Source organism: Strongylocentrotus purpuratus, unplaced genomic scaffold, assembly GCF_000002235.5.
Source record: "Strongylocentrotus purpuratus isolate Spur 01 unplaced genomic scaffold, Spur_5.0 spur5_scaffold_21, whole genome shotgun sequence".
Taxonomy (NCBI): domain Eukaryota; kingdom Metazoa; phylum Echinodermata; class Echinoidea; order Camarodonta; family Strongylocentrotidae; genus Strongylocentrotus; species Strongylocentrotus purpuratus.
In genome coordinates, this window is record NW_022145607.1 from 38,021,566 (window position 1) to 38,145,222 (window position 123,657).

Consider the following 123,657-nt stretch of genomic DNA (forward strand, 5'->3'; position numbering starts at 1 on the left):
TACGCAGACTTGAATAAAGTACTTCTCAGCACACTACTAGTATGTTGTCAAACTGTCAGATTAGCGTCTGTGCTTGCAGACTACTATACCATTCTATACAAGTTGGCGACTTGAATAAAGTACTTCTCAGCACACTACTAGTATGTTGTCAAACTGTCAGATTAGCGGCTGTGCTTGCAGACTACTATACCATTCTATACAAGTTGCAATGTATTTCCATATGCACTACTGGGTCTGAATCATACAACTACACAGACTTGAATAAGCACATCGCGACACATACGCATATTGATTTGTCAAACTGGCAAATCAGAGTCTGTGTTTGAAGACTACTATGCCATCGTTTACTCGTAGAACGCGAATCGTGCACAGTAGATGCGAATACATGTACATTTCGTATGGGAAGTAGCAGAGAAATCACAAGTCCACGCGCATGCGCACATGGGGTATTTGCCCTCTCGAGTACGGAAAAAAAATTCGCCGCCGGGCGTCCTAATTTAATGATGACGCCATCATCGGCTGGTAGCAAGTAAGTAGGGAGAGGTAGCGTTGGTGTGGTGCCGCCGGGATCAAAATTAAATCTATTGGCTCGAACTTCAACGTTAAACCGAGGACAGTCCTTGCCTTTCATTCTCATCCTCGCAACAATGGTTTTCGACGGGTGTATTTTGGCAGGTCGCGCCATCTGTGTTGGATGCTTAAAGGGAGTAGCTAGGATAGATGATTGGAAGAATACAAAATAGAATCTGGACTACCGATGGGCTTAAGGTCGATATTTAGGAAGTCTGCGAGATCCATCATCCTGTTAAAAATGAATGTCTTAATTAATTAATTTATAACAAAACTTGTCATACGACGATGCTCTTTCCTTAATAGTAATTTGAACTCCATTCCATCTATTTTACAAAACTCTATACCAACTCGTATTCTACTAAAATTAAAATCCGACGCTGGATTTCAATAATTGTCAGAAATTGGCTTCGATAAAGGAGTTAGATTTGGTTACATTACCAAAATGGCCTAATAGTAGAATGCATTTCCACAAAGTTTCGTTTTTCATCTCTCTCTCTTTCTCCCTTCATCCTTCCCATCTCTCTCTCTCTCATTTCAGAGGGCTTACTTCGAACCATCGGGTCATCGCGTCCGGTCCTGTGGTCGCGTTACACGACCTTCCGTGAAACGAAAGCGGCGGGTGTCGGGTAAATTGGACCAGACCAATTGTAGATGAGAGGAATTTATTTCACAAACATTATCCCCGACATTTTGTGAATTAAGGGCATGTTTTTTCACAAAATGTCGGGTACCGCGACCACCCGACCCGCCGCAATGACCAGATGATTCGAAGTAAGCCTTTCAGAGGTAGCGTCATGAACTCGGGGATAAAAAGATGCATGAAGTCCATGCAAGGTATACATTTCTTTACTGGAATGACTCGTAAATTAATCCATTTTCCTTCCTCATCCTCTCTGTCTCCCTCTCTCGTTCCTCTATGACACAGCTGTTTATGTATTCTCTCCCTCTTGTTGTTGTACATGCAACACTATTCAATGCAATTCAAGAAATCGCAAGATCTTTAATCTGATCCCCATTAAATTTATGTTACTCGTGCTTTTAACTACCGGTACTGATTTGTACTATGTCCATCTTTTTATATGTGTCATATGTTTTTATATATTGAGTGAATAAATGAATTGAATAGAATTGAATTATATTACAGTGTATTACCTATGTCCTTCTGGCTCTCAACGATCGGATCACAACACAGACACAATATGCCATTTTCATAATGAAACCAAAGGTCATACAAGGTCTTTGTGAAGTGCCTCAATATGAATTATTTATTCACTATTACAAGTAATTCATCAGTCGGAATTCAAATGGCGTGTATGGGTTGTTGTTAGGTGGGACAAACATTATGGCTTGCCATACCTAACAACATGGAATGCATGCTATTTGCAATTGCAATGCGATTTTCCGAAATGCTTGGATGTAATAATTTGAGTCACTTCACAATGATATATGCATTACATTTGGTTACATTAATAAATGGGCTTCTTCTATAAAGCAATTCTCTTGAAATAGAAATCTCGAAAATCAAATATGCAAAGGAGATAAAAATACACAAATACAAACAATTTACGCTGTTTCCATCGTTTATTTACGATACATCAGCTCTCACACAAATATCAAAAAAACAATTGACGAAAATTAGACAAAATTTGTCAATGCTTAGAAATACATTTTACATTTGCTTTTTTTAAGTAGAAAAAAAAAAATACATATTCGTATATCTCATTAATCAACAATCTACAATTCATCCCCCCCCCCCCCCCTCTTTACCTCTGCATAAAATTCTACCTTATTACAAATGAATCTTATACGATTTATTGAAGGTGCCTGCTTTGGTTTGCTAGAGATTTTTGAAAGAAATTCTCTTTACCTTTAATACTCTGTTACACTTCACATACATGCAATATATGCATTGGATCATGCTCAGTACATTGCGATATCAAAGTTCTGTCATGTGTGTAATTCATATAGGCACTCATTGTCGCGTAAGGCACATAATTATGTTGATGTTATCAACACACAACACCAGATTTATGAATGTTGAGGACTGCATTCTTCAATCCTAAAGTTCATTTTTGTTCAGAATTCATCGGAGATGACAATTTTTGCCCGTTTTGTTTCTGATCTTTCATGTAACTGAAAATTAGCCGTACAACGATTAAACATAAATTTTTTAAAAATGATAAGAGTTTGGCTTCATGACTCGCTTGCAATTGAAGTTTTCATGGCTAAGATACAAACTTAAATGATTAAAAGCGATTGGTTGTGCGAGTGATATGTACTGTATATAGTCATATCCTGTTTAGTTCATTCAGGTCTATCATTATTTCATCATTTCATATGTCTTGAATCAAGTCCTTGTCCTTTGGAGTTCAATATGTGTCTTTAGAAAAATACAAAAAAGGCACATGGTGTGAGTGATTCCATCCTAAGCATCTCATTTGGTATCATGCCTTTCATCTGATTGCCTATTAGAAACTGAATTCATAACTTATCAAATAAGTAATATCTCTTTTACAACTATCCTCGTAATTACAAAAAAATAATAATCCTACTATAAAATTTGCATAAGTGGTGTGATTTTAAAGTAAACACTTTCATAGGGCAGTATCAATATGACCTAATAATAACAAAATTATAAGAGGGAAAAAACACAAAAAAGCAGCAAATGATTTAAGTACTTTGCATATATACTCTTTTTCACACAATATTTTGCATACTTTTTATTTGCATAAAGTAACCAAATATAATTTATAACTAACTTATCAGAAATGCATTTTCTTACTCAAAATAAGTGATAATTTTACCCTGAACATTTCTTTCTAAATTTAAGTGCATAAACTTTGCCATTTATAAACTTACATGCTCACCCGGCTATACGGAATATGAGCAAAACTGAACTTGAAATCAGCAAATGAAAATGTGAACTCAAGGGATTTAAAATATCTATCTTTCTTATTGCTTTGAAATATACTATAAGCAACAAGAAAAAAACAAGCTTAACATTCATTATCGAAAGAATATAAGCTGAGGCACTTCTGTGCTAAAATGTCTACATAATTATTTAACACTGGAAGAACAGAATGGAAGTCGACATTGGAAAATATAAACATTTAAAAATACAAAAAAAAAACATACAAAAAGTAACTGGCCAGGACTTTTCTCCTACAGATTCTTCCAGCCTTTCTTTATAACTAAACATAATACTAAAGCATAACATGTCACAAAATAACTATTCACTACACATTTATATTTATTCACCCTTCTCTTACACTGTGTTGAATGTATGTACAATGTCTTATGCCAAAATTATTAATGTTGAGCACACATTCTGAATAATAAAAGGTGAAGAAAAAAGGGGGAATATAAGGAAGTCCGACTATTGAGGAAAATAACAATAAAAATTTGGATTTCAAAAGGTCCATTATATAAATTTTCTGAAACATGAAAGATACCAAATTAAATCATTGGATATTGGACAATAAAGGGGCTTCTCCTCTGAAATTTCATTGTGATTGAATAATAACTGTCTATGGAATAGAAATATTCATTAATCAATCCTAAATTAATAATCCATATAAAAAGCAGACTTTCCTCATCGAAACCCTCTCTCTCATACCAGGGTGTCATCAGTGTGCGAGACACTCAGCACTCAAATTGGCAAATTCTTTCACTTTCAAAGAATTAAATTGAAATAAACTTTGCTAAATTGATGAAATAAAGATCCAAAATTAATTACAACCCAATCAAGCTCCCAACTTTTGAGTTCATTTTATAAAATTCTTTTCCAAATATGCTCTTTGCATGGTGATAATACAGCTATTCTCAAATATCCAAATAGCCAAACTCCCTGTTTTCCAAGAAATGAAATGCTAATATTATACACGTTTAAGCATCTCATATAAACCCTGTCTACATAAATACTACAATGTGTTTGAGCCAAGATGAGTTCATATCATAACAAGTACCCTCTTATTTCGTTTTACTACAAAAGCAGCCTCGATTCTATTATATAAATAACAGAAATATGAAAGGAAATTTTTGTTGCATTGTCTTATTGTCCAATTATATGATAAAAATTGATTTAAAAAAGTTCAGTTTAGGCCATAGCTGGAAGTGACACTTTGAAATGCACATACAAACTTGTGGATAAATCATTAAGGGAATTGACTGCAACTAAAATTGCAAAAAAATGTCATATTTGTGTGGCAAAACACTTAACAAATCCTTAGGCAATTTGTATATGTCTTCATTTTTTTCTATTTTTAAACTACACAAACTACATCCACAAATTTATGGTTATAAAAATCGTATTTGGAGCACCTCGTTATGAAAAGGTACCCTCTTCACATCACCTTGCAAACCTGACCAATGTAAATCGTACAGAAATTACATACACATATCATAATATATCATCTTATCGTTTAAGTACAAAATGCAACACAATGGTAAAAACACAATATAAGTACAAGTCATTTCTCACATGGTGTATTCTACAAAACATTCTTAGCTATCTACATTTTTTTTTATTCAGCCTCTTTGTACTGCATTATCTTTTTTTGACATATTTTGTATAAAAACAACTTTGTACAGGGTAAACCAAAAAAAAATCAACACTTGGATACATAAACAACTTTGATCTTATGTGTCGGTTGTCTGTTAGCGTCAATCATCCAATAACGCACTATTTATGCATCCATATCTAGCAGCCTCCTACAGTTCTTAGCACTTCAGTAGTAAATAAAATAAATGAATGATGACACCTAGCGTGAGCCTTGCTTAAGGGTGCCATTATTCTCTAGCCAGTTTCCCTGAGTTTTTCTTTCTCGCTGACAAGAAATGAAATGAAATAGGCTGCTGTGTTGTAAAAAATATATAAGTGTATTACAAGGCACACTTGGTATGAACAAAATCATTTCGTGATCCAAGATTAGTCTTCCTCTCTTTCAGTGTAAATAAACTTGTCGTCCACCAGTTAATCCTTTCTTACCACTTCCCACCATTCAAAATACCATTGAGAGCAGTGTGTTGACCTCTCTAAACAAACCAATAGGCCTCGGCTGATTCTTCACTTGTATACTTCAGCATTGCCTTTAGAATAAACTAAAATATTCTGAACGTTTTTCTTTGCAATTACTTACTATTTACTCTGCTTAATCAATACTAACACTTCTGGTTCCACACGGAGGGGTCCCAGAGGAGACCCAATTGTCTCTATATCTCTTTTAAGAAGTTTCTCTCAAGATTAGCAATAGATATGCATATTTCTTCCGTCCTAGTTCACACACATTTAGAGTTTGGCGGAAGACTGCATATTTGTTTTTATTTGACACTGGAAGACTAGGCCACCTCAGGTTCATCATCTTTGGGGATGTCTGACTGGACAATTTTGGAAATGGTTCCAGATTTTGATGAAGAAGACTTCAAAAGAAGCTTCAGGAAAAACTAGATTGATGGTTTTCAAGGGGGATAGGGTCTCTCCCCATTTTTAGCTTCTTCAGCTGTGAATTATCTGCCAGGAATGGGACAAAGTATTGACCAAATCATCCGAGAACGACCTCAATAATTCTAAGATTGGTTGGTTATGTTTCACAGATTTATGCCAGTCGTGGTATCCGAACGTCGCAGCCAAGGGTATTTGTGTTTGGAGGAATCTCCTGGAGGGGCGTAGGATGTAGACAACAGGGTTGCTTTTTTGATGTCGTCTTTCCAGGATACGTTTTTTTTAAAATTTGGCACTTGGTAACTCTTTCACGACATCGCTGCCATGTGGCTCCACATCATAACACACACGCATCAAGTCTACACATCCCACACGATCCAAGACACTCCCATGCAGCGCTGGATGTGACTACTTGCCTGGCTCACGGGTGGTTGCCTTAACCGACAAACTGGATCCACAAGTGCCTAGTCTCAAAAAACCAAGCCGTTACAATTAATATGGAATTGAACAAAGTCAATCTTTGAATTTTGCTGGTTAGAAAAATGGAGAGGGAGGAGAGTATTAGAATGCAGAGTCTGTTTCTTTCCACTCTGACATGCAGGTTGATGATTTAGTACATGCAGAATGGTCAGAGGTGTTCTTTGGACAGTGGTTTAGGGGTAGGCACTGTGGGATCCATCAGCCCGAGCTGAGGCAAGTAGTCAGCACAATCAAGTAGCACTGCCTCTCTCCTACTACAAGGCATGTCAGGAAAAAAAGGAAGAAAACATCGTCAGTGCTTCTTGAAAAAATGCAAAGCACAAATGTGTACCGGTATGCACAATCACATGGCCATAGTTTGAAATAATGTTTCAATATTACTTTGCTCTTCTCTTCCTTTTCTTTTCTGACACACCCTGTAGCAGTCATCGTCATCACACATTTAATCCCAATGTGTGTCATGCCGTTGAGTTCCTGATGCAACTTCAAAGAGAGGCTGATCATAACACCTTGAACTGTCACTCTGCTGTCTAAACAAACATAGATTAATCATGTCAAACTCACATTAGGATTCCTGCCAATGTTCAGATGAGCTTGACTGTTTGAGGTATTCTTGGAAGAGAGAAGAGTCCCACTGCACAGGTTTCTCTCTCTGGAGTTGTTTTCTTTTCAATGTCAAGGGGAATCTCAAGAATGACAGGGGATTACATGAATCATGATCAGCTCTTTGAAGTTGCATCATAGCCTGCTTGCCTTGACACATACAGGTAACATCAACCCATACTCTACATTAATTGTGGTAAGTATATATCACGGTGCAATTTTTAAGACAACAAAAATATTAGGAATAACTGACCGATCCACCCTGGTTACTGCTTAGGAGTTAAATGTATAAAAGGAGCTTGTGAAAGAGCATTTTGTTGCTTGTTAAAAAGACAATCACATCAACAATGACAATAGTATTGAAGTGATGAGAGAAAAAAATGAAAACAATTTTCTACTCACTAAGTTATCAAGAAAGATATAAAAGCTAATAAATTAATTTGTACAACAATGTGAAAAGTGGATATTCATAGCACTAGTTTGGTTGGCATGGTTATTACATTTCTTATCATTGGTTTGTTCTTTGTCTGAGAAACAAATTAGATGGAAATTAAAAATGGAAGCATACAGGGAAAATGATGAAATGGCAATGAAAGTTACTCTAGTATAGCTACAAGGTACTTCAATCTAACAAGCTCGGTCAAACAAACAGCATAACTCATCGTCGTTAGGTCACATGTCCACACCATACTCATTCTACATCTGCAGAGGGAAGTATAATGGATTGCAGCATTAATGAACAAAACCTTCATGAGATTTTGTAGTACCCTGCCAGATCAGAGCTTGCATATAAAAATAGATAAAACTTGGTCGTAGAAGAGTTGCAGAATGTGTCTCCACTACCAAACTTTTCTGGATTCTTTCATTCACATAGGCTAACTACAAGAGTCATCCGCGCAATGGGTTAAATACAGCAAAGGTTGATAGATGTCAAAGTCTTCCAGACGTAACCGTGTATGGACAAGTTGAAAGGGACCAACGGAACCATCATGACGAGAGAGGGATGGTGCCATGTTTGACCGAGCTCGAGAGTAAGACGTCAACCGTTAATCAACTACAAATCATAACAAGAATCTACAATATGCAAATGATAAACATTTTTTTTGTTTTTCAAACAAAGTTAGCAGCCATGAGTGGGAGACTAATGCCTTTCCACAACCAAATAATATTCTGAATTAAACAGGGAACAATGGTGGTTTCAACAAGTAAACAGCTGTTAAGCTATAATGATAGATAACTAGAAATTAAAACGTACATGAGTAAAGGAGAGAATATTCTCAATAGAAATTAGGCGCATACGGATGACATTTTTCAAGAGGGTTATTTAGAAACTAAAACAACAAAAAACAAAGGATATATGGTAAAAAAGTACAAACCATTCATTAGTGGGTATTTCTAAATATTTTCAGTAGTGAATTTTGAATGTTTTGACAGTGGAAATAAAAATAAAACAAAATCACAGAAGGTTGTTTTCTGCCATTTGTCTTGGACTTTTAAGAAGAAGTGATGATAAATGGAAGCGGTTTGTTCCTTTTATTTCAGGCACGATAAAAACAAGCCTCAAAACTACATGAATAAATGTAAAGCAAGAAGGTTAAAGGTCACATGACTGTAGGACTGCCATCCTTGTTAATTTCTTTCTTTTCTTTTTAACAAAGAAGAATTAATGAATTCAAACTCAGCGTGAAGAGTATCACCATTGTGCGAGTGTGTGTGAGTGTGCAGCTTGCAACACTGTAAAGGAGCACGAAGGCAACTGATACAACGCAATGAAGGTCAGGTCAGATGATGAGGTCAAAGGTCATTGATGGCACGGGAAGATAAAACGAAGTAGAGTACTTGGAGTGCGTAGGATGCATGTTAGTTCAGGCTACGCTAGTTGCCCGCGGCGGCTGGGAAGGATCAAGTTAATGAAAAACCAAAAATTGGGAAGATAAAAACAGAAAAGAACCTCTTGTTAGTATCGACCAGATATTAGCCCATATTTTGTTTGTTTTCTTCCAATAATTTAGTATTGTAACTATCATCTGGGGCTATAAGTAAACCATATAATCACAACAACAAAAACATGTTAATAGTTTCCATAAATTTTTGTTTTGTTAACTTTTTGTTTTGATTTTTTCTTGACAAACAAGGACATAATATTCTGGTTTGGAGAATAAAAAAACAATGCATGCATGAAAGGTGATTAAAGCAAATGACCTGGGATTTCAACATTTAAAAAAAGAAAAAATACTTCAGTTTTATATTCCAAATATGGAAGAATATATAGTAAATAATGTGTGAATGAAATAACTTGATTGTGATCTTCCTCCGGACCTGTTTCTTTATCATGGCAAGAAGTGTGACTCACAAAATAACACCTTTTTGATTTGTCGAAGGATGTGGAAAAACTAGAGAATAGTCAAAGTAAAGTTTGTGTGTGGTCTCTTTTCTAGCATTTTTGTCTTGGTTCTTGATAAAATTAGTTACTCTTTTTCTTCCAATTGACTGTACAGATTTGGTGATTTAACTTTGGAAATCTACTCAATATCTGAAATCATCTTGATATAATTTTTTGATTTTGATTTTGGGGTTTTTATGAGGGGAGAAAAGTGGGACAAAAAGAATAAAAAGAAGCAGCTGATGTTAATATATGGAGCTGAACAATGAATACCATAGCAAAAATAATAACTAAATTATGATATACAAGACACCACTGATATAGGGACAAAAATGTTAATATCAAGTTTCTGATTAGAACAAGCTCCTTATACGGGTTAAAAGTTCTAACAGACCAATTCATGCTGTAATTGTCATTTTGGGGGGTTTTCTGATGGAGAAGAATTATGAACAGAAACCAAGTTGCGGGGTGGTCTCGTACAAATGCTAAAATCATAGAAATTGCAAGAAAAGTTGGTAAAATTAAGTCAGCATGAAAAGAGACAAAAAGCGTACGCATGCTTGAACAATCTACTTTTTGTGTGAGAGAGAACACAAGAAAATGCTATTGGATAAGAGAGAAAGAGACAATTTTGTATGAATAGGATTATATAAAAAGAGATAGAAAATGATGATATGCAATTATGCACTAAAATGATTAAAGAGATCAAGATAACCGGTTTGGTAGTCATTTTTCTTTCAAACATTTTGTTTTCATACAGGTGCATGTGTTTAGAATATGATTCAAGTCAATCAGTATTTTGTGAGTGCAAATTCCTTGCCATGATAAATTAGTAAGTAAAAAAAAAAGAATAAATAACAAATTTTCATGATTTGAGTTAGTTTCTTCTACTTGAAAATGGTGGCTTAGAAACGTCCTTCCCTAGAGAAAAAACGAACACACACACACGCAGACACACGTAAAGTTGTGTATGCATTCCCATTCGTGATACCTGTATTAAATTCATCCAATATAAACCAGATGATGAAGAAACACACACTCACAGAAACACATCGGAAACTACAGACTGGCCATATACATGGACAAGATTATTGCAAAATGAATAAAGCAGGAAAAGTCCTACATTATGAGTAGAGAGATACAAACGAAGCTTCATAAAACTCCTAGATTGAGAAAGGGTGTGATAAAATCATGCTAACTGGCATTAAAAAGCAGGAATAACGAAAATTCAAAAGTTGGAGGTGATAAGGACGAAATGTTGGGGAAAAGGCAGAATTAAAAATGGGCATTAATCTACTATGTAAACAGTGAAAAGCTTGTGTATATTAAGTTAAACTAATGACAAATATCAAAATGATCAACCTTGCATCAACTATGAATTTTAAAAGCGAATGTCACCCGAAAAATAACAAAAAGGTTGTAATCAGCCCCAAAAATATTGACGTTCTAGCTTATGCAGAATAGATATGGATGGATAATAATGTGAAGTTATTCTGCCTAAAACCTTTTCTAGCCATTATCCAGCATAATGGGTTAAAAAGGCAGTTAATTATTATGCGTATACAACACAACCCAAATATATAGACTTGTTTTCTTTTTCTCTTTCATTCAAACATAGCAGTTATTGACACCTGTGTGAAAAAAGGGGGTTAGATTATCGTACCAACACAAAACTACCGGGTGCATACACACTTAGCTTGACACTATGATCTGTTATAGAGAATACCCGCATAAATCCCCAAATTATTGTGCATTTGTGAACAGGTTATACGCCTCGCAGTAACCTGCTATTTAGAGATACATCATATTACATTTAAAAGCTGTGCTTTGTCCGGTTACAAGAAGTCTGTTATATATCCGCTTGTTCAAACAAATGTTAACATGAAAAATTATGTACACACTCTCCAAGCAGAGGGCTGGCTAAAGAGAGATCCAGAGTAGCACATCAATATTGACATTTGAAGCACAGATTAATAAAAGCGTAATCTCTGAACAGATCAATGCATAAAGTTAAATGTGAACGTGCCCGAGGAAGATGTCAGTTTGAGGTGTGATTATGATGATAATGATGAGGAGATGGATGAGAAGGAATGATTCCCCACCAGGCCTGTTCACATGCAGCCAGAGCCTAAGAAACAAAGACAGTGCTAGAGTGAACGGATTAATTAGAGGGATAAATCAAGCAGAAAAAAAAAAACAGTGTCAACAAAAAAGATGAAGTGATTAGCAGTTGATTAATCATACCTGACCAGTCTGTGCTTCGTCTACGCAAACGATCATCAAATTGGCAAATCATTGAGAAGGACAAGATAGTTTAGCAGCTTTGATAGACAAGGAACAATATTTAGCAATTCCAAAATTCAATCTTTGAACATTTAACCCCAAAAATCCAAACAGATAAATGCGACGGACAAATGAGATATTTTCTTTTGACATAAAAAGGTCAGAAAAAACATGTCTGTCGGCTAAAAGAATCAAGCTTGCCTTCTCTGATATGTGCCTGTATGATAATCCAACAAAGTTTCAGTTCATTGCTTCAGTCAAACTTCATTTCAAACAGACTCAGGTTACTCACGCGGCACAAACTCTGGATAAACGGTTGGTTTATTTTCTTGATCATCATTCATTCTCATTTATTCAACTTTTTCTTCAGCTGGAGTACAAAGTCTTTTACAAAGATAACGTCAGGTTCCCGACTGCTGCCATGGAATTCATGTGATAATCTAAATTTCTTCCCCAATATCCAAGTCATATTTTCCTATATATACATATAAAAACCCTGTCCAATATCTTGCCGAATCCATACTAGCACAAAATAATACTTGACATTAAGATACCTGCAATTTTGTTCTTTGAAAAGTGAAACTAAGATAAAAAATTCCAACCATTGAAAATAGCACTAGAATTGAAAAACCCCTCTATTCCCATACAGTTTCTTTTTTCTGTTCCCTCCAAATAAGTAAATATAAAATGTACAAAAATATATTTTCAGAACATAGAATATGAATGCATGTACCATAGACAAATCATCATTTTAAAAAAGTAAATACATTATTAACTTCTCACATGAAGATAAAATATGTTTCCTCTTCACGGTCATACATAATTGAAATGGATAAACGAAATAATATCATGCTTAAATATACAAATATTGTGCAGACAACAGTAGAAAAAGAAATACAAATTTGGTCCCACATATACATATACTTTCTCAAATTCCATATACAGTACAAAAATATTTATTTTATCATTTCATATTGAAGTCACTAGAACCTTAATTGCTTTAAAACATGCTGCTTGTCCACATTCCAGGTGTAAATCTTTGTAGTCTTACTCTAACAATATAGCAACTACATGTATAAAACATGTAGGTTTAGCACACTTTTGGCATAAATGAAAATATTTGAATTCCAATCATAAATATGTACAATACAGAAGAAATCCTTGTCCATTTGGTGTAAATATAATAAATCTACGATTCTAGCACACTTTAATTCTAATGATAATACTACTTTGGTAGTTTATGCCAACTCTTCTCTCATAAATATGATAATGATACCTTATCTACTTAACTCTACAAACAATTCATGTGGGATTTTGAGAAATCCTGCCTTTTTACTATCGCACCATATGAAACAACATGCATCAACAACATTGCAAGATAAAAATGATGGAAGAAATTAAATGAGTTTTAGAAATGTGTTAATCTTGGTGGCCTGCAATGGAAAAGTGTTAGTATTAAGAGGAGAAAAATGGAATGATTAAAATGATGCTCCCCTACATCTGCGCACCTGTTGACATGGAAGAAAAATTTGTAGTTAAAAAAACATTTAAAGACAAGAAGGATATTCACATCTTGTTGAAATGAAGCAAAAGATACAGTCACAGAAGTACAAAGAAGGAATATTCCTTTTTCCTTCTCACAATACAGGAAGTTTCATACAAAAGTTCTTCATTTTTCGATTCGCTGATGTTATTGTATTTTATTTTTGTAAAGATGACAATCAGATTTCATTTTAGAAAATGGAGCCCCCTTTCAAAATTCAAAGTAAAACTTCCCGCGCTGCACAAGGCAAGGATGTCAATTTGGAGAGGCCACTGTTACAGCTATAAAAAAAAAAAATAAGTTAATGTACTTCTGGCCCTTTAGAAGTAGGAGTAGAAAAGAAAAATGTTCCCTTTTCGTACTTCTATGTGACCATACCTGCATCATCTACAAAGTAATTAACGTGTAGAATCAAAGACCCTTTGAACATTTTCCTAAGAAATCTAAATCAAACTTTCTGATGATGAATGCTCATATCTATGGTATATGTTATTACTGTTCACTTTAAACCAAACTGCGAGTGCCATCATATACTGTAGATTTGCAATTGCTCTCTTAAGAGGAATCAAAACGTCGTACAGTGATAAAGCCATTTTGATGCTTACGCTTTGGAATATACGAAGCACGCAGAGAGTGCTTCATGATTTAGGTAAATGAAATATCTATAAGAATGGAATCAAAATTGTAATCCAAAGATCATCTGTTGAAAGCCAGGAGGGCGCTAACTCTGTTTAAGAGTTTATTAGTAACACCCTTCTGGTTGTCAACAAACGATACTGAAGGCTTTCAAGTTTGATCTGCAAATTTCAGAGTCAATGGTACAAAGGGTCCATGACCATCTTTTTCAAACACTAGGGGCTCAAAAAAAAAAAAAAAATCACAATTGAATCATCAAATCCACTCAAATTGGATTAATGACAATTTAAAGAAAAGTCAAAGCAAAGATGGATAAGAGACTAACCTCTTGGATCAAGCATTGCCCTCTGGTAGGGATGATCTCGGATTGTCCTCCGTAGCTTGGGTGCCATACCTGCTGTTGGGTGGGGCATAGGGGTCGAAGGTCATCATGCACAAGGGGCATTCACCAACCAAGGGGGGCGGGGCACCAATGTTAGTCCATTTGTTCATTTTTTTTATTTATTTATAAAGAGTTAGGTAATTTTGTTTAAAATCCGTAGTATTCCAAAACAGACAGGGCAAGTTGGGATGAAGTAAAGTTTTTTTTTTTAAGTAGGATTAAAAAGGAAATAAAATAAATTGGTTAGACAACTGGTATGACATTTGATGTATTAAAACATAATTAAAGTACTTGTTATCTAGTTATAATGGACAATGTGAGTGAGGTGGTATTAAATCTTTTTATTGCATCTTCTTTTATTGCTTGGCGTTAATGTGAATCAAAACTCTAGTTATTAGGAATTAGTCATTAATTTTGTTTCTTTATTTTAAGTTTTTTACAACTTGTAAGTAGATAAACACAAATGATTGTTCTATCAAAAAACACATTGACAAATATATTTTTATACAAAAGTGATCTTTTTCTGGCATATCTTTAAAGTGAATACTTGACTATTTAATAATACATTCTTTGCAAGCATGTGAGTTGCTTTAAAAAAAAAATCACAGTCCATAAAACTATGCTAATCTGTTTGGACATACTGAAAATAGAGTTGTTTTAAAAGTCGTGAGTAAAAAGAAAATAAATCTTTGCAAGGTTTAAAGCATGCATCTACAGTATCTTGGAAAATGCAATTGAACAAATAATAAGTTATATATTTCTTACTTTAAAAAATTCTATTTGTTGAAAGACTTAGCTCAATATATTATTTGCTACTTCAAGTTGCCATTTCCATGGCATATAAATTACCACTACATCACTAAAAGTAGGGTTAATCATATAAACTTGAGATAACAACACATTCACAATATCAATATATTACAAAAATACTTGTTAAAATTTGAATTTTTTGTTGAGTTGATACCATATCTAACCGTATCTTTACCTCAAGGAAAATATATACTGTGATATATTTGTACATGATCAAGTTGTGACAATTTCCTTTCTATGATTTTGTATTTTTAAAAAAGGTAAACAATGACAAAAATATAGATATCACACACTGTTATATTATTTGTAGCTCACACACTTTGTTTAACTGCGACCGGGAATCCAGTCATTACAGAATAAAATCCAGAAATTCACTTTTATATTTTCTTATCTTAGTTCTGCAAGGATATTCCCATCTTAATGATTTTCAGAATTATTATATATATCGAACCACTCTCTCCCTCTCCCTTGTTTCCCCCTCTCCCTCATTACTTCTCTCTCTCTCTCTCTCTCTCTCTCTATGTCTCTCTTTTCTCTCTGTCTCTCTCTCACTCTTTTCCTCTATTTATCTCCCCTCTTTCTTTAAAAGTATGGAGAGTGTCATCCATATTTCAAACAAAAGGCGCATATGAACATGCCCAAAATTCTGTAATTATTTTCTCTTACAGATTTATTTCTTGACCCATTTCTCAGAAGATATGCCTATAGCAGGATGAACATCACACTTCTGCATATAATTTTTTTCAGCGAAGGTTAGAGTGATGTTTGTTAATTTCAAGTCCTTTTTGGGCAAGTACTGAAAGACAATTCGTGGGGAATGCCCGGTTCTATAAACAATAGCCTCAATATGTATCCTCTTGATTGATTGACAGATAAAGATATTGCCAAAATGAAGTAATGATGTGTTTGAAAATGGTTTAACTGGCCTCTGCCTGACAATATTATCCCCTGCATGATTTCAGGGCCCACTCTGAACATATCGATGTCACCGTCTTTCATTTAACTAACCCTCTAGAGACAGGTCATTTCTGATGAGATATCATGGGCTTTGATAGTCTTCACCAGGTTAAGGTATTGATAGGCGCCATGGGATGTACCATGGGTGCAAGGGGTAATACCGAGGCACCCCTTGAACTACTTGGTGGTGGTGTCCACCTAGTGTACAGCAGCCGCCATGAACATACCGAGTGTACCGTCAGACATTGAAGGAGGGTACTCCAGCATGGCTGGTGTAAAGGCGTACTGCTGGTAGGGGTCCAGGGGCATGAGAATGTTGGAACCGTCATGGGAGTGCATCATGGTGGGCGACGCCTGGATACCGCCCAGTCCGTTGACCATCGTGGTGGCGGCCATGCGGGGAAGGAGCTGCGGTGCCAGCATGTGCGCCTGGGCGGCGGGGGTGGGCGATCTCATTGGCTGGGGTATTAAGGCACCGGCAGGTGATTGCATCGTTCGGGGTGAGGCTGGGAGAGGAATGGAAGAGGAGGATAGGTGTATAAGAGAAAATTCAATAATGGTCAAGAGAATTTACTTTTAGAGGGTGTCGCACAGTGACATCTTCAAAGAAAACCATAAATATCTTTTTGGTTTGAGAATTTTTCAGAATTTTTTGCCTTTTACTTAGTACAGTAGAAGGAATATAAAAAGTAACATTTCATACAAATATTACTCATTTTTTTCATCAACCTTACAACAATGTTACTGAGTCACTTTAATATCGGAGAACAGAGACAAGAGTGAATATCTCCTAACGAGTTCTTGACATACACAATGGTATTTTACAAAATGTACATACTTATACAAGTACCAATATGCAAACTACTGTTCCACGATTTACGAGTTAAGAAACGGTAGAAGGTTGTGCTAAATTGGTCTTCTAACCTTATCATTATCTTTATTCATAGGACTATGTGAAGCAAGAATTTACAAGCATTTACACCAGCAAGTGTTTTCCGACAAACTTTGGAATGTCTCCCTTTAATATGTCATGCATCCAAATGCATATATTTAGTAAATATGTGTAATATTACATCACTTGGGCTACCGGTAATCAGCCACAATACCTTTTCATCATGGTAACAAAAAATATAAAACAGAAATACCCAAAGCCTTCAATGTGTGAAAATATAATTTGAATTGTAACAACTACTACAATTATTGCAGCCTCAATCAATTTTGTTGCTAACTAGCACAGCAAGAAGGTATATAGTAAAAACCTCATGACAATGCCTTGTGGTGTAGATTAGACCTCTGCCAACTGGTACAATACTCACTAAGTGGCGTGGCAGCAATACCGGTACTCGTTTGTAGCTTATTCGTGTTATCTCTGTATGTTCCCTTCATCAGTGCTAATTCTATTAATTGTCTCTTTTTCAGGTCGTCCTCTCCTTCAGCCTGTAGTGCACAGAAAAGAAAAATCAAGAAAGGAAATAAAATCGTGATCATGGCTAATTTGAAAGACTGGTGATTAAATGCTAGTTTGTTTGTTCATTACAATGATACGCAGGTGGGTATTTCTCATATGACAGCTAATTATCAAAATGAGAAAATGCGATGTCCTGCTACTCCTGCACTTCAGTTCAAGAGGAATGTGTCTTGGAAAATGGAAACTCATAGTTTATACAGGTTTTATACACCGCCTGGGAGACGTTGTCGTGCTAGCTCATGATAACACTAACTGGACAGTGCCAGGGGTACATATAGGCATTGTCTGCAAACATTGAAATGAGATTGATGTGAGAGAGTAGGGAAGGAGACATAGCCATATCAAAATAAATACAATGCTGCCCTCTTGTGTTTCAATACAGGGATTCTTGCAAGAAAGCTGAATACTTGGCTCCATCATAGACCACATACAAAAGGGTGTGGCTTGTTCATTATTATTAGCATGCTGTGCTTCACAATGGCCCACAATTAAGGTAGATCAAGTTGGAAATATCCAAGCATATGGAAGTTGAGAGGCTAGTTGCATCAAACTTCTACGCAAACTAAAAGCATAATTTGTTTATCCAAATATCCACTCTTAACTTCCTGCCCTAATGTAAACTGCCATTCCTTCTACTTCAACCATTGATTAACATGAACTGGTATGCATGTAACTGTATGTAGCATACATGACAGGCTTTCATTTAACTATGGTAGATTTTACTGTCATTTATTGTCTTATTTCATGAAGGCTGTCAAAGTTTGACAACTTTATGAGAGTGCATCTTCTTTTATTCACAACTGCACATTGAAGAATTGCTGGTAGGAAATGGGCAATGACATTTCTGGACTGAATTCATTTGTATCATTACGTGGCTGATCTACAGATAAGACTGCAAGCCAAACCAACGACAGTGTGCATCTTTTCTTTAATAGTATATTTTGTTATTCAGACTTATGTCGCATACATGCCAAAATCCCTGGACTTTCACAAACAGCCAACCTATCATTATAAAAGCCAGTACAGTTGATGAAAAATCCATCTCAAGAACACTGTCACAACAAGTTGGGATCTACAGTTGTACGATTGTTTTTTGGGTACCCTGGATATGGTTATTGTAAAGAAACTGATTTTGGATGCTTGCGTAACTTCTTTTATTCTGACAAAGTTTAAAGAAAGAATTCTTAGAAGTGCTCACTTTCTTGCAGGGAACAATAATGAGATTTGTAAGGCCAGGGAGTAAACAGCTATGTATAGAACTAATGAGCAAGGGAAGAATTGTAAGATGGAATGATGAAGGACAAAATGTTTAAAATTGACAGAAAAGGGAGTGTTAAAAATGAGAGAGAGAGAGAGAGAGAGAGAGAGAGAGAGAGAGAGAGGGGGGAGAGGAGAGGGGGGAGAGGAGAGAGAATGAGGAAAAACAGAAACAGAGAGAGAGAGAGAGAGAGAGAGAGAGGGGCGGAGCAGAAGAGGGAGGGAAGGAAGGAAGAGAGAACGATAGATTATCTTTTTTGTTTAAATTCCAAGGTAACAGTGACATAGTAGAGATAAAAAATAGAAATCAAGGATAAAAATGAAGAATCAATAAAGATAGTGGGAAAAACAACAACAACATAAATGTAGAGAGAAGAGCCATGAAGCCCTGAAATGCTAAGCCCAGAGCATTGCATCGAGTCTCGTACAAAACAACACTCTCCCTCTGTCATCTGTTTATAAGCACCCACAATACACTGACAGTGCATAATTAAAAAATAAGAGAGAGAGAGAGAGAGAAAGAGAGAGAGAGAGAGAGAAAGAGAGAGAGAGAGAGAGAGAGAGAGAGAGGAGGGGACAATAACCATCAAGAAAAAGAAGACTTATTGAATTGAATTCCATTCTAAACAAATATCCATACTCTCAGGGTTACAGATCACATTGAGCTATCCCTCCTTCAAAAAGTAACCACAATTGTTCTGCTGTTATTAAAGAAAAGGCAAGGACTAAGGCCTCCTTTTAGGCCTGATAAATGGATCCCGATTCTAGCTCTTCAGACCTACTTGTGAATAAGACCTGGGCAGGATTATCCCCCTCCCACTCATCTATTCACATCTATATTAACTAGCCAATGAGAAGAGAGAGAGAGAGAAATCAATATACTGATACAAGGGATGATAAAAGGAAAGACTATAAGAGAGAGTGGAGAGAGTAAGAGGGGAAAATTGAGGGGGAAAAAAAGAAATTAAGGGACAGGATTAGGAGTTGTACGAGAAAACAACTTTGGAGACAGAGGGGAGATAAACAAGAAAAAGGAAAAGGGAAAGAAAGAGAGACAGGGGAGAGAGAGAGAGAGAGAGAGAGAGGGGGAGAGAGAGAGAGACTGTCATAGGAGAGAAGGAGAGAAGGAGAGCAGAACGGGATTAAATGAGAGTGGGAAAGAGAAGAAGAGAGCATTCAGCTTCCATTACAAGAATGATTTGAAAAAGCCCAACCTATTATGAGCAGCTTGCAGTTCACCATTTTTTATTATCAGTACAAACCTCTTGCAATACCACAAAATTACTTTTCTGTCTCATCATTAAAATATACCAGATACTCCAATCATCCACCCGGCTTTACTACATTTTATTCCACCATCCTGCTTTCATTTTAACCACCTTCAGTAGGGGCAGTTACACTGTCATCCAAACACGCCAAAAAATGCCAAACCGGAGCCTGGCCGCGATGTTACCAAGGGCAACTACGCTTTACCGGCAGACATGCCAAGCCCCAAACATTCCAAAACGAAGTGTGATCTTTTGGCGTGTTTTGGCGTGTTTTGGCGTGTTTGGCAAGTATAACCGCTCGCAGTTGTAACATCGCGATGTTAGGCACGTGTCTTCCGGCACTTCCGGATTGTTACCCGCGCTCTTTTAAACCACGTTCTTCCCGTGTGATATTTATAGCATTTCCATCGTCGCGCGTGTTATCCGTTCATTCAGCTCCGTTTGTTCCAATTCCGTTAACTCATCCTTTATTCAATCTTCGTTATTCCCGTCTGGCCATATCTGTCTAGTAGTAGTATTTGAGTGTTTTGTTAGATTAATTAATTAATCGACGTCGGCGAATTCTCCTAATTCCAATTAACAACGATGATTTTCTTAACCTTCCCATATCGTTTTTACTACTAGATTTCGATTGAATTTGGGAAAACTGAATCAGCAGCCGTAGTCCGTACTTCGTAACTTATCCACTCTTGCCTCAAATACTACACGCGAGATAAACAAAACATATCGCATGCATGCGCATGGGATGAATCGCTATTTAGCTAGCTATAGCGCTAGCTGGAAATTGCGCGCGCTAAAAATCTTATAGCAGGCCGGGGTCAAAGGTCGGGAAGACTGCACATGCGCATTACCAACCGAAACACGCCAAAACATCGCTGAACAGCTCCGTCGGTGATGTTTCAGCACAAGTGTAACCGGGTGCACGAAACATCGCGACTTTTCAAAATGAGGTATTTGACAGTATAAATGCGCCTACTGATCATTCCTTGTATTGTACATTACTCAAGAAAGCCGAGCTTAATCTCCCCATCTATTTCTAGAATTCATCAGTTCCTTAGCCCCCATCAAAGGCACAACGTTAATAACTGCAACAGCTTATAAAAATGCAGAGCCTGTAAATTGAGGGATTTGAGGAATAATAGAGAGGGCTTTTGTCATCTTCCCTGTGCTGTGGGGTTCCCTAATGAAAAGAAGAAGAGAAAAAAAACTGGGAAATTGGAACCTGGCGTTTTGGAAAGATGTCCTCATGAATTTCAAAGTATTTGCTTACAATTCGCTTTATACTGAGGGGGGAAAAGACAGTGAGTCAATGACCTGCATGCAGGATAGTTTTTTGAAGCTACATCATTCATACATAGTTTTAATCTGGGAATTTTATGTGAAAATGACTGTCCAATTCATGCAAGTTTCTGTCTTTACAGCTTTAAGGATGCGAGAAGCAAGCAGTAAAAGGGAGAGAAAAGGAGAAACACAGAGGAAGAAGATGGACAAATAAGAGCTCATGTAGGCCTGAAACAAGAGTATAGTCATGGCATGGGGTAGAATAAGAAAACAAGAAAGAAAGCAATAATGTTTATCTTTAATGAAAAATATCACAAAAAGCAAGAGAGCCAGAAAGTGAAGCTGTTTGCAAGAAGGGTAAAAAGGGTAAATGCTATCAGGTGAATTAAGAACAAGTTGACTTCTGGACGTATAAGCAGGGGCCACTTTCTCAAAACTGTCTACCGGTGTATATTGTCGAGTTCTTGGGACATTCCATAGATAAACAAGTTATAGAATTAGCACACGTTTCTAAGGGATGTCCATGAACTTAGACTTCTGACGGTTTCAAGAACCTGACCCCTTGTTGCTTTCTCAATGCATTGTAGGAAAAATGCCACACTCACTAAAAACTTTTAAAAAATCCCCCCCCCCCCCTCAAACAAAAGCAGGAAACAATACAGAGCTCAATACTTTCATCACATTTACAAAAAGAAGCAGGTACCTGTTTAGGTCTCTTGCCAGGCCTGGAGATCACTCAAACATTCATCTATAGATTTGTAATGTTCTGATTGCCAAGTCTATTTTAATCGCTGGCAAACTTGACTTGCCAAAGACTCAATCAAAGGTAAAGGATGAATCCATTATCAAATGCTGTAATAATCACTCAACCTTACTTGGCATTAAAGTATTGTTCATGTCATTATGACCCTCTCTCTACCCCCATCCTAATCATGACCCTCCCCTCTAGCCCCATCCTACCCCGTCCTACCTCACCCCCAATCTAAGCACCTCCTAAATCTCAGCTTTTATTGTACTATCAAGAATCATAAAGATTATCTTCTCAGACCAAGCATTGTGGCTCCCACAATTGGTCAATCTAGCGGGTATCTGCTAAAACTGTAAACCCCTCGTAATCGTCATGGTATAGAAAGATTAACAATAGGTAGAAAGTTTCAGTTCTTCATTAAACCAAAGAAGATTTGAGATTTATGGGTCTGGGCTGCTTCTTATAATACTTTCACACATCTTTAATAGTCAAGAAATCACCAAAGAAGGAGAGAGAACTAAATTGCTTTTATATGCTTTTCACACTGGCAATATTTTCCTTAACCCCGTACTATAGGTGGGGTTAAGGGGGGGTCTTAACCCCACCTATAGTACGGGATTAAGCCTATTCCACTTTCTGTTCACACTGGCTTTTACCAAAGTGGGCTAAAGTTGGCTAACCCCACCTATAGTACGGGGTTAACTAACCCTGCAAAATAGCAGGGCTAACTCCGCAATTGTGGTGCTAACTCCTGCTAACCCCGCAATTGCGGTGCTAAGCAAACGAATGAGAACAGAAACGAAAAATAGTCCGGTACTACGCAATGGAGCGTATCGCAGCTGGCCAGATGCGAAGTATGTCCTATCATAACATACACGATATCCGGGGTTAACGAAATGCAGTGAGAACAGCGGGAATTTTCTTATTCCGGAATAGGCGGTAGTACGGGACTAAAAACAGCGAGTGTGAAAAGCCAAAAAAATAGTTCGGGGTTAAGCAAAGTACGGGGCTAAGCAAAGTACGGGGTTAAGCAAAACCAGTGTGAAAAGAGTATTAGAAAGCCAAGCAAACAATTTTCGGATCAGGAACTCCTTTCCACCAGTTAACATGCTTATCTTTATAAAAAGCAAACTATATATCTTTGAGAATAGCGCAAGTGCAATTAGACAGACTGATAGAAGTTGCTGATAGTGCACCAAGGGAATATACATTTAAAAAGGCAAAGATAACAAGTCAGAAATTATTTTAAGATGGGTACTGGGTCTTCTAGAATTCTTTCAACCTCTTTGGTTTCTTGGTAAACCTACTGCAAGCTCCTAAGGATGATATGTTTGTGGAAAGGCTGTGTAAACTTATTACAGGGTGTTATCCACTGGTGGTCTGGTGTGATTCAAAAGGAAACAGGGGGGGGGGGCATTTCACAAGGCCTTTTTCCATTGACAAATGAAAAAATCAGTGACAAATCTGCTGATAACCAATCAGAAGGAAGGATTTCAATAGCTTATGACAAAAACTGTCATTTGTCACTGATGACAAGTTTTGTGAAACATCCCCTGGACTACATTATTTGGTGAAAACCATAAAGTACTAGCATCATGTAAAGAAGATGTAAAGCTAACCCTTGTATGCCTCTACAAAGACAATACGGTACTCTGTCTATCACCAAAAAATCATATGGAGAGTGTAATTACTTCATGCAGAACACTATTCACGCTTTTGGCTTTCAAAAGCAAAATTTTCAAATGCTTTATGCAATTGATTCGGTACTAGGTTTTCTTCTCACAGGTTAGGGGGACATTGTTAGTGTGTGCCTAGGCCACTGAAGAGACGATTGTTAGTCAAGCAATATAAAGTGTCATGCACATGCAGGCATCTCAAAGACCTGCATCACACACCTCGCCTTGTATCATTGCAACAACTGTCAAAAATAACCTTTGGGATGCTCCTGACTTGTGTACGTAAGCCATAATTCATTCATTGATATCAAACCATAGCTATAGACGGACCCAAGGTAAATCAAAACGGTTGAGCATCATCATGGCAGATTTCAGCCCAGTCAATACAAACTGGTGGAGTAATTAAACCATACCTAGGATTCTCCACTAAACCCCACGAGACAACATCAAAAAATAATTGCCTTCAAATCATCCTAGCCAATGGGGACTTGGAAAGAAGGCTGCCGATTTAGGGGGTAATTGCCGAAATCTAAGCGCCAGTTTACATTACCCGATACCACGGGTGTTTGTGTATACTGTCAACTGCAGCTTCAAAGACGGTTTATGTTCGAGGTGTCGAGGCAGGGTCAGAATGGGGATAAAATGTAGGAGCAAGCAGAGAAGTGTGTTTTTACTCGGGCACTTGCATAAGGTCAGGTTTATTATTGTATTTGTCATGGCGTTGGTGAATATATCAAGCAGTATTCAAACGAGGATGAATTACGGTATTGCAGGTTTACAGTTAGCCTGTTCATGCAATAGGATTGAGTTAGCTTTCTTAGGGGAGGGATACTAGCAATCTTTATTACAGATCTCTAAATCTCATGTAGGGGTTAGAAACAATTCTCAGCTACTATGATAGGAAATGGAGATGGGTATTAATTCTGTTTCTTCCTCTCTGTGCTCTTACCCATATTTGATAGTTCTAACATGTAATGTCTACGTGTATTTAGGCTAATGAATATCTCTATGAATAAAAATTGCCCCAAAAAAAGATAATGAACATCCAAAGCTGTGTAATGGTCATTTCTGCCTGATGATATGACTGAACATTATTACAAGGCCAACATTGAGACATGACTCCAGCAGAAACTAGTTGGCAAAAAAACAATCGACATCAGCAAAAACAAATGACGACTCCCAAACAAATCCTCTGTGAAATACAAATAGGCCTACATGTTTAAAGCTGAACACTTTTCTTTCTTCCAACTTAATAGTGTTTTGTTTGCTACTAAGTACAAATCATTTACTTGTGATTCCATGAATTCTGTCTGAATTCTGAATGTCGCTTTACTGGCACCAATAGACAAAAGTCAACATAATACTGTTACTCCTAAACTGGAATGGGGATATATGTAAAAATAGAGTAGTCATTCATCTAAAATTGCATCAAGGACTGCAGACAGTCTGAAAGACTTTGAATACATAATTGATATTTAGTTATTCATGACAAAATGCTTATCTTTTAATTGATGAGGTAACCATCTATCAAGTTTTCTATAGTATTGTGCGATGTCCGGTTTGAAAGACACTCATTTTCTATTGTATGGTAGGATCCCATCTATTCTCATTTGACATTTCAAATAGTCATCATGAATAATAATAGTTCCATACATCACAACCTCCACAACCATCTTGTTGTTTTTGCGCATCAAAGAAAACAAGAACGAGTTTTCATCGACGAGCCGCAAACCCCTTACTGTTTTTGCTTCTCTCTCTCAGAACGTGCTCCTCTCCTCAAAAGTTATTCTGCAATAAGAATAGAACAAGGCTTCCACTCATGTTTTCACACGACAACTCAAAAGCCTTGAACAAACAATCAGATACAAATGGAAAGTCTGAAAGCGGCCAGACAAACACTTTGCATGGCCATCAAGAAAAAGAAGTGCTCTGCATCAAATGTTTGTGTTCAGTAGGGTAGAAAAGCAGACAATCATCAAGAATTCATCACTCTTTCAAGAACTATGTCGAGTTCTTCAGACCCTCCCTGAAGACGCTATCCATAATTATTGCCCAAGAAATAGGACAGTTTGGAGGAGGGGGAATCCCGAGGCATAAATTGGCAATTTTTTTTTTAGCTTAGAGGGGTAAAAGATACCCTGAATGCCCCTATGATAGAATACTGTTATAACACTTTGGTAGTACATGAATTTATTTTTTGATAGCTGATATTTAGAAATCGTCTACTAGCTCAATCCCCTAAATAAAGCTATGTAATGATATGTTGGGGGAGGAAGGGGGGGGGGGGGGAGGGTAAGGCTTGTTTGGATATGAAGCAGCAAACTGTAGAGTTTTAATGAATGGACACTGTAGTGTACACATATTCAACGAGCTGTGATATAAATTACAGTAACGTGAAGCGTAGTACACTTACATCATGAATTTATTCTAAAATGGCTGCCATTTACCGCTTCAGGAGGGAATCAGTCAGAAAACTTCTCTATATATATACATTTGTACATGTACCTGAATTGTCAATTCAATGCAACTTGTGCATTAAAATATTAAGCATGGAATCTCAATGCAGCGGGCGAATGATTGAGTGAAACAGCTAGTTGTTTCTTTTTGCATGGGGGTGGGGGTGGGGGGGGGGGGGGAGGGTTATTCAGCCTACATGCTATTCTTGTAACTGGTGTAAAATAAGTATGTGGGAGAGAAATATGCCAAACAAACAGAGGCTATATCAGCGGGAGGCTATTAGAGCCCGAAAGCACAAAAGAAAGTGATCTGTAGTGAGTCAAGAAAGAGCTATGGCTTCTCGGAGTAGACCCAGCTCTGATGGCAAAATGGGGTGGTAGGGAAGGTGTCAAATACTTCATAACAAAAAATACTGATAGAAAGTTAGATAGGAGTAAAGGGACAGTCCGAAAGGCAAACTTTCAGAATACCGATGTGTAAAGTAGTGCAGAAAGGAATATGAAAATGCCAATTGATCTCTACAGTGTGTAACACTAGAGTCTATAACAACGACTGATGGCACATATGCATAACTGAATCATGAACTGGGCTTGAATGTTTCAAAATATATGCAGGATTACAATTGTTCCGTTATCATCTTGACAAATTAATTCTGCTCCCTGACAAAGATGGCACCATTTAGTGATTCCCAGATGAACAGTGGTTCTAACCACAGAACATTAGAGGACTTTTAGAAGACTGATTTAGCATCTCAAATTGAGTCCTCATCATCATCTTCAACGTTCAAGCAACTTCACCTAGCTAACCGCATCTTGCCTGTCCCACAAGCCTTGTGAGAATTTGGTTAAGAAGCCACAAGAAATCTAAATGTATGTACCCGCTTGGTATTCATCCTGAACAAGGTCCTCAAGGCACCAGTCATGAATGAATCAATTCATTACCTCATCTTCTTTCAAAGATGCTTAAAAGCAAGTATTTCTCCACCCTCTATTCAGTCCTTCCCTTGCCCTTAGCCTGGTTGCATTTACTAAGATGCTAAGTGTGCACAGCATTTATAAGAACCCCTCAAAACAGAGCTCAATATCACCTTTCAGTATTGGCTCTTCTCCTTGCCATTCACCCGAAGCAGACCTGCATCATCCATCTAAGGACCCCTCAAAGGCCTCCTCCAGAATGAAAGAGGGCATGGAAAGGTTGGGTCTGGTGGAACAAGACAATGCCATCCCATCACAGCATGAAATGTAAAAAGTTTTAGGTTTATGAAATGACTCTCTTCTCTCATTCCTTGCCCCGCTTATACAGCCACTTGATTCTAAGACAAGGGATAATACATATTGTCTTTTAGCAGTCATAAAGGCGTTGATTCTGTTAATGCTCTTCTGGCTCAAGAGGATACACAGTTTACATGAAAATAATGTGAACAGATTACTACAGGTCAGACATTTGAGGTGAATAAATGACCATAAGCTAATCTGAACAAGCCTCTCATTAAAAATGGAGAAGAAAATCAGATACAACCAAGAAAAGCTTCTTGTCTCTTAAGTAACAAGGCTTTAGATTTAGAATACCTGGGAGAACCTTCTAAAAACACCAGCGACTTGAAAGCTACGGTCACTGCTTCAGATTTGTGGTCTGTGACAAGGGTAGTATCTCCTGACCACTTGATGGGTGGTTATGCATTGAACCTGGTCAATTAAGTGTCCATTCATTATATCACCATGGGGATACATGTATCCACTTTCTCAGGGAGCAATCCAGTTTATTGAGAAGCCAGAAGAGTGTTGTCTCCAATAATCTACCAGAGTTAACACCCTTCTGGCTCTCAAAAAAAACATTCTACTCAAAGAAGATACTAGTCCACTTGAACTTAGACCCCGTTCTCATTCACTTCGTTGGAGCGGTCTAACTAAGACCCGTTCCTCAGGAGCAGTTCTTAGGTGAGTGAGAACGGTCAAAGTGGTCCAGGAAGTGGACTTCTGGACCGCTCCAGAAGACCACCTCGGGAGGTGGTCTTGAGGAACAGGTCTTATTAAGAGCGGTTTGGACCGCTCTAACGTGCAATGTGAACGGGAGCGTACTTTGACCGGAAGTGAGCTAGTGACGTTCCGTGCGAAACATGTAGTACGGTACATACAGTTTGTATTCCGCGCGCGAAAAAATTGACCTGCTGACCTGAGCTGCCATAGCAACAAGACCACTTTGACTCGTGGAGCGGTTTGAGCCATAAAAAACTGCTCGGAGTGTGAACGCTCGCAAACCGTTCCTCAAGACCCGTTCCTCTGGAGTGGTCTAAGACCACTTTCAAAGTGAGTGAGAACGGGGTCTTACACTAAGATCGTTCCTTACATTTTCCCATCCCCTAAATATTTGGCAGCAAATTCGACTCAAATATGAAGAGAACAATTTAGCTGAATATCAAGATGAAAGGCAAACATTTTTAAAATAGAATTTACTTAAATTCGTAAGAGGGAACCACTTCTTTATATCTTTAACAATAAAAAAAATCATTCATTATGGATTGGCAAAAAGCCAAGTGTCGAATATGAGGAATAGCTATAAGTTATCTTCTTGTAACTTTTTTCAATATTTTCACTTTGTTTCTATCTTTGATGATAAACCATACTCATAAATGAAACTTGTTCCTATCGATCTTCATTGTCATGGTTACTTTTATGAATTTTTCTAGAGTTTCCACTTTCTTCATATATCTTCTATCCTTGACGTAGGTTTGATGGTAAGTAAACACCGAGGGTAAAACAAATTGTTGACATTGATCTGTCATTGATCAAGGATCTCTCCTTGGGCCATCAGAACAGCTCCATATCTGGGGCATTCCTGAACTGCAACATAACCAAAGGTAAGATAAAGGACAATTACATCGCAAAGAAATATTTGATTTGAGAGAATCTTCTTGATAAAAACCTCTCTGACTGCTTTCTTATCAATGTCATACAATCCTCAAATTAGGAGCAACCTGTCCTGAAAGGTGACGAGCATCCCTGGACGGTGTCTTACTTAAACAAGGTGGGTCAGGGATCAGTGCAGGATGTCTTCCAGCAAATGATCATCACTCCAATGGAGGGAGCTCTGGTCTCACTGCAACACGTCCAACATGAACATGTATACTCCACTTGCGATTGGAATTCAATTTGGGCGTATTTAGCCCAGATAGATTGATTCCCTGCAAGAAAGGGAGGGTTAGTGTTTCTTTTCTATGTTTGTGTGTATCGTTCTTCTATCCTACAGGGGAGAAAAGTGTGAAGCTGTAATGCGTCTGGTAACACTTCTCCATAATAAGAAGAGAAAGAGATAGATACTTGTAGAGAAGAACAAATGGAATGAGACATGCATACATGATAGATAATCCATCTTCATATAAAGCATTTACAGGGACTACATAGCAAAGGTACAAAGCCACATGTAGTCCATAAGTCCAAAAAAGACAGATAGATTACAGCATCCCACAAACGAGGAACGAAATGAATATTCTAATATCACTTGTTACAAAGTTGTATCAAAGAGTGACAAAGACACTTAATGCAGTGGTAGAGTGAACCGTTCTAGACCGTGTTTCCTAAAACTTCCTAACAATAACAACTGCCAGAGCTCTATGAAAAATCTGCTCTTAGCAAATCAAATGTAAGGATTTCAATAGCTTACAACAATTATCTTTATCTTGTTATTGATAACAACTTTTATGAAACAGGACCCTGATGGAAGAAGATGCATTTCAAAGAACAAAATCCCTAAAACCCAAGGCAGTGAATCACTTGGGTTGAAAAGTTGAGAAGCATTGAATGCAAAGACACTATGATGTTTAATAAGATCTCAAATGTCTTTAGTCCTATCCATTCCTTGTCACGTACCCGTTACGCTTGCCACATCAAATGCTGACTGATGACACTCCCTCTATTTGTCAAGTTTTGTGGTTTATTGAACAACTGTCCTCCCATGGTTTTCCATCAAACCACCAAATAGTAATACGATCTATTATCAATCCATTACAGCCAGGTTATCCTCTATTCTTTCTTGTTTTTAATTCTTAACTTTTTGTTCTGGAGAAAATCAATTAAAAGAACATAATCCATTATGGAAACATCAAGGCTAAGCTTGACGGTTACTCAAATCAGGCCAATCTTTCATCATGAGCCAACAAGGTGTTAACTCTATGGTAGAGTATAGGAGTTAATGCACAGATGATTTATGTTTTTCTTGTGCAAAAGACAACTTGCCTATCAATATTTAGTATAAACCAAACTGAATTCTTCAATTCCAAATTCCATTGCACTAGAACAAAAAAAAAAAAAGAAGAACAAAAATTATTGTCCATTCTCTTTCGTTCTTATATTTTCCTAGTCTGCAAACATGTAAAAGGAAATAGCTCATCTAACAGATTGTAGAGTTCATGTGTAAATGGCCCTTTCTCCAAATCCCCCCCCTTTTTTTGGGGGGGGGGGGGATTCATGGCCAGACCCAAGCTCTTCAATTGTTTTGGACGACTAATTATAAAGTGAACTCAGCCAGCAAATAGTTACAAATAGTATCCAAATTTCACCCCTTTTCTTCTTGCACAGCCACTTGAATCCAAGGATCTCCCTTTCTCTCCCCTTCCCCATCAACGCAACTAAAAGCCTGTCAGGAGCCGTCCAAACCAATTACTGGTTCAAGCTTTCATTTCACAAAACTCTCTAAGAGCAGGTGTCACGTTCTTCGAGCCAAAACATTCTAAAACAATAGCCAAAGGGATCACTGTATGATGAGGGATTGCAAGACACAAAAACAAAGGAAATTACCAGCCAAATTTTAACAGAAGGCATTGTTTAACAGTTGTGTGATGATTTAACTAATGAGAAGACATTAATATTCATTTAATATTTGGGCAATGAGGTGTAAAGAGATACACAAAACGTAAACTAACAAATTGGCATGTATACATCATATAAGAATCAGGGATGACTAATTATTTCATGACAACTGAGTGACAAAAAAGAAAAAAATTGTAAACATAATGAAAAAAATGGATGCATAGCTGACAGACATTACTAGAAAGTCTTTGCAGTTTTATTAGGGAGTGACATCATTTTGAGAATTATGGTTTCATACAAAGTCACTTTAATACTCCATTTCATTTGTGTTGGCTGCTGTGACAATAGATACTGTAGGTTACCAATTCATTTTCATTTATGGTCTATTTGTAATGGGCAGACCATTTGACTTGAAGGACTGTACAAGACGAACATAACAATACTTCAAATAGTGGTATGGTGTATATCTATCATCTTTATTGTCTTTTTGTGCAATCAATTGGTCTTTAATAGACAGAACCCCTTGTTTCTAAAACAAATCACAATTTCATTTCTTTCCCAGAGTTCCGAGCAGCTGCCTAAACTTTGACCTTCTGCCGATGTATGCCGTTTAAACCAGTGGAAATAACTTGGCAGAGGAGCGAGGCTCTCTGATTGGTCGATGCCGCTAATTACATTCCCTGACTCGGCAGGATACTTTGACCCAGGAGGTAAGGGGGAGCTACCTAGGGAAATCAACCCAGTTACCCCTGCACGGAGTAAAAAAAAAAGTTGGAACCAAAATACTCCTACACAACGGGGAGCCAATTTGATGAGGACAAAATTGGTTCTGCTCTAAACTTTGACAAGAGTAAGCTACATGAGAAAGGTAGATGTATAGTTATTTATAATTTCTTATTTCTTTCATGGAGCTCTTTGTTGGTGCTATTGGCATGTTACGTTATCAAAACTGTTGGTAAAAAAGAGACATGGTTCAGACTTGACTCAAGTAGCCAACATAACTAGAATAGATATCCATGTAATACATTCTACTTGTGTTGCAACTTAAACGTAATTTCAGCAATGCAGAAAAGCAAACAGGAAAAAGAGAAAAAAAGAAACAAATAGTAATATCATCTGTCTGGAGCCAGAAGGGCATTAGCTATATATTTCAATCCATAATTATTGCCCTTGTTGCTTTGAACAGACAATATGAAGCTAGGAGGTACAGCTATAGAACTAGTAGTCCCATATATTCAACTTAATGTACCCAAACATGAAAATTCAGACACAAATTTGATGTTATTGGCTACCCAATTGCAAGGCCTGATATCTCTCCTGTCCAAGTACGGTGTAATAGGGTTAAAACAGCCTTCCTCGTTTCATCGCAAACTATAAATCAGGCATCAGGTTTAAGTTGAAGAAGTATTCCCTCTGACAGCAATGTCAAAATTTTATGACATTGCATTGCAGGAGGAGCATGTTCATACTGGCAAGAGCAGAGCGAAATATGCATGTCTTTTCCCTGATTAACTTAATGTGAACAAACCCCAAAACATTATGCTGATGTATGCCTATTTAACAATGGACTGGCATGTGTGCGCGTGTGTGCGCGTGTGTGTGCGTGTGTGTGTGTGAGAGAGAGGGGTGAGAATGAAAGAGAGAGAGAATGAAAGAGAGAGAGATTCAAATTCAAAGCCACTTTTTAGTTGGCCGAGTACAAAGATATTAATCTCTTCTAAGAAAAACGGTCAGAATTTGGACCACGTGTGAACAGACCCAAATCATGGCCTCCTCCCCCTGCCCACAACCCTTGACGGCCAATAAACAATTATCCATTTCCTAAAATGGTATCATTTACCTCCTGTGTTCCCTGTAATAAACATTTGGCAATGGGGGAAACCCATTCCATCCTAACGACATGTATCAATTGCAGCCCTGCAGATTTAATAAGCACACATTATAAAGCAAAAGAGAGATGGACATTTGTCTTGTATTTGCTATTATAGGTGAATATCATGTATCTTATTAGCATGTATTCAATGAAAATCAAATGAAATTTTTTATTTGGACAGATATCCAATAACATGTAATCAAGATTGCATTGTCATTATTGAATCACATCCACCTGAACATTTTTTAAATTTTAAATAAGTCGTCTTTCCTGAGGGTTGTACTACAAGATCAGTTCTGCTTTTTTTTTTAAAGAGCACTTTCTGAGAAAAGAAGAAGAAATAAATGTACTTATAAACTAAGATACCATCTAAAATCATTGCCTCTGTTAAGAGTTTATTTGAGAGCTTGCAGATGTTATCATCTGAATACCGTAATTCAATTAACAAGAGAAAAAATGCATTAAAATTCTGCTCAAATATCATGTAATTGTCAATGTCCTACCCACTCAGGTAATAAAATCTTTCTTTTCAGCCTACACAAAAAATAAAACCGACAGTTTGAGATTTAAACTTTAAAAAATATAGAACCCCCCCCCCCCCCCCCCGAAAAAAAAAAGAAAGTTAATTCTTATTTCACTTTTCAACAGTGATCTATCACAAAAGAAGTAGATACATGTACACCTATCTTTCAGAATGAAAATGGAATGTTGGAATACATTCTTTCAGAGTTCACAGTCCGGCCACTACCTTCACATCAGCATCAGATAGCCAACTGACCACAAGCCCCCACCCCCCCCCCTTACAGCCCATCCCCCTTTATATCAGCACCCCCAAACAAAGCTTAAATAAACACACAAGTTTAATCAAACTGGTTATCATCTTCCTCCTTCATATGGCATAAATAAGCTTTTCCTTTCTTTTCTTTTCCTGTTTACTCTTCTCCTAGCGAGGGCTGATAGGCGATTTATGTATACCGTGGGACAGCTGTGTATATAGTGACTCCTGATAAATCAATGTTCAGTACACAGGAGGGATGGCCCTGTTCACAATCAACATTTAATTATTTGGTTTTATGATTATAAGTAGGAACCAGGCATGACCTCATCATCAACATCATCCTTGAAAAACTCGAGATGATGATGTCGAGAATGATGATGTTAATGATGATTATATGGTGATGGTGAATTTTGTGATGGTGATGATTAATTTTGTGATGGTGATGATTAATTTTGTGAAGGAGATGATGATGATCATGGTGATGAAATATGGTGATGGTGATGATGAATTTTGTGATGTTGATGATGAATTTTGTGATGGAGATGATGATGATTTAATGATGATGATTTGATGATGATAATGATGATGATAATGATGGCAACAGATAACATGCTTTGAGCAGTCACCTTTAATTTGTTAGTTTTTCAAGTGATTTGTACATCTTCCAAATAGAACATCACAGGATCAGATTGAATTAATGTTTTGTAAATTCAATCTCCTTCATTTTTTGGAACACGAGCCTTTCACATTGTGGTCATTATTTTGCAATCTGCTAAACAGTCGCCATCATTACCAGTGTGAACACATCATCTGCTCTAAAGGGCAGATAAAGACTGGTAATGGCAGGTAACAAATCAGGAGTCAGGAGTCGGCTATTCATCAGGAGTAAAACAAGGAAAAGAGAGGAGCTCGGCGGCCAACTAATGGAATCTAAATTAGCATTACGAAGCAGCGTTCAGAAGAAACATGATACTGTTTAAACTGTAATACTTTCACCAGAAATCTATTACCGGGAATTTTGCAAATTGTTTCGCAAATTTGAAAACATGTGAAAATGAGCTAGCAATGAATGTAAAAAACATGTATTGTAAGTAGCCTGGGTTAAATATTGAGAAAAGAAATGGCAAGATGTCTGGTGTCCGTCATTTTAAATTCAGATTATATCTTAAATTCATATAGAATACATGGATGCTAAAACATGTAGAGATACAGGTATTCCAAAAGGGCAACTTTTCATTGAAATGCATGATACTATGGGCTTAATATCATTACTAAGTACAACACGGTTTGATAGGGGATATCCAACTATTTCCATGGAGCCAATATGGCTATTGAATTCTATTTCTGAATACATGATTCAAATCAAACTGCTTGAGGTCTTTTTCATGTTTGTTTTGTTTTTTAATCAGAGAAGCCCCTAGATTGTCACGATAACAAAAGCCTTGAACCAACTATGGTAGGGAAAATGTCCTTGCTTTTTATACGCATATGCACTCATAAATTCACAAATTTTTTAAACACGATGTGTGCGGTGCGTTGTCATGACATTATCATTTTAGAATTGCACGTCAGTAGAATATAGAGGCAGAAGTGAAGAAAAGGGACAAAAGATAAGATGTTTATATTGATTTGATTTGACATATAAAAAAAACCTGGTGCACTGTTGAAATTCCTGACACAATGCGATCTTGATGACCTTGCTGCTCAATAGGCGTGATGGATTAACAGAGAAGAATCGACCAAATTATCCCAAGTACAGGCAGGTCATGTACATAAATGCCACAGCCAAGTTAAAAGTCTGATTAACTGTAGCCACCGCTGAAACTTCTGGGGGGTGTTTCACAAAGATCCTAAGTAGAACTTAACACTAAGTTGGACTTAAAAATTATGGACAGCCATTGGAGTCTTAAAATGAAATATATTCAAAAGCAGAAATTCAAGTATTTTAGACTTTTTATAAATTCAACATCCAGAACATGAAATCTCCTTGATGATAGACAATATGAATGATTTGAATAAACAATTAATGCCTTTCAAAATAACTTTAACAAAATATTTTCAAAGATGCTAATGGCTTTCCATAATTTTTAAGTACAACTTAGTGTTAAGTTCAACTTAGGATCTTTGTGAAACACCCCCCAGGTTTCAAATGCAATGTACAAAGAGACAATGCAAGAGATACAGAGGAAAGGAACCAATCCTGACATAACCCACACTATTTTGCACGACTTAGAAAAAGAGTTTCAGGTAAATATGGCAATGGATGGGTTAAGAAAAAGAATCTAGTGTAACCTCAATCATCTTTCATTGCGCCAAGGCTTTCCAAGAAGATGCCTGTGTTAAGCCCTACTCAGCAGCCAGGCCTCCTCAGACGGACGACACGCATTTACAACATATCCCTGCGCTGATTCCACTTCCAAACTCTCACAATTGGCTGAATTGAATTATTTGATTTGTCAAACTGAGTGGGAGCAAATTGGTAGAGACAACGGTAACGTCTGATGGACTTTTCTTCATGAGCTCAGCAAATTTGGGTCGAGTCGAAGGAAGACGGAGACAAGATGAAGATAGACGGCCTACATTTGCCAGACCGTTCTTACAAAGATGTTTGTACTTGAACTGAAAACAACATTGACATTTTATTTGCAGATACATGTACATATATTTGAGAGAGAGAGAGAGAGAGAGAGAGAGAGAGAGAGAGAGAGAGAGAGACAGAAAGAGAGAGAGGGAGTGAGAGAGAGCAAGAGGGAGGGTTCCTCATGCTTGGTGCAGAAATATGATATTTTGACATATAGAATAAGAAAAAAAATAAGAAGATTTGTTTCTTTATTCTGGGGACGTAATCAAACAGAAGCAAGGAGAAAAATTTGGATTTCAGCTAGATTCATTTAATGGATAACATGAAGAGATTCAGAACTGATGAAATGACATGATATCTATCTGAAGGATACATCTTTCCCACAGAGAAGTAGGTGATGCCTTCAAATTGAGAGTGTTCTGCTTTTTGTGACAATTCTCTTCTTATTTCTTGCTTGCCATGCATAAGGGAGGGAGCAACAGGATGATGTACATGTAGATGGAGATAGAGGGGAGTGTGAGGGGAGTGGGAGGGGGTGACAGGAAGAAGGAGGGGAGGAGAAGAGATGAATACAAGGAAGAAGGAGAAGTAGAAGAAAAAGAACCAAACAAGAAGAGACGGAGAGAGGAGAGAAAGAGAAGAAAAGTGAAGATACATAATGGACAAAGGTTGAGGAAGAGAAGGAGGTGTAGAAGAAGCAGAAAAGAAGAAAACGATGGTGATGACAAAAACAGAGGAAAATACAGGACATATACATGTAGAATACAAAAGGGAAAATCCCTGGTTTGGTCCTTTCTTCTAATTTTCTTGAAAGCCTGGATGCTAGGGAGAACTTATTTCCAGTGTCAATATCCAACCACCTTAATTATCAGTTGTTTACCAGATAGTTTACATAGTCCAGACAAAATCCATCAACGTCACATACTTCTAGGTTTCTGAGCCCCAGGTTCAGCTTGCTTATACTCTTTTCACACTGGTTTTGCTTAACCCCGTACTTTGCTTAGCCCCGTCCTATCCTTAACCCCGGACTATTTTTTTGGCTTTTCACACTCGCTGTTTTAAGTCCCGTACTATAGCGCCTATTCCGGAATAAGAAAATTCCAGCTGTTCTCACTGCATTTCGTTAACCCCGGATATCGTGTATGTTATGATTGGACATACTTCGCATCTGGCCAGCTGCGATATGCTCCATTGCGTAGTACCGGACTATTTTTTGTTTCTATTCTCATTCATTTGCTTAGCACCGCAATTGCGGGGTTAGCAGGAGTTAGCACCACAATTGCGGAGTTAGCCCTGCTATTTTGCAGGGTTAGTTAACCCCGTACTATAGGTGGGGTTAGCCAACTTTAGCCCACTTTGGTAAAAACCAGTCTGAACAGAAAGTGGAATAGGCTTAACCCCGTACTATAGGTGGGGCTAAGACCCCCCTTAACCCCACCTATAGTACGGGGTTAAGCAAAATATTGCCAGTGTGAAAACAGTACTACTCTCATTTTCTTCCATCATTTATCTTTTATTTAAAGGTACATTTCAGCCTTAGGATTAACCAATACTGATGCATCATTATCTTAATTGAAAAGCTACATGATGGCTCTTTGTTTCACCTTTTTAAAAATCATTTCCTTATTTCACCTAGAAAACAATCGAAACAAGCCCAAGTGCAGCCAACAGGGGAAAATTGAAGGAATAAGTGCTCCTATAGGAGAAAAGTGATTTATATTGATGGGAAATGCCGAGGGAAAAGAAAGGCCGACAGGCTCCTGATTTGACATTTTACAAGGCTGCCGATGAAAGATGTGAACTTGTGAGGGGGGGGGGTGCAAAATATGCGTAAAGTGAAAATGATCTGATGGAAGATGGGAGCCTGGAGATATATGCAGAAAAGGCGATGGGGTGGAAAGGAAATGTTGACCAGATATATTTCGAAAAGTTTAAGGGAAAATATTTAATGGTAGAGGCCTCGAGTGATTGGAAACATTTAGGATGGGCAATACTGTATATAGTGAGAGAATATCGATGAGATGAAGATGGAGAGAGGAGACAGGAGAACTGAATTTAGGAAATTGAAAACATCAGAAAGAATGAACAATGTCTTAAATTGAAAGAAACAATCAGGTAAAAGAAAGATGGTGCAAAAAAAAAAGTGTCTGCTGAAAAAACAGAAGGACATGTTGTACAGGGCCTCTCTTAAAAAGCTTCCAATGTTTTTTGATGTAATTATTATATTTTTAATGAAAAATAACATTGAATATCATTTTGCAACTTAACGTCCTTCTGGCTTGCAGCAGAAGATATGAAAAGAAGAGGAAAATTAAGAAAACTTGGGGAGGGAGGGGAAAACTTAAGATGAAGGCTTTTGATTTTGTTTCCTTCTGCACAAAAAAACGTCCTAACGATAAGCTTTTTTACAAACCCACATAGAGATGATGCATTCATACAGTGCGAAACAAGCAGATCAGATTGCTCTAAAAGCGTCATAAGTGTTCACTCTTTGTCAACTAGCATCTTGGTGGGACCCTATCTACTTGCTTCTTACTACCAATGCATCACAAAAGCAGTGTTTACACAAGCCACCACTGAGGCTGAGTAATTAGTAGAACTCTTCTCTTCTCTCATAGATTCAATTCAATTTCATTTTCTATTATTTATTAATGGGAACACAGCTCGGGAGTGGAAATCAGAGCTAGCTCTCAAAAAAGAAAAAGCATCTATCTTCTGGAAATATGAGCAACGAGGGTCCTTCAGACGTCCGCAGAAACATTCCATCTAAAGGCTAACGTGGACATGCGTGGGCGGTTGGGCCGCAAGAGCCTGAATCTATAATCATTAAAACACCCGGCACCCATAATGATGCGTGCTCCTTTGTGCCGTTCTAAAGTATGAATCGTAAAAAATTGAAAGCCAGGGTTATTGTTTTATTCATCCGTGGTTGGTTCCTCATCATCCCAATGTGGGGAAAACAACTACTGTGATGCGAGACCTGATTGCAGATACAAGATATCATCATGAATTCAGTCCTCCTAAAATACAGACTGATATTGAAAATATTCCAAGGGCAGAGAGACAGAATGGCAGGACATTAAACATTTAAGTCCTAAGATGAATTGCCTCGCTAATCACATTTACCCATTAAAATTTGATTAAATATTCCATTAAATATTCCATTACAACATCTATAAAGAATGAGCTATAATTAATAAAATATAAAGAATGAATTTATTTATGTATTTATTATTATTATTATTATTATTATCATGAGTACTGTGATTATTATCATTTAATCTTTTGTTGTTGTTGGAGGGGGGGGGGATTGTCCTACATATATTTGTCTAGACCTCTAGGAAGACCTTTTGGGTAAAGCTATGAATATGACAATGGCATGAGATTCACTTTACAGTGGGAGAACACAAGATATCAATTAACATAATGGACAATTAGATCACATTAAAGCCTCAATATATCTATTCTAAAGACTTGGAAAAATCATTGATCATGTTCTTTCCCGCTGGGGCACTGCAGACACAACTATCACCCTAAGACATGAGGTGATTTTTTTTTTCCTGTCGCAGCATGAACGAAGGAAACGGGGGACTCCCCCTCCAGTCTTGAGCCTTGTATTTCTCTCCCCAGTCCTGGATCAGTCATCTATCATTTGTATGAAGCTAGAAGGGCTTTAATCAATACACTGTAAGACGGAATGAACACCCTTCTGGCACTCAACCAATGACATGCTGATCTATCAGGAAAGTGTGGAACGATATCCTTCAACCCTCCCACCCTCACTTTTCATTGAATATTGAAAAAAAGTAAATCTAGAAATGTAAATTTAGCAAATTTTTTAACTTCTTCCTCAAAGATTTCAATTGAATGGCAGTTAACAAGGCAGTCCACTATTAAACAGAGGTCCGGTGAATGTGGCTCCCCAAACTTAGACTCATGCCCCTCAATAGCAATATTAACACAGAGGCCTGGGCATGAGGACCCCCCAACATAGCAATCCGGACCCCCAGTGGAAAACAGTGTGGAACCCTGAATGGCGATGCATATGTTAGTGGTATTTCAAATCAACTCCTGTAGATCGGCTCATTGAGGATTCTGAGCATGTTTGTTCCCTACCCGTAATTGATTCTATTGAGTCTACAAGTCTACAATCGTTTCTTCTTCATGTTCAAGTCTAGAGCAGCGTTTGCACATCGCTATCATCTTTCAATTCAACGTTCTGTACAGTTTTCCTGATATTTCAAAAAGCAAGCAAATATCTCAAAACTCAGCAGTGAGAACTTACCTCTTCCCTTAATATAATTTCTTTTGAAGGAAGACATTCCCATCCCCCCCCCAAAAAAAAAAAAAAATCACAGATGAAATCATTGAGAAGATCGAGACCCATGTGTGTGAATGGTACTCTGATATCTCTAGGGTGAGCGATTGGAGAGTCTACCTCCCTCTACCGTGAAACCAAAGTCAATATGACTGCCTGCTAATCAATGCCTTCATCGACCGACGGCTCAATCCGGCACCGATGGTGCGAAGCGGGCGCAACAACCCATTCCCAATTGCACAGAAGCAACATTTAAATTGAGTATTCTGGATCATGTTTTCACTCAAAACTTTAGGGACTCCTACACAAAATGACCAGTTAGTTTGAAAGGCTGTGACAGACGCACTTGGCATGTTGTCAAAGTTTGCGGCATTTTTTCTCCTTTCGATTAAATGTGACAGAAAGATGAAAGCGAGAGCTCCAAAAAATATCATTTTCACTATTCAGAACAATGCAAGGATTCATGCTGTGAGCGACTAAAATGTACTTTCTTAAGCTAAAAAGACAAATTCCCCGGGAAACCTAGGAATGTGCAACTCCAGCCCCACCCGATCATCAAAACAAATTATATTCTGGTTCACAGCTCTGAGGTGTCATGTGTCATTTCTGATCAATTAATAATCTTTGGCATCAAGAAATATTGTTCATAATTGTTATCATACATCTTTGGGATAACCCATCAGTAAAGAACATTTCCTGTCTGCGATCTTTGCTTGTTCACACTGCTCTTCCCAAGCATTTTGAAATACTTAAGGAAATATATAGATCTAATAGCTTCTATTTCAACTTAATTAGCCAACTGCTCCACTTGATTTAAATCAGCTAGTACCTTGTATCAGAAAATAAAAAATACACACATGCAATCACACACTCAAGTTGTGAAATTGCATGGGACCTCAAAAGGAACTTGAAAACAGGGGGTTTCATCTGACATAGACCTTGAAACAACCTCTAATCCTGACATTGAAAATGAGCCATTTAAACATACATCTGCAACAGGAGCTTTTTCACTCCCAATTACAATCCTTTGCCAAAAAGTTGTCAACTTAACTATCTCTCTTTTATCCTTAAAGGGGAAATCCACCATGATATTATGGTTTTTACAGAAGCAGAACATTGAGAGGAACAGGCCAGTGAGAATTTGAGCAAAACCCAATCAACAATTTTGAAGTTGCAATCCATTAAACACAAATTGGCAGCTCTGTGACATTAACTTGCGAGGTTCCCTCCAATTTGCTGTGTACTAAAAATAATCAGAAAATTCCATTTTGCCAAAACAAAATGTTCAATCATACATGCACTCTAAAAATTGGAGAGGACCTTGCAAGAAAAGTCACGGTGTTGTCGTGTTTCACTGATGACAACTTGAAAAATCGAATATGGCTCAAACTTTTACCTATTTGGTTTCCTTGTATTTCTGCTTTTATCAATACCAGCTAACTATTAGGGTGGATTTCCCCTTTTGTACAGTTTGGGTACCTTTAGCAATTGGCAAACTCCCAGCGGCTTAGTGAATGCTAACCCTGACTAGGAATATATTTGGCGAATGTCACTAAATAATTGAGTGGTAGGTTGTTCAGAGCTTGCCCCAAAACCTAGGTGGTCGAATCTGAGACTGATGATGTGGTTTTGGGAAATAAAAGCCACTTTTTTAATCTCTGTACTTAGTTAGGCTAATACCATATTCATGGGGAACAGTGAATGCACAGTGTATTGTATTCAAGGTAAATGTATAATGTTAAAAATAGGAGAGGCATTAGGCTAGATAAATGACTTAACAGATAATACAGATTAAAGGCTTAGTGCAGACAAGGTAAGGGATAGTACAATTGAGGGATTTGCATATACACAATAGACCTGGGGAGATAAAGGGAGAGGGAAAAGAGGGAAAAGAGAGACAGGCTAGGGGGATTATTGTAAACCTTGTATTAAAAAAGCCTTTCAACTCAAGTCAATGAAATATATTTTTTGCAGTTAGGTATTAAAGAAACTTTCAAGAAAGCTCTAATCTAAATTCTATTTCAATGGACTTCTTAGCAAAACTTCAGCCTCTTTATACAGATAATCATTTCCCAGGCCTCATATTATTATTACAGCTCTTAATCTATTTTTTCATGGTTCTTACACATCTAATTGACTGATCAATGTAACTGTTTTTGTTTTAATTCAACCTCATTAGCTGTGTGATATTGATCATGACATCCTGCTTCCGTAGAGAGCAATATTCACGGACGAGACACAAAAATAGGCACTGAAATTGTTGTGAGAGCTACCGATGTTTTACAGAATGTAATGCAACATTGCCATGCTTCCTGAGGATGTTTTGATTACAGGATTTAGTTCTGTGTACTCTGTGCTTCTCCCATTACAGTGTATGATGAGAGCTAAAGAGGTGTTATTGCACATCCTTCATAACAGAGTTAACGCCCTTCTGGCTCTCAGCACTTAATGCACTGTGTTAGGCCCAAATCAATCAATTTTTTTAACTTCAAACTGATTTTAAAGGTAACACAAACTTTTTGGGGCAAACTTTTAAAGGAAAATCCAACCTTGATGGTAAAATATTCTAGAGGGAAGCAGACAAATCGGAGAAGCAGACGGGTGAAAGTGGGAATGATATCGGACTAAAGATGAGGAAGAAGTGAATTTTTGAAAGTTGTAATCACGATAGGTATGAAATCTTAAAATTGGCTGAATCGGTATTGTCTCTGTGATGTAGAGGCATGCAACTTTCCCATTTGTTTCAAGACACAAGATAAATAAAACTTCACATTTTCAAACATGTATGATTCCGGAGGGTTTAAGCTCAGAGGACCTATAATAATATGCTGTCTATAATATATTTTGAGTAGTGCCCCAAGGGAGAGGGAAAAAACAGGAAAAAATGGTACTAAACAGTTATCCACGACTATGTCACAGTCTACTGACCAAACTACCAATTTGGGATTTACATCTACTTATAGATTTCATATTTTGAACATTCATAACTCTGTTATTAAAGGTCCGAGTTATTTCATCTTTCACCACTATGTGAATCACAACTTTCTGCTTTTATTCAATTGAATTTGTTACAAAGGATGGATTTCTCTACAATGGGTGCAGAGTATGTCGAGATCTGTATGCATGGGATCCATGTTGAAACCTCAAGACTGCTGGACTTCAGAGTTTTAAAAATGTGAAGGCCCATGTTTTCCAAACTTCTGTAAGTATGGAGGTCTGATCAGACTGTATGTATCATGTGCGTTAGTATTGCCTCTTCAAACAAAAATTTCTTTTTAATTTTTGGGTGGGCCGTTTCCCAAGGACAATGCATTGTTTTGCAGGGAATCTAAACAAAGACAGACATCCCAATGCAATCAGGCAGCCCACAGTGCTTTCCATATGGGGGTGGGTTCCTATCACATGACCTGATCACATGACCTGATAGCATGAAAGAAAGCAAGGTCCTATAAACAATCAAAATGTGATGTAGATAAAAGGATTCAACAAAAAACATTTCATCAACCTTTAATCAAATGTCCTATCTTATAGCCCTGGACATAAAACAAGAAACTGTGTTCTTTAAAAATAAATATCTTTCTTCATTGGAGTGATTACAATCCCTAATTTATACAACTTATAAGGAATAAAACAGAGCATCTTGTTTTTGACATCATTAAAATGACCCCTGTAATGTGGTATGAGTCGCTGTTTTAGCATTGGAAAAGAAAGTTGTTTACACCTCTAACATGTGGTGAACATTGAATACTTTTTTTTTTATAAACCAACTTAATCAATAACCCAACAAAGCTTGATAAACCTTTCACATTTTCTTGATTGTTTGCCTCATTCCATCCCAATCTGTTACAAGGTTGTTTCCCAAGAAAGCATGATGTGGTTTCACACTCTGTTAACCATCCCACATGATCATCAATGAGCCCTACCCTACAGCCCATACGTGGCCAATCGAACAAATCAATACCGCTTTCTGCCACTCTGCACAAAGTCGTCCACAATGACATAACAGCTCCCTGTCCCTAACCCCTCTCCCCCTCGCCCACCGAGTACACCACTATTGATCCAGACTCCCCTGACTCACTGAGATGGAAGGAGTTAAGCCATTACAGCGCTGGCATGTTGCTAATTTCTTGGATCGCAACCCTAGCAGATGGGTGGTAGAGTACTAACAAGCTTAAAAATCAATTTTTTAACCAGTCTTTTGTCTCCCCCTCTCCCCTTTTCATTTCCCCAGTTAGAGAACAAACTGCTGCGCCCGCCCTGACGACCTGCTATCATTATATGGTAAATAATAGAGTGGACTGAGATACATTAGCTCTGCCTCAGCTGAATTAATTTCCTCATGTTGAGGTCATATTTTTGGCTCCTTCTCTGATTTTACCATTGCCACGCCGATTTGAATGGAACGGGGCAGGTGATTGTTGCCAATTTAAGTCAATAACTCGCACCAAGGAGATTCAGGCCTTGACATGTCATTTAATTACGGAGAAAACTCAATTAATTGTCGTCGATCAATACAAGATTGGTGGTAAATTTGGCTTAATTGTGGAAGAAAAAACTCAGTGCTGCTTATTACTGACTGATGAGAGGGTAAAATACAAGGGATATATATATATAATGTACATGTATATTGTATGCAAGGGAGCAAACATTGACAAAACACATTCTAAAAAGAACATGATGATGAATGTAAACTGATGGACAATGGGAGCAAAAAATGATAATAATAATGATGATAATGATAATAGAAATAGATAATGATAATAAAAATAATGATAATAATCAGACAAATTGTAATAATCATTTATCATAATATATAATTGTACTTGAAAGATTCCAGTGTATAGACAATTAGAGAAATACCAAGAGAGAAGAAGGAACTAATCAGGGGAGTTTGAATTATAAAACTCATATCATCATGTTGAGAAACATCACAATGAAATTAGCTTCCATAATATCATGCCGTTATCTGGGTTGTAATCAAGCTATTATATGTATAAAAATACATTTCAAGATATGATTTCATTTATGACTTCATCAGAAAGCTGAGAGGAAATATAAACATTCATCCTTTATTTGGCCACGAACTCGGTAACCCAGTAACCCGAGTAAAGTACAAAATGTTAAAGCACTGAGTAAGGTTATATCAATTACTCTCTATTCAGCAAATGATGAAATCGAAGTTTGAAAAGGGAGGACCGAATTTTACTTGTAAGGTGATAACTATTATAGAAAAATGTAGATGCAGAGCCTGTAAGATTTTTTATTGAAAGAATATTGAGAGGAAAAAAAAATCTGATTCGATTATTTCCCAGATTATGGAAGACAATATTACAGTTTTAGTTATTTTCTTTCCACATTTTATGCGAAAGTATGCCAACAAGGTCTCCCAATTGCCTAAGGTTGCGGCAAATAAAGCTCATGTTTAGGTCACCGACATATTTGGTTCAACCCGACCAACATGTTTGGTTCAACCGAACTAACAGGACACTAACATCGATCACAACATGAAAAGGATATTACAGAGGTCCTCTGGAGAATTGATCGATTACTTCTTGATTTGAAATCTCTGACTACAGCCTTGCATCATATCTCACACGGGAGAGAGGGAGAGAGGGAGAGGGAGAGGGAGAGAAGGAGGGAGAGAAGGAGGGAGAGGGAGAGAGGGAGAGAGGGGGAGAGGGAGAGGGAGGGAGAGAGGGAGAGAGGGAGAGAGGGAGAGAGAGGGAGAGAGAGGGAGAGAGGGAGATGGAGAGAGGGAGGAGAAGGGTATCGGAATGCATCTTCTGCCGCCTTCACGCTTCCGCAGCAGCGATTTTCATGGCTCCCATCGGGATCCAACCAACGTCATGTGCAATCATTTGCAACAAGAAAGCTTCTCAAATGCTGCTTTCATACTCCAAAGTAACAAGTACGTACGTGGCCTGAGTGCAGATTAAATAATCGGTCCTCGATATGGAGCTCAAAGTGTGCTTTTTCGTACAACAGCTTAAATAGATGTGTTTTTATGGTTACCGGTAACACCCAAGTTTAATCCCCCCCCCCCCCCCCCAACGCAATCACACTTATTATCCTCCCGTGCTATTCCAATCAGAAAAGCAGTGTCCCCAAGGCATACTTCCTTCTGGACATCATAATGCAAACGCATCATTATATATTTCGGGATAACCCCTTCCAGTGCAGATTCCCTCCTCGCACAACGTACCCACCAAAAAACAGGTCGACGTTAAGAGCCTGCATCAGCATGGCTTTTAGAGGATTGCGTATTTAAGAACAAAGACAATGGATATGTTTCATATCGCCATTTGGGCGAGGAGCATATTGTATCCAGACTCAACCCCCAGAAGTAGTGTGTATGAAAGCAGCATAGGAGCCCGATGTAGGACGAGGTACAGACAGGGGATAAGGTGTAGCAGTAAGCTCCAAGAGAAGTGCAATTTGTCTCAAGGATGGCTTCTTGGAAATCATAAGCTTTCCTCTTCCAATCCTGGAGCGAAACTCAGGAGAAGAAACCTTCATCGACATGTAATCGTAGAAAATATGGGGTCTACCCGAGCTGATATACATGTACTGCTGCAGACTTTGCTATACTTTACAGGACTCCAAGCAGAAGCCATTTTATAAATGGAAACAAGATCAGCTTAAGATGAAGACTAGAAGGACAGGATAGAGAGCAGAAGGGGGGGGGGGGGCTTTAGGAAATGGTATAAACATCACAAATGAAACTATCAAAGGTGCTTCCATTTGTCCCATTTTTTGTTGCATTGTTGATGAATCAATCTTTCAAAATTAGGGTATTGCAATAGATAGTTTGTCTTGTCAAGAATATCACAAGAAAGGCAATACCAGATTTGTCTGTAGGTTTAGCTAGGAGTACGAATAAAAGGATGAGGGGCGTGACTTACCGTGGGAACTAACAACTTCTTGATTTCTTCACAGGCCTTCTTTAATTTGAGCTCCGCCCTTTCTTTCGTGTCGTCGACTGTGATAAGTACGTGCAGTTCTTCGTTTAAGTGTTCCCAGTTTGGCTTTCCCCTGTTCATATCCTCCTGCACATGAAAAAGAAACAAAACAAAAGTAATTAGATGATGATGCTACTGCCATGTACACTGTGTATGTGTTGACTGCAGATGTGAAGGTTGTAGGTTCAATCCCGGGCACGGCACTCATGTTCTTCAGCACTCTAGGCGTTTTTATCAACATTGCTTATCTCAACCCAGGTGTAGAATGGGTACCCGGTACGGTAGGTACGAAAGTAATTGTAGTTACTTCAGTCTTGGGAGCGTCTGTAAAATGGCACCTGGCAGGAATGCTCCACAAGGAGTGGAGAATGTGCATACACTGCGTGCAGGCAAGCATGAATCCGATGACCAGGGTAATGATATTTCTGTAATCTACAAGTATTATAATTGCTATATAAACACGATTAATATTATTATCAAAACAAAGTGGGCATTATATCATTAAATTTCATATCGACATGAAAAGGGTATCTACATGTAAATGGACTTCTGGAATACTTGAAAGCCTTGGGCTGGAATATCTCAGGATTCAACTTATTGAGTCACATTCAAGAATAAAACCAAATATCTTAAATTCATTATCTCTAATTAAATCAAGGAGTGGACAGGCCTTGGGTAACTCTGATTAAACCATCTCCATTTGGGGTTACGTGTAAACAAAGAAAGAAGAATTGCGCAATACTATTTTTTTAAAGACATATAAATGATAGAAAAAGGAGAAAGAATTCAGCAACCTATAATGTACATATAGTATTTTCATCCGAGTTTGGGATGTTTCTTGTCTTTAAAATAACACTATTGAACCTGATTGATGTTGAAATGACAGAAATGGTATACAAACATGTTTGATCATTCTGTTTTCTTCATATCTGATTTTAAATTGAGCATGGGAAATGGTCTTACAAGTTTGATGCAATTTGAATAGCTCTATTTTCACTCCTTTCAAATTTGACCTTTTGACCTTGGGTGGCTGGTAGACCCCCTTGAGCCTGGCCCTGGTGGAGTAGGCACCTGTCAATGCCGCTTCAAATCAAATCAGGCATTTATCTTTCAGAAGTCACAACTGAATTCTTTCCAACTGATGGAAGAGAATTTTAAGAATGGTACACTCGAAGCTATCCCGCTTTATAAGCTTTCAGAAGGATGTAGCTTTGCCTTCAGACGTTTAAAGAAACCGCTTCCTATCCCGCATTGGGACTCTACACATGAACACAGACTTGGGTTGAATTTTGTAACCATCAGCCTGTTGCTAAGACTAGTTTACCTTACAATGACCTGACCTGAAGAGTGTTAACCCACCCTCTGTAAAGTGATGTGAATTTAAAACGCCCTTCTGGCCTCCACAGATGACATACAAGCTCATTGTCAAAGTCTCATAAATTCATAGCAGCATACGTTTTTGTTTTATTACTAAGACTTAAAATCACTGCCATAAGGAATTGGAAATACAGACCTTGGGGGGGGGGGGAGGGAGGAGGGTTAGGAAGATCTTCGATACAATTTAAAGTCATTAGGCTAACACTAATAACATATAGTTCCTACGATAAGCAACAAGACCATTGAATACTTCTCTACTTAAAAAATCCTTGTTTTCAAACCAGGTAAAAATCAACATTAATCCATATGAAGTCTGAGCTTATCAAAATCACTTCTATAAATACTGCATCACTCAACAACCCTCCTACCAACTTCCCAATTACCCTCTTAGGCCCACCCCTCCCTAAACCGTCACTCCCCCCCCCCCCCCCCTCCCTCCCCTCCCCTCCCTCTGAAGCCATGCCTTTGCCTGACCTCCGTGACCTCCCAAAATCCATCACTTGGCTCAGTTTGACTCCAGTCCCCGCCTGCCGCTTTTCAAATATCACTTTTCGCAATCGGCATTCCGCAATTTCATAGTTGCTACCTCAGCGCAGCATCTTGGCATGCCCCAAATACTGCCTGCAACATTCTTGAAGTGACAGCGTTCGTGAACCTGCGATACAACTTCACCCTGGCCTTCTAACTCATTAATTTGTTGCCTTTAAATGTCTTTCATGAAAGTTTCTTCTCCATATCAATCTCACCTTTAACAAGCACAAACATGTAGCCCTAATATTAAATACTTTATATTCACTATCATCTGTTAAAGAAACCCCACAGAAACACTCGTAACAAAAATCAATCTTTTCAAACAAAAAGCAATACAGCTGACTCGCATAAATGAAGAAAATACAAATCAAATGAGATTTGCCAACAGTGATTCTATGTTTATAATATTAAGGAAGAAAGCTCATAATAATTTCAAATAAATTGTTGTTTTGTTAGTTAAATCCCCCCTGTTTTTATACTAGGAACTTTTCCCTCCACCTCCAAACTCAAACTCTAGAAAAGAGTCACTTTCACACTCTCTCCTCTCTCTCTCTCTCTGCTTTGCTTCTCTTCTCTTCTCTTTTCTCTCTCCATCACTCACTAGCGATAGACACCCTACAGCTTCAATGGAAACTAACCAACCTATTTTTCTTGACCCCTGATTAATGAGTCAGCAATTGCTCACACACTTTCTACTGCACGGGACTAGGTACGGAATGAGGGGGTAACAAGAATAGACGAGGGGGGCGCACGTACAGGGTAATAGCTGCAGTAATTGAGAAATGCCATTTGTTAATCAGCTTTGCATTAACTATAGGAGTCAAAATCGAAAGCATCAAGTTCATTTTCATCCACATTGCTTTCTAGCCTCCTTGGTCCACCCACATATGAACAGCCTAAAGCTAACAATACTTGGGCATGAGTAGCCCATCTGAACAAGTACCCTCTTTGGAGCCAGTTCAGGGCATTTAACGCCGAGTTAAATTACAGTATGATAAACAGCCTTCTGACCCAAAAGGACAAAATAACATTGAGTATCTGCAAATAGGTGCTGCAAATTTGCCATGAACTCCAAATTAGAGGAGTAGAATAGGACTATATTTCAAGCTACATGTAGTCTCTGCTCACTCAGCGATTAGATGTAGCAAAAATAACTTGGAACTTTGGATGAATTTACCTCCGGGATTTACTTTGTTAATGTATTTCCTACAACCTTACATGTCAATCGCTAACTTTTCCTGTGACTGAATTTAATTCCATCCCTTTTAACTTTATGATAGATGTAGGTAGGCTTGTAGACCCCTTAATATTCTAGGGTTCACCGATTTTCAGTTACATTTGCATGTAGATCAAAGTGATCTTCTGCAGCACGTACGGTGTCAAGCAGGGGGGAGGAAAGGACCAAGAGTAGACAGTGGGAGGGGGTTGTTTATCTCATACTGACTCATGATGAGCTATGAGGCATGAAGCCTCTTGCATAAACTCACAATTACACTCCATCGTCCAAAACTTAAATTGATTTTTCTCTCTGGCCATCATTGTTTCGCGCCCCATTGTCTTGAAATGCCTGTGATGGTTTAGTTAGTATTTCACGTAATAGGCATGTTAAGGTCCTTTGTGATCCGACCTTTATTGAAAGTATTGATTTGGCAGCCTCGGGAGCAGTATGTTCTCTTTATTGTTTAAACCGCAATAAACATTCATCGGATATGACAAACATCATGTACGCGATCTCTACCTTACAATTATATTGAGGTCATGAATACCAACAGAAAGTAAGGGCAATGCACATGTTCACATGTTGAGGGGCCATCCATTTCATACATTCACATTCAGTGATTCTGCTCATTATTGACAGTAACTACACGTAGTTCAGGGGTCCCAAATGTAGGCATCCATTCCAGGGATTACACCTTCGATATACTTCATGTAGCTATCACCATACTGATGTTACCGGTATGCATTTTAATGATACTTCATTGCCCAAAACCAGAGCTGTTTTTATTCACAGCAGCTCTTTTAAGCATTTCAGGATAGTACAGAAGGCCTGTGTGAAATTCATAAGTTGATAGTCAAAGAAACGATTATGCTTCTTTAAATATCTCATTGTTGGGAATGTGTAATTACAAACCAAACCATGCATCCTCTCCACCCCCCCCCCCCCCCTTCAAAAAGTGAAATACCAATGCTATAAATGTTGCAAGGATATAATTTTTTTTTATTAAAAAGGCATTTTTCATCAAGGTTTACCACTAACAAACAAAAAATGAAACTCAGTATTTTGGGGTCACTTTTCTGCCTTGCACGGAAATATTTTTCTTCAAGGAAAACACAGAGGTGACATTCCAACGTGTCTGGGTCAAATTCTCTTATATTTGCCCCTCCAGAGCCCCCCCCCCCCCCCCAACCCACACCTTCTTATGAACACGTCATGATTGTACTGTCACTGATGCACAGCATGATAACAAAACAAGTTTAAAACAATTCTTAGGACACAAGTAGAAGTAATAACCGATTACTTGCTTACTATTTTTTTTTCTACAAGAAAATGTGGACAAAATAAGTACAAATGTATACTGCTTTTGTGGATATACCTCATTTTCATAGATAAATTTTAAATTCATAATTCATTCAACATTTCTTTCTGGCAAAACAAATTAAATGTTTGAAAAACACCTCAATATGCAGAGAACCAGGTTTAAAAAAAGTATGATATTTGGAATGAGCAAAACAAGAATATTCCTGCTTCATTTGGGACTCATATCCTGTTTATAATCCTGCTGCAAAGAAGTAAAAACAGTTTTATGGATATTTAAACCAGGGTTTCAAAAAGCCTAAATTGCTTGATAAGACGATTGTAGGTGTAAAACTCAGTGCCAAATATCAATCATGGATGAAAAAAATATACTTTTTAAAAATAATCTCCAACAATTGAGAGAGAGAAATGTTTACAGTTCTAGTAGCAGGGAGAAATAGTTGCATCAAAAAATTGTAAAGGTCAGAAATGATGGAATAGTGAAGTAAAAAATATTATCTATAATTCCCTAAAAGACACATATGTACACAAGCAACAATGATATTTGCTTCTTTTTCTAACATTTCAAATGGGGAAAGTTTTCTTTATATTCTTTAACACCTTGGTTAACATTAGAAGATAAAGCTAGCTATAAGAAATAGAACAGATCACTAGTCTCTGCTACCAGTACTGCTCTTGCTACATAACTTCAGACAATCTTATTTTCTTCGCCTCTGGCTAAGGATTGAAAAGAAGAATGAGAAGAAGAGCCTTTGCCTAGGGGTGTGTGTGCATGCATGCAAGAGGCAGTGCACCAGTATCTAGTTTTCTACTTTTCTCCATATCATTTGGAGATAGATCTATGCTCAATGCATCAAACTCTAGCTTAGTGTACATGCATGTTCACACAGGACTGTTGTGGTTTAAAACTCTGCTGTGGTTTCTGAAACCAGGAAGTTATAAACTATGATCCACTAGTTATAAACTATGATCCACTAAAAACCAAGAGGGTAGCACAAAAGGAATGAGGACCCCCTGCTACTCATAGTTATCGCCCTAACCTTAAGATAGGTTGTGGTTTACATACATGTATGACCCTACGTTTCATAGCAAAAAGGGCGCAAAAAAACTGACCTAAACAAGAACTGGCGCGTGAACCTCACTTGTGACACGAAAGATACCGGTAGCACACTTCCTCAGATATTTGTCAAGATTGTAACCCAGTCCCTATCTGAAAGCAGAATGCTTTGATATACCAGCATTGAGATGAGTGAACAGGGGAAGAAATGTACTGAAGGAGAAGAATGCATTCCATGTAATTTCTTTGGTGAATAAACTTTAGGCATGTTCGAAAATCTCTAATCTACATGTAGTAAAAAATACCAGCATATTTATCGACCCCCCCCCCCCCCCCCCAACCCTTCAAACAAATGCAGAAAACAAAAGAATAAAGAAGTGAATTGTCTGAAGGATGTTCAAGTCTATGCTACATGATACATCATAAACTTTCTGGCTTTCAGCAGACATACAAGAAAAATCAATACTTTTATCTACTTTTATTATTTTTTTTATATTCCCTTGAACTGATCAAAAAGACTGATGATGAAAGTAAAAAGATCCTCCCATGTCTATACAAAGAGAAATCTTTTTCTCCAATCATGTAGGTATCGTGTTCCACCTCCCAAGGATGGAGCTTACAGAAGCAATCATCGCTTAGCACACCACTTCTTTCTTCCACTCCATCTCTTTATGATACCGGTATGTCATTGTGGTCTGACTGATGCTATCCTGGTAGGTATCATCCATCAATCTCCTCTTCTTCTCCTCCTCCTCCTCCTCCTCATCTACCACACCAAGGCCTCCCAACATCCACCCTCCATCCATTATAAATCAAATCCATCTCATTCACTACAGATTTTTTCCTTCCCAAGACTTCCATTTATAAAAAGTTAAGCCTATCCTTTTACCATTTCTAATCCACACTTTTTTTCTCTAGGATCGTAAAAATTCTTTATTAAGTTCATTCAATGTTACAAAAATTGTTTTGTTAGTTCCAAGACAATATAAGAGAGGGTGAAACCGACGACAAAATTTTTTTTTTTTGGAGGGGGGGGGGGGGGATTAGTCAACTCAAGGAAAGGCAAAGCTTTCGAGAATTTTACCATTAAAGCTGCATTACAAATATAACAATTTAAACCAAACATGATTTTCCTTACAGATATCATTATCATTGGTTTTGCAACATCTCTCGCTTTCCTCATACCTGGTTGATAGTTTGTTAACGGGTGATTCATAATATAGGCATCCAAGGGCGCGTTCATGCTTGATTTTGACGGCCAGAATCAGGCATCTGTTACGCGTTTAGTTTAAAACACGGTTGCATCTTAGCTCACTTTTGTAGAATCACCGAAAAACGGGGATCACGATCGCCGATCGTAAACTCACAAAAAGATGCGTTTACAATTTGTAAACGCGTTTAAATGGGGTCATCGCACTGACCTCTAGTGGGTCTACGTAGCATGCACAGTGAAGGTTTGCGAATCCAGCTGGAAGACCAATTAAGGCCACACCCTGAGAATTGCCTGGGGGAGCCAGAGAAGTAAGCATGAACAGTGCATCGTGGAACTGCGATCACGATGAGCGTTTACGATGAGCGTTTCAGATCGCTCATTCTGCCTTCAAAATTTAAGCATGAACGCAGCCCTAGACCTTCACACTCATTCTAGCACCTCGTCAAAGCCCTGATGGAGAAGAGGAATTCACTGGGTATCTTTCTAATCACTCTATCACGAAATGCCCATCTGTGTATGCGTTTATCTCCCATCTGTCTATCAATCCCCATTAGGGGGTGGGGAATGCCAATGTCCAAGCTCACAGCTTCGATTCATCAAACCGAGAGGTCGGTGCTCCTTTCATATTCAAGCAATCAACAAAAAGGCAAACAAGGACTGTTGTACACATGAGGCGTGTCATCATCGGCTCGAGATTGCCAAATAGCCTGCTATTTCTGATTTAGGAAATAATCCCAAAGTTACAAATCGCGTCCTCATCAGCTCGAGATTCAACCTCAAAACTTGAAACTCGACCTTGAGATATTAGCTTGAGAAATTAGCTTGAGAAATTAGCTCGAGATATTTTGCTCAGCGTTAGCGCATTGTCCGAGTCTTCGGTCTGGTGAAGATGCATCGGACAAATAGCTGGATATTTTGCACACTATCCCAAGATATATTTGGATGACAATCCCGACCAAATATCCCACTAATTGCTACTTCGGTCTGATGAAGACGCATATTAGCTGGATAGTTTGCGATCGGGATAGTTCAACTAGCTGGATATTTGGCAATCTCGAGATAGTGAAGACAGGCCTATGTACACCTGTCCTGGTAACAGTTCACACCGGGCCACACCTCTACCTTGAACATACCCAACCCCCTTGACACCACACCGAGGCATCAACAAACTCAAAACATTCTTTTTTAAACCAGGAAACATTGGTGAAATATCTGGGGGGCAATGATATCACACACAGCTATTAAGATGTGATTGATTTTTAGGGGCCTCAGGGTTAAAACCTTCAGTCTTCAAGTACATGTTGGCATTTGTTTTAAGGCTCTGTGTCATGAGGCTGCAATAGGGACTTTTAGATTTGCGTGGACTGAAACGTGTGACGTCCATTCAAGGCAGTGCATTAAAAGGACGTCGATCGTAGCATAGACCTATTGTCTTGGTGCGAATCTAAAAGTCCCTAATGATCTTGTGAGAACGGATTCCGAGGCATATGCCTTTCATACAAGAAGTACAACAAGTAGACATGTCTCAATTTTCTTTCAGTTGCCATGAGCGAGACATCATTAGTGCATAGCTATACTCTCCATCTTAAGTGAAACCCGATAGTATCAATCGTGGGAAACAAGTTTTCTGTACCCAACATGAATGTGCTATAACACAATAGCCCAAATTCAATTGAAATTCACAGGTTTGGTAATAGAATTGGAAACCACACAATTCATATCATCTAATTGGATATATATACTCAGGAAAAAAGGTTGATATCAGAAAGTTTTGTAACTCAATGACATTAAGATTTCACAAACATGGGGGAATAGTTTTTTAACATCTTTGGAAAAAACAGAAGACAACAAATACATGTGGGCACAGAAAATGCAATAAATTAAGGGAAAGTCTCCAATGCCATCGGGGAAATTCAAAAAGCGAGACATGAATGCTACAAGCTCGTCCCATATGCGTCTATGATAAAGTTGGACACGTATATCGGCAAAGCCGCAGACGTTTTAACAATGCTCAGAAAAACAGGATGAGGATATGCCTCAAGGGAAGAGAAAATAAAGCACACAACAATCCACAAACAAGATAAGTTCACAACGGATATCAGCTTTAGATATCAAACTACTCTCTTTAAACCATGGTAGACTGTCTTTGAAACTCACTATTTTTAGTTCCTCAATCATATTACATTTTAAGGATAATCAATTTGTAAAACTATATATTTTTCATTTGCTTTTATATCTAATTTTCAAATTAATGAACCATTCTTTCCTAGAAACTTACTATTTTAGTCCCTCAATCATGTTACACTTTTGGGATAATCAATTTGTAAGACTAAATTTTTCATTTGCTTTTTATTTATCTTATTTTTTAATTAATGAACAATTCTTTCTGTGGTATATTTCATTTCTATATTTCTGTCATTTAATCTCTAATTTGCCCTTTGGCAATACAATTAACCTGCCTTTATATATAGTTATAATGTTTATATTCTTATGTCTTAAAACAAATTTCCATTCTAAACTTTTAATGACACTTTGTTTCTTTTTTTATCCAGAATGCTCCGAGTTACAAATTGTACATCATGAGCAGATAGTGCAAAAATTAATGGAAAATTTGTAGTTCATAGCTCATTGTGCTGCTTATGAATAAGAGCGATTCAATTGAAAATAATCTTTAAAGTCTCTATATTGGCAGAGTAGAGTTTATAATCACTTTTTTGTGTGTATGGCAAATTCACAATTTCTAGTTGAAATTTGGAATAGTACCATTTTTTTCCTTCTAAACATGCATTTATCAAATATACATTTTCATTTGTTAAATTATGAAAGAGTGAAGAAAAAGACAAACAAGTGTTGCCATTTTGAGGATGAAAAGCTGATTCATTGATTTTTCATTAAAAAAATGTACCAATAAAAAAAATTACCATTGATGCCAATTTGAAGAAGAAGGTGTATTCAATTTGGCCCTTGAATTATTCCTGTCCTTATTGAGATAAATATATTGGAAATGAATAAATGGATGAATAAAGATCGACATCATGAAGCATCTTAAAACATACAGGAAAACAAACAGATGGGACTACGAACCTTAACTTTGTCCCTCATCGATCCTTTTCCTCTGACCATGATTTTACAGCCTGTGTCTTTTTCAAGTTGTTTGGCGGTCATTCCTCTGGGCCCCAATATTCTGCCGACAAAGTTGAACTGTAAAAAAATAAAGAGGATACAGATGACAGTTTATTACAAGATAATGTTAGGGCATGAATAGCCTGCTCATACTAAAAGAAATACATGTATACAAAACTCATCAAACTATAGGCCTGAAGAAACGTATACATGTACAAAAGAAACGTTGTACATGTACATGTATAAAGAATCATCCTTTAGCAAAAGGAGCGTACAGACAACTTAACAACATCCTGTAAAGCAGCTGATATCATATCATCAAATCCTCATCATCAAGGTGAGCTCACGATAAGCCCCGCCCAATTATACAACGTTCAGACCAGAGCCGGACCCTGATTCTTCGAGTTTTCGTTCGAAACGGTATAAGACCTACGTTTCCCTATAGGTTGGTTCTTTATGTAATGTTCAGACAAGGACAATGGACTGATCATATACACGTAGCTACATAATTCTCGTACAGCTATACCATGAATTCTGGAAGTCTGAAAAACTCTGAATACAGGGTAAGGGGATGAAAATGGCAGTGATGAGATTGTGATTTCTGGAGCACTGTCAAATTGTTTATCCCTAAACATCTGCCTCTTCAACATCAGCTAGTTGAGTTCATAAGGGAGAGAGAAAGAGAAAGGTAGATCAACAATAGAGAAAAGATGCATAGGGCAAGAAAGACAATCAGAAAGAGATAATGTGAGGAAGGAAACGATCACTGATAAATATGTAGTTCTAAAAACCTTTCATATCATTTTAATATTTCAAAAGATAGAAAAATGTGATGAATTTTATTAGAACTACAGACTTAAGTGACAATTTTACTTCCAATGCTTCAGGTACTATTTCATCACGGGCAACCCAAGAACATACATATTGAAACACCATACTCCACTGCTCCTAACCAAATTTAAAAGAAAATCTAATACCCTACATTAACTTTATCCGCCATATAAGACTCCCTCAGGGGAAGAAAGCTGCTTAATGAACACTCTACAAACATACAATCTAATAGATAGGACTGTGAGTTTTTTACTTGACAGATGCACTTATACAAGGTCGTAAATTAAATTTGGAGAGAGCGGCCAAGTTTTATGATTTGGATACTGCTAAATAAGATTAATGGAACTGTCATAAATTCTCTGCCTAATGTAATCTAGTTTATAACAAAATGCTTCATACTTCAGAGCACACACATATATATGGATTTTAAATTGCTATGTTTCATTACCTCTGTAAGTATATTAGCTCTCTGTGCAGTAATATTACATCAACTAGAAAGTGATATTTCTCAAGTAACTCATCAACATTTATACTAGAAATGTAAAAATGAGAGCTGCAAGGCTTGCCTGCCAAGTCGGGGGATGTAGAGTGCTTTGTTTATTTTCATTTTTCTTACAACTTGTTTCAGGAATTATTTTCCTTTTATTTTGTTCCATTGGCAATAGTGAGAAGTTAATGATATGCAGAACTTTCACCACTTGCACTGATATTACACAAAGCTAATCTTAATCTCAATAATCGATTATAATAGGGCCCCAACCATGTTTTTGGAAGGGGTCCAGACTCAACATTCAAGAGTCTGTAGTATGAATGAGCCCTATATCAAAGATTGAGAAATTTGGGGCGTTAGGACTACGAATGTTGTGAGCGCATGTGTCCCAGGCATAATACTTATAAATGTTATATACAAGCTCTTGTCTTCTTCTAATCAATATATACTTCTCTATTCACAGAAATCTTCATAGATCCACTGCTTTGGCATGGCAACTTGTACGGTATGTTTTTATTTTATTTTAACAAGAGCACTTGTTAGTCTTCTCTAAGAGCTAAAATCACTCCCTGATCTTGCATATTTCTTTATCTCTGGTTCTCACTAAATCCCCCTTGCCTCTTCCATGGTCTATTGGTAATTTGCTTTTTCTATTATTTCCTTTCATCTGATTAGATTTAATCATCTCATTTTCTCTTGTTATTCCTCACTCAGAAGATCATCTCTTCAGTTGCAGCTTGGATGTTTTCTTATTCTCTGTCTTTCTATTCTCTCATTATCTTACTGTAAATCAATCTCTCTCTCTTTTCTCTCCATCTCTCAATCTGCTTACATTCCCTTACGGCTTAATGAAGTCGTCATTGAATGAAGACAAAACTAACAACTGTCCAGGGAGCAGGGCAATTATCTTTGTCCTAATAACAGACATCTTTGAGATTTTAAAAAAAAAGGTGATTAAAGAATTGGTTTGTCTATATCTGACTGGCTACTTCGGTCATGTTTGAAGTGTTTGAAGTACGAAGCAATGTGGGAAAAAACCTTCTCTGTATTTCACTATGTGGGCATTCAGGTGCATTGGTATTTTTTTATTTTTCTCCCTCCTCCCTTCCTCACCCTCCACACAAACACACAGAGATATCATCGGTCCACGTTTGCCCCGAAGAGACAACGCTTTTAGCCACCTTGCGATGGCGACGTGCATTCTGGATAGCTGATCTCAAGATCCTTGCCCAAGGAGTAACCAGAGACGCCAGTTAACTCCCTGAATCTCACGTTTGCTAGAAACAAAAATGCTTTCTCACCGTGAGGCAGGTACAAGCGATTGTGAGTGGCTTTGCGTAACAGTGTCTGAACTATGAGACTAAGCTGATGGCACGCTGCATAGGCTCTTTACTTTAGCTGCTCAGGACACACAGCCAGAGAATGATATACTAAGGCTCTGCTCAAGGCTTTAGGAATTGTGGTTAAGTGTCAAATTAGAGTATGTGCCTGCAGACGAGGTATTGCACAGGTTGGGGCTCAAAGAGTTAACTAGAACACAATCACCAAACCCCACATAATCGATGAACAGAGCCAACATCCAATAGCTTGTGCCCCAAAATAAAAAAAATGGTTGAATATTTGGCCCACTTTATCCGAGGTAGAAAAATGGAGTGGATGGATGATTCGGGATCAATCCTGAAGTTAATGCAAACTTGGATTAACCCCTTATTAACCCTTTGGCAAGTGAATCTTCATTGATAGAAAAATGTACCCTCCGTTGATTCTAAAATAATCTTATTATCATCACAAACATGCACAAAAGTCACATACCAGAGAAAACTATTTAAAAATGATGAATTTCATGCTTGTTCTTTGCTTTTAGTAGCTATTTTTTAACTAATTTGTCAGCTACAAGGTATTAACATATAATTTTTGTACGAAGATTGAATGCCCATCGATCTAGCTCTCTGCGGACAATGTGTCAGCTTTAATGTTCCTCTTTTCCTCCGCAATAACAGAAGCCATGCAGGTGTGAATACCAATAAAATGAATCAAAAGGGTTTGTGGTCTATTATTATGACAAACTCTACTTTACGTCTTCGCAAATCAGCTCGATTTGAACTGAATTGCCCTTAAATTTCAGTCCATTAGTTTAACCCATTTCTAAAATGTAAACGAGATGAGTATCAGGCATATTGCAAATGACGCCTGGGGACGGAGGGGTTAAAGATAAAAAAGTCACAGCATCCTCTCATCGTCTCCGTTTCATCGCCGGCGGCCGTCCGCATGCTCTCAATGCAAATTGTAAAAGACGCAGTGTGGCTTCCCCGGTCGCATCTTTATGCCGTGAGAGTCGCATCTTCAGACGGCTCTTCAGATCGGGACCTGACTCCACTGCCGTGTGGCACGTAATGAAATTAAACCTCACTCCAATCTTATTGACTAACCCCTAGCCTCTTTTGTAGCTCCTGCAGTATGCGTGCCTTCACCGGTGGCTGTTTTTTATAAGAGTTCACAAATCTCATGAAAGCAAATAGCAAAATGTTGCCATCGTAAGAACTGGAGGTATGCAATTAGGTTTGTGCTCGGCTGCATGGTGTTATTTTTTTCAGCATGATTTAATGTTCATTCGGCTGGATTTGACACATTGGTAATTTAAGGCAATGTCGGTGGCTAATTTATCTAGTGATCCCTAAGTTTCATTTGAAAATTGAAAGTTATCATTTAAATTAGCCACCGCTGGGAACTATCTCATTGCTCCCTGATGCTGATCCGCGATCGATTCCTAAACTGGAAGGCATCTTGGGAAGAAATTCTGTTTGCTCACATCGATTAGAACCCAGGTAACATCAACAAACTGTAAAAGTAGATGTTATAGCACGCATACAAATTGAAATCATTACAGGTTCTGAGTATTGCTAGGGATTTCCTTGTCTTCACCCCAGGGGCTATGCTAGAAGCGCAGCTCAGTGCTTTATAGATGAACAATGGCAATCCTCAGATGTCCTTCAGATTTCAAGAATTATGGATGGTTGTTGTAATTAAGCAATATCAACTTGTTTCAGGGATATCTTGGGAAAGAGAAACAAAAAAACACCTAAAGGATTGCAGGGCCTCAAGGTGTAAAGCTCAGTGCTAATGTAAAATTAAATCCTCAGATAATCTTCGAAATTATTGGAGATTTCTTTGCATCAACCTGAAGTTCTGGATAGTTGTTGTAATCAAGTAATATCAACTTTTTTCAGGGATATCTTGAAAAAGAGAAAGAAAAAACCTTGAAAGATGGCAGGATCTCAGGTGTTCATCGGTGTCTTTGCTATCGAAATCAAATGACAAATGCCCCTGAATAATCGGCAAAAAAGAAAATCTCTTTATCAGTCATTAGTATTGCTAAGCCTGAAATCTACTTCCAAGGTAAAATATTTTCAGTTTCAGGTTTGAAGGAAACAAATACTTCTTGTTTCACAGAAAAAAACTGTAGATGTTTCTTTTTTTAGGAGGGAGAGAAGGAGATTTTAACTTAGAAAAAGACGATTAAAAGAGGGAGTGGGGAGAGAGAGAGAGGAGAGAGAGAGAGAGAGAGAGAGAGAGAGAGAGAGAGAAGAGAGAGAGAGAGAGAGGGGGGAGAACTGGAACTCTCTCTTATTTACTTTAACATCTTATGAAACTTATCAGAAGTTTGGATATTTTAAGTATTGAACAACTTGATTTAGAGATCAGTTTTCAAACTATACGCCTGAGCATACCCTATCAAAGTGATGTGAAAAATCCTCTTTTGGTATCACTTGTTCTTCCTTTCCGTTGCCATGACGCAGATGAAGGATCCAGATCATCTTGTTTCACTAACGTCTTACAAATTCTGAGTAAATTTGTGGCAAACCGCTGTAAAATGATGTTGCACAGAGCCGCAGAGAAGAATGCATTTCACCAGGAAGTTATCAGTGTCATTTTTTGACAGCAAACCTTTTCTCCAAATTCTAAACATCATCAAATGTACAAAACACGCTTCTTCTCATCCTCACTAAATTGCTTTTCTGAAACTCTAGATTTTCACCCAAGATCCACACTTTTTGAAAACCAACATTCTGTCTGCGACTACCCAATCATTACTGGCGAGTCTGATTTCCACCTTGATGATCGCAGAGCCGGATCATATTGTTCGGTATCGCGATTCCTCATTTCCTCTGAAGTCAATCAGCCGAGAAGCTGAAAGGGGAAGCTTACCCTGATATTATTTGGATTTTAATAAAAGCAGAAAATGAGAGAAACAAATTCATGAAATTTTGAGCAATTCTGATTAAAAAATAGGAAAGTTATGAATTTATGAAGTTGTCATCAATGAAACACAAAGTGGCAACGAGGAAAATCAACAGAGTAGACAACTTTGCCTTTTATGTATCTCAATCTAAGTAACTAAAGTTACCAATTAGTAAAATTGCCTTCCCAGCGCAGCTCGTGCTTGATGAGGAACGGGCATCCAGCTGGATCATCCACCCCGTCATCCTTCATCATAACTCATCGTAATTGTAACTTTCTTTTGGGGGGATGGGGGGGGGGCTATTTCATTGCTGCTGGTTTATCACAGCTTCTTCTTTAAATTCTGAGGTTTCACTGATTTCATGCACTGATTCTGAATAATACAGAGGAAATAGAGGTGCTTCAGGAAATGCCCGGTCTCGCTTTTAGCATGGCGATTATGAAGATAGCTTGAAAACAGTTTGTTGTTTTTGTCCTTCATACATCCATGCATGCAATCTGCTTTTCAGAGTTAATTAATCAAAAATAAATTCATCCTGGAGGCTTTAGCAGGGTTTTGTCTTTATGCAAGGACAAGAAATAAAAGTATTTTTTTTCTTCAAGGGCCTTCAGAAATGTAATACACACATGACAAAATTGTACATCTACATTGTATAGATAGTGGGCCGTATCATTCATCATAAATGTTCAAGATTTATTTTTAAAAAGAGAAACAGTACATGTACAGTTTACATGTAGGGTATATTCATGGTATTGGTAGGAACAAAATGTAGGAGATAACGAGATATTAGGAGAAAGAGTGAGGAATAGTAAGAGAGAGAGAGTGAGGAATAGTAAGAGAGAGAGAGAGAGAGGGGGATCTGAAAAACAATACTGCAAGAACGTGTTTCAAGAAAATAGGGGGCAATTATTACCAAGAGAAACCAAGAAAATGAGTAAAAACTAATTATAGAGCCACTGGCAGATAACCAAAAAAAAATCATCAGAAAAGATTTGTTCAGCAGTGAAGAAGAAAGTAGCAAAGCACTGAAAAGTAAACAGCATGTCCATGCAATAGAGCAGGGTACAAAAAAGCACACAAACAAACATCTAGTTGTTGAAAAGATGTGAATAGAACGAAGGAGAGTGGGCTAAAGAGGGGGCTGAAAAGAGGTGCAGAACCCACTTCTTTTAATAATCCAGGAACAATAAGCCAAACCCTATAGGGGGGTTGGGGCCGCAACAATAGCAGGCAAGGCGCCCAAAGAAAAGAGTGGTTCAGAAAAAGAAAAGCATTTTTGCTCTTCTATTCATCCTTTGAAGGGAAGAAGCCAAGAGCTATCAGAGCGAAGCCACTGTAGTGTGAAGGCAACCCTAATGATTCTATGGGGCTTCTATGGGATCTTTGCATAGGGGGAGAAGGGTGTGTTCTCATCTGGGACCTGCTGTGATGGAATGTGAAGGACAAGGGCTGTTTACACTGGTGTAGCACCTGTTTAATGTGATGTAGAAGTTGGAATTTGAGAAAAAAAGCTGCAATTGAACTTCCTTGCAAAATCTACACACTAACCGGCTTCTGCTATATACAGTATGTAAGACAAAATAAATAGTATTCAATAGATATACGTACCTGTAATGTAACCTACACTGCTGTTTCAACACCCAGATATTTGCTAATGACTTTCAATTTCGATCTTCGTTTTCATGAACCTGGCAGACCTTTTACTTCCTTAAAATAAACATGATCTAAACTCTAAAATGAAAAGTACCATCTCTCTCAACTGCTCTGAATTATTAATATTTTATGATCCATAAAGAACTCCCCCATGAAAAAGTACCGAGAGTATTGGTGTATAAGCTGCACATCACAGTGATCATAAAATGTGTGGGTGCATGGTTTCATTTTGGAATTTTGTACGCAAGGCACATCATTCTGGCACCTTCCTTGAACACAGTATGAATACCATGATGCCTTTTCACATCTAGGCCTAAGGAGTAGAAACATGATTTATAGAAGCTATAAATCATCACCTAGTGAATTCTCAAGAGAAAATAGCGAGCCAAGAAGTGCAACATTAATATGTAAAGCTTAATTTTTGTGTCTTCACTTTTTTTGGAATTGGAATCTCCCTTTGCAGCATTCATCCACACTCTGATACTAGCAAAAAATGTGAAAAATTAAAATGAAGGTACAGATTTTCTACTAGACTTTTAAAAAAAAAAAGAGAAAAGAAAGGCATCCTCACAAGAAAAATGCTGATTATTTGGCTTCTATCTATCTAATTTTCTTTTTCACAATTTCTCTTTATTTGTTCATTTTTTGACAAAAATCCATGAAATAATCAAATTTGTCAACTCAAGGTGGTATTTGAAGAGGACTCCATTGATAAACTGCACATTTGTGTACTGAAAGAATCTTTGCTATTCTACAGGTACGGAAAGCATCCGACTGCCAGCCCCATCTATTCATCATGCCATTCTCATCCGCCGGTGCCGTAAATACCCGCATCAATTTTTCATCATCGTCGGCCGTTCCTCTCCTGAGCCATCTACCCTCTCTCTATCTCTCTCTTTCGCTCTCTCTGCCTTACTGCACACTATCACAGCTTCCGACGGCGAAGGTACTCTTGGCTCCATGACGGGGAATGATGTCCCACGAGGCTTTGACGATAGGTGTTAAGTTCTGTCTACCGGGGATGAGCCTCATGTATAAATTGACACCAGCGCACTGATTGGAAGTGGGGAAGGAGCATAGCTTCCACTATACTTCTTCCTACCAAGTTGGTGGTAGCGAGTCGATCGGTATATAGAGTTTATGACTGACCCGTTATGATTCAGCCACTGGAGCATGCAGTAAGGCGACTGTAATGCATCATGACCCGATTCATGTCTTCAATTTGATCTCATGTCCTAACTGCGACATGTTATGTCAAATAATGTCATCAAAAAGGCTTTTCTCAAGATGAATTTCATGGTTGATTGACTAATAAGCAGCCATGAATTTTGATTTACATTAATTGAACATCCATGTCTAGTAATTGGGATTTTATTGAAATGCTACTAGGAAGAACTAAAAAATGGCTGTAACATGTTTCCTATTAGCAATAGTTTACACCCCCCCCCCCCCCCCCCACCAAAGGATTTTTTTTTTTTTTTTTTTTTAATCAAATTTTTGGAACATTCAGCAGCTAAATCTACACCTTAAAGCCTCCATGTAGGTAGTTCGAACTTTGAAGCGGATGAAAGAAAATAAATAAATCTTGACTAATATTATGAATTAAACCAATATCCCTAATGAAAATGAAAGGGGATGATAAACGTAGTTAATTATCAGATTAAATCCAATCCACTGTAAATATGACTAAAATTTGCTAGCCAGTCACATGTACAAACTCGTAAACGTAAACGCAGCAGAAGATAAATAACTTGGCTTCAAAAGAAACGGCTTTTAGTGACCTAACCTCAACAATAGACGGCCAGAATTAATCATTTCCATAATGACCTCAAATCCAGAAAGGTGCATTTCTTTTAAAAGACAACAAATAACACTAGAATGGATACAGGGAATAGAATACATGGGAGATTGACAAAGTCAGCCAATGCCAAGTTGCCAACTGAGAGGCCCTTTCATTACGCTGAACAATTTCATGCCAATTCTTAATCAAAAGAAGGGGAGCAGCGGGGTGAAATAATAAGTTTTACAGTGTTTTCAATGAGATATCACGATATCATTCAGCATAGAAATTATTCTATACTTTTGTCCACATGACTGAAATCAAATGTTTACAATTACATAAGGATTTTGATTCCTCCTGACTTACAGCTAAATAAACAACATCCAAATCATGTTTGCTTTATCAGATAAGATTCCACACATGATTTCTGTAATAACAACATCAAATAGAAATAATCTCCAATAAAATTTGAAAAAGAGAATTTTGGTAATATTTATATTAATTCCAGCATTTTGTAAGGAGCCTGTTGAAACTTGAAACTATTCACCATATGAAAAACAGCCATATCCTTGAAAGCTACTTGATATTTACCCAGCTCTGAACATTAACAAAAACCCATTATTCAGGCATGATAGATGGGTAATTATAAACACATTTCTGTGTCAAGCATGAATACAGTTTAATCTGCAAGCTATTTAGACGTTAACCTACATTTTATGTCCTTCAATACATCATTTATCATTGATGCCATATGCAGGACCTTTATTACACACCCAACTCTCCAGCACGGCCTCTATTTAATGAGCCCCTAAAACCTTCGCCCAGTCTGCCTCCTCTTACGTTTTATTTTCTAATGCAAAATGCTGAACCACAGTGAAAAGAGTTAATTATGCATGGATGGTCCTATAATTTATAGTAATAATAATGGCAGGTTCTTGTATAGCTCTCTAACATGCTTGTCAGCCTTGACACTCCTAGTTAGGACACTCCAAATATTGCTATTTTCATATGGCTCTTGAAAGCATACAAACTATTTAAACATTTGATCGCCATCCCCTTCCAAAAAGTTATTGAGGAGCCCTGCTGTATGACCTGGTTATCAAAAGGATTCTTTTCAAACTTAAAACATCCCACTCTGATTTTCCAAATTACTTGAGGAAATCTCGGATATAAGATTTGCCAAAAAAATCAGGCTCGCATTTCCTGAATTTTTTTTAACCCCGTAACTGCCGTGAAAACAGATCATATCAATGGTCTTGTGAAAGCAAAATATAGGCCTACCAATGAATATGGGCAGTTCAGACTATAGAAAAATTGCATACAAAACGTAAAGAACATTGTATGAAACGTTGTATGAAGAATCATTGTACAGCAAAACCGAGTGGACAGACTAGAAAAGGAAGTCATATGAAGACATTTCTAAAAACGAAAGTAATTTTGTGCTGACCGACTGTATTAAGCCCTGTAAGTTATATGATTTTTAAAGGTTTTTAATCAAAACGATGCTCAAGCATTCATTTTCCTATGAAATATTTTTAATACGACCTTGTGACTTGGAGAAAACGTTGTTACCTATCTATACGATGAATTGTGGGAGTCTGAAAGTGGGTTTCTTGCTGGCCCTGTGCCTGTGAGTGGGTCTACTCCATGGGAAATGACCAAAGACAAGTTTCTGTATACCACACTCACTCCCGAAGGCCAATCGTTTTCATCTGTTACCCTTGATCAAGTCCAAATAATAAAAGCCCTTCTATTTGTTATGATGCCCTTGTCCATGAAGAGGTTTCTCTGGAATCAGGTGATTTTGACGACAAGTTTAAGTTTTCTACATTTATATGGATACTGCTTTTTGATGGGAAAATACAAACATTGTAGTTTTCGTGATATGCTGGTTAGTTAGTCAGTTCCAATTTGATTCCATTTTGTTTTAGTTTCAAGGTGAATGTCAAAGTGGACAAGTTAAAAGTTTTATTTTGACTAGGTAGTTTACCTGTTTTCCATTTGCAATGGGGGGGGGGGGGAAATCAACTCTACATGCAGATATTTCTAATATATTTTTAACTAAATAAATGATGACTTAAAATCTTTACAATACAATAATTGTACTTGAAGAAGAAATGGACACGTTACGAAACATGGGGCTGGAAGCGCAGGAAAGTGCTACCGTATACCACTACCAGCACATAGACAAGTACAATAAACAGTCTACCACACGCACTGGTGTCTCTGCACGGAAGCTATTCCAGGCGTAAACTTTCTGTTGAAAAGAGACTGACGATGATCAGATGGGTGATTCAATCTGAACAATGTGTTTTTGCTCGCCTCATAGAAGATGCCTAACAGTCTTCTGTCTGGCACCCAAGCATACAAGGTCACGGGCATTTAAAAAGCCATTTCTGCACCTCACCCTACATTCACACCAGCAGCTTTCACTGTATAGCGATACCAGTCTCCAATAGCTAAATGCATACGATAAGTAGTTCAATTTTTCAAGTCTGAATGGCGTACAGAGAAACGTCCTGTAACAAATGTTATAAATATAGTGAACATCCTTTTTGAGCATCGTTTTGAACGAAAACTGGAAAAAGAATAAGGGTCCTGCTTACGTCAGAACGTCATATCATTTGAAAATCATATAACTGGGCGGGGCCTCACGAGTGCGCACTAATGATTGGCCAGCTGTTATGGCATCTGACCTTTTGAAAATGTTTCTTTATATGACGTTTTTTAATACGATGTTGTTTTCTAGTGTCTACACTCCTTTCCCTTTAATCTACAATGATTCTTATTACAATGTTTCTTGGTTTCATATAAATTTCGAATAGTCCTGAACAGGCTGTAAAAAAAAAAAAGCATTGCATGCAGTTGATTGCCATCTGGGCCAACACCAGGAAACGTAGTGTGTAAGTTAGTATGTGGGTCAATGCATTTGCACATCAGAAAGAACCGACTTGATGTAAAAAGGGATGGGGTGCTGTTTGAAAGGGTGGGTAGACTGTAGGTGGGGTGGTGTGTGGGAGGGGGCAGGTCAGTAAGCATTGTATATTTGGAACTACATGTAATACATAACTTGTGCCTAGAGAAAAGACATTCTAAAGAGTAGGCAAATTTTCTTTTCTGTAGTTGTGCGAGGTACGATCATTCCTAATTACTTTTAAAGACTACTGTGTGCATGTTTTATGAATCAAAATCAATAACTCCATCAGATGCTGTTTCCCCTTCCTTTCACTGCATGAATGGAGTTATATTTCTTAATTTGTCTAATACTGGAAAGGTGTTTAACATAGTTTGATCATAGATCTGACACACGCAGCTCTTCTTTCCTTCCTGGACCCATATCCCGCCTGAGGCCATGTTTCCTGAATCGGTAGGTACGTCTTCATCAGCTCCAGATTACCAAATAGCCCACTATTTCTGATCCTGGATTTTAGCCCGATAATGAAATAGCAGGCTATTTGGCAGGTGAAGGCGCAAATATCAGGCTATTTGCTCGGGAAATCGTCCAAAGATATCTTGAGCTAGTTTGCAAAATATCCTGCTATTTGTCGGGTGCGTCCTCACCAGCCCGAAGACTCTCACTACGCGCGAACGCTGAGCAAAATATCTCTAGCTCGAATATATCGAGCTGATGAAGACCAAATTGTAACTTCGGGCTTATTTTCTTAATCAGAAATAGCGAGCTATTTGGCAATCTCGAGCTGATGAAGACATACATGTACAGTAACTAGTATAAAAGGACTCTTCTCTCAGAACCTATTCTCTCTTCTCCTCTTTCTCTCTCTGAATGTCGGTCTCTCTTGCTTTTACTCTTACTTTCACTGTTTCAGTTTCACTTGTATCTCCTTCGTTCTCTCCCTCTCTTTTTCTTACTCTTTCTCTTACTCTTTCTTCTTATATATCTCTCTCTCTCTTTCATCCTTTCCATTCTCGTTCCTACCTTCCCTCTCATCCTCTCTATCCCTGTCCTCCCATATCTCTCTCCCTTTCTCTTCCTCTCTCTCTCCTTCTCTCTTTCTCTATTATTTTGTCCTCCTATACCTTCCAGTCACCCTCTTCTCCCTTTCTACCAGTCTCTCTACTCATTTCTCCATCTCACCTCTATCTTTCTTTTTCATACATTTTCTAACTCTCTAATCTCCCCTCTCAATATTTCACTTTCATTCATTCCCATTTTCAATCTTTCTATCTCTTTCTATCGTGGGTTATCTTTCACTCTCTTCCTGTCTCTCCCTCTCTGACCGTGGCAAGCTCATCGTCACGATAGCCTAACATCGGAATCTCACGCTCCATTTGTAAAATGGGATTGGAAAAAGGCATTTATTTCAACCAGGAAGCTGAAATAATGGTAAAGTGCAAAGCCAGGCATAATTAAGCCTTGATTAGCAAGCTGGAATCTATTCTGTACCAGGACTGAAATACCCTAGAAAATTAATGATCAACAACAAAACTGATAAATTCATTCATTACAACAGTGAGCAGGTACACTTCACATAAGAAATGCAGGGGGTTATCTATCATGGAAATCAACTTCTGATCCCTTATTCTTCAAGTACATAACCTCATGTGCCTGTATGTGACCTTAAAGTCCTCAGGGCTTACAAATAGCAAACAACAATCATTATGTAGGTGAGAGCCAAAATGAAAGTATGTCAAGAGTCTTAAAAATACTCTTGAAATTCATGATTTCTGTTTCATGGTTCTCTTCAAATAATTAACTTTCAAAATTGAGCAGTAAAAACTAGAGAGCTATAATTAACCCATGGAAATCCAGTGCATTGCTGGTCAAAATTATTTGAACAGTTATACTTATAGACTACCTGAATATAACTTAACCATGCTGAGCATTTCTTTCTTAATTTGATTAACTTTCATTCTCTTGCCATCAAAATATTCACAGATAAGTAAGCTTTAAAAATAAGGGAACAAAATAGCTTGACATTTCTTGGTTAACTTTGAAGCCGTGGATATGCCATGGGCTTCATCATGGCATTTGCAGAATGGACAAACGGAAGTGCTTTGGAAAAGCTAGAGTAATGTTTCATTTTCTATTCCTAAGATAGGTAAGGATAATCCCAAAAGCCTGACTACTGTTTTCTTTTCTTTTCTTATGATAGGTAAGGTTAATCCCAACGGGCCAGGATTCATTGGTTAACAGCTACGCGGGGGAAGGTAGAGCTAATAAATAGTGGGCAGGATCGGCTTTCGCAGGAGACTGTTTACGCTCCAAACATCACTCCTTGGAAAGACTGGACTTGAATATCAAAATAGGTGGTATTACGGGATGGAGTGTGAATACAGTGCGCTGGTTGTATCCATGTCTTGTCGGCATTTGTATGCATTGTGTAGCAGACCATGTCAAGTCTGTCCTCGCGTCATTTCAGAATCAACTCTCAACAGAGAGGAAAGAGTCGGATAAGAGAAGGGAGGGGTAAGGAGAAGGAGAGGAGAGTTCAATATTGCATTGTTATCTTATATTTTCTTGTATTTGACATCAGTGACCTTGCACATACTTATCTAGAAACCTGCTGTCGTTTTGGCAGCTCCACTCTTTAAATAAAATTGAAAAACAATGATGTGTGCTAGCCCGACGTTAAAGGCATTGTTCAATAATGTTTCCAGTTCTACAAATATGAGATGCATGGCCCTACATGTTATCAGAGTAATTTGGTGTAATTCAAGCCCCCCACCCCCAAAAAAATAAATAATTGTGCATCGAAATGATCATGAAGTGTTTCAAAAAAGTAAAAACAATACTCAAATACTCATTTCCCCCAATAGACCGTTGGGAAAAAACGCAAAATGAAATTTTGAATTCCAATCATAATTATCTTGATAATCAGACAGGCGATCTGCTTGTAAATATGATTGCAACATGAGCTAAATTCAGGACTTTGTTTAGAATCTGAGGCAAAGATACCCAATCCCTTTAAACAATACTGAAAAACAATGATGTGTCCCCTTAACCTCACATTAAGGGGTGGGATGCATCAATTGGGGACAAACTTGGCAAATCCTCAAAACAAAAACAAAGCATATGTTTTTGGAGAGAGGAAACATCAAGGGGTATTATGGATCAATAGGCCAATTTACACAGCCCAACAAATATTGTGAAAAACCATCTGTCTTATTATTGACTGCCATTTACAATACTGGAGAACACCCCTAAGAAACCGTTAGTGTTTGATAATTTTGGGGGTTTTTCCCCCGAGTTGAGTCCACTTGTCAGAGTCCTGCATGCATGAGGATGGAAGTGAGAAGAGTAACATGACCCAAACCCGTAATCATTCATTGATGATTTGAGAGCGGGCATTTACACTGCAAAAACCTATTAAATTTCTGCTGGAGTTTAAAACAAAACACTCCAGAAGGGGTCATCGTGATTGAAGGCTGAATACTGAAATGTAAGAAAAAGCAAGAATTTCTGCTTGCAGTGTAAACACAGCTAATGCCATTGCACAGGGAAGTAATCCTCCTTGTTATGTTATGAGGAAAATGCGTTTTTCAGGGAGTCCTAGAAAACATATGTTTGTTTACCACAGGAAAACATTGTTTTTAAACTGCAGGAAGTGTTACTTTATCTGAATTACTCATGTGCAGTACTAGTGTTACATAAGTGTATGTACTTAGTAAATATATGATTTGTTTTGTTTACCAAAGATCAATAATGTTTTTAAACTGCAGTAAATGCTTCTCTGTCAGATTGCTCATGTGCAGTGACAGTTTTATATACTTTGTGTAAATACGCAGGATAATGTTTTGTTTATCAAAGGAAAACAGTGTTTCCGTACTACAGTAAACAAATTAAACTACTAAAGGAGGTGATGAATAAGGACTAATAGATTTGAATGTAACATTGGGCCGACACTCTGCTTGCAACATGCAATAGTGCATTGGCATAGTGGGTGTTGGACGGATGATAAACTATTTGGTGGGCGGTACAGCTACAGTAGAAACAACATCCTAAACTGATGAGCTGAAAGTACAGAGTAACAGCTCCATGGGTGGTGTGTTCACACTTGTAGAGTGCCTGGAGTCAAGATTAACTTTAATCCAGATTAAGCATATCTGTATGTGGGTATTGTTCAGCCTTGAGGCTTTCATTCCATCATAAAGACCCAATTGATACAAGAGTCAGAATACTTCTGGTATTAAACAATTTTTCAATGACAATCATCGGTGTTTAAAATGAAAGATGACAAATGGAGGCAATAAAGAGCGATCCATCTCTAGACAAAGCCCTTTCCTTTCATTCCTCTTTTTTCTGACGGAGAGAGAGAGAGCCTTGGTAATTGATTCCTGTCAAAGCCACGGTATATCTTAGCCTAAATAATGAATAGTAAGTCTTTTTCCGCAATGAATATTTGATGAAGCTGTGGTAGATGAGCAATTGGAGGAAGATGATGAAGGGCCATTCCGATCCTACCGCAGTCATCTCACGGGAGTAGTATTGAATAATAATTTACATGAGAATATTCAATATAAGACCAAATTACACTTAACGATTTGCTGGATGTACTTGACTGACTGACCATGTTTTTTATAGTGTCAATAATGAGGCTGCAAAGCTATAAGCTGAAATTTGATATTTATCTGATACCACTCCAAATGATGGATGGAAATTGAAAAATTACCAAAACTTTTTTGGATGCATGAGAAAGTCATTGACTATTGGCATGAAATTTGTATTAAGGATTTAGGGAAAACACGTATTTTACTATTTTTGTACAAGTTCTCTTTCTTTCTGACAAAAAAGTAGTTTTCCTCATACAAAAATCCTTTATGTCCTTTGGCCTATAGATGATGATCAATGGCGTCCAATCATTCTTTTACTGACTACATTTTCATGTAATTACATTGACGAGCCGTCACAGCGCATTATTGATGGAAATATGAGGAATATGTCCATATTACCAAGTCAAATCACCACCACAATCTTTTGAAAGTGGGGGGAAAGACAGATTTCTTGAGCTATTTTCTCTCATTTCCACACACTCCAAATGCACTTATTTGCCCAAATGCATTCCACAATCCAATTTCCAAATCCCAACGCTCTCAACCCGCAATATCTTTAAAAGCAATCAATGCGTACATCAATTTGACTTTGAGGCCAACTCAAATACGACGAGTGAGGTCGGCGCTCTGTGGCGAGTCTGGTTGGGGGGGGGGGGGTGTGCAAACTGCTTTTCTCGTCACGATTTACAAGTCAGCATTCATGCCAAGACGTTAACACTTTTTAAAAATTTGCCACAGGCCTGTTTGACAATAAGTGGTGCCAAGGCTGGCTTGAGAGTGCCTCGCTACACGCTGATTTTCTCATCATAATCGCACTTACAGACACAATGCATACTCCCCTGCCAAGGCTGTGGATTTGGATCGAGCTTGAATCAAGTTGAACTTGATAATTATTAAACCAGGTCGCTCGGTGAAGATTCTTTGTGAAGTGATTCTCTCCATGGAGGCCTCTGTATAATTTATTAATAGCTAGAGTCTGTAGAGAAAGAATCAGGGCCGCAGCATGGCTTTGCACGAACCGGAATCAGAGAGTGATTTAGATAAGTCTTTCTGTCATACAAACCCGATTGCTAAATTGAATATCAAACCATCCGAGTATTCTGTGTGAACTACAAATGGTATCTTATTAAATTGCACCTGATCGGCAGCCAACATGCACAATTCATGGCGCATGCATGCATAAATGTACAACCTGACCAAGATTTCTGGCTGCACTGCTGTCCATTCCAGCAGCTTAATTTCCATGAAAAACCAATCAAATGTCCACCCTTCTCTCAAGATTTGACAAGCATTTACAGAAATGGGTCTCGCCCCAATTTTTTCCACAAGTCAAATCTCTTTTAACAAATGTATTCGCTTGGCGGCAGAGTAGTCACAGCGTTCACGCTTAAGTTCTCCTCCCTGCCGCGCTTCAATGCTCTAAGCTTCTCTACAAGGTCATGCGTCATTAGACTCGTTGATGAAGTGCCAGTCGCAGCGGCGTTACGATCGCGGGATATGCTCGTCTCCTTGTGGAGCTTAATGTAAAAAGTTTAACTCCCTTGCTGAACATAACGCAGTAATGGATGTTCCTCGAATCAGTGAAGTATTACATACTGTATACATTATCTTGTCTAGACTCTTCACTCTTCCTATAACCTTTATCACTTAGGAAAAAAATTGTCAAAAAATGTCTTTGTCCTAGTCAATTACATGAATGAAAATTTTCTTGAAGCTTCAATATCAGATTTTTCATCTCAGGGATTGATCACCACAAGAGATAGTGACTTTTTTACATCTCTTTTTCAACTCTAAACCACCTCAAATTTAATACACTGAAGCCTGTACATAAAGACTGTTGAAGGGAGAGACATGAAAATTTGTATTTTAAATGTATACATGTATGCAGGTTTCTTTGAATGAGAAACACTATACCAGCGAAACAAAATGTGGTCTTTCTTGCCATTTGATCTTCTAGTCATAAATTTTGATCGGCGATGGAAATTTATTGTCTGATTCATGTAAAATTAGGAGAGAAGAAATCGGCACCCGATTCAGTCATCGATTATACCATTGATTAAAGCATTGCACATCTGCCAGTGGAAATGCATGGGTCAATATTCAAACTTACGTCTGGGTATGCTTTAACAGGAACGTACAATTTCTCTGACATCTGCGTGAGGGAACCCTCAGCTTTGGGTAGCATTAGCGGTTGACTGGTGGATGTAATACTGTATAGAGATCTCCGTACTCGGTTGATTTCTGGTGAAGAAAGAAGAACAAAAGAATATGAAAATTAGAGTTTTTGTAATCTGCATAACTATCTTACAAAAATGGGCATAACAGCATTAGAAGCACTATTTTGTATAAGTGTTACATAAATGATAAATCCACATTTATCATTATATCTATTACAGTAAAAGTACCTCAACAAATATTTTTAAAAAGCAAAAGACATTGTACCGAGTAATTTGTTAAAGAAAGTTTGACTTATATGTAAGTCAAAAAAGTATAAAAGTAAGTATAAAAAAAAATGTTTTTTTGTTTTGTTCAAAAATTTTAACACAGGTCTTACATGTACATGTACATGTATGCCTTCACTTTAATATATTTTCATAAGATACAGAAACTTATGGCATCATTTTTTTTTAACTCTGCGGTTTACCGCTTCATAATACTGAACGAGGCATTAGAATCCAAACTTTCTTGGAAAGAGTCATATTCTCTAAACAGTAAACACAAAATGAATCCATTTTCCCACATCCTTTGTATTTTATAATAGATCCACTTTCCTTGATTCACATATCAACATACACTCAAGTCAATAATCACTTCACATTACATCGTGATTTGGGAATCTATCGCAGCAAGTCTGAAGAAAGCGCTAAAGGAGTTAGAGTCATACAAGCACTTAGGTCCCCTGTCAATTTGCTTAGATAAGAAATGCAAATATTGATTCAAAGCTGGTATTAAGCTGACTTTAAATGCACGAGCATTTGTGGCATAAGATTGGCAGAAGAAAAAAAATCCCCTCTTCTTTTTTATCTTTATATTCTTGGCTTCGGGAGTGTAAACATGACCTTTTGTAGGATAAATCTCTCAACATGCACACTTTAAAGGGAAAGTCCACCCCCAAAATAAGTTTGTTTCGATAGAGACAGAATAATAAGAAAATCAGGTGAGTGAAAGTTTGAGCAAATTCTGAATGAAAATAAGAAAGTTATGAATTATTGAAGTTGTGATCAATCAAATACAAATTGGCAACTCTGTGACTTATTATACGAGCTCTCCTTCATTTGCTTTGTGCATAATATTCCATAAAATCATGTTTTCTTCGTTATTGATGACGGAATATATATTTGTTCCTTGCAGGGGGAGTATAGAAACATATTTGCAATTATTATATTTAGGGTGTATGTATGGTTGAAATTTTTCTTGAGGGAAAATGAAAATTTTAGATTTTTTAGTACTGAGCAAATGGAAGTTGAGCTCGCATGATACGTCATAGAGTTGCCAATTTGGGTTTGATTGATCACAACTTCAAAAATCCTAACTTCCTTATTTTTAATCGGAATTTGCTCAAACTTTCACTGACTTGTTTCTCTCATTTTTCTACTCCTATTAAAACTAACTTAATTTCACGGTGGACTTCCCCTTTAAATGAACTAGTTGACAGGGAAAAGGGTAGTTGCCCTTCATTTTGTAGCTGTTTATGCATGTATGATGTCACCTGTTTAAAGTTATCATATCATACATTCAGTGTTTCACCTCTTATATGAGGATTATTCTGATGCAATTTGGCTTCTGTTACACAATATCCTTGACCTGATAAATCTTTGAAAAACACTTGAGGACTTGAGAAGAATGAAGGTAACAAACGTGTCAACAAATATTTTGTTCACATGAACTGTTTTGGGCTTTTTCATATTCTATATTTCAGCCAAACAATTTTTTATCTTTTTCCTAGGAGATTTCTAATCTTTCAGAAATGAAACTGCAATTGGCTCTAAAATATTTTAGTCACTGTTAACCAATCAATCATATTAAAGCAAAACATGAATTCCAACTACAGTAGTATACTAGCAAGCAAACAAAACATTAACAAAATCAGCTTTAATTTTAAAAGTCTATGAATTTTCACAGTTCAATTCATACATGGGTATGTGTAAAATATAACTCAAACTCAAAGAAAAAAGAGCCTAAATATGGAAAAATGCATTTTTTGCAATTCAAAAGTTTGCCAAAAAGGGAAAAACCTTCTACACTTGTAATTGCAGAATTGATAGCATTCCACTTGAACCACCAAGGTTTCAAAGCTTTTCAAGTGCAGTGCATATTAAAGTAGAGGCAATAGGAAATTGCTTTATTTTCTAGTTTCTACACAAAAATCAATGTGCATGTACTGTGCTGTATATCAAGTTCGCACAAACATATCGGGTGAACATGAACTTGTAAATGTACCTGTTTCGTGCATTTAATGACGTTTCCTAACGTTTGCCCTCTCGGGGGTAATCTTGCGCTGAAACACAGCAGGAATCAATCTCTTTGATCTCAACAGATCTAATGACATAATCCAAACTTCCCCTCAAATCATTTCTCTATCACGCTGAATGCAGGAAAGATGTGTTTACACTGCAACCAAAAACTATTTTTTTTTCTCACATTCCTTATTTTTATCGGATATTGCTAGGCTACTACCCATTAACATGAAAAAACAGATAAGACCCACCCCACCTCTGGAATGTGTTTTGGTTAATGATGGCAACAATTAGAAAGGCTTTTGCAGTGTAATTGTTCACTCTCAAAACAATGGTTTCGGTTGCAAGACTCCCCGCACTTCTGCGCTTAACGCATGCAGAGCAGGAACAAGTGGTGCATACACACAACCCAACAAACGACCAGAATTATCAAACACTTCTAATGAGTTTTTTTTCAGTAGTGCAAATGGTAATTTTTTTTTTTTTGGTAATCAAATTGATTTTTCTCCAGTGAAAATGGGTCTAGTGTCAAATACCATGTCAAATAATGAAGAAATTTCTATCGTAACGTGGCTTCAGGCATCGAGTCTCTCTCTGCTACAGTTCCAGTTTCATACAGCAATGTAGCTAGTGTAGAATGCAGTTCTGTGACACTTAAGTACATTGCATACAGTACATGCATAATTCCTGCACCCCCCCCCCCCCCCAACACACACACATAATTTATGCGGTTACACTTCTTACCCTTGACTCTTATTCAACTTATCTCAATCATCAACAACCATTGAAAAAGCATTGAACTACAAGTGCAATGGATTTTGCAGGGTAAATAATTGGATTCGCTCAAGCATTCATCGATTCATCATTCTTCAAGGAAGACACAAAAGAAAAATGTGGGTGTCGGACATATAATAGCATGAAATGTGAATTAGACCCGAAAGTTATGCTTCCTTGCTTTAATAATAAAGAGAAGGTTGGGTTCTGGGGAGAGGTGAACAATAATTTATGATCATTTTCTGTATTATGCAAGTGTGGAAGAATATTAGAGAAAAAATGCTAGGATGTGTTGCATCATGAAAAAAATATTTATATAAAGTGATTATCAAGAAAGGAGATTATTAAGTATTATACACCCCCCCCCCCCTTTACTTGTGTACATGTACATGTAGGACAAGACTTTAGAATTAAGTGAATACAAGTGTGAAATTTATTTGTGTATGTTCACACTGTGGTAGACAATGGCGTTGCCTTGCCCGAGTTCAATAATAACAAACTGAATGTTTGAATTGAGCCACGAATGACCATAACACCCTCGGCGTTTTAACTTATCGGTGGGTTATAAGATAAACACAGCAATGTGAAGCGCTGTATGCTCTGTCATTTTATTATGGCACTCAGTTTTGTGAGACGTTCATTGCATCATGTGTGAACTACACTGTAGGCATATAACTGATTGAAGGCAAGTGTGAAATTCATACGTGAGTTCACACTATGGTACACAATGGCATTGCCTGGGCTGTGTTCAATAATAACATGAACGTTTGAACTGGGCTGGATGTAACCTTGAGGCAATCTTTCCAATAATAACAAGGCAATCTACGGTAATCAATTAACTTTTGCTGTCCTCTGATTATTTCTTTGCTATTTAACATGTTTTATTCATACTGTTGAGCACAAATAATTTATTTGAATGCTCTCAACCTATTTTTTCCTTAAAATTGCTGAATATTGCAATGAACACGAGGAGAACATATTGTATTATCCCTTAGAAAACGTTGAGATAATATGTCACTGTACAGTTCGCACTTTCAATAGGTGATGGACAATGCTCTTGAAATTGCTCTCCGCTGGTTTTTCAAAAGTCTTAGCAATTGTGTCAATGGTATTGTTGCCTTTTATTCAAGAACATCAGACTACCTTTAATAGTAGTTTAGACTACAGGAAACAATATACAGAACTTGGATAAAGAAATGTATAATGAAACGTATACAGAAACATTGTATAAAGAAAAGTTGTGTAAAGAAACGTTGAATAAAGAAACATACAAGAAACGTTGTATAAAGAAGCGCTGTATAAAGAAACGTTTTATAGGGAATGAAGGGACAGCTACTGGCTACTACATGTAGTATCTAAAGGATAATTTCTGTAAGTCTGAACACAGAGCTAGTCTGTTAGAGCAGTGGTGATGTTACTGATGGATGGGCTGAGTGCATACCGGATCGCATCAACGGCATTCCTCTAAGGGTTAACTCCACGAGGAAGTAAGCCCTGAATCAGACGACCATCAGATTTCATCGCGTGTGATGAAGGGAAGCCAAAATGACCCCGACTGACTTACATAATATTGTTTCCTCTAGAGCTTCTTTCGAATTGGATTTATATCTTACACACAGGGCTATAAACTAACCCCCCCCCCCCCACCCCCCCCCCCCCTCCCCCCATCCCCTGTCCTTCTCTAAATTTTAGTGTTTGGGGAGGGTCCAGAATTATTATGTTCAGCCTACATGTGTTTACTGAACCAATTACCCCCCCCCCCCCCTCCCCCAAGTCACACAGACAGAAACATCTCAAGACTTGCACTCTGCAAGAGACCAAATGGCAAAGAAGTGGCTGGTATGGAATCAAGTTTGCCTCTGAGTTGGTTACTTACGCGGGACGATGGAGGTACTGCAAATATGAAGACGTTTTCAACACTCAGTAATGCTCTCACTTTTCATATTCCATCTACAGTACATCGACATGTAGAAATGGGGACGGTGCGTCACTGTAGAAGCCTCCTGAAGCAAGGAGTCTAGGAACTCCTTGTCTTTCCAAAGTAGCGTGCTTAGCACTTAATGGAGCCAAGCAAAGCTCTCTTCCTCTCAACCTATCTGTCAGTACGGGTACAGATGCAATGACTGTAAATTCCCATTGACTTGTATCAACTTGAAGGCGTAGCGAAAGTTTGAGAGAAAGAGAGAGATAGAGCGAGGTGGGGGGAGTGAAATACTATAGGGCTACATTAATTATGAAGGGGAATGTTATGGTGGGGGGGGGGGGGGGGGGGGCAAGATCTTAACCAAGGACTGCCCTTATGCATGAACTGTAGAAGGGAACTGTAAAAAAGATTCCTTGCTTACAGATTCACCAAGGAATGCATTTTGGCAACAGATTGGGAGAAAAGAAAGACAGAGTGTTTTAGAACTATTATCAGGATGAGCTGGAAAGTAAAAAAAGTGAAGTACGAGGCACGATAGAAGAAAGTAGGCTTGAAGAAAGCGAGAAAGAAGTTGGAGACGGGGAGCGCTTGAGGAGTAGGGGGGGAGGGGACAGTAAAGAGAGAGGGAGAAAAAGAGAGAAAAGATAGAGAGAGAAGATATTACTTCTGGGCCGCCATCTCTGGAATATTTGACTAAGCACACAAGTCTCCGGAAAGGCGCTGTGACTAAAGTGTCTAGCAAACACTTACCAAGTTTACTCACAAGCAGAACAAGCTCTAGTCCCACACATTCACAAGTGCGTATCTCGCACAATTTGCATAGATTCTGTACCAGTAGGACTGCCTCTGAAGATGGTACTTAAGAACAAGCGTTGCAATTGTAGCAATTTTCACCAAAATAACATCCATCAGCCTTTCTCTCTCTCTGTCTCTATTTACTTCTGACCCATACCGATCACGGTACCACTTCAAAAAGTGATATGCTGAGGGATTCGTACTTTGCATCTAATAGATGTGTACTCTGGAACTATTTGCGACATTCCCCATAGCAATGCCAACCAAACTGCATTGACCAAGAAAGTGCAACAGAGATGTCAAAAGACTTTGGTTACAAAACAAACTACACATCAAGCCTAAATGTACATGATATTAACATGTACAAGAATTCTACTTCATTAAGATATTGGTGATATTCACATACCATAATACAGTACTGTCGAACTTGTTTCAAGTCAAACAGAAGAGTTGACATTACTGATTCAGCCAATATGAAGAGCCCATACCCATATTGATAACAACTTTTAAAATTCATAACTTTCTCATGTTTTGTCTTATTTCATTCAAACTTTCACCAGTTTACTTTATCTGCTTTGTTCTACTTTCCCCTAGAGTAGTTTGCTGTCGAGGTTGGATTTCACTTTTTAATGGGAGGCTAATAGCATAATAATAAGCTAGAATGAACATTCCTGTATTTTTTAAACACTTCTCTGGTAAATAATCAATTTCTAGTCTTGTTTTTATTCCGATTTTGTTTTTTTTCATGTGAATGTCACGTCCCAATTTTCAGCAAAGCATTCATCATGCAGACCTGTCAAGTCTCTCATCCTTTGTGACAACCTTGTACGAGTAAAATATTGCCCAGCACTCGCAGAAAAAGAATACTTAATACAGAGAGAAGAGAAAATAAATGAAGAATATTCATGTCTCCAGAGTCGTCGGCTCAATTCTGCCGCTCCCCCTCCGCCTCGGGTTTCAGCGTTCGACCAACAATCCAATTTTCAATTGGAGAATATCATCCCTTCTGCGTGACTCACGCATGTTGCGTTTTCTAGCACCGGTGGGTCGTGCTTCTCTCTCGGGGGTGGAGTGAGAAACTCTATCACCCCTCTGGCCACTGCCCATAAAATGAAGGCACGAAAATTAGGAAACTGTGATGGAGTAATATTCTTAATTGAATCAGTCCCGGAGCAGAGGTGAGCGGTAGGATGTTCCAGGAAATGAGAATAGTCGCCAACACATGCATCCTACTTCTCGAAAAAATGATACCATTATAAAGATAAGCGGGTTTACAGGAATCCTAGAGGAAATCTTGAAACTGGAGAAGTGGCAGGTCTGTCTCTCATCTCATTAGAGAGAGAGAGAGGGAGAGAGAGAGAGAGAGAGAGAGAGAGAAAGAGAGAGAAAGAGAGAGTGGGAGAGGGTGGTAGAGAGAGAGAGAGAATGGAAACAAAATGAAATATGAAGTCAATAAAAATGAATACTGATCTGCAGAAAAAGAAGGATTGACATTTTAATCGCAAGTAGCGTCAGGATAAACAGGGATTAGAAGAGAGGAGAAAGGAGAGAATGCTTCATGGCCCGACGGAAGAGTGCAAGGGGCTGCTGATCAAGTGCAGAGACAGAGATTTATTCAGCTCATATCTCCAGCATCCGTTCCGACAGATAAGATGATGAGCCCAAGATAAATGTGATGAAGTACGCAACAGATGAGAACGGAGGAAAGAGCATCGGTGTATTATATGAGTATTAAAGCTAGGCCCCCTCTCCTGGTCAGACATGTACATGGCTTTATGAAAATTAACAACAAAATAAGTTATACCCTTACCAAGTTTGTAAAATATTGTAAGTAGGGGGAAAATTTATTTTCCCTGACAAATTAAAATTATATTTAACAATATTATGAAACGAAGGCCCTGATTCAACCAGTCCACCTTTCATTCTTGAGTTACAAATAATACCCCCCAAAAACACAAATTCTTTAAGGTGTATGAATAATTTATTTCTTAACTGTAAATATTAATTGGTTAGTAATAATAATTTCTAGTATACACTGATGAATAGTCAACTGTTGTCTCAAAACTCTTTTCTCCATACTCCCATTTCTTTATATGATGTTATTATCAAGTACTGTATGTATGCCCCTTCTGCCGGAAAATGACTTATTTTTTTCCCCTCCTCTTTTAAATATGTTTCATAAAAATGTAATCTAGTCTGAACTGGCTATGATGCACATAGACAATATTGAACAAAACAATCTCTGCATGTTTACGTCTTTCAATCATAAACTCACTATCTTTTTACCCGTCTCGCTCCCCATCCATAATACATGACGACAGCTCTCCCATTGGAATACCATATCCTATTAATGGTCAGAATCATATTTATGATCTAATACGCAGGGGATACAATGTATCATGTATTGGAATCTCTTTCGAGGGATTCATGTAGTCAGAATTACATCAGATTTGTTATACTCAGTCGTATACATCAATAATGATTTTGTTAATCCCTCTCTTCTTCTGCATGGATTATAAGTTTTCAATATTTTTGTCTGACAAACTTTTTCCATTTTTTTTCTTCTGCATTACGATTCATATTGTAGCCTAGATTCTCTTACTGCTACAAGTAATTGTGTCCTACATAAATCAAAGAATATGGTTCATGGAGGAGTGGATTCAGAAGGTATTAGACGGTCAGAGGTAGAATTTTTTTTTCTAGCTTTGTTTTACTAATTGTGTAGCGGTAATAAGACCTACATACACTGTGCATGTACAAAGCACATAACAAGGATCAGTGGATGAACACGCACCAGTCTTCATGTCCGAGTCCTTACCACTCTCTTCTTTTCTTTTCGGCCGCTCGGCCGGCAGCTGAAAGGGTAATTGGAGTTTGTTGTCAACTCTCCAGCCATGTCCTTCCTTTCTTGCTGTTCTAATTAGCTTGCCTGCCAGCCTGGCTGCTATGGATGGAGTAATGTACCACCGTCGTCAATCTACAAACATGGCCGCCACAATTCTTTACACATGTGCAAGTCCATGAAAGAAATATCTCAAGGTTTGGGGTAGGCTATATACGGGCTGTGCACATTTTAATTAACCGAGACAGAGTGACAGGTAGATGACATTTCAAGAGAGAGAGAGAGAGAGAGAGAGAGAGAGAGAGGGGGGGAGAGAGAGAGGGAGATTTCAATAAACAGAATTTTATTGATATGATGTAAAAGTCATTCTTATTGTATAAATTTTATACATTTTCCATCTGAGTTCTGGTTCCTTTTTAAATTTGCTCTTAAAATGGTGCACGTTCTTGTATCGATAATGTTTTTCACGCATCACATCTTCTATCAGAATCTTCCGAGAGATTCAATTTACAATTTACCAAAACTACATTACATGCTATGTCATTCCAATCAAAATTAATTTCACTGCTCTCTGCTATTGAGAATATGATGTGTACTGTCAGGATGTGATGCTGGTTAACTTGAATGTTCATTGACATCACTCAAGACAACATGACGGTCTCTTGTCAGTCTGCATGAACAGACTCTTATTCGACACTTTACCACAATTCCTGAAGCCTTGAGCAGAGCCTGGCTCTGGCAGTCTCTGGTTGTGTCCGGAGCGGTGTAAGTACAGAGCCTATGCAAAAAGCCATTGGCTTAGTCTTAACGAGCAGACACTGTTACGTACAACCAGAGAACAAGGGCTTGCGGAGGCCTGTAAACTAGTCTCTCCTGGCTTGTATCTATATCAACCGCATCAGCGTTGTTATTCAAACGTGCCAAACATCGTTTCCAGGCATCGTCTCACCAGACTTGGACAAATTAACGATTGTGACATTCCCTGGTATGTAAGTTTGCAGATGGGTACACCTCACCATACCCAATTAAAGGAACAGTATCTCTAGCAGATGATATCCCCATAAGTATCGTGAATGGAAAAAGTTCAAAGTTGCTTTTGCGGTGATCCACTACGATTATTCCACGAGCATGTCGACCAAAGCTGCCCCTGACAGTGACAGATGCTATAAGTCACACCAAACGTGTGAATTGCACTCTTCTTGGTCTTTAGAAAGTATATTTAAGGTTATTACTGTACGTGCCTAATTGCAGGCTGAATTATTGAAGCGTGTTCTAAGTCGTGTGAAAATTAGAAATGGTGGCTGTCTCTTAAACATTTGAATAATTAATGCTGTTTCCTATTAAGCACACAGAGATCAAATTCCCAAGGACTACATGCTCTTGATGAAAACAGTGTGACATTGAGTTTGATCATTAAACAACCTGTAGGGGCATTACACGTGTAGTTTGGCAAACACATTAAAAAGTGATCAATAATTTAGTTTCATTCTGAACCAAACAAACAACTTAATAGTAGAGAGTGGATTTTTATCAGAACAGTTTTAAGAGCTCTTTGAATTTCACCTTAACAATCTGTATGGTGAGGTAAGTTTCCTGTGAAATTGCATTTAAAAAGTCAGTAATAGACCTACATTAAAGGTAAAGAACATTTATGGTCATGCGATTGCATTGTGAAAGAAACGTTGTGGAATCGATCAGAAGAGATTGATCATCTAGCATCTAGCATCTGCAAGGTTCTGGAATCATCAAAATGATAAGAAATTTGGCCCATTCTTCGTAAAGTTACAAGCACTATACACAGAAAGATGTATATGGGACTACCCTATATCTCTCACAGTCCATGAGAGAAACAAATTTACCAATATATGAATTAGTAGGCGGTTTCCCGGCAAATTTTTTATCATCATGTATTAGTCAAAACATATTCTTTCACATGATTGGTAATGAGAGCTTCCATTTCATTTTTTGAAATTGGGGCGTTTCCAATACTGGTCTTTACCTTTAAGTACACTATGTCCTCTCACTAATAGAACTCACTGTTTGAGGAACCTAAATTACTTTCTGTTTGGAGCCAGAAGGTCATTAACTCTGTGTAACAGTGTATTGAGTGCCCTTCTACATGTAGCTCAGTCCAAACAGACAATTATCATACTACATTCCATCAAGAAAAGGGGAAAATGCAGTTAAAGAGCAGACAAGAGTTCTGGGGAGAGGTGAAAAATAATTTGAAAGCATTTTAATTGTTATTATGCAAGGGTGGAAGAACATTAGAGCAAAAATGTTCCCTGAAAAGCAAGGCTCTTCAAATGCCTTCATATTATAAACATGACAAGTAACTGCTTAAAGTGAGGCTTGAATTTGTTTTATGCCACATGTTTGTGTAGTCCCATATACTTCTTTTTGTGTACAGTATAGTGCTTGTTACTTTACCAAGACTGTGCCAAATTTCTTATCATTTTGATGACTCCAAAACCTTGCAGTACACACCAATACTGATAATTATGCTACATATCGTCCTTGTTTTCACGAAGTGACGGTAGTGAGGAAAATCGTAACGCAAAGTGAATGCAATTTTTTTTCACTACCGTCACTTCGTGAAAACAGCGACGATATGATGATTAAATTTTTCTGATCGATTTCACACCGTTTTTTTTTTACAATGCAATCGCATGACCAGGGCCCAACTTTATCTTTAAGTGCAGATTTGTGGTATCATATATTCATAATGCCTACAGCCATTCAAGTTTCCAAATATCTGTCTACAGTACATAATTTGCTTGCAAGATATGCATGAATTTAATTATTGCCAGGCATACTTGAGAGAGAACCCGAGAGCTATAAATGTGTTTTGCTTGAGTGAGCAAGGATTGAAATTGCCTTGATTCATCACTGGGATGGCAATCATAAGGAGACTAATAGTGCATTCAGACTATCAGCATTCATTGCATATGACTATTGTATAAACTGTACTATAAGTCATCAAAATGTTCATTGTCTGAACGCGGTGTAAAGAAACGCTGTATAGAAAAACGCCTCTTTAAACATCGTTTTGAAAGAATGGTTTCAAAGAATTATGAAAATAACTTTCTAAGCAATTAATCAAATAGACAAATGATAAACAGTTTAAATATAGTGTTATTGGTTTCAATGAAACTCATTAAGAACCAACTTTCATTTATGCAGGCCTATTTATCACGGCTGTTTAAAAGAGGAGGCTGTCAAACTACAAAATTGTGTTCTTTCCTATTTCAGAAAATATTGATTATGGTCCTGTGATCCCATTGATGGTTTTGAGAAGATTGGTAGTATAATGTGATCAGCATCAAGTGTCAGTTTTGCAAGAATTCATGAATAAAGCTGCTGCCCTTTTTCATGAACTTTGCCATACACTTACATGTATATATCAGCAACTGAAAGGCAAGATCAATGAGAATATTAGGGGGAAGATATTACATGCATGAACTCATCCAGAGATTGCCAACTGCCACGATGAGTCGCTTGAGCTACTTTCTCATCAAGCAATCATTAGCTTAATTCCTTTTTTTCATGTTAACCTACCCACGGACTAAGGAGGTCAAGCCTTTGACATTAAATGACTCAGACCTTCCTCCATGCCCTAGAATATTAAAGGAATCAGTGAGGAGTTAAGCACATACATGCGTGGTGGTGGTGTCATTAAAGAAATGCAAGGCTTTCTGAGCCCGCCCAAGATAACTGGAATCATCAAATTTAATCCAACGTGTGCCTCTATCCTTGCAGAAAACTGCGAGGCTGATGATGCTCTCGGCTAGGCCTCAACGCTCTACTGAAGCTGACTCTATGACAGTTCATCTGCCCCCTCATCTAGAACGTCATCAAAAGTCTTGTAATTACTGCCACTCTTTCAGCACCGCAGAGCAGGTAGATTGGGTTAGTCAGCCATATAAACAGCCCTATGCATTTGGAACAGCTCACTTACACAAGTACATGAACTTGAAGCTTTCCATCGTTTCATAACACGGTTCAACTTCAAACATGAATGGGACATCAAATGTGCTTTATAGATGTGCTTTGAATCAGTAATGTATGTATATACATGTAGATAGTTCAATAATAGAGTTTGAATGTTAATTAGAGTCACGTTATGACTCACGAGTATATTGATATAAGGTTATCAAAGGAATCGAGTTTTTAACTAGCCCGAACAAATTATCTGTTTCCTGTCTGGTCATGAAATCACTTGGGAAAATGCTAATTAAGACGGGAAAACAGCTTCAACTGATCCAACATTTATGCACTCAACATATTGTTTAAGAGTCTTAAGTATGTCCACTTTACTATTTCTAGTGCTAAATGTTTCCGTTAGCACCCTTGTACTGCAGTATTTATGCATTTGTAATACACATAATCATTATAACATTCATCATAATATCAAACAAACAGGCCTCTTGAACAATGCTTTGTTTTTCCCACTTTCATTCTCTAACCATTCTTCACTCATATTGAAATAAAATATATTCTTCAAAAGTACAAGGGCCAAGCGTTAATGCATGATTAAGAATGTCTACATGCATGTCTGTGGATTTTTCCCTTCAAATATACACAAGAAAAATGTCCACAAGTATCAGGTGCCTAATTGTATTAGAAAATCAATTGTCCATAAGATGGATTGATGATGAAAAGTGTTCCCTGTGGATATACTAATGCAATTACAGGGGAAGCAAGATCTGCTAATTGGTCCCTTGGCAAAGGCTTGCCATCTGCAAGTCTGATGTAGCTCTCCCCACCCCCCCCCCCCCCCCATCTCAACTCTCTCTTTCTCTTTCAGGTGAGATGTTCTGCAGAAATAATGTTCTTTTCGTTCAAATAGTATCTGCTCAGAGCCTGAAGGCTGTTTACTTGTTAACTCTAACACAAATTAATTAATTTCCTTCTGACTACAAACTGTACAATATATGCTTTCTTTTCCCCTATACATGTATATCCATCTTTTTTTCGCTTCCTTCATTTCTTGTGCTTTTTTTCTAAATATTCCATTAAAATGTCATTACTTTATAAACTTGTACATATCTTCCTCATCTTTTCCAAATCTTTCCTTGATTAATACCCTTCTGTTGATCATTTCTTTTTTCATTCTTTAAAGAAAATACAGTATTCTTGTGACTAATGCAGTTGAATACAGCAACTTTCTAAAATACTGAATGCATGCATGCACTCATTGTCAAACTGTACTAGCAAGTATGCATCCCAGATCCAGTATTACTTGAGGCCTACTTTCCATGGTAGGTTTGTGCACATGTGTGCTAATGCCAGTGACAGCCTGAGAGTGACCCCAACTTTCATGCCCTTATATGGAAAGGCAGTTGTTCTGACTGCTAAACTAATGAGGCATGCTACACAAAGTACATGTACAAGTGGGGTATCTTCTCAAACAATGCTATTTGGGGTCACATCTACAGTTTTGCAACTTGGAAACAATAATGTGTAATTGATTTTCTTTTAAAGAAAAACAAAGAGAAAACTTTATTTTCCTCAACTCGCTACATTTTATTTTCTTTTGTTCTCAGATTAAAGGTACTATGTCCCATTTGCAGTCCAAAAAAATGAAAAAGTTAAATTCCAACTGCATTTGAAAGATAATACTAATTTAGAACTTCCCTAAAAAAGCTGGGGCTTGAAAATGTCTTCAAGTGAGAAAATAACGACTAATAGTTGTCAAATCGACTTTAGGGCTATAGAGCCCAAAAGTAATAGTCTTGATTTTCAGACAATTGTACCGAATGGTCATACGTTTTATAATGCGCAAAGATTTAATCAGTTTAATCTTGGCCATCACAAGAAGTGGGTTATTGATGTAGGCAAATGCTCATGTACCCTTTACAACTCTTTTCATGTATGTTATTACCAAAGAAGAAAAAAAGCCAGTCAGTCACTCAATAGTGTCTGACAGTGAAATCTAGCAAGTAAACAGGTTTCCTTGCATAATTTGAATATGAGGACACTGCTAACATTTAAATTTCACAGATAGGACATACATGACATATTCATAATTCCTGCAAAGTTCTACAGAATTTGAGGTTGGCTGCAAAAGGGACATAGTACCTTTAACTGATGGGTAGACCATTGCCACATTTCTTGGAGATTGTCCATGATATGAATGCAGAACAAATGGTTGCAACAAGTAGAAATTCATCCTGTGATATTATAACTTTCATTTGACCTCTAAATCATGACATAACACATGACCAACTTTAATAAGGGGCTTAAATAATTGACCTCTGTGATGACTCTTTGCTTTAGAGTACTTTGGTATTGCTGCCATGCACACATCGGCGCCTCAATCGTTATTTTTTTTTGCTTCAACATAGTACTTCCTCTATTTAAATAGGCCAATAATCTATTCTTACTTTTTCAATCTCAAAAAGAACAGGTTAACCCCAAAGCAGAGTGAAATATAATCCGTGAGATGAAATGAATACTACAAATCATCTTCACGTGGGATAAAAGAGTTTGCTTGTATGAGGGTATTATGAGCATGAAGTAGAGAGCAAACAACGAGCCAAGCAGGCAGACAGTCCTGCCCCCGCAGCAGCACCCCAATCAATACCATCGTAAGACATCCAGCCGTTCCGATGTCTTCCGGTCTCCAAACATTGATTTTACTGCAATAACTCGAAGAAATCAAAACATCTTGTCGTGATTTCTTCAAGACTCTACCACCATTTTGTCCATCTATCTCATCAACAGAGCAACGAGGGCATGTAATTGAATTTGCCTCAGGACTGTGAATGCTACGCTTTGTTTGTGTTGGATAGGTATCGCGATAGGGGGAGGGGGAGGAACAATCACTCAATGTGTACAGTAAAACCCCCATTTCATTAAGATTCCCGGATCAATAGTCCCACATATAGAACAAACAGACAGTCCATCGCCATCCTGGGATCCCCTCAAAAAAACAATTCCCAAGTTCTCTTTCAGCCACTGCGAGCCACGCAATCAAGTCACTCGTTGAAAGCCGCCACCTGAATTCCCATCTTGCTGTCTATTGATTTCCTCAGTCCCACATGTGGGATTTCATGTGGGATAAATGCACTTTTCAAAGAGGTTAGCGACACTGACGTTACAGTAACAGAAAAAGGAAATAGAAAAAGAAAAAAGAAAATATGAACATGAGTTGAACAGTGCATTCAATAATGACAAGGTTAGGGTCATGATAAAGCCAAGTTCAAGCTCAAGATCTGTCTTGTCCCTTTTTTAGAAACCAACAAAGAAATTCCAGAAATCTGACTACCATGACTGAAAATATGGAGCATGGCATACCAGCACACTTTTCTTTGTGTGCACAGACCACACAATCAGGTCTGTAAAGTTCATTCAAAGTAATTGCTAAAGTGTATTTGAATGATCCTATATTATCAAACAACCAGATAACACATGATGTCAGTGAGAGGAAAGGTAAACAAAGCAGTTTGGCAAACATGTAGAATCCTTTGTGTGTCATGCAAAGCAACAAACCATTATCAATACTTGTGTCTTACAGACCAGACTGCTAATAAAGTTGTACGGTATGTAATTTTTTTCCTTCCTAATAATCCTCTTGAAAAATAAATTCATAAAACACCACTTACATGTAGTTCTTTTTAATATCAGATTTAATTTCAAGTCTACAGCATTTAGAGCAATTCCATAATATGTTCTGCAGGCAAACTTGCAATTTGAATCTATGCCTAAAAAATATAAAATAAATGTAAAATTTGATGCCACATCACAAATAAATGTATTTGCGATCTATTTCAGTAAAAAAATCAGAACAGTATTGTATGAGCCTGTACACAAGTTTATTTCCTTGTAAACATATGCAAGCCTACACATGCATACTATCCAAAACAAGTTTACATAACAAATTGGATGTAGGCCTACAGGAATTATGAGTATATTTATAATTGTGTTTTTGTTTTATTTCTTCAGTGGAAAACAGGATTTGTTTGTGGAAAAGTGGTGACAATATTGCCAAACCACTCACCCCATAGAAGCTTTGTCATGCAACACAACCTGAGTTCTTCTGCCAATTACTGCTACGTACAGTAACTATGACATCATGACCATTATCTGCTTCATCCTATCACTTTCAATCTACGTGTATTCTATTAATGTTGTTAAACATTTCCTTATATGTATATGGCCAATTTCCTGAAAACCACAAGCTTACTACTTAGAGACTTAGAGTATTCCAGATAACATTCATGAAGTTTGAGTGTAATGCCATGTAGCGAGTAGAGCAAAACATGATTTCATATTTAGCAGCTGATTCTTTAATGCATCCAGACGGCTTTCTTTCTGTCTTTCTTTCTGTTTCCCCGTGCACTAATACAGTAATTAAAGGGCAATCAGCTGATAATGGATTCCATTACACAGGTTTCGGACACTCGTTCTTAAGAAGGAGACCAAGAGAGGAATCTGCATAATGTGAGTCATTAGAGCTATTAGGTGACTAATTGAATAATGGGGGTGGGCTCTCTAAGAGAGCACAGAGCCAAATGTCAAAGGTCATGTCTTGACGAGACAGCACAAGAGTGCAGCGCAGACAGCCACAGGCTGGCTGCCAGTCGTACTACAAATGACATCGAAGCAACAGAGGAAAAAGAGTGAATTCTTTGGATCACAGGCTTCCTCTTGGAGTACAGGGTTCTGATGGTAACCTGCATTATTTCATCTCGATTATAGTGAAAACAAATCTCACGATTATATTGGAGGGCAGGTCCAAGCTATTGTCCCCTCTGGGGGTCAAATTTCATCTTTATATATATTTAACAAACTATACATCATTTTAAAGCTGAAACTATGAATTTTATGAATCTGATAAAAAAAATTAAAAATTATCAAAATACGAAGAATGCCAAGGTCACGAACTTTGATTTGTGTTAATTAGCGTGACGTACGGGACATTACATTTTTATTTTTGTATCTCATTTGAATTATTTTTTCAAAATTAAATATTTTAGGACATGTAGACCATCATACTAGAAAATAGGAAAAAAATATAAAAACTTTCAAAATTAATTAATTATGCAAATGAGGTAGGTTCCAAAGTGTGATGTCCCGTACGTCACAATTTGACATTAATTTGTTTAATTTTAATTATGAAAATAATTTTTTTTTTTAAAGATATTCTAGGAAGTTCTAATTTAGATGAATACCTAACAAAAAATAGGTTTAACAAAAATTACGAAAATTCTGTGTTGATTACATAATCAAATTAAGAAATGTGACGTACGGGACAAGTGTGTGACGTACGGGACAACCCCATATAAAACCAATGCAAGATGTGAAAAAAAGGAAATGACCAAAAGGAGAATATATATGTGTTAGGAAACTTGTTGTATACAGGGATATATGAACATTCCAACTGGGTCCCTTCTAGGAATTTACTCGTACTGTTGTTGTTATTGTTTTAGTCTTAAAGGCATGTGCCATTCAATTATGAATATTTATTGATGTAATTAGTCTTCAAGCCAGATCCCTGGTATTATCAACTTTGGTATTTTGCCAGTTGATGTCCCCAACATTGGCAGGATGCTAAATATGTAATTCATAATAGTACATGTACATGTTATGGAGCCAGCTCAGGAATTTTGATCTCCTAAAAACTAAATCATAACTTTTTAAGGAAGGATAGCCTCTCTCACTCTCACCCACTTAGGATTTTCATCACTTTTACACCCATGCATTTTTGTTGAATTACGCTTTAATCTTTTGAATTGTGGAAAAGGTCACACAAACCTTTAAGGTTTTAATTTATTATATCTGGTGGTGTTAATAAGATGTCTTTAATCAATACAAAATACATTAAAGATTTATATTTTTGTATCCATCTTTCACAAACATGTACATTAATGTACCGGTACATTAAAATTCTTGAATAAATGACAGCAACATATACATGTACATGTTCTAATCTGTGATAAAAGGATTAAAATAAGAAGTTCAGCGTTATCTTTGAATTCCTTCAAAATTCTATGATATTGCTATCAAGTAATTCAAACAAGCTATGAAGAAAAGATTTCATATTTGTAATGTACTGTATCTTTGTTCACAAAATATGATGTGCCGAGTGTGCCCCTGTGTTTCAAACAAGTTTTAATAAAAGTTTTAAAGTTCAAGTTCATCTTCTTCATTAATTATTATTTTAAAACATTTACATGTACATGTACATGTAGCACTGTTGAATGGAATGGATAAAAGAAATGAGAAAAGAAGCATGACTGCACATGATAGATGGGTAAATGGAATAAAAATGGTAATATAGTGTGTGTGTATGAATGTAATTTAATTTGTTTTCTTTATTAAAGTAATATTTGTATTGATTTACCTCATAAATTAACACAGAGGATATAGAGTGATGGTCAGAGGATCTAATTGGGTTCTAAAACACTCTAATTGTCACTGATTTAAGTTAAAATTGTTCATATTTAACAAATTTTGACGAAAATTCTTCATTTCAATGCATTTTCCCATAGGGAAAAGTTGTCCCGTACGTCACGTGTCCCGTACGTCACATACACACATTTATGTTTTGGTATATTACATAACAACGGAAGGTCAGAAAAATATGGTTATAGTTGTGATTAATGCTTGATTCCATAATGAATTAAGATATCATTACCATAAATCTCATAACTTAATAAATTCAGAGAATTTTTACGACGAACCTATTTTTGAAAAAGTCAGAAATTCTCTGGTCCCGTACGTCACGCAGCACATTAATTACATTAAAAATTAATTTATGAATTGGTCAGAACTAAAACTTTCCACAAATGAACTAGCCCATAATAGCCACAGACTCATACCAAAAGATAGCCATATAAATAATTTCATCCATTGTTATTTCTTGTTTAAAGTCTCTGAATGTCCCGTACGTCACAATCCAAATAGCTTGGACCTGCCCTGGATCAAGACTTTATACACATCCAAATATATGTACATGTAGGGGATTGCGTACATGAAGAACATAGGTGCAAAAATTAAAATAGAGAAACCATTTCATTCAAAATACTCCCTCCACCCCCCCCCCCCTTCCTCCTCAAGGCTCAATTAGGATTGAAAGAGAAAGAGAAAGAGAAAGAGAAAGCAAGGAGGAAGGGGGAGGTGAGATAAAGTCATAAAGACATAGAGAAAGCAATAGAAAGTGTAAGAGAGAAAGAGAAAGTGTAAGAGAGAAAGAAAGAGAAAGAGAGAGAGAGAGAGAAATAGAGAGAGAGAGAGAGAGAGAGGGGGAGAAAGGAAGAGAAAGAGAAATTGTTGGAAAGGGGAAAAAGCAGAAGGTGGGAAGACTGTGGGGGTGGGGGTGGTAAGTATGGGGAGGGTTAGGTAGGGGAGAGGGTTAAGGGGAGATGGTTAAGGGGAGGGGGTGAGTGGGAGAGAGAGGGAGAAACAAGGTCATACAATCAGAGACATCCCGAAGCAGGATGTTCCCTGCTGTCAAATGTTTCTGGGACATTATTCCAACTATCCAACCAAAAAAAGTATGATTCAGGAATCAGGCTCGAAAGAAACCTTTCAGGGTAATATAGGCACCCTAGGGAGCGACACACAGACAACACATAAATCAAAGTATCTTTCTACAATGTACAGGTACATGGGTACAGTGTAAGCTTCCTATTTTAAAGAGGCATGTTCCCCGTATTCCAGAGGGCGTTCAAAATACGTACCCGCTGGCGGACGGTGCTAGCTGCCTATTGTCACCCACAGAATACGGCTCTTACGCAGATGGCATGTTCCGAATGCCCGAACAATACCGATTATCGCATACATGTGCCGAAGTAATGCCAATCGCAGTTCGGCTCTAAGATTCGGCTGCTGTTTCCGCCCACTTTCGTGACGTCGCGATCGTCAGCGATCAGCTGGCTTGGCGAAGGCAGGCCAGGCCGCGCGTTCTTTGATTGACAGCTGTATGCAAATTAGAAGTCGATCTTCGGAACCAAGATGGCGATGACTAGAGCAGCGATAACTACACTGGCGGGAACGTGCCACTTTAACTCCATGCCCAACCACTAAATCACAACTGTTTTCAAAAACATCTATTTCTAGAGATTTAAGCCTACATGTACATGTACAGGCCCTACACTGCTTCAAAAAAAAAGTTAGTGACAAGATTTTTGCTGTAGGCCCTAAAATGATTTCATTTTTGTTTTAACCTACCTGTAGGCCTACATTCAAGGCGGCTTATTTACTGCACATGAGATTTCCATTAGAAATCCTGGAAGGATACTCCAAGTAGGTTACCTACAAAACTTTGCATTTTATTTATAAAATGTATTGGAAGGAATTTAACCCTAATAAATTACTGGTAATGCTGTTAATGGGTAAACCAAACTGGGCAAGCACAACAAATGTTTGGACTTGACCCACAACAGCTCCAATAATGAAAGCAAGCATACAAAATGCTTGTGTGCAACAAAATACATTAATTAGCCCTACACATGTATTTCAATCCCCACTCTTATTCCTATTGTGATGTCATAATAAGATCCATTAGGCCTATACATCTTTGTTATAGGAACAACACTTAAAATCAGGCCTAATCCTCCAAGTTGGGCAACGCAGGATGCCTTATCACCAAACCATGGCGGAACATGTTTGCTCAACTGACAAGATAAAAATGTAAGACTTGGGAACTGGGCAAATATTGAGGTTGGGAGCGGAAATGGTTTCCTTCGATGAGGATACGATGAGGATACGCTATAAGAAATTGAATGACACACAGTGTCTTGTAAACAAAGGTAAGTTCAACAGATAGGGACTTGTAGAAGAGCATCGTTCTGTATCTGCGTAACAGTTCTTCACCGATTCACAGTATTGGTGTTTTCTTTGCTCAAACTTGTAAAGAATTGTTGAATAAAATGAATGAAAAACACTAAATTGAATCTACAACAAGGCCTATTAAATGCTTATAAATAACTTTTAAAAATGTTGACTTGAATTCCTGGTCTTGTCCACTATTAATAGTAATGTTACAGAAGCGTAATTATCAAGTCCATGATTGTCGAACTCCCATAAACAATCTGAAAGTTTTGAATTGTTCATCATGCATTTCCTTCACCTGAAGAACATGGTACATTTAGGTCTGACCGTCCATGCTGGGAGACTAGGAAGTATTTCTTGATGGGACTATGGGTTCGCTGTGTGCAAGACCTGTACACCCATTAATGGTATTTCCACTAAATAATCTAGTGGTGTCAGCAAATTATGACCTTCTGCACATGGAAACCGACACCTAATGGGGCACTATTGCTACGATTTCCTCATCATTAATGACAAATTACTCAGGGAGACAAAAACATATACCGGTACTGATATAAAATGTACAATTTGTTTGGCAAACCCAAGTGATGTCATTCAGTCTTGAGCGTTTGTTTATAGTTAGAAGTCCTTGATGTTGCGTGTGTGTGTGTGTACATGTAGTTTCATTATATCTCAATGGTAGCTTTAAAGCCCATCTGTACTAGTTTGGCCAGAGCGGATTAAACCACCCAGCATGATCACTGACAACAACTCAGCTCTCAATTAACAAAAGAAAGAGAGGATCATGGGGGACCAACAGGCACCGCTTAGGCATTGTTTTCTATAAGAGGGAGCAGTTAGCTACTGTACAAGTAGTGCAGTGGGGCTTTAACCCGGGAGTTTATTACGAAAAACTTTGAAAGTGAGAGGAAACCAAGCAATCATTATTTTCTGATCGCCAGACGCACGTAGGCTATACTAATAACAGTCCCACAGGCTCCCCAGGCAAATAATGACAGAATGCTTGAAAGGTTGTCAAAGGTCGCAGTATTGTCAAAATCTCCGCATTCTGACCCAACCAGGTAGTATTGACAATGGGTTGTCAGGGTTACTTGCTTCTCCAAGACTTGTCTTCCCAATGGAGACATGGAACTTTGTAAGAGCTCACCGAGAGGCCTGAGAAGAGAACCAGTTCAAATGTGGTTGGATTGTGTATGTTGATGGTTGCGCTTTGCATCTTACTCTGTACCAATCTAATGAATTCCAGGTATCATGTGCTGTTTTCTTTTTTCAATTTTTGTTTTGTTATCATTTCATTTTCAATTTGTCTTTCTATTTTATTCTTCACTGGAACTGTTAAGGATAAATAAACATCAAAAAGTTGAGAACAAGAGGCTTTTAGTGTACAAATTCAATAGGATTCTTTTTTCTTTTTTTTTTCCTATTTTTTTTCTACATGAATTTTCGTTATAAATTAATAATAAATCTTTAAAATTGATGAGTAGCACTAGCATGGAAAGACTGATTTAAGTCTATTGCATGGGGAAAATGACGAACGTTTCACCTAAAAATCCACGCCTTCTGCTGTTTTTCAAGCATTTAGTTGACAGCAAAACGAGTCTATCCATGTACAATGTACAGTGTATACCACACTATATGTACATGAAGGTAACAAAGGCGTAAAGAGTAAATTCCTGAGATTTGACACCCACTTCCATGCCCCGATGACAAATTAAAGAAAGATGAATCGAGGCCTAACAGGCTTTAGCGGATTGCAAACCCCTAACCACGCACAATAATGACAGATTGCCTTCTACATGTAATGATGAGTCAAGAATCAATAATTTAGAATCCAAGCTCCAAAATCAAATTAATTTCATACTCTAGCTGCACCATGAATATTGATGCCTACTTTATATTGAATGCAGCGCCAAGCATGTAAATTGATTTTTGTCCCTCGTTATGACACTAAACATGCTCTATTCAAGTTAATTCACTAAAATATTGACACACAGAACAAAATGTCATTTCTCAATGTTTTCCTACATTTGTCCATCTTCACATGTGCTGTAGAAAAAAGCCTTTATTTTCGTGTTGTCTCAAGATTGCGTATGTACAAGTATTTTTATTTGCTTTAATATAAATTAATACCTTGTTTAATGTAAACTCTCATTTCAAAGTAATGTATCTCATCCTGAACAAAACTAGGCATTTCCTTCAACTGTATCTATAAATTATGAGAGTTGCCTCTGACAATACATTTAATAGCATGCACTGACTATTGATGCTTCATCAATCTATGGTATTACATAATACAAAAGACTGTTGCCAGTTCTCATACATAAAGGTGTACTGCTGGACACAGATAAGAAGGGAAGAGACAGGAGTCACTTCCTCATCAACCAGGTCTTATTTCCTGGTGTTGGTTGTCCCTTGTTACAGGAAGCCATGCCTTGCGCATTCATGGAATCTGGTAACCAACATTTCCTTGAATACTCCACTGATGATAAATCTCTTTGATACTCGACCTGCATGTACAGTACATGTACATGCAAAACAATGCAAGTTATGTTGTTCAGTGCAGGCTATATACTCCACTAAATTCATCATGATTATGTTATAAATATCTACATGTAACTGGACCAATTATAGTCTGTGAATTCTTCCAATTATGTTAGCCCAAGATTCTGTGTTCAAATTATTATCCACAAAGTATAAGCCCACTGTGGAAATGTGAAACTTTCATTAAACTTGAATAAACCACACCCCTTTCAACAATTTGTCCAAAGGAACTCCTACAGTGTGGTCATTATGAATGACCAACAATTTGGTCTCGGCTTTACCATTCCAGGGTGGGTGGAAGAAAATAGACCTTTTCTGAACAACTGACCATTGTGACCAGAAACCCCTTTCAAATGCAAATGTGATGAATAGCCCTGCCCAGGCCATTGAGGTATTTCAGCAGCCCTATTCAGTGTAACCCTCCTGCTACCCTGGCTGTAATCACCACACAGCTTCCTATTCAAGACTCTTCTTTTCATGATTGGGGCCTGCTATGGAGAGACCGTGCATTGAAGGTTGAACTATTTAAAGCAGTGTAGATCTATGAGAAACCACACTCAATCATACTAAAGCACTAAACTGGCCCTGGTTAAGATGCTTCATTGAACAATAATTAAAAGACACTCCCGTTTCTAAAGAATTCCTTTCAAATATAAAATTGAAAGGAACACTCCTTGATTTGTATTTTTCTTTTCATACTTGTCCTTTTAGCTCAGATTGGGTTTTTGTAGGGATGGCTTCTTCTTTTCACTTTGGATATTGGCAGACTGGCTGGATTAGGGGAGAAAGGGGAGATGACCACACCCTAAGACCCCCTTATACTCCAAAACTTGTGAATAAAGTCTTTGCTGTTTCCCTAGACAACCATTATGTTTGCACCCCTACATTTAGCTGGAACAAAAATAACCTTCAGAGAACTTTATGCAATACATTTTCATGGACCAAATCATCATCTACATTTGAATGTCAATCTTCATGGAAAAATAATGCTACCAAAATACAAGCAGGCAACTTGTGTTGTGGATGATACTTTCATTTTTAGACCACTTTCACTTCTCAGTAATCAGAAATAAAAAAAAAAAGCTAAATTTAATAGAATTTATTAAAACCATGTTCAGACAGCAAGAAAGTTAATTTGAGAGAAGAAAAGATTTTTTTTTTGAAACGGGAAAAATTATAAAAATTAGAAATAAGAAACATCAAAACATATTGGAATGCATGTTCTTTATGCAATTATGGAGCAAATAAATGCACTACAGCATGCCTATATATTTAATGAACCTTTGTGTATTTTGATTCATAAACAGACGAACAGAGTAAACACAGTGTCAAGCTTGACACTCATTTGAAGCTCAATATTTGTTCAATATTTGTTCAAGCTCTCGAGTATTCACTTGATGGTGCTTATCAATTATTTAATATCTCAAATCAATCAGACGTTTTGTCAACAAAATGACACACTTTTCCAACAATTGCTGGTACCAGCATTTGACTATCTGTATCAGTAAATAGCTTGATTCAATTTATGAATGAATATGAAACCAACCTGTGACCGAACTCGAACAAACTAAGCGTTATTATAGATTTCCTCATGATTACATTTTAACTATGCATGTACATGTATGTCTGTTATAATGTGATATTTACATGAGCAATGTGTGGCACTAACTTGATGTTCCTATCATACAACTGTATATGTTTACTTTACTGACATTATAAATATGTCAAATTGAGGATTAGCTCTAGTAGGTCTACTCTACTTCAAAATGCAGAATCTGATCTGAATCTGGATTATGACAACTCAACACTCCTTGTACGTTAAAACGAGTGTAGTCGAGTGTGATGGAATGCAGTAATAATGGGGAGGAAAATACCATCACTTTTTAATTTAAAGTTTTTTCCTTTTCTCAAAGACTCCAGGCTCAATTTGTAGATGTTGGCAATGAGTTTTATGAGTTTTGATTTTTTTTTTAAATTTAGGGAGAAATATTGTTACATTGCAACTTTATTGAATTATTAAAGACAACCAATTTTGCTGCAGACAAACTTTGGCAAGTTACTCATATTCATTTATGACTGATGTTTCAATTAGTTTTCCTTCATGAACATGATGAAACTAGATGAAACTGTTGGGAATTTAAAGTAAACTAGGCCTAAGCTTAGTCTACTTCTCAAATTTGCAGCAGATCTAGCGTCGGCTGTCGCTTCATAATCCAACTAAGTTCATTCGTTCATTAATATTATCCTCCTAAAACAAGGATTAAAAAGAGTAAGAATTATAATCTAACAAAGCACAGCACAGTGTCGTCTGAAACCAATCTAGGCCTATGCATTTTTTATAGAACACATAAATACCATTGCAATGACTCAATATAGCTTCACAAGTTACAACGCAACATTTGAATACAAATGCACCACACAACCATAGCACGGTGGGCTATGTAAGAAAGTTACAAGCACAACACCACATTCCAGCACATGTCCCAAACACACAAGCCGAAGTTTATGGCTTCAATACACACACACACATACACACACAACGTATACCAGCGCAGCCACGCTCACCCAGGCCGCTGCATAGGCCCATGCACGCAAGTAAAGTTTGCAAACTTACCATCATCTAGAAGTCTCTCGACGTGGACAAACATACTCGAAACCATTGTATAAGATGTCTTATCCTTCATTAATTGGGCCAGATATTCTGGTGAACACTGAACTAGTGGTCTTTCTGCCATTTCGTTCATTTTGTTAGGCGCTGGCGCGGCCTGAGGCGGCGGTGTAAATTGCATTTGCAACATTTGAAGATTATACATTCACGATAAGTTTGACGGTAAGTCCACGAGAGTTGTCCGCTGTCAGTCCGGCCTGGATACGTACTGTGCTAATAAATGATGATACGAATTACGGTACACGAAGATGCAGCTAGCTAGCGCAGTCTCGTCGATCGCGTTCCAGCGAAATTCCCCACAACAAGCAAGTGCGCCCTCTTGCATGCAAACTACGTATAATGGTACTTATCCGTCAGACTTTGTGTAAAGAAATAAATCTTGAAATATTTTCGTTCAAACACCCTTTGTCACCAGAGTTTCGTTAACGAGGCAATTTACTTTTATATACTTCCGAAGTCACTGCCAAATTCCCTCAATTATGATTTATGGATGGAATACAAATTTCCTAATTATAAATATTATTTCCGTGGGTTTTTTTCTGGTGTAGGTAGTCCAAAGTAGAATCTTGGAATCTGTTTAAAAAAATAAAGAAAAAAATAATGATAATAATGATTTTTTTAAATAATTTTTTTTAGGGAGAAAAATATGCATATAGGGTCTAGGCCCTATATATATATCATCATTTCAGTAATACAAGAGCATACAATGTTAATGACAAAATCATCGTTGATTGATCAAAATCGGTTCAGAGACGGCTGAAATATCCATAAATATAATCATTTCTAGAATATTCGAATAATTTTAAACAGCCGTTGGAAAAATGAGGTAGCGCCATGATACGTGTTATTCCAGCCAATGCCAATGTGGGCTTGTTGTTGGCTTTTTCGATTATGTTTTGATTATTTTTTGCCGAATTCGTGAAAAAAAATATTGAATTTAAAAACGTTATACTTTTTTTCTCGACGCGGGGGGGGGGGGGGTAGTTAATTTTTTTATTTTTTTTTTACTCAACTCCCCCCCCCCCCTCCCCCCCCCTTCATCATCATCATCATCATCATCATCGTCATCATCATCATCATCATCATCATAATCATATTCATAGTAGTAATGCTATGGCCTAATTGAAATCAAACTCCCCAAACAAATCGTCGCTGTTTTCTCGAAGTGACGGTAGTGAACAAAAATTGCATTCACTTTGCGTGACGATTTTCCTCACTACCGTCACTTCGTGAAAACAAGGACGAAATGTACTTGAGTTTTCATGTCGCCCTTTTTAATTATGACACTGTTGCAATTTTAAAAAATATATATCATTCATCCTAATATCCTCAAGCCCCTTAATGGCATGTGTGCTATAACACAAAGTTTATGATGGGGAATATGTTGGTGTTTATGATAAACCTACCAGTAGGCTACTTGTTCAAATTGCCACTAAATCACTGGTCCCTTTTGTTACCCCTCCCAAGTAGAAAATGTCCTTTAGGAAGTCGTGTCATTCATATTTAGGTTGGGTCCTCAATTCAAACCTCTGTCGCTGGCGGACATTCGATGAGTTATAATGTTAATCAAACAGTGGAGAATAAAGGGCGGATCCAGCCCCTGCCCCCCCCCCTCCCGCCCCTCATTCGCCTATTTGATATCTAGTTAATATTTTGAAAAAGGCATGCAAGGATTACAAAAAAGAGAACATTTACGCCTGGGTGGAGATTTGCAAATGTGGACCAATATCTCGCCAAAGTTATCGCCAAGCTGGCATTCGAATCCTCGACCCGTGAATTGAGAGTCCAAAGCATGAACCACTATACGACATTGATACATGTATAAGCATATAAACATACTATGCAACTAACACCCACTGGATTTATTGGATGAGCGGGTAGCTCTTTTCCCTTTTATTTCAGAGGCCTTGATATATAAACACAATTAAAGATCGATCCTCCGTACAAAAATACATTTTGTAGACTGATTTCTTCTTGTATGTAGGATCATTTATTGCTATATTCTTTATATATATATATATATATATATATATATATATATATATATATATATATATATTCTTTTTTTTTCTTGGGGGATGGGGGACGGGGGGGGGGGGGCTTTTTCTTCGAACTCTGAGCAGACCTGTATGGTCCTTATACACGCACACACACATTTATAAACAGCGGTATTAAGTTTGTAAATTAAAGGGAATTCGACCCCTGACAGAAAACTTGACCTAGATTCTTAAATAAAGGGAGAAATCAGAAAAAATGACGAATACAAGTTTGAAGAAAACATTAACAAGACAGATATAAGCCTACATTTTGAAATTTGAGATCACTATTCATAATGAGAACTACAATTAGACGAATTACACCGTTTTGATGTATTATCCAAGAACCTTCCACATTATATACAAACGAAATGACTTAGATATTATTTTTCACAATTTGATTGTCTAGCCGGATATTTTGTAAAGAAAAGTTACAACGTGTCCTTCATATCGTAACAACAGCCTCGAGGGATCAGTTTGAAAGGGAAATTCATAACATTTCAGAGTGTACAAACAAATACATCACAGTTTGTGAATTTGAGAGTCACAGAGTGTGCCCAGCTTTCCGAATGCTTACTTCGAATCATTGGGAATCGAGTCCGGTCGAGTTATCTCGTTACGCGTTTCATGAAACGAAAGCGTATACCGTATAGGGTTTTCACAAAGTGTCGGGTAAATTTTGCCAGTCCACGTATAGATGAGAGGAGTTTATTTCAAAAAAATTACCCCGACAGTTCGTGAATAAAGAAGCATGTCGCTACAAAAGGTCGGTTAACGCGACCACCCGATCCAGGGGGATCCCCCCCCCCCCCCCCCCCCCCCACTGAGCGACTTTTCGGCCGGCGCGATTTTCAAATTTTCGGGAGCAAAAAAAAAAAAAAGTTGGGCCCCCTCCCCTAAGAAATCCTGGATCCGCGCCTGCGAAGTATTAGCCGCTTCGAAACGTCCACTTGTTTACGAGTGATCGTCATTCTGTCTCTGAACTACCTACATGATTGTATAAGGTTGGTGCAATCTTCATTATGAGCATGGTCTACTTTTAACTTTCCGCTAAAAAGTGAGGAGGAAATGTAAGGCAGTCTACACTGCCAAGAATATTCAACACAAATTGCATAGAATATTCATTGTATCAAATTCTGAATAGGAAAAAATCGTACGAGGGCCTCAGAGTTACTAGAGTGTATTCACCAACAACTTTAACAAGCATTATGTTATGCTTTTTAAGCATTCAGGTAAAATTACTACCACTCAGTCAAATATGACTGGATTGTAAACATTTTATTCATATTTGAATTGATAATTTTACAATTTGAATCTACGACATTAAATGTGGCTTGATTGTAGCCAAATTGACTAGTTTTGGATTCAAAATTAGTTTAATTGGCTTAAGCGCGAGTGTGTGTGAGGCCTATTGATGTGATTGAATTTAAAAAAATGTAAATGCTTTCATGATTATAATGTTTATTACTGTAGAGGGCGGTAGACCAGCAAGGAGCGCCCGCTCTTTCAAATCTGTGAGATATTCGAAGCGAATGCATACGATGTTCGGTGGATTCTAAAACCGACACTGAATTATGTTTGGTAACTCGATCCGCCGAGCAGCTACAAATACATTCTTTGTATCAGAAATAGAATTTTCGAATCTTGCTCTATATGAAAATAATTTTGAGGACAGTTTGAGGACTTACCGCAAATAGGGGGTATGAAATGCTCTTCTTCAGTATTTAATCACCACAACAACAACAAAAATATACTGGCTTTACAGACTCTTATTTTACACATGATTATACCGCTAAATTCTTATTCAGGATTCTCAATTTTTTCTACTTTGAGCCCAGAAAGGGATCAGTCGTAAACACGTTCGTAATAATGTGTGTATGCATGGTATTTCAGACCTAAACTAAAACCAAAAATAACTTTAACAGAAAAGGTGAATGTAATATATATAATTGTAAATGCTGATTTAAATGTTGTTGTTTTTTTACATTTTTCTTCCCCTTTCATGTTCTTTCCGTGTGCTCTGCTTTGCCCATCACCTCAAGAAGGTTCTCCCAAAACTCTGCGTCGTCATCATCGACAAGATAATCCCGCATCTCTGCCTCCTTCTCCTCACTACCCAACTCCCCCCCCCCCTCCTCGCCATTTTCCTCCTCGTTATTTTACACCTCCTCCTAATTTCCCCCTCCTTATTCCTCTCCTCCTCGTTATCCTCCTCTTTCTCCCTTCCTTCTCCTCCTCCTCGCCATCCCCTCTCCTCCTCGTTTTTTCTTCTTCCTCCTCCTCCTTCCCCTCCTCACCCTTCTCTCCTGGTCATCCTCCCCATCTTCCAGTTCCCCATCTTTCATCCATCCATCACTACCGCCCCCCTAAAAAAATCCTAGCTATGCGCTTGCATCCATCCCTCCTCTTTCTCCTTCTCCTCCACCTCCTCTTGCTCACCCATCTAAATGACATCAAACGGGAACTTGGAGGCGAGATCGTTGGTTGTTCCAAATACAGGGATTTTTTTTTTTGGTGATAATTTGTCCGGGAAGCTAGGGCAGATTTACTCGTCTGCGCATTAAAAAAGCGGAATCTCCACAAGACTTTGACTTGTACTACACTTGCTCATGCAACAATTGCTTCGACTCAATTGCTCCGACTCAATTGCTCCGACTCAATTGCTCCGACTCAATTGCTACGACTCAATTGCTCCGACTCAATTGCTCCGACTCAATTGCTACACTAACCGATTTCTTAAAGGTAATATACAAAGTTTAGGGATATGTTGAAAATTGGGTGAATAGTGATTCTTTACAATTTGTATATATTTGGATGCCCCTGTGGATGTTTTATAATCACCAGTAAATTTAGCCCCTAAAACCCTTCTGCTTTCGAGAAAAATTGACAATAAAAATTTACCGGTGCTCCCGGTAAATTTTGATAAATTCAAATAGCGCCTATGGCCACACAATGCAAACTGCGACCATGAGAATCTCAGAATATGTACTTGTGATATATATAATTTCCAAATGGGGATAGCTAATCGGTCGATTTTAGTCAAGAAACATTGTTTAATGGCTTAATTAATATCTTGACCTTGAGATGGAGCTATTCAACATAAAGAGTTTATTATTTACAATTTCATAACTTTAGACTCGAATTCAACCGCGACAATGATCACTGAATATTCTAAAATCGCATATGCTTCCAATTATGTTCATTTGAACCAAATTCATGACCCCATACCAAAACTTTGTATTACCTTTAAGTTCAACCCTGGACTCTACATTATAACCATGGACCCTAACTCTTACCCTAACAACATGGACGTAACGTCCAATTTGCACACTTTACCATAGATATTTAACTAAATAAAGCCCGGTGCAATTGCCACAGGAGCAAAATGTCCGGTCCTCGTTATAGTCTTCCTTACACCCTTCCTTTGGGGGAGGGAGTGATGGTCCGGGTGCGTTTCCGGGGTGGTTGTCCGGGAATAAGTGGGTAGTTGGAAGTTTCTTCTTCTTCTTCTTTATCATCATCTATATCAACACCACCACCACCATCATCATGAATTCTACTTTATCATTATTATCATCATTACCTTTATCTTTGTTTCAATCGTCATCATTAACATCATTATCATCATCAGAATCATCATCATCAGAATCGGCATCTATTCTTCCGGGGTGTGTGTGGTTCATCATCATTATCACCGTAGTGCTCTCTCTCTCTCTCTCTCTCTCTCTCTCTCTCTCTCTCTCTCTCTCTCTCTCTTTCTCTCTGTGTCTCTCTCTCTCTCTCTCTCTCTCTCTCTCTCTCTCTCTCTCTCTCTCTCTCTCTCTCTCTCAATTCTTGTCTGTCTGTCCATATTACCCTTCATTCAAAACAATTTAAAACCAATTTATGAAGAATAATTTAATGCTATGCGTTTACAACTTATCTTCCTTGCCAAATAATCACGCTTTTATTGCAACGACTTTGTTTTAATTATTGAGATGTGTAAACATTACTATCATAACTCCAAATCGAAAGCATTAAATTAACAACATGACCAATTCTTTTTAAAATAATGATCTTCCTTCAGATAAATTGATTAATTTTGTTGAATTTCGTTGGATGACTTGTTCAAGGTTAATGAATCAATAATGTTTGAATAACAATTAGTTAATTTATTCTGCTCACCTTATTTGTTCTTGACGTTCTTTTACACCCGTATTAAAGCAAAGAAACAGCTTTGAAACAAATTCTACTTTCATAAATCATGTAATATTTTATTTAATGTTATTATTTCCCGAGTTCTCTAATTCTCATACAAAATATTTTAGTTATGAGTTTATGATTTCATACATATTTATTAAATTAATGGATATGCTGTACTTGTTTAATATATTATACTATAATTATGCTACGTATTCACATAATTGTTTTAAATTGTTCGTAAAAAGAAATGACATGAAAAATAATATAACTCGCAGGACGCCAACAACAAGTTTCCCAATTAATAAAAGATGATTTTTAGTCATAATAAAAGATGGCCTCAAATGTTCCATTGTACATAACATGCTTCTTTTTCCAATTTTCTTGCGCCTACCATCGTACTCTAATTCTATGCGTCTCCTGTTACAAGACTTTCCCACCCCTCTGCCTCCTCCTCCTCCTCGACGACGTCATCATCACTCATCATCCATCTCTCTCGCACCCATCTAAGCGACATCGATCAGGGACTGGGAGGCGAGATCGTCGAATGTTTCCGAGGATTAACCGATCACTAAAGGGGGAAATTTAGGGTAAGATATCTTCTTCTCGGAGTCACACTTATCCCCGTTTTCGTGAGATGTTCCACAATTGATTGCTTTCAATTTCTTGTTGAAGCACATCCGGATCTCCCATAGGTACTGCTCATTATCCTTCTCCTGTTACCAAAGTAATAAATAGCAAACATGATCACTAAGACTTTCAAGAAATAATAATATAATAATAACGTTTTTATACCCAGGGTAGCCACTTCAGTTTATAAAACTGCTCTTCCAGCGGGCCCTGCATAACATAAATTGTCATTACCACCCTTCTCCAATCTTATATGCTGAGCGTCTAGCTAGAAGGCAGAAGGTCCCATTGTTATAAGTCTTTGGTATGACTCGGCCGGGGTTCGAACCCACGACCTCCCGTTCATGAGGCGGGCGCTCTAACCACTGAGCCACCATGCCCGGTGAAAGCATCATCGCTTCCACTATCACCACCATCTCCATCACGTACCTCTCACCTATCCTCTCCTACCAGAGATCACTGATTGCTCTTGATTTCTTGCTGGAGCACATCCGTATCTCCCATAGTTAATGTACATTATTCTCCTCCTGTTACCACGTTACCATCACAATCACATTCCTTTCAAACACGATCGCTAAAGCTTTCAAGAAATCAATTTCAATTCAAGGACAATTTGAATACTTTATTGTATTGCCTGATTATGTTCGGATTATGTAATATATAATTGTAAAGGAGGTTACATATTTCAAGAGGGAATGGACGAGGTTAAAATTGCCCGAGGTTTATTTCTAGAGAGTCTTTTGTGATCATGTTTACAATTATAGACCTATCCTGATTGTATCGGTTTAGCTTGAATCTTGTACCTAGAGTTAAGTATAACAGTAGAACTACTAAAAAAACAAATCACCACCACCACCACCACAAGCAACAACAACACCAAGAATAACAACAAAAGCAATGTTATATTCTCATTTCAGAAAACAAACCTCTGCCAAGTGGGAATTTATATTCAGTCACACACTTTTGGCAAGTTGACCATGAGATGGCGCTGTGCAATAAACAGTTATCTAGGGCATAAAATACATCACTTCAGCAACGCTTTAAAATTGGACATGGGCTAAGGGTTTAAGTTAGAGTTGGGCAATAATTATTACATATTTCCAATCATTAAAGGGGCATTTTTCGTATTTGATTATCTGTTGGGCCTATGTAAGGGCACTACAAAATATATACATGTTTAGCGTCCCCGCCCGCTTCCTTTTTGGGGGCCGCCTCCTATTTTTTTTAAATAAATAATTTTGTTTCCTTCAATGAATTAAAACATGAAAAACATACTGCTAAAGTGATCTATTTCTGATTTTAAAAAACGTATTAATAATGGCGGCCATTTCGCAGGACAGTAAAAACATGTTTTTTTATTTTTTATTTGGTCTTTGCAGAGGACGAACAATTGGAAATATATACATACCACACAGTATACGGCTGGGTTCACACCAAGTCCTTTATTCAGAGCTGAAGTGACGTCAGACAAGATATATTTCTTCGTGATAGAGGGCGTTACAGGCGAGTCGCCATTTGCGAGGATTCTGTAGCATGAAGAGAATCCGGAATGTGCTCGTAATAACGTAGAGAATCGTCAATTATTCATTACTTTTTAATGATAATTTCAAAGGCTCAAATGTTTACGTTATGTTTTGTTTGAAGGTATGCAATTCCTTCTCCACGATCCTGGGTGGAAACGAGTAGCATCTTCACCGTGCTTGTCAAAACCATGCAGTCCTGAGACTACAGTTGTCATCCAGAGCTCAACCCTCCTCATTTTTCTCATTATTTTTTTTTGTAACTGTTAAACAGAGACCCGTTTCACAAAGCCTTTTTTCAATGACAAATGACAAAAATCAATGAAAAATCTGCTGATAACCAATCATAAGTAAAGATTTCACTAGCTTATAACAAAAACTTTCATTTGTCATTGTCAAGGCCTCCAATTAATTGGCTTAAGTCTGGTAGGGAGCTGTCTTAAATTTAGGGTAAAATACTTAGCACAAAGTTTGAATTGAATACCAAAATTGGCTAAGTATTTTTTCTAAGCCAAAAACTAAGTAAAAAGCTTAAATTTTGTACTTTAGTATTGAATTGAATACAGGCCAAGGCGTTGCTCACAGTTACACATGTTCATAAAAATTAAATATTATTAATTGAATGGCCACTTGTTCGGCCACTTGCTCTATTAATGAGACCTTCTAACGGTTAAAGGAATGCCCCCATCCAAGCGTGAAAAGCTTAATGGTAACTGATATTGGTAGAATATTAATTTTTATTTAATTTGATATATATATTTTATTGATGGTTTACGTGCAAATTTTAAGCAATTAAGAATGCCCCTTACTTTATTTGCTGAGTGTATATGTGAATTTTTAGCAAGATCAAGCAATTTTCATTAAAAATTCTATAATAATAATAAAACTAATAGATCACATTTATAACGCGCCTAATACATTGTTTCTAGGGGCAGTGGTGCTGTTGTCCCAGCAGCCATTAAGTGAAGCAATGTCCTTACACGAAATAAAGCAGGGACGACAGCACCACGAATACACAATATTATTCAGTACAAAATTACAGTATGTTACGCTATGTTACGTTACAAAATCAAAATTACAGTTTGTTACAAATAAATGAATAAATCAAGTTAATCTAACTTAAATTGTGCTAATCAATGACTGTACAATATTATTATTTTTCTGAAGTACTACAATATCGACTTTTCCCAATTAGTTCTTGCACTCGCTCGACCAATACTCAAGGGCACAGTAATTAAAGAGTGAATGATTATAATGTAAAATAAATCTGATCGTGAATAAACTATGGAATGTAACTTGCTGTGGGTCATATTTTTTAATTTTTAACTTTTTTCTTCAAAACATCGTCAAAAAACTTAGATAACGAATTTCGCAACAGCTGCATTAAGCCCCCTTAAGTAATGATAATTGAATTCCTCAAAAATGTACGTTGAGATGAGGTTTATAATAACTCACTCTTTCATTTTGTACTTGTCGTAGAGGTCCATTGTGTTTTTGTAGTACTTGTTGATGGTGTTGAACTTTGTCAAATCTTTGATGCATGTTCCGTATTTCTCGTATGTTTCTTTCCTGAATAATCAAAAAAGAGTTTTTAATAGATACTTCAACATTTACTTATGAAAATGATATGTAAACACAATATGCAAGGAGAACCAGGAAAACCTACGTTATACATATATAAACAAAGAAACAGACAGTGCTTTTTTAATGAATATCTTTTGTGTAGCATTTTTTTGTTGATTCCGCCACCCTCTTTCATCTGCTATTTCTTTCTCTTCATTTTCCTCTTCTTCCTCTTCCTCATTTTCTTCTTCTTCTTCTTCATCTCCTCCTTCATTTTATTATACGTAGCTCCTCCACCCCTATCACCCTTCTTTCCATCCTCCTCTCCTCATCTTGGTATCCCTGAGGTCCTCTTTCCCTCTCTTTCCTAGTCCCGCAAAAGGTTATATTTGTTTTCTTCTTCGCCTCCTTCCCCTCCTTCTCCTCTCTCTTCGTCTCCTTAATCTCATCCTCCTTTGTTGTTTTTCTTATCTTCCCTTCTCCTCTCTTTTTCCCAACCCATTCCTCATTTTGATTATTTGAAAATGCTTTTCCCGTCGATCGCTTACGTAGTCCCGAAAGCTATTTATTATGTTACCCCCCTGTCCTCTTTGGCCCATATTCTACTTATTTAGTCAAAACTGACGTGAGAACTAAATTCATATCAAAGCCCCTCTAAAGTGCTGGGAGCCCCAAATTCCACCCCCCAAAAATTGACGGCAAAATTTCAATTAATTTGTATCATAATGTGTAAGAGAATGTCATTTAAGGCACACTTCTGCAAAGATACGCACCAGAACTTGTCATTAGTTCCTCCCCTCTTGAACGTAGGCCATTTCTTGATCATCTTTTGACGCAAGTTCTACGTCAGATAAATGGATGAAACATAAGCAAAACTTTGAAACATTAAATGACATGATAAACTATTTACACATCTAAATTGCTTCAAAAGCAAGTCATTGGAAAAAAGAAAAAACTACACCCATCCCCTTAAAATACACACCGCTTCTTATTTAGCCATACGCCATTTACGGCGCAGTAAATTCCAACTGAGCAAGCAGGACTAGCTCATCTTACACGTCCCCCTCCCCGGTCGCGTCATTTTTTTCTGCGGCACAAATTGGGGCTTTTTTAAAAAGACGTCTTGGTTTAACCCTAACTCTAAACTTTTCCATAGGCTCAACACGCACCTAACCCCAATCTGTGCCGCCGAAAAAAATAACGCTTCCCCCCCCCCCCCCCCCCACTCTCTCTCTCTATTTCTCTTTATCACATACTGGTTCGATATTTGACTTGAAACTTTCCTCAAAACATCAGATAAAAAAATCATAGTTTATCAAAACGTCTTTAATAACCACGATAATGATGATGATGGTGATGATGATAATACTACTACTACTGCTACTCAGGCAAGTACGCAGGGTGGTGGGGGGTCGAACCCCCCCCCCCTCAATTTTGTGTGTGTTTGTGTTTCGGAGGAAACCCCCTCCCCTTGTTTTTTTGTTTTTTTGTATTGATTAAAAAATAAAATATCTAGTCCCTACTCAATTCTAGGCCCTATTAAAGGCTTTAGGAATTATGGTAAAGTGTCAAATTAGAGGATATGCTTTCATACAAGGCTAATGTTGGGTCCCCTTTCTTAAAATGTCAAAGAAGTACAGACAGAACTTACACTGATGACATTTCTGTCGTAGCTAGGCCCTGGACAATTTTCGGGGTTAGTTTCCTCACCGTTCTTGTAAGGCCTGAAATAGAGAGAAAGAAAGCGAGAGAGAGAGAGAGAGAGTATCATAAACAAGAGCCGTCGAGACACTGCTGGCATATGCGTATGGGCACTATTTCGTCAGGGGCGCACGCCACTCAACCTCGGTGGTACTGTGGCGGGCAATTTTTCTTCGTAGGATGGCAAGTGAAGATCCCCACCGTTTTTTTCAATATTTATACCACATACGTTGCAATGTTGGTCTTTTGTTGTACATAAATAAATGTAATAAATAAATAATAATAGCTGCATTTAAACTGCACCAGAAATCGTCTCCCCCCCCCCCCCCCCCCTCCTCACACTCCTGTATGCCGCTGGTAGTTGCATACTACCGGAAAACGCGACAAAAAAAAAAATCTAAATCAAAACATCTACCTCTGGAGTGTGGTTTTCTTTAAACTTCCGCCGAAGTTTCACCGATTTTTTTGCAGTGTAAAAACTAAAAGCAAACTTCGATGAGATACCGGTTTTTCGTCACGTGACTCTCCTTGCTTCCGCGCTAACGCATGCAGCGCACCGACGATTCGCGCATGCGCACAACTACAAACTTCGACGGGTTTTTTTTATTTGTTTTTTTTGTTGTTGTAGATTTTTCCAGTAGTGTTAATGATATTCCCCAAAATCGACGATTTTTCAAAAGGGTCGTTTGGATGTGTAAATGGGCCTATAATATTAAAATGAAAACCGTCACGGTTTTTTTTTTCACATGTGAAATGAATGACAACTGCGCGCAACTATCAGATACAGGAATGTGAAGCGTTTTACCCTGTACGTCATCAAAACAAAATCATCGACGCGGTTTTCTCCGCGTCATATCTGAACTAGCCTTCATGCTTACCTCAACTCTCACTAAACTTGAACCGAACTCTAACCCTAAATCTATTCTTAAAGACCTTATCAGGGATTGGTAAGCCCTCATAATCTTTTCTCAAAATTGATCTATAGCAGCAAGATGAGTTTATTAAAGTATGTCTAAAATTTCAAATCAAAAGACTTTGGGGTTTTCTATTAGTGAAAATAGAAGCCCTCATTTTATACACAACAATTGGGGTGAATAAAATACTGCCTGTTGCAAAATCGAATTTTGAACAGAAAAATGATTGTAGCTTTGCTAATAATTAATATTTTATTGTATTGCCCAAAGCAATCGTTCTCTCGATCGTGTCAATTGGTGTATATTGTTTGTGCAAAAATGCTTGTATGGCAAATGAGCGAAAGCAAGCACATTGTTGAACTAACGGAAAGAACGTAATGAATATTATCATTTTCTAGAAGATTCGACTTACCACAGCCCGCGTATGGTCCACTCTTTCTTGGCTGTTAAATGGATTACACAGTCCTCCTGAAAAAGTGAACATCCGTATTAAAAGGAAGTTCATGAATAATGCACGGAGGGTAATCCCCCGAATTTTCCAGTTAATCAAACGTTGTAATTTCACGCAATACAATACGCCCTCCAGTTTGGGATTCTGTTTTTGTTTTTATAGGCGTGGGTTGCCCGGGGGGCGGGGGGTGGGGGGGGGGGGGGGGTACTCACATTTTAAGACATACGGGTGTGCCGCTCTAATGAGTCACTTTTACACACACACAAATCCCTAAACATGGGTCCCACTTTTAACAAAAATACCGTTAAAAATGGATCCACTTTTTTTATAATTTCTAAAATTTCCAAAATTGTTGGGTGTTTTTATAGCATACATCCGAAAAAACACCCGAGAATTGGGGAAAATGGGCCTTATTTCGAGAAAAGTCCCCCCAAATGACCCTTAAAAAGGAGTAGGGTTTCGAGGCTTCAGCGGCACACTCCCGTCCAAACCATTTTGAGTACACCCCTACCCCGGGGTGGGTTGAACTACACAAGGATAAAGAATTTCCTTCAATCTCGACCGTCTTGTTCTGGTCTCTTTATTCCATCCGAAATTTTTGCAAACAATTTTTGTCGTCACATTGACCAAGTGGTAAATTTGGATACGTATTTTCTGGACCTCTAGGATGAACGGAGTCATTTTGTGGATCTGAATAGAGCAGCCCAGCCATAATATTTAAAAAAAGTAATTATGTATATATTTCGATATATGTATTTTATACTGAAAATAAAAGGAAACTAAACCAAAATTTCAAAAGAATGCTATGATAATGTTTTAAATCTGTAATGTTTAAATAGCTTAAGATCCCTTCAGTGGTCCATGATATTATCAGTGAGTGAAGGAGCTATGGAGAATAATCTCGGGAGTATTGCAAGTAAATCTTGAATCAAACATTGCGAATATGATTATATAATATATATATTGTTTTAAGAGAGAGAGAGAGAAATTAATTTACTTTGCAAGTACTATATAAAATGCACGGTAGATGGGGAATGTATTAATATACGAGTAAAATAAAGAAATACCTTCTTGCAATACGATGGCGCCCATCTGTATGCTAGAATCAACTTGTCATAAGGTGACTCTTCCCTGGAAATGTCGAGAGAGAGAGAGAGAGAAAAAAAAAACAATTAGAGAGGGACTCGAGGGAAGGAGTGAGTATTGTATTCAAATCTTCCCAGTATTCGTCGGTACAATCTTATGTATAATATATGGGAAATATTATTTACATGCACTTCTCATTTTTTTTTTATCTTAAAAGGTGAATTTTCATTCTTTTAAAAAGAAATATTTTAAATATTTGTACAAAAAAATCTCGCCCACTTAATGCAAAAAAAGGAAAAAAATTACTCATGTAGGTCACGAATCAAATCAATTCAAATTGAAATAGAATCCGCACTTATGGATTATCATACACGAATTGTACAGCATTAAGAAGAACAAAAACAAGTTCGAAACGGAATTTCAAATCCTCGTTAATAGAAACAAACAAAATGTTAATATTATACCAAACTTGATGGAAGAGCTCTCGAAAGGACGTGCCTTCGCTAGCGTGCATGAAGGACAGCGCAGCAAGAAGAAGCAAAGTAGAAATGCGCGCCATTTCCCGGGATAGAAATCGAGTTTTGCTGCCGATAATTCCTCGATACCTGCCTCCTTGTCGTCTGCTTCTGGAGGTGTCGATCAGGGCTGGCTTAGGAGCTGAATGGTGCCGACGTTATTCACTACTGCCATATATCAGACTAGTAAGTATTATGTGTGAAATATGAGGGTATCAATCAATCTCTGAAATGACCATTATATTGACAATTTAGACGTCGATAGGACCACTAGACCTATATTTCCAAGTGATGTATCACCTTAATAATATGTGTAGGGAAGATAAATACATAGCAATAGTAAAAAAAAAAAGCTGGAAAATAAAGAAGAGAGGGAGAGAGAGAGAGATAGTAAAGAGAGGGGGAGGGAAGTAGAGGGAGAGAGAGAGAGAGAGGAGGGGCGGAGGGGGGAGCAATGGTCCCTCAGGTGAGAGGAATTCGGAGGAAACTTGTCATAAGGTGACTCTTCCCTGTATACGTCGAGAGAGAGAGAGAGAGAGAGAGAGAGAGAGAGAGAGAGGAGAGATAGAGAGATAATTAGAGAGGGAAGGGAGGAGTGAGTATTGTATTCAAATCTTCCCAGTATTTGTCGATACAATCTTATGTATAATATATGGAAAATATTATTTACATGCACTTCTCATTTTTTATCTTAAAGAAAAAGGTGAGTTCTGCCACAAAAAAAAGAAAATGAAGTCTCACAGAATCAAACGAAACTTACCTTGTGGTACAACAGCATAGGCTTAGGAAGATTTTCAGGATGGGGGGGGGGGGGGGCTCCATCATTTGTTTTGACCCGCCGTTAATTTTAAGATTCCCCCGACTGCCCCCCCCCCCATTTTTATACAGTCCAAAATTGTTAAGCCTTCCTTTTTATTCTCTCTTTGCTCTACCCTTATTTTTAGACCACCACTAGGAAGGGGGGGGGGGGGTAGGGTATTTACCTGGAAACACAGTATTTTTTTTTCATATGCAGTTATACCATGCGAGCGCAAAGTACGAGCCGATATTTTTCGATATAATGACTTGATAATGCTTATAGATATAGATATTTGGTTTTTAATCTTGTATCACAGTGAGTAATAATGCATAGTATGAGGTGGATATTAATGTCTGTTTGAAGTAATTAAGATAAGAATGCCTGTTTATGACGTTGAAAAGAAGTTTTGGTTAGGGCATTAATTTGGTCATATTACGCTGTTTATAGATAAAAATGTCAGAGTAATTTTCTTTCGTCATATATTGGAAAAGATATTTTGAGGGATTGTAAAGATAATTGAAAAATTAATTATCCCATTTTGTATTTTGCACCCATGTGAAGTAAAAAATGTATCTTGACGTTGAGGGCAGCAAGATGTAAATAAGCTAGAAAGATGGCGGCGCCCATAGGTTGTTCCTAGATGTGAGTTGAAGATAGTTTTGATATAAAGAATATTGTTGATATTTTCCCGTTGTGTTTATGGCTAGCTATTTACCATTAGCTGTAGATGATATGACAATTTACATTGGTGTGATTTAGAGAGCAAATACGTGTAACTGTTATTGTTGTTACATTATTTTAAGGGCAAGATCAGAGGACTTGCATGTTGCAGCTTCTGTTGCTGAGCTGAGCTAGCTGAGTTGGTTGACGGTAGCTTCTTGGTGTCTCCCTTTTCCCCTTCACTTCCTTCTTCACTGGAGCTTCAGTGGTTTATTGCTGAAGACCTCGGGTACGTTTTGATGATATTCTGGTAAAGTTTGTGACAGACTTTGTGTAACTTTACTCAGTCTAATATTGCAGTATGTTTAACAATTTATATGTTATGGAATTTACTGATGTTATGGAATTTGGTTATGGTTCCAGCGCATTATGAATACTTACAGATTAAAGGGATAGTTAAGTTCTGTTGCAGAGGGCGCTACACAAAATAATTTTGTTGTGAGATAATGAAAAACTGAGTGTCAAATTTAAAAGAACATAATATTTAAATGACAAAATCATCTTTGTTTCATCAAAATCGGTTCATAGACGGCTGAAATATAACGATTTCTAATACATGAGTAACACCACAAATAATAGATATTTTTAAAAAATTGCAAAAACCGTTGAAAAAAACGAAATTACGCCTTTTACGTTGTATTTCAGCCAATGCCGATGTTGGCTTTTTGTTAGCATTTTCGTGTTGCTTACATTACCCACAATTAGCCGGCTCTTGTATTGTTATTTTTAATTAAATAATTAATTAACGGTCACCGTGTTGTTTTTTTTTTTTGGGGGGGGGTATTTTTTGAATTAGTATGATCGTATTGGCTAAATTTCACACATTTTGGGGTCTAAAATTACCTTCATAGCAATTTTAGGTTCTAAAAGGGCACTGTAAATGTCATAGATAAGAATAAGAGCAATAACCATGCACTTAGCAGGCATTTGCGGTCTGAAAACAGAACTCAAGTATCCCTTTAATGCATGTATTTCTTGTTTGTCTGATGCAAGTATGATGCTCTGATTGCTATATTTATATTACTGTTTGATGAGATTCTTACAACTGATTTGATGTTTAGATTTAATTATGGCATTCATTAAGTAATAGCATTGTACCATGCACCTGGCTCTCGTAAGCACACACACACTCATCAGTCTGCAAGAATCTTCAACTATGAAGGAGGTAGACTTAACCCCAAAGAAGAAAGAAGAAAAAGAAGTAAATGACTATAATATTTTAATTCAGTGATTATACAAGAGAATCAAGATGAATCAGATTTGATTTGGAGATCAATTTGTAATTACTTAATATGATATTTAATCAAGAGGATATACAATATCTCTGTTTAGTAATTAATTTGTTTTTATTTTCATTCAGATGATCATGTATTTGTGAAGATGACATTTGTAATTTATTATTCTGCAAATTGCAGGGTTTTTTCAGCTTCTGCGTGATCGAACACCGAGAATCAACGGTGAATGAATAAAGCACCTATTACGCTAACAAAAGTCTCTTGGGCTTCATTTATCGTCTCATAAGCACAACGATAACAATTTATTGAATTAAGCTGTCATCTTAATCGAATGAAATCTATTCAGGATCATAATCAGGATCCATTCGTGCTTCTTAAGATGTCATATGTAATTGATTTTTTAAGTGTGTTCGCATATTGAAAGAACGTCAGTAAGCATTGATTATCATTGACACAAATTGCTTCTTTTTGATTTATTCTTGATGCCATGTCAATATAGTTAGGAAAACAAATGCCCTTTCTGGTCTTCTGTGGGTCTTTTCTTTAACATAATTATTGTTCGTAGTGCGTTTCTTAGATCTAACGAACATTTATAGCCAGAATGGTTGTTGAAATGCGAACAAACAATGATAGGCCCCTAAAACATAACATGTAAGCACTTTGGGTACAGTTTATAAAAAGTTCAGTCGGTGACATCGTCTAAGTATCAAACTTTACCTAGGAATCCGAGTGAAAAACAAAAAAGAGGTGAACACCATTTGCCTTTTGGATTCGTCTGTGTGCTTAACATAATAGTTTGATGGGGGTTATGTGTCCGGATAGATATAAAGCCTTCTCTTATTGCCTTTGGAATCGATAAAAAATATTCATCAAATAGCACTAAAACCACATGAATATTTGTCCTGTATAATATTATATAACATCTTTCTTAGAATATTTATGAAATATAGGTTGTAAACTACTTCAAATTAATTGCTGTTTTTAATCAACTGTCCGGATATAAACCATTTCCGGACACACAACGTCTGGGTATAATTAATGGGGATGAGAACCATAGTAATGTGAATGGGCCGAACATTGTGTAAGGAAGAAGGCCAAATCAAGAGAGAGATAGAGATAGAGGAAAAGATAAAGTGGAGTGTGTGCGCGCAGGTGTGTGTGTGCGTGAGAGAGAGAGAGATAGAGGAAGAGGAAGAGATAAAGGGGAGTGTGTGCGCAAGGGTGTCTGTGCGTGTGAGAGAGAGAGAGAGAGAGAGAGAGAGGAAGAGATAAAGTGGAGTGTGTGCGCGCGGGTGTGTGTGCGTGAGAGAGAGAGAGAGATAGAGATAGAGGAAGAGATAAAGGGGAGTGTGTGCGCGCGGGTGTGTGTGCGTGAGAGAGAGAGAGAGAGATAGAGGAAGAGATAAAGTGGAGTGTGTGCGCGCGGGTGTGCGTGAGAGAGAGAGAGAGAGAGATAGAGATAGAGGAAGAGATAAAGTGGAGTGTGTGCGCGCGGGTGTCTGTGCGTGTGAGAGAGAGAGAGAGAGAGGAAGAGATAAAGTGGAGTGTGTGCGCGCGGGTGTGTGTGTGTGTGAGAGAGAGAGAGATAGAGGAAGAGATAAAGTGGAGTGTGTGCGCGCGGGTGTGTGTGTGTGTGAGAGAGAGAGATAGAGATAGAGGAAGAGATAAAGTGGAGTGTGAGCGCGCGGGTGTCTGTGCGTGTGAGAGAGAGAGATAGAGATAGAGGAAGAGATAAAGTGGAGTGTGTGCGCGCGGGTGTGTGTGTGTGTGAGAGAGAGAGATAGAGATAGAGGAAGAGATAAAGTGGAGTGTGTGCGCGCGGGTGTGTGTGTGTGTGAGAGAGAGAGATAGAGATAGAGGAAGAGATAAAGTGGAGTGTGTGCGCGCGGGTGTCTGTGCGTGTGAGAGAGAGAGATAGAGATAGAGGAAGAGATAAAGTGGAGTGTGTGCGCGCGGGTGTGTGTGTGTGTGAGAGAGAGAGATAGAGAAAGAGATAAAGTGGAGTGTGTGCGCGCGGGTGTGTGTGTGTGTGAGAGAGAGAGAGATAGAGGAAGAGATAAAGTGGAGTGTGTGCGCGCGGGTGTGTGTGTGTGTGTGAGAGAGAGAGATAGAGATAGAGGAAGAGATAAAGTGGAGTGTGTGCGCGCGGGTGTGTGTGCGTGAGAGAGAGAGACAGAGAGAGAGAGATATCAATATGGATTCCTTTGTAATTAGTCTTCTTTGTAAAAAGTCTTTGTCAATTTTTTGTTTGTAGAACGATTTTAATGTTGGTTTTACATTCAGTTTCTCTTGACTACGTCAGTGCTGTCGTTAGTGTTTCCAAACATGCTGAAGATTGTATACAAATAATACATGTTCGCGAGTGCATTTAAATATGCACTGCAACGAGTTGAAATCAAATTAGGATACTGAACGAGCTAAAAACATTAATTATTTGTTTCATTAGATGGGTCTACAATATGAGTATTACGTCGAGATTTTGACGATTGTTATTACCAAATTGCACTCCTCGTTTCAATGCTAAACATTAATGCATGCACACGTAATCCATTTCGACGCTTCTCATTGGCTACATTTTGAACCCATTTTGTAATTCTTCATAAAGAAGGATTGACGGTACTTCAAAGATGACCAGGAACACAATTAACAACTGAGTAAGAAAAAACGGCTTTAAGTCCTCTCCGGGTGACTTAGCAATGAGGAATAGTGCCTTACCAAAATATAGCCCGTCAATTATAACTTAGTCTCGAGCCCAGGAATCCTCGATTATAAGACCACTGCCCTTTACCACTGAGCCATCACGCCTGTTTTGCTTGTTCCGGTTTAATTTCTTATTTTGTTGACTCGATTTTTATGGATGGAAATGCTGAGAGCCAGTTCATGACTTATGAAAAGCGAAGGTTTTCTTTTATACGATGTACATGTATACCATTTAAGGGAACAGCTCAATGTTGGATAGCCAGGCAGAGATTATATCTGACAACCTGACACGAGCTAATAACCTTGATGATTCTTAATTGAAAACGTTGCCAGTATACAGTCACTCACATTACGCGGTGTATGGCGGGAGTTGCATGATACGGCTGTCCAGAGATGTTCCATTTTGGTACTGCCATCGGCTCTATCATTGGACATACCAGAAAACAAACAAAGTTGCATTTATATTCAGTACTTCACTCATCCATATCATTTTAATCCGATTTAAATCGGGTTAATGTGCAAATATTACGCAGTGAATATACTTTTGTCTTAATTAGCTTGGCCAGTCCTATTTCGTGAGAGATTCAGATTCATCGAAGTCCATGAATTTGGATCTCAACTAGTCTATATTATTGCATTTTAAAGAGTATCATCACAATGAATGAAAGTACGGAACCAGATCTTTTTGCACATCATCAATTTGCTGGCAAAATAGTTGTCATGGTATGTATTACTCCTTTCTTACCTTGCATCGTCGTCAGCAACGTCCTGTTAGTGTTAGCAGTTTACAGACAGTACAGCCTCCGAACACCAACAAATGCCATTATTGTGAGCCTCGCTATCTCTAATCTCCTCGACGCCCTAGTTGGGATTCCACTGAATGTGTATGCAACAGTCTTTAAATTCGATGCATGGTGCTTCGCTG

At 37.7% G+C, this 123,657-nt stretch overlaps 2 protein-coding genes across 5 annotated transcripts; both read right to left on the minus strand.

Moving 5' to 3' along the window:
- Window positions 1-2,135: 2,135 nt before the first annotated feature.
- Window positions 2,136-102,943, minus strand: LOC581568 (protein quaking-A). 4 transcript variants are annotated; one of them, XM_011682934.2, is made up of 8 exons: window positions 102,630-102,943; window positions 76,013-76,143; window positions 57,358-57,474; window positions 47,503-47,646; window positions 17,407-17,527; window positions 16,318-16,596; window positions 14,267-14,335; window positions 2,136-9,015 (listed from the first exon to the last, which is right to left on the minus strand). In XM_011682934.2, the coding sequence occupies exons 1-8, from the start codon at window positions 102,826-102,828 to the stop codon at window positions 8,999-9,001; spliced, it is 1,077 nt and encodes a 358-aa protein (XP_011681236.1). In that variant the 5' UTR covers window positions 102,829-102,943; the 3' UTR covers window positions 2,136-8,998. The 4 variants fall into 4 exon arrangements, with proteins under 4 accessions (XP_011681236.1, XP_011681235.1, XP_011681234.1 ...); XM_011682933.2 differs by having other exon boundaries at window positions 2,136-8,988; window positions 102,630-102,942; XM_011682932.2 differs by having other exon boundaries at window positions 14,267-14,338; window positions 102,630-102,942.
- Window positions 102,944-108,642: 5,699 nt separating this feature from the next.
- Window positions 108,643-116,900, minus strand: LOC105446314 (ribonuclease Oy-like). The gene is made up of 7 exons (XM_011682931.2): window positions 116,745-116,900; window positions 115,639-115,694; window positions 114,263-114,335; window positions 113,385-113,452; window positions 112,504-112,617; window positions 110,937-111,054; window positions 108,643-109,614 (listed from the first exon to the last, which is right to left on the minus strand). Exons 4-7 carry the CDS (start codon window positions 113,435-113,437, stop codon window positions 109,459-109,461), a joined length of 441 nt encoding a protein of 146 aa, XP_011681233.2. The 5' UTR covers window positions 113,438-113,452; window positions 114,263-114,335; window positions 115,639-115,694; window positions 116,745-116,900; the 3' UTR covers window positions 108,643-109,458.
- Window positions 116,901-123,657: the final 6,757 nt, after the last annotated feature.

Bases quoted from the DNA above. Each gene is read 5' to 3' on its own strand.
- LOC581568 (XM_011682932.2), bottom strand. From the start codon at position 102,828: ATGTATAATCTTCAAATGTTGCAAATGCAATTTACACCGCCGCCTCAG. The intron at 57,475-76,012 runs GTAAGTTTGAAT...ATTTTTTTACAG, and splicing joins CTGTTAAAGCATACCCAGAC to TTCAACTTTGTCGGCAGAAT. The intron at 14,339-16,317 runs GTATGTTCATGG...CCCACCCAACAG, and splicing joins AATGTCTGACGGTACACTCG to CAGGTATGGCACCCAAGCTA.
- LOC105446314 (XM_011682931.2), bottom strand. From the start codon at position 113,437: ATGATCAAGAAATGGCCTACGTTCAAGAGGGGAGGAACTAATGACAAG. The intron at 112,618-113,384 runs GTGCGTATCTTT...TTGATTATTCAG, and splicing joins GGAACTAATGACAAGTTCTG to GAAAGAAACATACGAGAAAT. The intron at 111,055-112,503 runs GTGAGTTATTAT...TTCATGCTACAG, and splicing joins GACAAGTACAAAATGAAAGA to AATCCTCGCAAATGGCGACT.